This window comes from Pogona vitticeps, chromosome 3 (assembly GCF_051106095.1).
Source record: "Pogona vitticeps strain Pit_001003342236 chromosome 3, PviZW2.1, whole genome shotgun sequence".
NCBI lineage: Eukaryota > Metazoa > Chordata > Lepidosauria > Squamata > Agamidae > Pogona > Pogona vitticeps.
Window position 1 is genome coordinate 100,219,585 of NC_135785.1, and position 144,179 is coordinate 100,363,763.

Genomic DNA, 144,179 nt, shown 5'->3' on the forward strand with positions numbered 1-144,179 from the left:
TCATGAGAACTGTGGTGTCTTGAGGGTTAATAGGAAATTACTAAGGTTATAGACCAGATTTCATGCACATATTTTGTATTCAAAAGGCCACTGAGAATCCCAGGGTTCTCCCTGAAAGGTGCCATCCTGTTGACAACTAGCATATGGTTAAATTGGTTGACATGTATCTGAACACATCATATGACTGTTGTAAACTTATTGCTTGAACTAGCACACAACACTTCTTCTTGGCCAATAGTTCTCTGAAAAACCAGCATGGGTCATTTTGTCCTGGTACATTACGTTGGTAGGGACAAAAAAGTATCTCACAGGAAACATACAATAGCTTGGTTGGGACAATTTTTGTTCCATTTGTCTTTTGTCTGTTAAAACAACACAACAAGTGGCTGAAACATTGAGACGTTGGTTACAATCTTTTATTTATTTATTTATTTATATTTATTTATTTATTTGATTTATACCCCACCCGTCTGGTCTAAGGCGGCTTCCAATATGGTAAAAACAGTGAAATAATACAAAAAACACAAACAATTACATAAATCATATTGTAATAAACAGAATACAACAATAGAATAGAAAACACATAAGGAGAGAATAAACAGAAAAGTCAGATATTAACTGGAGGGAAGGCCTGAATGTATAGCCATGTTTTTAATTGACTTTTAAAAGTGTCCAAAGTGGGGGCCACGTGGATCTCAGGAGGGAGATTGTTCCAGAGGCGAGGAGCCACCGCCGAGAAGGTCCGGTTTCGTGTCCTTTCTTTCCGGGCCTCCCTCATCGTTAGGCTCCTCAGCCTCACCTCCTGGCTCATGCGGGTGATCCGAGTAGATCTAGGTGGAAGCAGGCGTTCTGTCAAGTATCGAGGTCCTAAACCGTTTAGATAACAAAGTTGCAGAATGCCTACATCGTTGGTCTAGCACAGTATGGATTCTGCAACAAAATTTTCCATTCTAGTGACGGACTGGGAAAAACAGGGAGAGATTTGGAGGGGATTGTTCCCCCCTATCATGAGGGCTGTTTATTGTCTAGTCTAGCAAAACAATGTGAGCCTGAAAGCACGAGACCAATAATGCTGCAGGTGTACCACAGCTGCTCTTCTGCTTAGTAAGCTATGTAAAGCCTCTGAATGAATGAACCTGGTACAAATACCAGGAGCCTGGGTTTGGTGACTTTCCATGGTAAACATAGTAGTACTTTGTGCCTGCTAAACCCCAGCTCCTATGTACTTAACTCTTCAGGTTCAGCAACTGACTATGTGGATACTGTGCTTCAGATCAAATCCCCTTGATTTGCATATGGAAACTGATATCCTCTCCCAATTCCTGACATTGAAAGTAATTTCACAGGCATTCTAAGCATATAGTAACTTATCTGGCATTTTTCTTAGGGAGGATGGTTTAACTGGATCCATGTTCTCTTGTTTCACTTGGAGTTAGTTGTATCATTGTTGGTTTCTAAAATACTCACTTTGAAGGCAGATTATTTGGTAACAGCACTCTATGGTGCATACCTGTACAGGATGTTTTCTGAAGGTCTAAGAATATGCTCAGTGTTAGGTAGTGACAATCCAAGATGCTCTGCTGCTTGAGACAGAAGAGGAGAAACTACTCTACTCCCTGCCCAACCCCAGTACCAAGGCTGCTCAAGTTGTTTCTGTATCTAATGCAGAAAATCCAACAAGCTCCTCTTGTTGGAAGCAAAGATAGAATAGAAGGAAGAACTAACAACATGCTGCTGTTTTTTGGCATCCAGAATCAGTTGCCTATTTAACAGTGGAGTTAAACCTTCGCAGAATAGATGTAATGAATACAGAGATGGGGAAATGTTGGCATATGTCATCCCTGCTACATGTTTTAGTGCTTCTACGGTACATTTGGACTGAGATATTTTCAAGAACCTGTCTTTTAATCAAGATAAGCTTATACAGTAGTTCCCAGTATGTGTACTGAAGTAACAGAAGGATTAGATATTTCATTCCTTAGGGATTCTAGCCGCCCATGCCATCCAAGCCCTCCTACACTTTACAAGGTCTAAAGGAGGCAATTTGGCTCCCCCTGCTACTGAAATTTTTGCCAAGAAACTGATTCCCCAAATGACCTTTGGGGCCGAAATCTGGGGATACACAAACATTTCGACCCTAGACGCCGCACAGAACACCTTCATTCGCTCCATCTTGTGTGTCCCGCGGAGTACTCCAGCCTCCTTACTTAGGGCAGAAGTAGGCCTTATCTCTGTAGCTGCCACCTGCCATTCAGCACTAGTCCGGTACTGGCATAAACTGTCCCAAATGAATGATACCAGTTTACCTAAGATCTGCTTCAGAGAACAACTGGCCAACCCCTCTCTTAAATCCTGGGTGAGTGCTGTGAAACAAATAACTGACTCCTATGGCATTTACTTAGATTCTTTAACCGCTCTTCCGCCCAAATGTGTGAAAGCTAGTCTCAAGGATACAATTCGCCTTTTTCATATCAGAAGTGACCTTTGCATCATCTCTAGCTCGCCCTATTCCTCTTCACTCCCACTCTATAAGTCAACTTTTGTCATGGAAAACTATTTGACCTGGATAACTACATTTGCCCTTCGCAAGGCTTTTACCGCTCTACGTTTTCAATGTATGCCTTCAAGAGTGTTAGAGGGCAGACACGAGAATCTGCCCTATCACCTAAGAATTTGTCCTTGCCACCTTGGAGAAGTCGAAGACATCACTCACTACCTTTTGAGATGTCCATATTACCACTCCCCTAGATCAAGGTTTTTGGCAAGTTCTCTGACTTCCATCCAAGACAGACCTAATCTCGCCCAGGTCTGTTGGCTCCTGGCTGATATTAACGCCAATACCACCTTAAATGTGGCAAACTTTGCCTTGGCTGCAATTAATATTCGAGCTCGCCTGCTCCCTGTACATTTGTCTCTTTGATTCCTGTCTACGCCTTATTGTATTTTCTTTTTTAATTAACTATCTCACCTGCTGCTTATCATTTTATTTTAACATATTTTAATGACTTATAGTTGATAAATAAACTTTTCTCTGTTTATATGATATAAATGATATTGGAGGAGGAAAGCAACTATGTCAGGTTTAAATGAGATGATATATTGATAACAAGAAAAGCATATAGAGTAAACATACATGAACTGAAGCACAGAAAGTATACCTATCATAGCAAAATGAATGACAGTGTCTCATGACTAAAATAATTCACACTATGGTTCGAATAATTAAAAATGAATTACAAATATCTCTCAGCTTGTCAAAAGACTGTAAATTTTGAAGGTGCATCTAACAGTAAACAAATGACATTATTTCCTAGTGGTTAAACTTCTGCATTATCAGCTGACATATACGGGAAAATTCTATCTCCATGCTAACTCTTCCAAGCTTCAATTATGCATTGATCTTCTGGTAGAATCTCAGCATGTTAAGCATGAAAAAGATACCTACATATAATTCTGCAGTTGGGACCAAGAAAGCCTGTACTGAGCCACTGCACAAGTTAATGAATACCTAATCAGCTGTAAGTAACCACATAGCCTGCAGCGAACATCATTGGCAAAGCAGTGGGGTGCCCTCAGCTGCTGCCTCTAGACAGTTTGGCCCAAATAAGTATTTGATCAAAAACGAATCTAGCCAGCTGGATGACTCAGAACCTACTGGGCATTCATGCATAACAAAAAGCTACCACAGTTTGCCAATAGCTTGAATAAAAAGAAATATTTACACTCTGACAAGAGCCTTTGAATTACTACTCTGTGGAAATACATACGGAGCACTAAGTTTGTTTCATGTGAGTGTATTTGCATATCACATCTGCTTGCTCGCTTTTTTAAAATTCCCATCAGAGATGGACAGGAACTTTGGTGGATTTGTATCTTCAAAAGTAGCCTTTTTGCCTATCTTGAAATTCACTACTGTGAGAAGAAATGAACAATGTGAAATATCACATATATGAGGCTTACAAGGCACTTTGGAGAAATGTGCACATTTTAAAATGTGAGAAACTACAATTTTGTTTTCGTCAATTGGGAAAGTTGTATAAGGTAGGTAAAATGCACAAAGAACTATAAAAGTTAGGAAAAATATGTTAGAATGTGGGCAAATTTCAGTGTGAGAGGAAAACACAAAATTTCATAACCACTAGGAAGGACAGTGGTGAAGAAAATGTAAGGTGCTGTTAGAGAAATGCAATGTAACTGACACTGTCAAATTTTCACATCCCTGATTTACATTTATTATAGTTGGGGTTTCATTCTTTAGGGTGTAGTGAAAGTTTGAGGAAGGGAAAAGCTATGGGCTTATTTACAGGAGCTCAGTTGGAATGGGCTAAATAGGGCTGGTTGAGGTTGCATAGAGCTCTTGTGTGCCATTTGGTGAGATCCTTGAATTCAAATGGCATACACATAACAAATAACTCTATTTGGCCTGGCTCCTTTAAGAAGGTAAAAGAAAAGGGAAGGGGGAGTCTTCACCCTTGTTGTCTCCTGTCTCTTCATGCTTCTGGGAAAAGTATTTCATAAAAAAGAAAAGTGATGCAGAACATCAGTGCTGCCCTAATAGGTTAATTTTGTTTTGTTTTGTTTTGTTTTGCTTATTCCCCCTGGTCTGTAGAGGAACAGAGGAAGGAAGTGTTTGATTTCCCTATATAATTTCCCAATTTCCCCATATCATTAAACAGTTAGGATGTCTGTTTAATCCACTAATGATACAGGGATATTGAAATCAGCTGAGAAATGAAAGCAGGAAGCTACTTTGGTTTGATCCTAGCAATTGCATGTGCTGGAAATAAACAAAAAACAGAGCAACCCCACCTGCACCAAAAAGTAATAACCTGACAGTGACCTAGAAAGGTGAGTGCAAGAACAATCAGGGGATGGGTTGGTTCACTCCAACAATTACATTATCTGATCACTGAAAAAAAGGAACTAGCCAGCCCATGCCTGCAACAGACCAAACAGAGGGACGAATGCCCATCTGATCGAGCCTGGTTATCTGAAACAAATAATGGTAGGAAACTAAGCTAGTGAAGATTGGCTGGCAAGCTACTCCCCTGTGAAGACCCTACCTGAGAGGAGAGATTATAGGGGATGAGTGTGGTGTGTTTTGTTTTTTGTTTTTCTTAGCTAGATGGGGATAGAAGACAACAGTAACTCCATTCTGCTTCATCTTTGAATCTGACTGTGTGACTAGACAGCCCCATTAGATCAAACTAGACTGGGTTAAACAGAGTCACTTTAAGATGTGGTGTGCAATCCTTACATCCACATGCAAGGATTGGGTGGTTTTGGGACATGAAACCACACCACACTTCAAAGCAACTCTATTTAGTCCCTGCATCCTTAAAAACAAGGAAGACTCTGCCCAGGGCACATAAGCCCTGGGCCCAGAAGGGTCAATCAGGCTTTTATACGTTCAGATTAAGTCTGAAAAGGCACTCATAAACGCATTCATCTGAATGCAATTATTGTGCTTCTGTGATCAGGAAGCTGGTAATGCAGGGTTTACAGTCATGAAAATGGTGGGTCTTCAATCAAAATATCTTACAAGCATCTTTTCAGGCCTACATGCTGAAAAGCATGACTTACAAGTTCAGAGGGATGCTGCGGACAGGATTGATATACTGTGAATGCTTCCATCCCCACCATAGTTTGAGTCCTACCCATTTTCAATACAGAAATCCTGAACAGGTCTATTGAGGTGGACTGTTACTTCAATGGAAACTAGAATATTTACTGACATGAATCTCACACAGTTCATTCAGCTAGATAAACAATATGATGAGTTATTGGGGGATTAGATGAACCAATTAGATCAATTAATTTTTATTTATTTTTTCTTTAAAATATTTCTACACTGCCTTTTAAGGCAAAAGCCTTTTTAAGGCAATTAATTAGAAAATGTTATGAAATTAATAACATTAACTAAATATAATCAGGGTCAGGGACATTGTCCAATCATGGGCATGTGTATTTTCAGTGTCCATGGTTGCCCCAAATAGCAATGTACCCATAAACTGCTCTCTTCGTTCTAGCTGGTTAGAAGGCTCCTGGAGAGGTGTTTGCTATCTAGCAGCTCTGCCCAATACTAAAGCTTCTATATATTCGTGAAGGCTTTCACGGCCAGGATCTAATGGTTGTTGTGGGTTTTTCGGACTCTTTGCCCGTGTTCTGAAGGTTGTTCTTCCTAATGTTTCACCAGTCTCTGTGGCCGGCATCTTCAGAAGACAATGCTGTCCTCTGAAGATGCCGGCCACAGAGACTGGCGAAACGTTAGGAAGAACAACCTTCAGAACACGGCCAAAGAGCCTGAAAAACCCACAACAACCACTAAAGCTTCTCCTGCACATCTTTGACTAATCAGAATGGATGATTTCACCTATCCTTTTGTTTGCCCATAGCAAAGAGGCATCTTAAAATGTTCACTATATTTTTTCTTAATACCAGCTCCTGAATACAATTAAGAAAAATACATTACAATATCTTTCCATGTTGTGGGTACATGGTTTATTTAGTTAACTCAAGATAGCAGCACCTCCATCCTGTCCTTCTACTCACTTTATCAATAAATATCCCATTCCCCCAATTGTCATTCTCCTTTGCAGGGCCTCCCAGTCCACAGTGCAGGAGCTCTAAAGTCCTGGGATACCTCCAAATATTTGTTGTTTAGTCGTTAAGTCGTGTCCGACTCTTTGTGACCCCATGGACCAGAGCACGCCAGGCCCTCCTGTCTTCCACTGCCTCCTGGAGTTGGGTCAAATTCATGTTGGTAGCTTCGATGGCACTGTCCATCCATCTCATCCTCTGTTGTCCCCTTCTCCTCTTGCCTTCACACTTTCACCTCCAAAGACAGGGTGGTTCCATATATCAAAATAAAAATGTTCTATTTATTTCTGAATACCAAACAATTAATAAATGATTTCTGCACAATATGGCAAACTGTGACACAAAGATAGTACAACGTATTGTCAATACGTAGTTTCCCTCATGCATTTATATTGTTGCACTGATGTTGGGCCAATTTTTTTAGATTTGGGTATGTTATACAGATGGAACTCTTAATGCCTGAGGGAGAATGATGTAACAGTCCGCAAATACATTTTATTCTTTTTTTCAGTAATAAAAAAAATATACAGTAAACCCCAGGGCTGGCTTGATCATATAAGCAAATTATACCGCAAAATTAGTCAGAAACATGCTCCATGTCTGTGTTGTCATGGTATTACCCTTCAGCTGGGCTCTTCACTCTAACTGTTAGAATCCTTTGGGATATGTCAGGGACATATGTCTTGCATTTGCTTCACCATTAATTTTACATTGTGTATTTATATTGTATTGTAAAGTTTTTGTTCTAAGCCTCTTTGAATAGCACAGCAGGAAGGTGGAATAAAGCATCCACTGAGTGAGGGGAATGAAACTGCTTTTATATAAACTGAAAGTTCAGCATTTACTATAAAATCTGTCTTCTGAACTTAAAAAGTATGGGGAAAAGGTATTCCAGTATTCACTGCTCCTTTGCTCCTTTGGTTCCTTTCTCTCTTGCTGCCCTTTTGCCTACACAATCCCCTTGCAGTATCCCTACATTTTGTCATCTTCTATAGTCCCTCTTCAGCCCTCTCCTCTTCTGTGAAGCTTTTGATGCAAAGAACCATTCAATCTGCATTTGCAACTGAAGTAGAATCACAGTATGTACATGACTTCATTTACCCTCATATAGTCTCTGACAGGGGATAATATAGCAGGAAATTCCAACCTGGTATTTCCAGGGAAAGGCAGGCAGGCTGTTGACTGTTCTTTTCTCCTTTTAGCTTAAAATCTAACCAAAGAAGCCATGGGGACAACAAATTCCAGCCTAAAATTTCTCCTCTTTAATATCAGGTTGGTTGCAGGAAAAACATCAGTCCTGCAGTGTTTAGTTCTGCTTGAAGGCGCTGATTTGGCTTCTGTCATGGAGATCAAGTTGAGAGAATATGGAGAAGTTTACCTTCTCCTCCTCTGTCCACTGAGCTACTCTGTGATACAGCTGGCTAAGCTGGAACATGGGGAAGTAGAGTGGATGCAGCCCATAAGTCTAACTATCTTTTCTATCCAGGAGTCTCCTAATTTTGAATGTATGCTACTGCAGCTTGGTGGTTATAACAATGGTGAGATTTTACTGATGTACTGTTGTCCCACTGTTCAAAAGTCTCATTTCCTGAGTTAGCCAGGGTGATATCTGGTCACATCCAATATATGCCCTGCCATATGCATGGGGCCAGCCCTTGACCAGGAGAGGTTCATGGTAATCATATCAGACAAGAAATCCTGGGTCGCTCCTGAGGGATCACAGCATGAAAACTGAAGTTTGCCAGAACAATAATGTTGTCAATATATCTACACAGTAGACCATCAATGTTTTTCTCAACTGTTCAAGCCCTTCTTTGCCAGGGTACTGGAGAGCAGGTGCTGGACCATTTGACTGAATGGTGTGAGGACCTTGCTATGCATTTTTCATATGAAGTGTGACAGATTCATCTTGACTTGGGCTCCCATATTAGAAGAGGTCACATTGATGTGGCTTTGGCAATCACTGGTCCTGTTCAATGGGATTCTTTTCAGTTTGGTAGGTCTTAAGAATGTAGACATAGAATTTGGAATGGAGAAAGATATCACCCAGCAAAAATGGACTGATGCCATGGTTAATGGAGGTGATAAATGCTTCCTTATGGGAAGAGTCTAGTCCTTCCTGTCTAAAAGAAGCCAATATAAAACCTCTGGCAAAGAAATTTGCCCATCATCCAGAGTTTCTGACTAATTGTTGTTGTTGTTTAGTTGTTAAGTCGTGTCTGACTCTTTGTGACCCCATGGACCACAGCATGCCATGCCCTCCTGTCTTCATGTTGGTAGCTAACACTGTCCAACCATCTTGTCCTATGTCGTCCCCTTCTCCTCTTCCCTTCACACTTTCCCAACATCAGGGTCTTTTCCAGGGAGTCTTCTCTTTTCGTGAGATGGCCAAAGTATTGGAGCCTCAACTTCAGGATCTGTCCTTCCAGTGAGCACTCTGGGTTGATTTCCTTCAAAATGGATAGGTTTGTTCTCTTTGCAGTACAGGGGACTCTCAAGAGTCTCCTCCAGCACCACAATTCAAAAGCATCAATTCTTTGGCGGTCAGCCTTCTTTATGGTCCAGCTCTCACTTCTATACATCGCTACTGGAAAAACCATAGCTTTGACTATGCGGACCTCTGTTGGCAAGGTAATATCTCTGCTTTTTAAGATGCTGTCTAGGTTTCTCATTGCTTTCCTCCCAATAAGCAGGTGTCTTTTAATTTCATGGCTGCTGTCACCATCTGCAGTGATCACGGAGCCCCAGAAAGTAAAATCTGTCACTGCCTCCACATCTTCCACTTCTATTTGCCAGGAGGTGATAGGACCAGTGGCCATGATCTTAGTTTTTTTGATGTTGATCTTCAGACCACTTTGCACTCTCCTCTTTCACCCTCATTAAGAGGTTCTTTAATTCCTCCTCACTTTCTACCATCAGAGTGGTATCATCTGCATATTGGAGGTTGTTGATATTTCTTCCGGCAATCTTAATTCCAGCTTGTGATGCATCCAGTCCTGCCTTTCACATGATGTATTCTGCATATAAGTGAAATAAGCAGGGATACAATATACAGCCTTGTCGTACTCCTTTCCCAATTTTGAACCAATCAGTTGTTCCATATCCACTTCCAACTGTTGCTTCCTGTCCCACATATAGATTTCTCAGGAGATAGATAAGGTGGTCAGGCACTCCCATTTCTTTAAGAACTTGGTATTGCTTGTTGTGGTCCACACAGTCAAAGGCTTTTGCATAGTCAATGAAGCAGAAGTACTGCTGGAACTCTCTGGCTTTCTCCATAATCCAGCGCATGTTAGCAATTTGGTCTCGAGTTCCTCTGCCCCTTCAAAATCCAGCTTGTACTTTTGGGAGTTCTCAGCCAACATACTGCTGAAGCCTACCTTGGAGCATAACCTTGGTAGCATGTGAAATAAGTGCAATTGTATGGTAGTTGGAGCATGCTTTGGCACTGCTTTTCTTTGGAATTGGGATGTAGACTGATCCTTTCCAATCCTCTGGCCACTGCTGGGTTTTCCAAACTTCCTGACATATTGAATGTAGTGCCTCAACAGTGCCATCTTTTAAGATTTTACATAATTCAACTGGAGTGCCATCACCTCCACTGGCCTTGTTGTTAGCCATGCTAAGGCCCACTTGACTTCACTCTCCAGGTTGTCTGGCTCAAGGTCATCAGCAACCACACTATCTGAGTTGTCTGGGACATCCAGATCTTTCTGGTATAATTCCTCTGTGTATTCTTGCCACCTCTTCTTGATATCTCCTGCTTCTGTTAGGTCTCTACCATTTTTGTCCTTTATCATGACTAATTATACCCAGACTCAAATTTACCATTTCTGGCTAATATAGTTGAGAAGCTGGCAGTTCTGCAATTCTGAAAATTCCTGAATGAGGCTGATTATCTGGACAGCCATGATAGTAGACTGAGATTGTTTCGGTTGCCTTAGTAGATTACCTATGCCAGAGACCAGATTAAGAAATGCAATTTTATTCCTTCTCCTGGACTTCTTTCTCACTTTTGATATCATTGACCATGATGTCCTGTGGAGAACAGCACCATTTACCTGTGTTGTGTTGTGTGGGGCGACGACATATTTCAGGAGTGCTGTTTGACACCTTAGTCTTTGAAGTATGGTGTCCCTCAGGATTCTACCCTTTGCACATTATTAGTTAGTACTATACCTATATCAAGCCATCACGAACACTTATTCAAAGGTTTGGAGTAAGATGTCACTAAAGTGCTGATGACATCCAGTTCCATTATTCTAGTCACCTAATACCAAGGGAGTAGTTGGAACCCCTGAATGCTGCCAGAACTCAATAATAAGTGGGCTGAGGATGAACAAGTTGAAAATAAATCTTGACAAGACAGATGTGCTGCTAGTCGGTAGAAAACCAGGTTCAGGGGCTGGATCTAGAAGAGGTTGTGCTATACACACAATCACCCCCATGCCCCCGACAGGTCAAGTTTGTGAGACAGACTGGGAGTGCTCCTTGATTCTGCAGTATCCCTGGATTTCTAGTCAGTGGTGAGGACAAGTTCCGTTGCTTAATAAACCAGCTACAACCTTCCCTGAGTCAATCTGATTTGGCATCAGTCATTTTTCTCATTGTTACATCGTGCCCTGGTCACTGATTACCACTATGCACTTTACCCTGTTTTCCCCAAAATAAGACCTAACCTGAAAATAAGCCCTAGTATGATTTTTTTCACGATGCTCTTAATATAAGCTATCTACCCCCAAAACAAGCCCCAGTTAAGTGAAACCGCACCCTTCACCATTGTGCAGCAACCAGAAGATGGTATGACTATATTTGAATACATGTACTGTAGATTATTGTACAGTACATGAAAAAAATCCCTTGAAAATAAGCCCCAATGTGTTTTTTGGAGCAAAAATTAATATAAGACCCTGTCTTATTTTGGGGGAAACACGGTATTTGGGAAAAAGGATCCAAGATCTTCTGGTGCATCACATAGGGCCTAGGGTAACTGATACATGGTATCAAGATCATATGTCTGTGATGGTGAAAGCCCTTCAGTTGTTGCAAATTGCTTGCTGGGGTCAATTAAAAATGGTTGTAAACTTGTAATCTTCTGAGTTCTAAATAGCTTTTGGCCTGGTTATCCAAATATCTCATTACGAACATGGGCAGATGTTAAAATCTGGATGAAAAGTCCTCATAAGAATTCCAACAGCTGCAGAGGCCCATTTAACAGACATATGGGAGGAAGCCTTTTTTTGGTAGCCCTCAGATTGTGAATGGCTGCAATCAATTGCTCCTCTCACTGCTTTTAGGAAGTTGTGTCTTTTTAAGATGGCTCATGCTGCTGTTTAATTTACTGTATTATTTCATTCTAGGTTAATTCTAGTACGGTATTTCTATTTAGTTTATTTTAATGGTTCCATGTTGCATTTTGATTTTACTTGTTTTTATTGTGTTGTATATCGATTGAAAGGTGTTTTCCTGAAAACAAGACCTAACCTGAAAATAAGCCCTAGTATTACAGGATGCTTGTAATGTAAGCCCTACCCCAAAAATAAGCCCCTTAAGTGAAACCCCACCCTCCACCATTGTGCAGCAACCAGAAAATGACATGACTGTATTCGAATAAATGTAGACGGTTGTACATGGAAAAAAAATCCCCTGAAAATAAGTCCTAATGCGTTTTTTGGAGTAAAAATTAATATAAGACCCTGTCTATTTTGGGGGAAACACGGTAGGAGAATAAAGTCCCCTCGCAGCCATTATTTGTGTCTCTGTGCTTGTGCCAAGCTATGATACACGATATATCTTTGAGAAAAACCAAAGCAGCAGCCCCTTCTGCTCCTGCTACGAAAACCGTCCTCATAAAGGAAACACGGAGGACACTTGAAACTTGTTCCACATCCCTGTGAATGGTTTGAAATTTAAGCGGGAAAAGACGTTGAGGAGAAGAACGGAAGGGCTCACAGTGCGGGGGGGGGGGAGCCCGGGAAGATGCAAGAAGGAGAGACATGGGGAGGGGGGGGAATCTTTTGCGGAACGTTAGAACTGGAACCGAGAAAAACGAGGGGAGGGGAGGACGGGGCGGGGCAAAAAAGGAGGACGGGAAAAACAAGGCGCACGCGCTCCCCGCGACTCCCAAGAGGAAGGAGGGACAAAAGCCGGGCGACCACACGCGTGCGCGCTGCGAGCCGCATTACGTCAGCGTCAGCTGTCAGCCCCGCGAAGTCGAGCCGCGGCCGAGGAGAGGCAGGAGACCGGCTGCCAGTTCCGGGGCGGGTCTATGAAGGGAGGCGGGTTCCTGAGAGGACAACTGGCCAGCTGCGCGAAGGAGTTCATCCCCCTCCTGTTTTCTCCCTCCCGGTTCTTTATTTTGTATCGTTTCTCTCCGGCAAGAGAGAGAGAGCCTGAGAGGAGCGCCGCAGCTCCAGGCGAGCCTTACGGGGAGGGGGGGTGTCACCCATTATCTCCTTTTATCCCGTGTTGACTTTCTGGTGAGTGCAGGGTGCGAGCGTGCGTGTGTGTTTGAAAGGGAGGTTGTTTGGGGGAAAAAAGGTGGGAGGGAGGCGAGAAGGACGAGGCGGTCACCGCCCCCCCCTCCCCGTTCCTCGGGAAGGCAGAAGGACGCCCTCTTTTCCCCGTGTCGTGTGAATCGGCGTTTCCTGGACACGAGAGAGGGCGGGGATTGGGCGACCTGCCTTCCACGCTCGTGTGTCTTGTACTCTGAGTCAGCAAAGAGGCGCTGCCTTCTCTCTCCCTCCACCTTCCCACCCCCCCGGGCCCCCATTTTGTCCCCTCTCCTTCTGCTCCCCTTTCCATCTTCTCCCCCTTTCCCCAAAACCTCGTAGCGCCTCCGTGCGTGTGACTGGCAGCCACCCCCCTCCCTTGACTCGCTTCCCGGGCAGGCAGGGAAGATGCTGCTGCATCATCATCATAGTGACCACTCGCCAGCCATCCTTTTCCCAGAGATGCCTGTGTCACGGTTTAGGGTGGGTGGTGAGAGTGCTGCTGTTTTGATGCACGCTACTATGCTAGCATCCTCATAGAGGGAGCTGCCCTTGTCGCCAACTGTTTGCTTCTACAAAGAAGAAATTAAAAGGGGGGGGGGGAAGAGAGAGAGAAAGAGAAGGCTTGTTTCAACTGATCAGGAAGATGACAACCTCTGATCTGGAACCCTTCTTCGCTGGAAGCCAATTCCAGGGCTTTGGAAGCCTTCTGGTAATCAGTCTATGGGTTGAGGAGATGCATTTTGTGCATGTTTAGGGATGCTAAAAGTCTGTTCGTGGATTTATTGCTGACACCGAAGGATAAAGCTGAGGTTAGCCTCAAGGCCACTGCAAGGCAGCATACCAATGAAGCAGACAAACAAATATATGCAAAATGTGGATCATAATTTGGGTTGCATAATTCTGTTCGAAGATCATGCTTACTTGGAAGTGAATCACACTTCTTATTGTGAGAAAACATTTTATTGCTTTCTTCTGTGAATGTTGCAACATGAACAAGGGCAGGCCTGTAGGCTTTCCTCGGCTCCCCTCACCTTTCATGTGATTCCAATTTATGACAATCCTTTCTAGGGTTTTCTAGGTAGAGTATTCAGAGGTTGTTTACCTGAGGTTTGCTCTGGGATTGTGCAGTTTTTTACAAGAGGGCAGCTCTTCTCCTAGAAGGCACAATGGGGAATCAAACTCCCAATCTTTAGCTCTGCAGCCAATTACCTAATTCACTGAGCTGGCCTTATGGTATGTGCTAATCCAATCTTCTGGGGAGGGCTATCATATTTTGTGGCCTTGAAATGCTTAAAATTAAATATAGTTTGCAACTTTTCTCCATGGGCAAGTGCATAAAGGAGCAATATTGTTTAAATGACAGAGCGGCTTATTGTAAACATGGCTTTCCAGGATAGATAATATTGAAATCCCTTCTTTTTCATACTTGGGTAAGTCACCACTCCTGAGTCTGTTTTTTGATCTAACAAATCAACATGCTGTGCAGTTAAAATCAACATGCCTGATATTCAGATAGTTTTGCGATAATTTCTGGAATGGAAGGATGGTAACAATCATGGTTGTCATGCTTCCTTTCTTGCCACTCCTACCTTCCTGGTCCTGTTATTTTTTCTTTTTGTTTTAGTTCACTTTTTCTTATCCACACTTCTCCTAATGGATCTCTGGTATTTCCAGTGATCTGGTCCTGGGAGAAAAAAATGGGTAAGTCTCAGTTATTTCAAGAGAAATAGGGCCTACATTCCCATTATAAGGCAAGCCATGGTTTCTTTATCTGAACTGTTTGTCCTAACCATGGTTTTCCATTAAGACTGTGAAAATAACTGACAGCCTTCATTTATGGTTATTATTCAGCCTCAAGATGCTGTTGCACTGTGGTACTGGGAACTGGTATATGATGTTCTTGGCTTAGCAAATAGAAAATGATAATAGCTAAGTAATTGTATGTCACACATCTGTTCCATAGTTCCAGCTACATTATGGGCTCTTAAGTAGTTAGTACAAATGCTTTAATCAAATAGCTGGTGGGATGTAGAGGACAAAATGATCTTCATGCTTAGTTGCCTTTGGAAGAGGAAAGGAAACTTCCCAAGGGTAATTAGATGAATAATGTCTTTTAAGGCTCTTTCTCTCTTGCTGAGAGATGTAGGTATCTAGCTTATAGTAAAGGCTCATCTGTGCAACAGCTTTCTGTGCTTGCTTTTGGTACTAAGAAGTAGTTGGATTTGATTTAACATAGGCCAAAAAAGGAAATAGTCTTTATTATAGATGTTATTTATTGGATGTCTGCAGTGTTTTGGCTGCAGATATAAGCATTTTATAGATAACAAAAGAAAACCCTGAACAACATTGTAGAATAGTGTAACTTATTTTAACTATTATATGATATAATAATAAATATTTAGTATCAGGCAAAATTAAATATGCTTATTCAGAATTACATTAAATATGAATAATTCTGTGGTTCAGTAGTTCTATCTTAGGATAAATGTCAGTAAATAAAGGGAAAAAACTTCCAAAAAAATTAATGCCAGTCATTTACTAGAGGACAAACCTTCCAGATCATTTTATCTAATCAGGTGGTTCATTCTCCTGTGACTCATGACAGTTGCTCATGGAGTGCTTATAAATACAAAACCGGCAGACAACAGATCTGAAAATCTGATCTGACTGCCTTCACTCCCTTATTTTAATAGCTTGCTTGATGAAGAGATAATAATCTCAATTGTGGATACATTTTTGGTGCCTTTTTGGTTGGGCTAATATCATCCTCATATGAAGTTTTAAGAAGTTTTCTAGCGCGGATGTCCACTCCAGAAGCATTAGTCTTTGATAAGCTGTGATCATAGAAGGCTAGTAAACTTATAGTCTGCAGGTTAAGTACATCAGAGTCTAATCTGCATAGATGGGTTGTAATTCTTCAAAGATTTTCTAAGAGGTAGCCTGCCTGAGGTCAGTAAATTGAATACAGTGGTGCCTCGCTTAGCGATTGCCTCGTTTAAAGATGTATTCGCTTAGTGATGAGGTTTTTGGAGCGATTTTGCGCTCCGTTTAGTGATGTTCCCGATGGGGAAATTTCACATAGCGATGTTCGGGACCTTGCCTCGCTTAGCGATGACAGTTTAGGTCCCCTGTTTCGCTTAGCGATGTTCCATTTTCACTATTTTAAAAGTGTCTTAAAATGTTCAAAAACTGTTTTAAATGCTTGGGATCGTTAGTGCACCTTGTAAAACCGACAGTTCAGTGCATTTCAATGGGGGGGGAATTCACCAAAAATTAACAAAGACTCAGAACAAAGCCAAATTAAGTTTGCAAAGGTTTTACAAGGTGCACTAACGATCCCAAGCATTTAAAACAGTTTTTGAACATTTTAAGACACTATAAAAATAGCGAAAACGGACATCACAAAACCATTGGAATGCATTGAATAGGCTTCAATGCATTCCAATGGGGAAACATTGTTTGCTTAGCGATGTTTCCTGTGGCGATTTTCGCTTAAGGACGGTAATCCGTTCCCATTGAAACGGATTAACCGGTTTTCAATGCATTCCTATGGGAAATGGTGTTTCGCTTAGCGATGTTTTCCCATAGCGATGTTTTTTTGGGAACCAATTAACATCGTTAAGCGAGGCACCACTGTACCTTGCTTGCTGGGGGCGGGACAATGTGTAGCCTGCATATTTAAATTGTGAACCACCCAGAGAGTGCTTTAAGTGCTAGGGGGTAGAATATAAGCAGCACACTTTGATTAGCTTTGCCTGGGAATGCTTTGTGTTTCTGAATGGATATATCTAGCACTCAAGTATACAGTCAAGTATGTCCAGCAAAAGCAGCTGTTTTGTTGAGTTGGTTATTGTACAGTCTCTAACAGCAATTATAAAATCGTGATTATGCTTTAAAAACATAGCTATTAACAGATAACTGGAAAGGTACCTAGTGCTCTTAAATTGCATTTTGCCTAAGTTAACATGGTAGTTTTTTCCTATGGATGATGAAGACGTCTTGTACCTCGTAAAAAATTGTGTTAATAGAATAGGAATATTGGACTGTATAAGAAATAGTAGTTTTCAGTCTTAAGGCTTATTGTACAAATTTTAAATTTCCTTCTGAACTTATTGGTTTGGATCCTAATGTAAGAATGCAGTTAGGTGGCTGCAAGGGTGTGTGTCTGGTTGAACAAGAAAGGATGGCATTAGTGGAAGTGATCTCTTTTAAAGCGACCCTTCTGACTGCCTGGGAATAACTCCAGCCTGACTGTAAAAGGCAGAAGCCCAAAAGGGACATACTGGGGTCAGGCTGGAGTGCATTTCCCTGTGCATCATGCAATCTCTGTGGAAAAGATCTCACTGGACTGCATCACTAGTGGTTCAGTTGCTGTCTGATGATCAAACTCTACGTTAACATCGGGATGGCCATAGAAGGAAAGTTTCCCGGTGCTGCTTCTATCACCCCTTGTAGTCACCTGCATCCCTCAAACATTATATGGAGGTTCGGGGTCCCCATGGACAATGCACTTTTAGGTGCTTCGTACTCTTTATATACACTGTAAAAGAAATGGACTGCTTAATTGCCCAGTGTTCTCATTTTATCTACATTCTATCTTTCTACAGGGGCCCCAGATGGGCTTACAAAGTGGTTAGAAACAGATACATCTAAAATACAATAAGTTTCAATACGAAACTCTGTTAAACATGTAATGATATTAAAGCAACCACTGAATTAAAACATTTCAGATAAATTTAAAAGTATAGTAGAGTTACCATATTTTTCCATATATAAGACTATACTTTTGTCTAAAATCTTTAAACTAAAACTTGAGGGTCGCCTTATACACGGAAGTAAGCTGAGGAGGAAAAAAGTGGAGGGGAAAGCAGGGATCAAAGTGATCCTGCAGGGCTTTGATCCCTGCTTTCCCCTCCACTTGCTAAGCCTTAGCAAAAGGAAAGTAGGGATCAAAGTGCTGCAGGATAGCTTTGATCCCTGTTTTCCCCTCTGCTAAGTCCAATGGGGCTTAGCAAAAGGAGGGGGGAAGGATCAAAGCAATCCCGTGGCTGTATAAGGGGGAAAGAGATCAAAATGATTGTGCGGTCGTGGAATTGCTTTGATCCATTTCCCCCTCCTTTTGCTAAGTCACGTGGGGCTTAGCACAAAGCGAGAAAGCAGGGATCAAAGCCATCCTGCAACACTTTGGTCCTTTTTTACCTTACATTTTCTAAGCCCCACTTAGATTTCTTAATTTTGGGTTAGAAAAGTAGGGGGTGTCTTATACATGGGGGTGTCTTATATACAGAAAAATTACTTGGCTCTGGAGACAAGGAAGTACACGGAAGATAGATTTTGTGTCCTTCCCTTAGCAGTCTCGCACCATCAGTTATTTTGGGCAACTCTCCACCCCTCTGCAGTTCCTTCCCTCCACCCTCATACATTGTTTATGACCTGTATTAGTATTCCAATATTCTTGCCTTTTCTCCAATCAGCATGGTAAAATAAAAACAAACTGAATTGCTAAATAGAAATATTTCCTGTATTTTGTTTACATTACTTAGTACCTTAAATAGACTTAATTGCTAGTTAGAAGATAAATTGAAAAAAGCAGAAAACTTTCCATTAATCTTCGTCAGGAATTTTTAATTTTAGAATAATCTAAGTAAAATAATGCATCTAGGATATTAAATTATCTATTTTTAAGATGCAGCCTGTTTTTACTTTTCCTGAGAAGTGATTAAGTCTGCAATTAATTTATCAAGGAGTAAGTTTTTTTTTTAAATTAGTGGTATGGAAATGCATTCTGGTAACTCCCACTGAACATAGTGGGACTTACTTTTAGGAAATATGTGTAGCATTGAACTGAGAAGGCCTGACCATATGCTTTTCTGAATTAGTAAGCCTGTGCTTAAGAAATGGGAATAAAAATAAACATTCTAGTATGACTTGTAGTGTGATATTACTTGGTGTTGAGACCATGATGGGAAAGTGTGCAGGCAAGAGGAGAAGGGGATGACAGGATGAGATGGTTGGACAGTGTCACCGAAGCTACCAACGTGAATTTGACCCAACTCCGGGAGGCAGTGGAAGACAAGAGGGCCTGGCGTGCTCTGGTGCATGGGGTCACGAAGAGTCGGACATGACTAAACAACAAATTACTTGGTGTGCTAGTGTCAATTAGTTAAGATCATCACGGTGAGATTATGGTCTCACTAGCAGTTCAGTTTGTTGCAGTGGATGCTTACATGGTTGATTTTAGAAATGCATGTGCATCCTTGAAGTAACAAGTCAAGGATGCTGTTAAGTTAATACTGAAGGGGATGGAGGAAGGATACAGTGGTGCCCCGTATAGCGACGTTAATCCGTTCCAGGATTAACGTCGCTATACGGAAACATCGTAAAGCGAAATTAAAAAGCCCACTGAAACGCATTAAAACCCGGTTAATGCGTTCCAATGGACTAAAAACTGGCAGGGACAGGGTGGGTGGGGGATCCCGAAGGCTTCCAGGCAAAAGCCTGGAAGCCTTCGGGACCCCTCCACCCTGTCCCCGCCGCCCCGCGCTGCCGAGCCCAGGATGCCTGACAGGCATCGGGTCTCCCCACCTTCCCCCCGCGGCTTGGATCCGGCTTGGATCCGACCAGCGGGGGCTACCCCGGGCATGGCTGGATTCTCGGGAGTCCAGCCATGACAGGGCTAGCCCCCGCGGGTCCGATCCAAGCCGCGGGGGGAGAGTGGGAGAGCGGGGGGATCCGGATGCCTTTCAGGCATCCCAGGCTCGGATCCCACCCGCCGCCGGTTACCCAAGGCTGGGTAACCGGCGGCGGGTGGGATCCAAACCCAGGATGCCTGACAGGCATCCCATCTCCCCACCTTCCCCCCGCGGCTTGGATCCGGCTTGGATCCGACCAGCGGGGGCTAGCCCTGCCATGGCTGGACTCCCAAGAGTCCAGCCATGGCAGGGCTAGCCCCCGCGGGTCCAATCCAAGCCGCGGGGGGAGGGTGGGAGAGCGGGGGGATCCAGATGCCTTTCAGGCATCCCGGGCTTGGATCCCACCCGCCGCCGGTTACCCAAGGCTGGATAACCGGCGGCGGGTGGGATCCGAGCCCAGGATGCCTGACAGGCATCCGATCTCCCCACCCTCCCCCCGCGGCTTGGATCGGACCCGCGGGGGCTAGCCTTGCCATGGCTGGACTCTAGGGAGTCCAGCCATGGGAGGGCTAGCCCCCATGGGTCCGATCCAAGCCGCGGGGGGAGAGTGGGAGAGCGGGGGGATCCGGATGCCTTTCAGGCATCCCGGGCTCAGATCCCACCCGCCGCCGGCTACCCAAGGCTGGGTAACCAGCGGCGGGTGGGATCCGAGCCCAGGATGCGTGACAGGCATCGGATCCCACCACCCTCCCCCCGCGGTGGCCTCAGAAGGACCCTTCCGAAGGGTCCTTCGAAGGCCACTGCAGGCATTTTCCCCCAGCTGAGTGGCAGGAGCGCTCCTTTGGAGGCTCCCGCCGCTCAGCTGGGGGAAAATGGTGCCTATGGGGAAAACATCACAAAGCGATTTTTCCCCATAGGCACCTTCGTTATACGATCGCAAAAGCGATGGCATTTTTGCCATCGCTATGCGAATTCGTCGTTAAATGGGGCACTCGTTATACGAGGCACCACTGTATTTGTCTGTAAATTAAGACATGGCTGCTGTATACAGAAAGGTTCTGTCTGTCACAGTCCGTTTTACAGAGATGGTTATTCAGGTATTATCAGGTAGGAATTAAGGCTTTAGGTGATCTAAAGCAGAGTCAAAAAATAGCACAAAGCAATACTTGCAATCAAAGACCTTTTCAATATTTCTGCATTGTATCAAATAAACAAATTGCACGAAAGGAGAGAAACACCAAATACCATAGTGGGGATGGTGGTGGGTGGGAATGGGAAAGACAATTATGTGATACTTAAGAACTAACATACTTCTTGACATGTTGCATAGGAAACCACAAGTGTAAAGACAGAAATAACTGATTCTGTCTTGAAGCTTATTTTCTCTGATGGTTAATAGTCAGCCAACTGATTAGTTTCTAAAAATATAATTATTAATTCTGTCAGTTTTTTAAGATCAGTTTTGAAGAAAAAATCATCTTGTAAAACATGATTGCAAACTATTGGATTCTTGGTTGTTGTCCAACAAATGAAACTTTTATATATTCTGTACACTTTTTATATTTCTCAGGTTTGAATTATTAACAGGTAATTCAAAACAAATATCAGGAAGATCACATGCCTTGTTATGATGGAAAGTGGAGAACTACACTCTTAGGGGAACAACAAGAACTAAGGGTTGCTATAGTCTTCAAAATGCCAGTTAAAGTAAATAGCACACCTGCCTACAGAGGAAAAGTTTTTGTTTTTTTTTTGGATTTTTTGTCCTAAAGTATGCAGTGGCCGTGCTGACTGAGGTAGTTTGGGAGTTAATAGTTCAAAAAACTGATTTTTCCTTCCTTGCGAATACTTATACATAATAATTCCTGATTTAATGTTGGGGCAATGGGGCTCCAAAGTTTCATAACACAATGACCTGGTTAAATAGTTCTACATCTTGTCGATGGTAGTAATTAGCTGTGGGGTAATATGTTTGTTGAAAGTATCAGTCTCTAGAGATGAAATACAATGGCTAGAGATACATAAAATGTTCAGTGGAGAAAATAGTTTGTCTGCAATTAAAATTGATTCAGTAGTAACCTTGGTCTCTTATAGTTTTATTTGTATTTTTAGTAATTGTAATGATAATCCCAGTATATTTTACTAAGCTACCCTCCCTGATAAGAGGCTGTTACTCATTTCTTGGACAATAAAAATCAGGTGATGCATTTATTGAACCACTAAGGAAATAAAAAAAAAACCACACACATAAAGCACAGTGATCTGTCAATGATAATTCATCATCTTCAGGCTGTGCACCAACTTCTAGAAGGTGGTTCCAAAATTATTATATGTTTTTATTTCTATGCTTTAATATATAATTTATATCAATGTATAATTTTGGAACCATCTGCAAGATGGATTATCATCAAAAGCTCTCTGTTTTTTGTTTGCTTTTGTTTTATTTCTTTAGTGGTCCAATAATGATACAACCTGTTCCTGCATTTGTATTACTTTGGGGACCACACTGCCTTTTCCTGTTTTTCCCCTGAATCATTTCTTGGAGTAACAATTGATAACAGTGCAGTCAACAGAAAAAAGCAATATATATCGCCTTCTGTCATTTGAGAAACGTTAATATTGTCAACCAGTTATGAGAATTTATGCCCTTAGTTAACATCCAACTTGATCTTTTAAAGGCAGCATTTTCAGAATTCAGATCTGACTGGGACTGAATTAAGTTTATTTCAATTTCAGCAAGGCAATTTAAGAGCAAGCACAGGAAACAATTTGCATTACATTGAACAATTGGTAGCTGGTTACTTACAGGAGTAGAAGGTGTATGGCTCAAAAAGATTGGTTTTGTTCATTTTTTCTCATCTATTTCTTGGACCTCTAAGAAGAAATGCTTATTTCAAATGCAGTTTACTCTATGCTCTGTAGCCATCTTGGTTCTAGTGCATTCAATTATTCAAGGCCAATGTGACAAAAAATCTCTGGGTCCTACTAGTGCCTTGTGGGCTGTCACCTGGCAGTCGAAAGACCAGCTGCAGTTATCCAGTGCTGGAACATTCTCTCCTCATAATTAAGCTTGCAGTGCAGACACAAGAAGAAATTATATTTGGCCTCATTACAGATACTAAAGTTTATTTTTGTGGTGGTTGCTTCCTTTCTTTGTCTCTCGAGAACAAATGATTGTGGAATGGCCAATGGGCAATTATTAATATTTCCCATTACAACATTAATATGCATAGAACAGGAAGCACTACTGTAGATACAGAAGTATGTTACAAATTGTAGCCTTTACATGCTTTCCTCTTTCAGCATTTCACTTTGAAGTAAAACTCAGTATAGTGTTGAAAGTGGGTAACACAAGTTATAGTTTATCTCATGTCCATGTCCTAAATGTTTCATTACTGTGGAAGTAGAGTCCCTTTGATTTCATTGAAATTTGCATTCAATTCTGTGAATTTAAGACTGTAGCCTATGAAAAAATTGAGTGATCAGCCAAGAAGTGATATAGGTACTGTATTCCACACCACTAAATCCCTTGCAGATATCGTGAATTATAGTAGATCTAAATATAAACTACTGGTTATCTAGTGTGGTGTAGTGGATAGAGTGATGGACTGGGACTCTGGAGAACAAGGTTGAAATTCTTGCTCAGCCATAGAAACTGACTGGGGGAAGTGGAACTAGTAAAACCACTCCTTAAGTATCTCACTTACCTTGAAAGCCCTGTTAGGGTCGCTATAAGTCGGTCCAAGTATAAACTTGGACTTACATTTTTTTATTTTTTAGCCAGTTATTGTGAACAGGTTAGGTGGATAATTAAACTATTTAATACCCACTGTTATCAGCATTTTTGAATGGAAGTATTAACACCAAAACAAGGTTAATAGATCATACATTCTTGCAGTATAGGGTTTTAACACTTGAGTTAATGACTTTTTCATTTTGAATTACAGTACTTATTTAACAACACATACAAGTTTTTTTAAAAAGCCAGATTATACTTCAAGGGATGCTTTCAACCCTGAAGACTATTTCATATGGATTTTAAACATTGTGGTAGCTTTAGTCAGTACAGTACTGCATTTGGGATAAGCCGGTCACCTGATTGCTGAGTGTGGGTAGAAATTGCTACCTCCTTAGTCCCTGATGCTCTAGGATAGAAGAGCTGCAACAAATGCTGTGTCGTGGACTCTGGGTTTCATCTTTTCCTTCATACATTTCCTTAACATGCACCTAACGTAATTCCCCAGATGTGAGGCAGTATCGATGGTGGCTGGAGTGTGGGGATGACACTGTTTCTCTGTTGAGGCAGAGATGGTTGAACTCTGCTTGTATAATAGTTTGCATCTCTTCATTAAACGACATGACTTTTTCATGTGACCTACATTTCATGGTTGCAAATGTAGGTCATAATGGGCACTACAGTATGCATTTTGGTAGTAGAGTGATTTTACGATTTCATTGTTACTTTAAGCTACGTAACCTCTGGCCTTCTTTTATATTTATATTTTTATTCAAACAATTTTAATTTGTAATAAAAGGAAGATACTGTATATGTCAGTGTAACAACAGTATTTTATAGTGATGCTCTTTGTATTTTCTGAACTATAAATGTGTTTTTGTAGCTGATTCCTGTATACCTGCTACAGGAAACACTGATAAGGATGTATGGTGCTTTAGATCAGAGGTCCCGGTGCAGGTCTGTGACCTGAGGCGGGCCGAGGCACAGAGAGAGATTTTCCTCCCGCACGCACTCCCCCCCATGGCCCGTTTGACCTGTGCATGCATGTGCCCGCACAAGCACTGCACCTCCCTTTGCTCATGCGCACAAGTGCGTGGCCCGCTTCCCTCAGCCAGTCCACAGGGCTGAAAAGCTTGGGGCCCGCTGCATTAGATGACCCACTTCTAGTTCAAAGGTTCCTTGCAACTTTTAGTAAATTGAAATTAATGATAAACGTTTGTTGCACTAAAGAGTTAGCATTTATTTCTTAGGTTTTTTATTTGGTTTCTATACTACACCATAAATGAATACACACTACTCTGGGTGGTTTACAGCAGGGATCCCCAACTCCCGCTCTGCGTCCTGGTGCCGGTCCGTGGCCTTGGCTGGACTGGGCCGTGGACACAGGTCTCCCGCCCCACCCGCACCTCCCCCTGCACAGCCCCTTTGTGCATGCGTGCAAGTGCGCACCCCCCATGCATGTGCACATTTCACAGTGCTTTTTTTTTTTACATTTAAAGCCCTAAATGTCTTGGGCCCTGGATACCTGAAAGACCGCCTCCTCCGTATGAATCTACCAGGCAACTGACATCTAGCCAGAAGAAAGAGCCCAGTCCCTCAGTGAGGTGAGAGGGATGGCCTGTAGGTGGAGGGCCTTTTCAGCAGCTGCCCCCGGTCTTTGGAATGCCCTCCCAAATGACATTCAACTGGGGCCGAAGTTACTGACATTTCAGCACCAGATTAAAACCTTGTTGCCAAAGTTTTTAATTGAAGTTTTTTAACTGAAGGTTTTTAATTTTAACTGATAGAATTATGGATCTAGATTGTTTTTGTAGATTGTTTTTGTTTTCTTTTTGGTTTTGTAGATAAGGAACCAATGAAGGTGCACCAAGACTAGGGAAATCTGATGAAATTTGCTAGTCCCAGAAATGAGTCTGGCTGACACATTTTGGACCTGCTGAAGTTTCTCTACTGTTCTCAAGAGGAGAGAGTGTTGCATTAGTATATTTTTAGATGACCAATGTGTGAACCATTGTTATTAGATATTTCCTGCTCAGGTAGGGGCACAACTGGGAAATCATCCGAAGTTGATAAAAGACTCTCTTGGTTATAGGCAGTGTTTAAACCTCCATAGAGAGGCTCAGGTCCAGGAATACCCCCAAACTGTGGATCCCATCTTTCAGACAGAGTGTAACTCCATCCAGGCCAGGTAAATTTTCCTCTTAACTGGTCTGATGACCCTCCTAAGAGCAACATCTCTCTCATATCTGGATTCAGTTTCAATTTATTGGTTTTTGTCCAGTCCATTATCAACCCCAGGCAGTGCTCAAGGACCTGAATACAGTGGTGCCTCGCATAACGATGTTAATTGGTTCCAGAAAAAAAAACGTTATGTGAAAACATCGTTATGGGAAGCACCATTTCCCATAGAAATGCATTGAAAACCGGTTAATCCGTTCCAACTGGAACGGATTATCGGGTTTTTTCCCTCCCCCCCGCGGCTTGGATCTGACCCATGGCGGATACCTCCCTGGAAGTCCGGGAACGACCTGGGTAAGCAGCGCTGGGAGGCTTCAAGCTTCCCGATCCACCCCCCAGCCTGTCCCCGCCGCTTAAAGCCTCCTTGCGCCGCCTACCTAGCCCGTTCTCGGACACCTAGGTGTCCGAGAACGGGCGGGGTAGGCGGCGGGGAAGGCTACTGGCATCGGGGACAGGCTGGGGGGTGGACCGGGAAGCTTGAAGCCTCTCCGCGCCGCCTACCCCCGCCGTTCCCGGACTTCTGGAAGTCCGGGAACAGCCTGGGTAAGCAGCGCGGAGAGGCTTCAAGCTTCCCGGTCCACCCCCCCAGCCTGTCCCTGGAGCTCGGAAGGGAATTGTCGGCAGGGGACGGTGGCTTTGGGGTCCTTCCGAGGCCACAGCCCACTGCCGACATTTTCCCCCAGCTGAGCAGCGAGGCTTCAAAGCTCCCGCCGCTCAGCTGGGGGAAAATGGTGCCTATGGGGAAAAATCGCAAAGCGATTTTTCCCCATAGGCAAGATCGTTGTGCGATCGCAAAAACGATGGCAACAAAGCCATCGTTATGCGATTTTTTCGTTATACGGGGCACTCATTAAGCGAGGCACCACTGTACCATCATCTGCAGATGAAGCAAAAGAGGTAGAGCTGTGTGTCATCAATGTACTGGTGACAGTGAACTCCAAATCTCTGAAGACTTCTAGCAGCTTCATACAGATGATAAAAGGCATTGGGGAAATAATCAACTCTTGTGGAATGCCATAATGGAGGTTTCAAGGGGTTGGTACAAGATCCCCCAGCTGTACCCAACTGGGATTGGCCATCAAGGAAGGACCAGAATCAGTGAAGAGCAGAGTCCCCAATCCTGAAACTTGAGAATGAAAGCTGATTTTGAGGTTATTATGTAGCAGAGTTTTAATTCTTGATCAGCCTTGATTGAGCAATCCAAGCTACTTTCAGAAATGAGTTTCTTTTGTTAGATTTGTCCTATGTATACCTCTGATCGACACTATGCAGGTGTTTGCTAACATCTGTTTCATGCCCTAAGTCACATAAGCACATGCAATTTTGCAAGTATAGGAAACCTTTTACTAAAGTTGGAATTAAACACAGTAAAATGAAATCTTCAACTGAATATTAACATAATCCTAGTATTTATGAGATAAACATTTTCTGGGGTATTTATTCTCAGGGCTGAACTTTTAAACTGTCTTTGAAAAATCCTTAGAAATGTTTGCCAGACACTGACTGTACCTTATCTTTTGAGTTTTATGGAAATTAATTCCATATTTATATAGGGGTAAATGGTTTAGGCATCTAGCTGTGGAGATAGAAGTTGAGAGTTCAACTCCTCTCTGTGCCTCCTGCAAGTAGAGCCAGTCTGTGTGGCCTTGGGCAAGATGCACAGTTCCAGGATTCCCCCCAGAAGAAGGGAATAGTAAACTACTTTTGAGTGTCCTCTGCCTGAAAAACCATGAAAGGGGTTGCCATATGTCAGAATTGACTTGACGGTACATTATTAATACATTTAAATTGTAATGCGTGAATGTCAACAGTATGAATCAGTTCACATGGCCAATTTCTTAAAGTATTTTCAGGATTAGGAATTCCTATTTTATAAAATTGTTGAAAAGTAAGGTTGTAGGGCTGCTGATTTTGCTTCAAATAAAGAATTTTACATTTTTTCAAATGGAACAGTAAACCTGCTCAATGTGTTGTTGGCATTCAGTTAATGAAAAGGTCTGTCATCCACTGGAGTTCTTAACTGTGTGAATGAACTATGACTGTTGCTGCAGAATTTTTACAGATAGTAGATATCTTCTTGAGTGAGCAGCTGCCTGTGTTAAGCAATGACTCTTAAAGAAGTAGCAGTGCTTGCTTAACAAAAGTGCTAGGGCTAGGTATTAAGAAAGTGAAAGCTAATTTTGAGGTTACATATAGAGAACTCAGAAAACCGTTGAAATGATCCCTGCTTATGAAAACTTTCTGTTGGTTACACACACAACTGCAGACCACCTCTGAAGGAGTTGCAGCTATGAGGCATTTAGACGAAACCAGCTCCCATATATGTATAAAAGGGAATCTTTTTGAAAGCGTTCCCTTTTCCCATCCATCCCAAAATAATGTAATTGCAGTAACGTTGCATTTGGCTGATACATTTGGTCTCTTGCTGACATGTTGATTCCTATGTAAGCAAATTCCAGCCATTGTGAGTGCATTCTAGTTGTTTCCATATTCACCTAGCTATGCTTTATGAGCATAAAACTAGTTTTTGTATATACAGTGTAACTTCCTATAAACATGTGTATGGTGCTAGTGACATTTTTTTCTTTCCCTTTTCCTCTTTTTTTTTTTAGGGTGAAGGAGTGTTATAAGACTGTATCTCATGGATGGACTATAGCTCATGGAAGATAAAAACCATATCAGAACATCCTTGGGTTCCAGGTTACCAAAGTATGGAACGAAACCTGCTGGGAATATTCTGCAGACCGTTCCAAATGGAACAGCTCTTAATTTATCAGGGAATACTCAGAGCATTGACAAAAATTTCAGCAAGCACAATGGCGCTGTTACTATGTCTTCCTTCTCTTTTAACTGGCGAAAATCAAGTAAATGCCAACTGGGAGATCAGATCAGTAGTGAATCTAGCACTTGTCACAATTCCAGTGAAAGATTGACTGATTCTGAAAAGTGCCCTCAGTCTGAAGGAGCTGTTGGTAAAGACGTGCTAAGGGTGGGTTCAAATAGCGCCTTTTCAAAAAGTACAAAACAAAGCAACATGTTTGTTCCACCTACAGAAGAATTAAACCAAAAGTCTCTGCCCGGGCTGTCTAGTTCAACTAAGTTTACCAAAAGCAATTTATTAGGTAGAACTTCTTATTCTGGTCTTAATGTTCCCAAATCACACTTGAATGGAATTTGTGGGAGCCGGTCAACTATAGGCTTGCAGAGGAGTAGAGGAAATGCTACTGCTACCCGGAGCAGCTCAGGGGAGAATCTAGCAAAATCAACAGAAAGTATAAAATCTTGTGAAAAAATGGTTAGGTCGCAAAGCTTTTCACATTCCATTCAAAGCTCTCTCTTGCCCCCTGCATCCCTAACCAGGTCACACTCTTTTAACAGAGCTGTAGATCTTACAAGGCCTTATCAAAATCAACATCTCGCTATTAGAACATCTCAAAGATCAAATCTGTTGTCAAGAAGTGCACGGCAGATGGATATGCCCAATGGTAATGAACCTTTAAGATACGGATTTGCTAGAACATATGCTGCTTTACCACCCTCTGGTTTAAAGAAACATACACTGTCAAATGGTTCTGGGGATGCAACTTCTCTGAGATTTAGAACAGGCCGTCCTTCATTATTGAAGCCTAGCAGCCAGCAATTTTGTAGAAAAATCCCTGTAGATGGAAGCATAGGCAAAGAGACTGGAAACTGCATAGTAGAAGACTCCGCATCAACAAATTTTAATGGGAGTAATCATGGGAAAGGTACACAAGAGAACGAAAGAACAAAAGATGGTGAAACTGTACACAACGTTGTAGAAAGTAGCTGTAAAATCTGCATGGATGGTGATGTAGATGAAATATCTATATCCTCCTTGTCATCCTCTGAGAAGAATGATCTGAGTGAAGACTTTAGTGATGATTTCATAGATCTAGAAGATCCCAAGAGAACAGTAAAAATCCAAGAAGAGGACATTTCTGTTCAAGATCTTGAGCATGAAAATGGAATATCTCTAAATCGAGTTTCATCTCTCAAGGAAAGTGAAAAATCCAACTGTAATGCTGATGAGTGGCTGGATATACATATGTCTGGTAAATATGCCTAGTTCCCTTTTTCTTTAGATAAGAGCAAAGACTTCTGTTATATTGCCACAATTCTTGTGTTAACTAATAGGATTCTGGCTGCTATTGACTATGCCAGTGGCATAAATCACTTGGTGTAAATCTTAGTGAAATGTTGCAATCCTTTTTCCTAAAAGCATAGTGCTCAGGTGCTGATGATTGTCGTATTGAAAAACATGTCAGTATAAAATCAGTGGTCAAATAGTTGGGATAATGTACCCAAAGTTATACTTTTGAAGTCACACTGAATCTAACATGAGTTAAATATATGCTTCATTTGCACCCATGGAAGTCAACAGTGCTTATAGCTGCTCTTCACATATGGAAGAGGCAAGGTTTTATTCCCTAAGGTTGTGAAGTTCCCCACTAAAAAGAATCACACATAAGCTACCATCATTCGAAGTGAACTACAGTGGTGCCTCGCTTAGCGATGTTAATTGGTGCAGCAAAAATCGCTGCTAACCGAAAACATCGCTAAGTGATTTTAAAAAGCCCATAGGAATGCATTCTTTTTCTTTTCTTTTTCTTTTTTCTTTTTTTTCTTTTCTTTTTTCCCTTTACTTCAGCCAGCTATTCAAGTATGTAGCCCTTCATATGGAGAAGTGAAAAGTCTCCTTTTGAAACAACATAACAATTTTTTGATGTGAAAAGTTTATTTGGATAAAGGGGGAAACAGAATAAACAACAAGAAGCAAAGATAGCAGTCACACAGAGTTCAATATAAAATCAATAAAAGGCAGTCTAATGTAGCTAGTTACATATTATTCACTTGCATAGTGTATTGAGTTTCAGGGAATCTGCAGAATTCATTCTTGAGAGAATGGTCTGAGGGAGCATGTTAGAAACTATGAGTAAGTAAATTCTCACTTTAATGTGAATTATAAGTTCAAAATAAGCAAGTCTCTTAGGGGGAACTAATTGTTTTGCCCAGACAAGTGAATGATTTCTGATATCATTGCTAGCTAGCCAATCAAAAAAAAAAATCACAAAAACAAGACCACCTTTGCACTGATCCTAAAATGCTTTCTCAAAAGAACTGGAGCAAAGTAAGAACTGGATAGAAAGATGAGGTAATAATTTTGGTGCATATTGGGAAACAAAGAGAAGAGATAATCCTATCCAAGGATCCTAGCACAGGACCAACATACCAGGCTCTTGTTCCAGTGCTTTAGTATGGACTATGACTTGAAATATTATACTACTATAAATCTTAAGTGATGTTTTGTTTTTTTATGGAATTGTTTATTTTAGTGGAATGGAAGATTTCCTAAGCGAGTAGTTCTTGAAGCAATATATAAATACTTGAAGAAATAAATAAGAGTATGAATATATGTTGATTTTTTGCTTTTTAATTTTTTTTTAATGTTGCAGAGGACAATAGCGAAAGTGCAAAGCATCCTGCTCGGAGCAATGTGATTTCCTCTGACATGGACTATCGAGCTGGCTCCTCTTTTGAGCTTTCTCCTTCTGATAGCTCTGATGGGACTTATATGTGGGATGAAGAAGGATTGGAGCCCATTGGAAATGTCCATCCATGTGGAAGTTATGAGTCTTCGGAAATGAATAGTATAGTAAGTATGGTTTGTTTGTATTAATTCTTTGTATTGTGTTTGCAGTTCATGAAAAGGGGCAGAGAGAATAAAGAAATGAAACTAGAACATGTGAGATAATGGTATTGTAACCCCCTGATGCTTCTGTAAAGCTGGAACAACACTACCAGTTGTGAGCATGTGCCAAATAAAGTATGACTACTTGGTTTTTTAAATTGTTAATAATTTTAGAAGTTAATAATTTAGCACTGCAGGTTTCAGTAAGTTACATTATGAGGTAATGTGTAAAATGGTTGGTTAATGTGTAAAATGTTTTTATTTGAACTTAAGATTAGAGATCAGAATAGTTTCTGTTTTCTGCTTATAAAAATATTCTGTACCTATAGTTGTTTTGAATAACTTACTATAAGTACTTAAAAATATAAGATGTGACCGTTTTATATTTGTGGTGGTTATATTATCTATTGTGGCTCAGTAGCACCATGTTTTTTTTTTCTCTTTGCATACCTAGTTGCTCAACTAACAGGTCAAGAGGCTGGTTACTTGGAGCATGACTAACTTGCAAGGCATAGCCAGAAGGAGGTGGATGAAGATACAAAAAGTGCCTAGAAACTGTCCATTTCATTTGATGGCTAAAATTCTGTTGGCATAAATTTATGCTGTCCAAGTTGGAAGAGCTCATCATATGGCAATGGATAAATTACATTATATTAAATTGAAAATGTTCTATTTCCTCCCCCACACCCCCGCAGATTCTGAGGCTTGCTCAGGGTCCCTCTTGCCTTTGGGAAGTTTTTGGAAAATTGCAGCAGTAGTTGTGCTGCTGGATCATGACTGCCAATGACGATGTGGCAGTGATTTTCCAATATTAAAGGCTTCCTTCCCCTGCCCCAAGGCTCCTAAAAAGCTTCCTAGAGGTGAAAAAGATTGCTAGTGAACCTCAGAACCTGAGGGGGGTAGGAAGTTTTTAGTTAGATTAAATTAAAAATGCCTACCAATTGGATTTCAGCCAATATGCTGTGATCTTCCTATAAAATGTGTGTCTGAAAGGGAATGCTGGGTATATTCTAAGATGCAGTCTATATACACAGTAATACACAGAAGGTCTGGCCAGTGCTATATGGGAACTAAGTATGTACAGTGGTGCCCCGCATAGCGACGATAATCCGTTCCAGGAAAATCGTCGCTATCCGGAATTGTCGCTATACGGAACGAAAAACCCCATAGGAACGCATTAAATCCCATTTAATGCGTTCCTATGGGGAAAAAACTCACCGCTATGCGGAAATCCTCCATCCAGCCACCATTTTTGCTGCCCGGTAAGCGAGGAAATGGCGCGAAAATGCCGTGGGCGGCCATTTTTTCCGGTGGCCATTTCGGAACCACCGATCAGCTGTTTTCTAAACATCACAATACGAAAATAGGTAAGCAAAATGCTTACCGATCATCGCAATGCGATTTTAAGCCATTAAAACCATCGCAATGCAATCGCTTTTGCGATCACAAAATTTACATTGCTATGCGGATTCGTCATCAAACGGGGCACTCGCTCTACGGGGCACCACTGTACTGTAAAGCATGGCTGTACATCCTCTGTAATCTGCGAGAATGGTGTGGCTGATGCCTGTGCAGAAAATGTTCTTGGACGTAAAGAGATTGAAAACCAAATGGACTAGAGTAAGAGGAACACAAACTGCAGAAAAGTATAAATGTAATGGCCTGTTGGATCAGAAACAATAAGTTTTGCAGATACTTATTGTACTTGTGAATTGAAAGAAGAACATAGCACAGTGGTTCCCAAACTTTTTCACTGGCCACAGTGTTGCCACTGTTGCGAACCCCGTGTCCCTTATTTATTATTCCCTCACAAAGGCTCGCTGGTGCGTTCCCTTTATGCTGCCACCCGTGGATTATCTGAATCCACAATATCATTAACATATGTCTGGACACTTGTCTTGCGAACAAACAAAACGTATTTATTGAAGTGAAACAGTATTTCAAACAGTATTAGAAATCTTTCAGCTGCCTAGAGTGGTCGCAAGACCAGATAGGCGGCATATAAGTAGAATGAATGAATGAATGAATGAATGAATGAATGAATGAATGAATAAATAAATAAATAAATAAATAAATAAATAAATAAATAAATAATCAAAGTTCATTGGCCTTAGCCTATCAGTTTCCTCATTACTTTGTTACTCTTTGTTTAGTTTCATAAACACATCACCAACCTATCTCTTTCTAGCCAGTTCTTTTTATCTCCTCATCAATTCCCTAACCAGTTCCTAGCTCATCCCTATCTCTTTGCTATCTTACTCCTATTTCTACCTGATTCCTCTCTGCTCCCTATCTGACTCCTCCTTCAGCCAAGCCTCATATATCAATTGACTCTGCCTCTCCAGCTCTCTCAGAGGCTCTTGCAAATAAGCTCTTGAGCGTGAGTGGCAGAAATGACAGGGCCAATCGCTACAGATACTTTGAGTTAGGGGGGATGGAGAGGGAAGGTGAAGCACCCCTGGCTGGGTTTGGTGGTGCCCCAGGGTGCTGCAGCACACAGTTTGGGAACTACTGATGTACCCTTTCTTAAGCAGAAATGGTTTTGAGAATTTCTGGGTGATTTTGTAAACAAGTTCAGATTTTTCTCTCTCTCCTTCATGATATAATTTTGTGGCTTGGTTCTCAGAGGTTTTCATTTTTATCATTGGTGTGTCTTGAGGAAGGTGCCTTGTAACCATATCTAAATGAAAAAAATTGGCTAATTCTTCCATACTGATGAAAAAGAATAGTGTTGCTTCAGTCAAAGGCTGGAGTACCGTATATGTAGATGACCATTCTCAGTGAGATCCAGAGCCTGAAGTCCTGTTGCTCAACATACTTAGTTGCAACTAGAGCTGGTCCATTGAATCAGTGGGATTTGGTTCTACTGATGCAGGAGGCTTAGTCTAGTTGCAGCTTAACTATGCTAAGCAAGAAAGTTTCAGCCAGAGTCTGCTTAGATGTCTGATTAGTATAGCTATCAAGTATTGATGAGTGTCAACAAATATTGTCAGGGAGATTGATTATAAGGCTTCAGACTTTCTTTTTTTATTTTTGGGCAACATCTCAGTCACAATGATAATAGGCTTATGTGATTCTTTTACAAAACAATATATGATGGACCGTCTTTAGATATCCTTGCAAATAATTGTGGTATCTAAAAAAAGTCTTCCTTTTGTGTACTCACTAATGATGAAATGAAGCTGAAATCCCTACTACCTGGGCATGCTGGCCAAACCTAGCTAAAATAGGTAACTGAAAAATTAAAGAACCTGAAAATAATAAATTAGCAATTGTAATGAAATACAGCACAGCAGATGAAATAACAAGTGAACAAAAGCCAGACCTAAAACAGGAAAGAGAGAGAGAGATTGAGCTCTATTGTTGCACATGGTGAAGACAAATCAAAATTGCATAGGTTTCAGCTGGAATCCGAACTACAGTCACACAGGTGACCAGATGATATCCAGAACTGACAATTTTGCTGATTCGGTGCAAAGACCAAAACACATCTTTCCCGTATATTTGCCTGCAAGAGGTCTGGTGGCAGTATGAAGCAGGCCTATGGGAACAGCCAGTACTTTATAGTGTCAGTCCTGCTTTCTGCTCAGTGTACACTTATGTCCAGATCAGAGACATTTTTTAAGAGGCTGTACTGATCTGGCTTACACATTAGGCTACCAATAGTATAAAATACTGTTATTTGCTGTGGTATTATCATTATTGTGACGGTGGCCATATAAAGTATAATCATTTTTATTTATTTATTTATTGTATTTATACCCCGCCTATCTAGTCATTTCGACCACTCTAGGCAGCTAATCATGTCCAATCTCAAGCACAACTCTTACCAAATTCTTATTGTGAGTGAAGGAGTGTCACACTGGGGTCCATAATGTTAGTTTTGATAATGTAAAGTAAATGACTTCCTGAATATTTGTAGTAAAGTTTGTGTTTTTCGCATTTAGTATTGGAATCCTGGTGTACCAAAAAAAGAGACAACTTTTAATCGCTTCCTGTATTTCCCTCTAAGTGGTTAGTTCTGATTTCTGTGGTTACAACTGCTACATAAGACAAGCAAGTATTTCCTCTTTTGTCAAGAGAGCTCTGGCAGAAAGTGGATGATCTTTAGTATTGTAGAAGAGCTGGGTGGTGGTACTTATCACAAAAACTGTTTAAAATATAAACAAAAATTGTCAGTGATGTGCAGTGTAGAGTTGGAAGTATAACTTGCTAGGCATTTTGATGCAGTGGATTTGGTTAAACCACAGGTGTAGTGAGGAAAGTGACTTTTAAAAGAATTTGTGGAGATGTCATATTAGTTTTTTGCAGCAAACGTAAAGCATTTGCTGGATACAGTCTGCTCACTGGATGTTTAAGTATATAAATGTAGTATCAGCAGGGAGTGAACACTGATGTCAGTGACAGCGTGACAGATGTGCTGTACCTAGACAGAATAAGCTCCAATTTTTCAGAGACAGATTCTGGATAAAGGTCATGCAGATTGAGGTTACTGATGGAGACAAGATCAACACCAGAGTAAGCGCAGGATCCTGGACATCTGTTGTTCCCCCTCCATGCCCTTTCACCCTTGGATTGTCAGTGGTGTTCTGGCATATATGATCTAGGGTGGTGTTTTAGTATGGCTTCTGTCAGTGATCCTGTTGTTGCTCCACAAATGCCAGATATTTTAATATCAACTTTATTTTTAACTAAACCACATCACATAGGTTTTTGGTGGATTTTAATTGCTGAGAGAAAACGGGGTATCTATATTTGGATGGTGAAAGTTGTGTATATTTTAACTTTTTTTTTGTAGTGTTTTCCAGTTTTACCTTGGGGAAGAGCACCTCATTTCGTTGCACCCACTTGTGAGCGCAATGACAAATAAATTTCTTATGTCTTATGTCTTATGTCTTAAATGGATTCCACATCACCCAAGGAAGCAATTGTATTGTAAGCAATCCTGGAGAATGTACAAAATTATATTCATATGGAGAGGGGAAAAAGGCCCCAGGAATAATTTTAGTTAGAATTAGAAAAATAGGTCTCTTGAGATATGCTATTTCTCATTTCCATATATTGCTGCTAAAAAGTATATGCCCCTGGAGACAAAAACTCCAGTTTATGCCGTTTGGGAACTGCAGAATTTTCAGAAAGTATCTGAACCTGAAAAATGTGGCAGTCTTTTCAGCATAACCTCCCCCTTTTATCTTTGCAAAACCCTCACACCTTTCCACTATGATAATTAAACTGCCTCTTTTTAAAATTTATTTTTAATTTTTGAAAAACTAGGGATAAGATAAGGAGTGCAGAAGGTAAAAAAGGATGTGGGGGGGAGAAAGAGGAGGGAGGAGAACACAAGATGTACTGTCATCTAAACTGTTCGTGTTGCAATATCAAGTCCACTTTTTCACCTTTCTACAATTTGATTGCCCTCTAGGTTTCTACTTACAGTTACATATTAGTTTAATTCTATGTTACTCAAGCTCTATTTGCTGACTCAAGCCATTTATGTAACAAATCCCATCATTCAGTTGCCTTTTGTATTGGACAGTCTTACATCACTTCTGGTAGTATATCCATTTCTGCCACTTCCCATATCTTCTCAATGAGTTCCTCTTGTTTCGGTATCTCCGATTTCTTCCAGTTCTTGGCATAAAGAATTCTGGCTGCAGTGACTATATACGGTATATAACTAGGTAGTTTTTTGTCTTATCTATATTATCCAGTATAATGCTCAGTAAAAACAATTCCGGGGTTAGTGGAATATTACAAAGCAATATTTTTTTGTAATAGAGTATGTTCTGTTATCCAATACTGTTTCACTACTCTAGAAGTCCATCACATATGGTAAAAGCTTCCCTCTTGTACTTCACACTTCCAACAGACATTTGACACCTCTGTATAAATGTTTGACAATTTTTGGAGTCATATACCATCTATAAAACATCTTATATATGTTCTCCTTAAAATTTACCGATTTTATGAGCTTTATATTATTTTTCCATATTTGCAACCATTGATCAATATCAATATTATGTCCTATATTTTGTGCCCACCTAATCATGTATTCTCCTACCATCTCTTCTTGCATTTCAGTTTCAAGCAAATAATCATACATTTTCTTAATCACTTTGTCATTTGAACCCAGCAAACGTTTTTCAAATACCGTTCATTCCGTGTAAAAGCCCTCTATTTTATCTTTTGAGTACCTAGGTCCCATTTGTACTCTAGACCAGAGGTCCCCAACCTTTTTGGGACCGCAGACTGGTTGGGGGTGCAGGCTCCATATATGTGGGTGTATGGAGGCACCCCTGCGCTCGTGGGTGGGCATGTCGCACTTGCGACATGCCCCTCTGCAAGCGCGACACGCTCACTGTGTGTGTGTGGGAGATCCTTCTCCACAGCCCAGTTCCAGGAAGCCCACGGACCGGCACCAGGCCGTGGACCAGGGGTTGGGGACCCCGATCTAGACCACCAGTCTATATACAGTATATGTTTTGTGTTTCTAACTCATCTTTGGACCTTAACTCATAATGCTTTTTAAACAGATCTTGACATCTTAAAAAGTTTCGCTTCTGTCATGAGATTAGGTTGTGTAAAGGCCTCTATAGGTGATACCCAGGCTGGTGTTTTTTTTGGTAAATCTGCTATATAATCTTTTTCCAAGTCCCTAGTAAGGCTCTTCTTTATAGTATGAGTTGAAACTTTTCTGCTCTTTTTTTTGTACCATAGAAAAGCATGTCAACCTAACTGTAGATCATGTCCTTTCAACTTGAGTAGTCTATCATTATCTAAAGTTATCCATTCCTTTATCCAGAGTAACAGGCTCTATAATACAATGTCCAATCTGGGAGACCAAAACCTGCTCTTTGTTTGGTATCTTGCATTGCTTTGATTTTAATTATTGTTTTTTTTTACCTTGCCACACAAGTCTCATGATTATTTTATCAAGTTCTTGGAAAAATGACTGTTTTAATATTATGGGAATTGTCTGGAATAAAATAAAATTTTAGGTAGCACATTCTTTTTGATGGTTGCTATTCTTCCCATCAGTGATAGCTGTAATTTATCCCATCTCTCTAAACTATTATGCATCTCTTTAATAACTTCATATAATTATCTTTGAATAATGTACTAGTTTTCTTTGTAATTTGAATCCCTAAGTATCTGACTCTCTTCTCTTCTTGATAGCCCTTTCTATTAATTTCTGCCACTCTTTATCTCTTATATTTTTAATAATTTCAGTTAGAGTTAGAAAAATAGGGCTCATGAGATCTGTTATTTCTCATTTCCATATATTGCTGTTAAAAAGTATATGCTCCTCCCTGGAGACAAAAACTCCAGTTTATGCAGTTTGGAAACTGTAGAATTTTCATAAAGTGTCTGAACCTGAAAAATGTGTCAGTCTTTTCAGCGTAACCTCCCCTTTTAATCTTTGCAAAACCTTCACACCGTTCCACTATGATAATCAAGCCTCCTATTAACATGCACATACACACACTCTCTCCCACACCCACACCCCCATACACCAAATTTTAAAGTGAACACAAAAGTAAAAAATATTTTAAATTAGAAATAAAAAGTTTTACTTGTAAAAAATAGTAAAAAGGTATATATTGCAGAAAATTAAAGTTGATAAAAATTACTGTTTTTCTTCATGGAAATCTCGGCCTCACTCCTTCTCTGGGGGGGCCACATCCCCCAGTTTTGGAACAAGTGTTGTAGATTGAGTAATATACTGAGTAGTTGGGGAGAGAGAAAGATTAACCTAAGTAATCTGTATAGAAACTGTGGAGCCTAAGGCCTCAATCCAAGAACAATTGGAATCAAATTTGAAAACGTTTAAACAATAGATTATGTGAGTATAGTTTCATAACACAGAATTAGAATTCATAATCCTAGTTACACAATAAGATCCTTGAGCTCTAACTTTGAATTGAAACTCTCATGTAGGGCTTTTTGTTAAAACCAAAAAACATTTTAACAACGTATTAATTTTCAGAGGCCCTCTCTGACAAAAATCAGTTCATATGCGGTGGTCTTTCACAGTGAAGCCAAAAACAAATTAGTTTGGCTCCTATGTGGCATCCTGTCCTCCTTTTAGCAATCTGTAGTAACAGTCAAATCAGTTTGGGCTAGTTTACTGCTTTTGATATTTTATTTATTTATTTAAAATATTTTAATTCCACCCTTCTCTCTCTCTCTCTCTCTCTCTCTCTCTGTGTGTGTGTGTGTGTGTGTTCTCTCTCTCTCCCTCTCTTACTCACACTCTCTCACACACTCATTCTCTGAATGTTAGAAATCAGACAGGGTTGAAATTTGTGCTAATTTTATTTTACTTTTACTAAGATTAGGAAAGTTTGTTATTTGGAATGCCATAACTGGATTTCTGCAAGGCTGAACAAAGTAAGTGAACCCTTGTTCTGCTAGCGCTCACTGCTGAAGTCAAATGTGGAAATTTTTTTGTCTACAATATAAGTAGTTAACCTTCTTGGAAAAAAATAAATTTTCCTACTAAGACATAGACATTCTCAATAAAACAGCATGTACTATCTTTCTTGTTCATTATCTGGGATAAGAATGTATATGCAGGATGTGACAGTCCTCTTTTTAGAAGCTTTCATTTATGAGACACAAGAAGCCATCATACATTTCCCGAGGCTTTATTTATGTATATGGCATTTGTAAGTAATTGTAACGAGTCACATAGATTTATAGAAATACAGACATTTTAATGCTAATAGTTTCAGTAAAGTAAAATTTGTTGTTTGAAAGAGTAGCTTTAGTCATTAGTGTCATGAACTCTTTGTAAACTTGGTTGACCTGTTGTGGTGAACATTTTCATATACTGTAGTGTTTGGTCAGTTCATGGATGAAGGCTAGATGGCAGCACAGGAACATAGTTTGATGTTTCCATGTTCAAGTATTGAAAGGATAGGTGTTTTCATCTGCTCCTGTATTCTTAGAGTGAGATGTAAAATATATAATTCTGATATTTGTAACTATTTGCATAACTGCAAATTCATTGTAGGTGACAGAGTTCTCACTTGTAAGCTCTGCTGAACTTTGCATGGCAAGAACTAGGGTTTGTCCTGGGTACCTCATCAGGTAGAAGTTTTGCATGTCTTAGCAGAAGCTACTGGTGTTTCTTTACGGATAAGAAACCTTGACACTAAGTTTGAAGAAGTGGCCAAGTTCTTAGAGGAATTTCAGGATACACATCTAATCCTTGCCAAGCCTTGGTCTGCAGAGGGCCATTAAAGCAATGAGGAGGTTGTGGTGGAGTTTTTTAAAGTTCTCTGCGAACAGCAAAGCTTTAGGCGTCTGGTAGTTTTTTTGAGAGGCATATTCTACAATGCCTGATTAGCAGCGAAACTACCATTCCCTAATACTTTGCTAATCCCATGAATTTAGAAAGCTCTGCCCATGTCCTTCTCTATGCTTTAATGGCCATCTGCAGAGAGAGCCTTGGCAGGGAACAGGGGTATATCTTGCAATTTCTCTGAGAGCTTGGATTTTTTTTTTTACTAAAACTGTCAAAGTTGTAGACATAGGGATTCTTACCAAAATCTTCTAGTTGTAGTGGGTTAAAAAAAATCAGAAATTCCATGCCTGGTCTTGCACCTTGTTCATTTACACCAATGTATGATGTTTTTTCATAAAAATATTCATAGTTGTCGATGTAAAGCATTCTTTTGTTACAGTAGGTAGAAAATTTGGAATGAACAAGCAAAAAATTTCTTGGACAAAATGGAGAAGTACAGTGGTGCCTCGCTTAACGGGCCCTCCATTTGACGACGAAATCGCTAGTCGTTGATGTTTTTGCGAAAGCGACTGCAAAATTATGTTCCCTATGGGGGAATTTCACTTTGCTATGATCGGTTCCCTGCTTCGGGAACCGATCATTGCAAAGCGATGATTTTCGGCCAGCTGATCGGCGGTTTCAAAATGGCCACTGGGTAAACAAAATGGCCACCCGCTGTTTTCTGGGATGAATTCCTCGCTGCACAGGCAGCGCAAATGGCCGCGCTATGGAGGATCTTCGCTGGACGGTGAGTTTCAAGCCCCTAGGAACGCATTAATCGGGTTTTAACACATTCCTATGGGCTTTTCAAAATCGCATTACGACGTTTTCGTTTTACAGCGATTTCGCTGGAACGAATTAACGTCGTAATGTGAGGCACCACTGTATTTCATGTAGTATTCTAGTGAGTTCTGTTGTGGTTTACTTCTGTTTTGCTTAGTAAAGAGCATATTTTAATGGTTTGAACCAACTGTTCTAAAAAATGAATCCTTCCTCATTATCAGTGTGAGGAATTGTTACTATGCTCAGCTGTTTCTACATTTGTATGAAAAAATGTACATCTGTATTACATTTATGCTTAACAACCGTAGTATTATGAGTTTGGGTAAGCTTTGTCAAGAAATTCCAGTGGAAAAATACTGAATTGCTTCTGAAATGCAAGTAGATGATGTTTGTCCAAATGAGCTTTTCTCTAATTTCTAATTCAGCAAAATATTTTTATTGTTGTTTTTGCTTGCCATAATCAGTAAGAGAGGACAGAGAGGTGGTGGTATTACGGGCGAATAGTAGTGTTTGTTTCTTACATGACTACACACTTATTTGTTCATAAAATTATTTAGTTAAGTTTCAGGGAGATTGAAGATGATAATGGCAAGGTGGGTGGATGCTCCTCCCTGATTGGATAGCAAGATGATTAGGTTGAAAGGGCTCCCATACTTACCCTTGGTTGCCATGGTAGCTGCAGTAATGAACCTGTGTCCAGCCTCTGGCTCTTGTTCATGGTTCCCTCACTGTGAAGTGTTTGTACTATTTATCTTCCTTTTTTTTCTTTTAAAGGTATGGATTTTGCTGTTTTAGTGGCACAACTTGTGTCAGGAAACACTAACATGCAGTTCAGAATTCAACACCATAAATTAGAGCTTTATATATTGAAAGTAGGTTATTGGCTCTCTCTCGGGATAGTATTAATGTTTTAATCATCAGACAAGCTTTCCTTCTGTCACACATTTTAGGTGACAATTTTAAGATAGCAAGGTACATTTACTATTTCTTGGTTACATATTTGAACTGACACTGTGACACAGTCCAGTGAATGAACCAGGAATTATGCTGTTAATAACTTCATATTGTACTCTAGTACTGTAACTAGTTTGCTTCTCACACTCTTGTCACTTTACAGTTTTAATTAGATGAGTCAACTGAATGTCAGAACTGGACAAGTTTTTTAAATTGTACAATATTTATTGAAATAGCTGTTCTCTTGATAGACATTCTTTTACTAACAAATTAATTTTCTATTAAGACTTCCCCATTACATTCTCCTTATTACTGCTTGTAAGAATTTATAACATAACTACAGTAAACTTGTAGCTTTACTACAAACTGGACCTATACATTGGGAAGACTGTATAGGAATATAGAGATGTATTTTCAAATTCTTTTTGAGGTTTTTTGTTCCCATATTTTAGACTAAGCTTCTGTAGATGAATCTACTGAATTGATTTGAATAATTTGTTTCATTGAATAACTAACTCTGCAGCTGTTCATGCCCAAGAATATGACATAGGGACATATATGGCCTTTATTGATGCCTTTACACCCTCAGCTTCAAATACACTTACAGTACTTATGTGTAGAAAACTAAGTACTATAGCCTAGATCTTTATAAAGAAGGCAGAGGGATCAAACTGTCCTAGCAGTTCCTAAATGTGAGATAGCATTCTTACCTGCCCTCCCCAGCTTTGGCTTTTTAAGTTTCTTTTCACTTTGGTGCTTAGTGTGTCCAATAGCGAGAATTTCTATAACATTTTTACTTCCAAAATGCACGTAGGTCAAAGAAACAAACAGAAATAAATATGCTTTTTTTCTTGTAGGATATCTTGAATAACCTTGATTCATGTGATCTTGAAGATGATGATCTTATGCTTGATGTTGACTTACCTGAAGATACACCCTGTGACAATGGTTAGTGAAATAATTCCAATGTCTTCCTTGTCATTCTCTCCCTGTTGTGTATAACAAGGAGACAAGCTAATAAAGGTGTTCTCCTTTATTAGTTTGTCTCCTTGTTATACACAACCACCATTTCCCTTAAATTTAGTAGTGAAGCTAAATGTTAAACAGAATGCACACTCCTTGTGGTTAACCTGTTTTCCTTCTCATACTGCAGTTTTCTTAGAAATACATACTGTAGCTGTTACATTTGCAAGTTAAGCCCGTGGAACTTCCAGTATTACAAAACAAATCATACAAATGCACGATAGTATACTATGACAGGCAGACATCTTTCAGCACTGTTAAATGTATTTTCTAGTTTCATCTTAGGATGCTCCTAGGTATGCGCCCAGACTTTGGAACGCCCTCCTACAGGAGGACAGACTGGCCCCATCTTTGCTATCCTTCCGCAAGCAGGCAAATGCCTTTCTCTTCAGACGAGCTTTCCCTTTGTGACTGGCTGCCCAAATGGGATTTTTAAATGGATTGTTATGCATTAATGCTTTGAATGTTTTTAGTATTGCTTTTGTTTTCAATTTCTCAAAATAGTATTTGTTCTTTTTAAAATATTTATACGCTTATTGTGTTTACCTTTAAATATTTTCTTTTAATAATGTGAGTTGCCTTGTGTCCTTTTTAAGGAGAAAGATGGGGTAAAATATTTTAATAAATAATAAAATACTACCAGCAGCACTGAATCTCTCTGCTCACCTTCATAACTATATTCAGAGAAAACATAAAAATGACTACTGCTGCTGCTAATAGTACTATATAACTTTCTGAATTATCAATTCAAAAGTGATTTGGTTTTAAACTGCATTATCACTGAACCTTTTCCAAATAGTACTGTACATCTATAGTTTTGCTTAATATCTAGTTTTGCTTAATGTTTTGGTCCAATATCCACTGAGTTTCTACTGAATGGAAAGTCATAATACTGTGAGTTTTTTTTCCACTTGAACAAGTAGTATTGTGTGTGTTGATCTATATAAATAAAACTCACCCTCTGTTTATGCATCACATTGGCAGTATGTTTTTTTCAGTAGGCTTCAGTTTTCAAATTTCTCAGTACCTTTAATTTAAATTATTGGTAGGTTGTGTATATTTATATAACAAAATAGTTATGTTAAAATCATGAAATGCTTTTTTTAAAAAGCAGCTTTGCCAGATTAGTATAAAAGTATTTTCTGTAAATTCTGTTACCTTTGGATTGATTTGTGAAAACTGTTAAATTGAAAAGGAGTTCGAGTATCTGTTGAAGAGCTGCTTGTAGGATTGCACTGAACATTGAAATGCACCTTGCAGCTCACAATCATTGTACAGACATTGCCTGAAACAAGTGCTGGAGTAGTTTGTAGGCCTCTTATTTTCTTATTCCTTTCTGGCGTCTGTGATGGAGCTTGCACTCTATTTATAGCAGTCGTTGTAGCGGAACAAGTATGTATTCAGTGAAGGAGGACGTAGTTCTAAATCACAGGGTCAAACTGGGCTCATTTCCCAACAATACGTAAGCAGGCAATGGGCAGGAAGGAAGGCCTGTTTACCACAGTTTTATGCAAAACTATGTCTGAGTAGGCAGCAGACTAACAGACGTCTCACTTATGAAAAGTTTCTTGTAATCAGGATCTGACAATGTGAAGAGACACTGTTTTGGTAAGTAAAAAGCCTGAAGGGTTTCTTAAAACTCTTCATATCTGGCTTCAATTTAGATATTGGCATAACATTTAACAATTTATAAATAGCTGCTGAATACAGCTTTTGAATACCAAAACTTTGTTCATGTATACTGTGAGAACTCTGAAATCTCAGTTTCATCTTGTATAGTGGAGTATATTGTCTAAAACCTTTTTGTAAAGACCAAAACCAAACCCAGTTTAAATAGCCAGCTATAAAAGTATTAAAAAGAAAGTTTCTTCGTATAAACTGAATAGCTCTTTGTGTTCCTTTTAAATGTTGTCCTAAATCTTAACTTTCTGATGACAGAGAATCGGAACAAAAAGATTCTGCAAAATTCTCTAAGCAGCATTTGTCTTTTACAAATTATTCTTCATCTTGATTGACTGAAGAATTAAATCTGTTAACTGAAGGAGCAACTTTGTGGGGTCAAATTGCTTTCTTGAGATCTAATGTTAGATTTCTTTTAGCTACCATTTTAATTGTAACTAAGATGAGTTTTCAGTTATTTTCATTTGCCTCACATCACTTCCAATCTTTAATTATCTACCTAAATCAGTGATGGGTAGAACCTATCAGCTAGTTTGGAGTTCTGAGTGATGATAGTTACCTTCATAAACTAATGTTGAAATAACTTTGATCTGTGTAGTGGATTGTGAAAATATGAACCATTATGAGCGACCAGACAGAAATATCAGACAGCAGAAGGAAGGGTTGTGGAAGAGTGCACCACAGCGATGGAGCCAAGACCATTATCATCTTGGGCACACTGACCCCTGTGCCCGTAGTAGAAATGATCTGAACAGGTAAGCCACTTGGAGTGAAAAGTTTTTGTTTTCTTACTTCGCAACTGCAGGTGCAACATGGTATTTCAGACTTGATCTTAAGCAAAGAGTGGTTTATGCCCCAAGACCATAACGTATTATTGTTTCCTGGTGGGGAAAGCTACAAGGGTTGCTGAGGCAAGAGTCTTACTTAGTAGCGCTAATAATCCTGTCATAAATATGCTTTCACCTAGTAAATAGCATTTTTATATAAAAGATTTAAGGATAGTGCAACATTTTTTTCCCTCTTACCATCCATTCTATAGTTCTAATGTCCTTTAAGTGCAGATATCCATACATATGCATGTATGTGTACGCATGAACACACCCACATAGACAAAGATTTGTTGGTAACTTAACCAGGTCTGTATCCTGTAACTCCCACTTGGTTTAAAGGGGATTATTTCCTGGTAGGTGGATACAGGCGAATTAGATAACACAATGTCTCCAATTGCTTTTTTCCTTCCTGAAAAGATGATACAATTGCAAAGGATAACTATCTATTTCTAGCCTTTGGTAAGCTGATATGTTTGCACTATTTCTATACAGCTGGCACTTTGTTTGCATAATATTGCTGATAATGGTTTTATTCATATCAGTGACATATGGAGTGGGGGCATATCTGGATCTTAGCTAATGTTGTCTATGGAATTGAATGTTGGTGTATTTATCTTCCATTCCTGACAACTACTTTTATGACTATCATGAATTTGCTATCAGTTTATAAAAACATAAAAACGTTTAATTTCACATTAAAGAGAAAACTATTCATCTCACCACAGCATAAGCAGTTGCAGTATGTATTGGAAATCAAAACCTTCTGCCTGCAGAGTATAGAAAAATATGTGGTAAATATTTGAATGTAGTACTTAGGTGCGCATCCTGCCCTTAATTAATGATCAGAATTCCAGAGGGAATTTACACCAGCATAAGTGTAATTGTGTAAATCCCAGGAGTAAATTGCTGCTAATTAATGAGTGCTGGTTACATTCCTGCTACTGTGCCAGATTGTGACTTGTCATGTTAGCAGGAATGCAAACAACACATTAATTAGCGGCAATTCACTACCACAGTTTATGCAATTACACGTAACACTAGTATAAATTTCGAATAGAATTCTGGGCAATAATTGTACATGTACACGAATCATCTGAACTTTAGATGGACTAATTAACCCCCCGAAAAAACCCTTTGAATTAACTTAAACATATTTGCAACAGCAACACATGTGTAAAAGAAGTTTTTAAAAATTTGACCAGAATACAGTTCAGCACTGATGCTAACGTAGGTGCAATAATGTAAATTAAAATGGCAAATAGCTGCTAATTAATGAGTATCCAGTTGAATTCCTGTTGTTCTCAAAATGTGTTTGAGTCAATTGGATAATAGATTAATCAACAAATAACTGGGCAACAGCATGACTGATATTCTTAATATTAACTCCCGTTATCATTTGATCACTGTTCATTTGAAGGTAGCAGAGCAGAGAGCAAAACGTGAGTAATCTTAGATAATCTTAGAACTGCACAGCTAAAAGGGTACTCTGTGGATCATCTAGTCCAGCCCTTGCCAAGGAGGCACAGTGAAGAATGAAACTCTCAACATCTGGTTCTGCAGCCAGATATTCATGCTAGAATTTTAATACACAGTTGTAAAGAGTTAATGCAAAGGGATAAAAAAACTGAAAATGGGCTACAGGAAATAAAATGGAGAAATTCATGAAATGGACTGGGAGGAAAGCCAAATGCAGAAACATCTTAATTGCCTTGGTCACTTCAGTGACTGGACTGTATTTCAAAGGGAAGTACTGTAGTTTCCTAATTCACCTGGTTTTTATTTAGAGATGGTTCAAGGCAAACTTTGCTTTCTGGTTCTCTTGGAAAGTCCTTCTTGCCCAGAGGCAATGGCAAATATTATCAAAGGATTATGTCCCATTAAAGAGATAATCCATTTGGCCAGAGTGACTTCAAAGGATTAAGCCTTGATGACAGGTACTTGTTCTGTAACTTTAGGCTTTTGTTCTCTGTAAGAAGCCTGCAACAGGAAGATGGGAGAGAGTTGGAGCATTCTGGTTGCAAGGGTAGCACTCCATTTACACTTTATAGGAAAGTGTCTGTTTGCACTAAAGTAGACCTTATTCAGATAAAAGCATGGGTAGGAATACATAAAAGGTTATGTTAGATAGACTTTATTGTGTTTGTGTGCATCTCTTTTCAGAAGTTCCAAAACTTTGCAAAGCTTTTCTTTAGTTAAGTACAGTGGTGCCCCGCATAGCGAGGTTAATCCGTTCCGGATTAACCTTCGCTATGCGAAAACATCGCTGTACGGGGCAGGAAAAGCCTATTGGAACGCATTTAACTTAGTTTAATGCGTTCCAATAGGCGCCAAAACTTACCCCTCCAGCGATGTTTTTGCGGTCCGGCGGCCATTTTGGAGCCGCCGATCAGCTGTTCGGCGGCTCCAAAATGGCCACCGGATGACCCGAAATGGCCCCCTGTCAGTGTTTTCGCGCCCTCCCCTTGCTTACCGAGGTCGCAAAAACACTGCGGGGGGGCATTTCGGGTCGTCTGCAGCCATTTTAATGGCCGCGGATGACCCGAAATGGCCCCCCGCAGCGTTTTCGCGACCTCTGTAAGCAAGGGGAGGGCACAAAAACACTGACGGGGCCATTTCGGGTGATCCGGCGGCCATTTCGGAGCCGCTGATCAGCTGTTCAGCGGCTCCAAAATGGCCGCCGGACGCCCCAATCGTCGCAAAGCGAGTGCGGCGATTGGGGCAGCTCCGTATAGCGACCACCAAAAAGGGATCGCTATACGGATTCTTCGTTATACGGTGCGCTCGTTAAGCGAGGCACCACTGTAATCCCCATGTTGTGTAACCATTTAAACTTTTTCTGATTGTTTCTTTTTTCTTCTTTTTAATAATATATATATAATCCTATCCAGGATTTGGGTGGATTTTGTGTGCAGAGGAAATCTGGGTACTTTTTCTGATATCTGAAATCACTTTGCTGAACTACCAGGGTTTGAAATAAGAAGGAGCATGTGTGGGGTGGTGGCAGTGGTACATTATGTGTAAAGCATGGGCGGGCATCATTTCTTAAAAGGCATAGCTGCAAGGGAAAGGGGTTGCATGTCAAGAAGTGTAGTGAAATGGCTTGAGAGGTCCTTTCACTCTGTGCCTTCAGGAATTCACTATATGAAAATAAAAAGGACAGGGAGTAGAGAGGCTAGTGGAAAAAGAGTCTGAGTAGCTGCAGTAGAGCAGTTCGTGACAACGTTAAAACATGTTAAAACAAATTAGATGATGAGAACAGCACAAAATAATAAACTTCAAAAATCAGCAAAAGTCTTAAACGAGTAGAAACTGTTGAAGGAACAACTTTACAAAGCCAGAACACTGCCAGAGAAAGCTTGCCTCCTTGTTCCTGCATAAGAAACATCTGTGGCAAAGATGTACAAAGAGTCTCATTTGTCATTTTATGAAGCCTTAGACTGAATAATAGGTCAACATAAATCGACAGTTGCAAGATGTCCTTTGTGTTAAAGTACAATGTAGGACCATTGTTTTGGCGTTCTTGGAATATCAGAGATACTTGTAGCTCTTTAAAAGACAAACATATTTTGACATAAACTGCCATGAAATGTTGTTTTGCTCCAGCACACTAAAGTGACTACCTTCAAATCAGTTTCTGAAAACATATTACAGGAGCTGCAACTATGTGGACTCTCCTCCTCTTGGCCACATTGAAGGCTATGGAGTACCAAGCTTATACCCACCTCTAAGGAGTTTGCCGGCTAACACTGTGATGCTGGATGAAATGACCCTTCGGCATATGGTTCAAGACTGTACAGCTGTAAAAACTCAGCTCTTGAAAATGAAGAGGATACTTTACCAGGTTAGTAAGTAATATGTAAAATGTAATGCTGGAAGGAACACCATGCCATCTATCTTTGTATTATAGTAAAATTTAATTTTCTTAAAGCTGGTTTTTTTTGCTTAAATACTGTCTTGGCTCCAATGATTTCACTGGAAGTATGCATACAAAGTGGATTCAGTGTGCATTATCTTTCAAGGTCATGACATCTGACATTCAGAATTGTGTTTCATGGGTGCTGGCTACAGTGAGGAGGAGAGGTCTGCTTCATAGGTGGAACACTTGGAGTTGTTATGCTGGAAGCCATTATGTGGAAATATTAAAATCGAGTGTTTCTTTTTTTTTCTTTTTAAATATTTGGCTAGGATCCAAAGCTGCTATGCATTGCTTTATTTCACCAATATAGTGTTTCCCTGGCTTTGTTACTATTCATGCACTACACACACACACACACAAAAGTACAGTGGTGCCTCACATTACGCTAATTTGTTCCATAGAAAGCGCTGTAGAATGAAAACGTTGTAATGCGAAATTAAAAAGCCCATAGAAACGCATTAAAACCTGATTAATGCGTTCCTAGGGGCTTGAAACCCACCGTCCAGCGAAGATCCTCCACAGGGCGGCCATTTTCGCTGCCTGTGCAGCGAGGAATCCGTCCAAGAAAAGAGCGGGGAGCCATTTTTTAAAACCCGGTGGCCGTTTTGAAATCGCCGATCAGCTGTTTTAAAATCATCATTTTGCGAGAATTGGTTCCCGAAGCAGGGAACCGATCATCGCAAAGCGAAATTCTCCCATTGAAACCATCATAAAGTGATCGCTTTTGTGATTGCAAAAAGTTCGTCATAATGCGGTTTTGTCGTTAAATGGGGCGCCCGTCTTGCGAGGCACCACTGTACTGATAAATGAACACTTCCTAACAATTTGAATATTGTGGTACAATATCTTTATTTTTCCAAAATAATAAGCAATATTTAATTTCTAAAATACAATTGTTTGGTTTGCATATAATGTTCTAGGTTAACAGATCAAAATGATGTAGAATATTCTACCCCATTGAAGATCTAGTGATAAGTTTATTCCCATGAATTTATCAAATATGTAAAACTGGAGATGGAGTTACATCTCTGACCTTCAGATGTTCATACAGTTGTCATGCAGCTGTTCAGACATAATGAGAGGCCCTTTTTACAGACTCAGCTGAGCATTTGAGGTTGAGGATATTGTGCTTCCTTTCTGTATGTTTGATGGAAGGAAACTTAAAAACAATGTTAGATTGGATCATATTCATTCACATAATTTATTGCTTCTCTTCTGCATAACAGAACATCTGAAGGAGCATGAGGTAATCTTTAAGAGGGTTTGCTTGAGGAATTTTGCTGATAACACAAGTTTTAATGTGAAAACTTAAATACTGTATATGTTACTTGAAATTTTATTTTACTTAATTCATAAGTTTCCAGTTTACTTCAGAGTCAAGCCACTTTGTTGAATGCTTAAAATTCTTAACATACTTTCACAAAATAGTACATATTATATCCCATTGTAGGTTCCATGATGGTCTTTTAACTATCCAAAAATGAACATCCAGTCTAGAGAGAAACTGGTGCTTTCTGTGAGGGCTCCCTAGCTTTGAAGCTATGTTGTATAGCAGGGGTGGGTAATTAATTTCTATAGGGGTGGGGACACATGAGAAATCTGAACTGTGTTCGGGGGCTGAACCAACTTTGCTTAAAAATAAAATGAAACAGTGATGTTATGATTGTTTTAATTTCAAACTTGTTAATCTTCACAAATACTAAAGAGGTTTTTTTGTGATATGTTAAAGATAAGCAACTGATCAACTTTAGACAAAAAGCTATAAATGGTTTTGGATGTTCAAAACTGTCTGCGGGCCGGACAGGAGCAGCTTGCAGGCCATATGTGGCCCTCAGGCTGCACTTTGCCCAGGTCTGGTGTATAGTAAAAGACCATTGTTAAAGCTCAGTTCCTCTTGATCCTGTTTCTGGCTTAAGTATAGCTGAAGCTGGTACCATTGGGGATTGAGGGAGTACTTATCCTTACCTGTTCCTCAGGCCACAAATGCTTTTTGTAGGGGAAAATGAATTAAAATAGCATACTGAAAGAGGTGTGCTATATTCCTTCCAATCTAATTTGTGCTGCTGACATTGCATGGGCTCTATTGGTAGCATTAGAGAGACTTAATTAAAATAATCTTCCCACCCACCCACATAGCAACTAGTTCCGTAGTACAAACTTACCAGTTACAAATGTCTTATGATGTCACTGATGATGGGATCAATTTGAATAACCAGAGCTCAGCATTTTTCATTCCTAATGGCAGCTACGTCGCTTCTGGTCAAGGAGATTATGTTTCTGTCAGCTACTCTGGATAATATACGAAGGATTCAATATAGACCATATGGACGAAAAGCGAAATTGGTAGAAAAGGTGGTTTTATAAAACTGGAGATGTTTCAGAAATGCCTGTTAGGAAATATAATCCTGATTTAATCCGGCCATTCTATAAACTTTATAATTATGATTATCTGGTGCTGTGTGTTAATAAATTCTGAAAATATTTGAGGTGCACTTCAGGTCTTTTCCATTGCAGTCGAGTCCTTTGTGATTTTTACAGCTTTGGAAGCTGGCATATAGACTGATGTCCGTCTGCTGATATAACTGGCAGTAGGTCCTGAAGGTTTCAGGTGGAGGTCTTACCCACCAGCCATTCTCTGATTCTTTCTGCTGGAGATAATGGTGATTCTGTGTGAGGCCTCTCTACCTGGAAACAGTTGAAATGTATCTGTTTAATAAGCTGCAAGGCAAACAAGTGTCATGTGGGACCTTTATGAGTGTCACTTTTATATTAGCATGTCTTTAGCTACTCCCAATATGTTTGTTCATCCAAACTGGGAAACTGTTTTACAGTTCCAGAACAATTCAGAATATGACATTTGTATGTCATAATTTGATGTGAAACTAGTAGAACATAGTTCCCCTGATTCAAACTGTAATACTGTGATTCAAGGGAACATTCCTATTTTTTATTTTTTCTGTGAACTAACATATCATCCAAATGTGAGTTATCTTTGAGTTACAAGCATGTTTTCCCATGTAATTATATTTTCTTTATCTTTTGCTACATATGGTTGTGCATGAGTAAACATATTAATCATCATCTGCCATCATCATAGAACAGCAGAGTTGGAATTGACCCTATGGATCATGATTGAATCCAGTCCCTTTCAAGTGAGGCCCAGATTGTTCAGTTAGTTTTTTGTCTCTGTCATACAGATATATTTTTTTTATTTTGCCATGCAGATGTAAACATTCTAAAACAATTTGTGAGACGAAGATATGGAAAAAAATGTAATTTTTTTAAAGATTTCCCTTTGATGTTAATGGTTGTAGTCCCAGATGATTTAGGTATATGGCCCTGCTCCCAGTCAACATGCACATACCTGTTGGGGCTGCAAGTGTGCATCCTTGCTACAGAGAATTTCAAATGAGAACTTCTATTAGTGAGAAGGGACCTAAACAAACCATCTCACAGTATCAGAGAAGTAGGCATAGCCTAGTTTGTAGCATTAGGTAGGGTTTTTTTAGGTGTATCAACTTCAACTGGATTTCCCTCCGGGGTGAGAATAGATTTGTGACAGATTTCTTCACATGAGTAGTCTATGTTTTGATTAATTGTTATAACTTAAGTTATTTAGTCTATTTGTTTATTTGGTTCTCATCAAAGTAGATTCTATGGATGCTTAGAAAATGGAGGCAGAAATGCAATCTTGAAATGTGATAAAGTAATTCAAAGGGGAATTGGTTGGATAGCCCAGTGAACTAGTTACTTGGCTGTGGAGCTAGGTGTCAGGAATTCAATTCCCCACTGTGTCTCTTGGGAGAAGAGCCAATGTGTGTAATTTTGGACAAGCTGCACAGTCCCAGAGTGTGCCCCCTTAGAAGAAAGGACTTTTAACAACTCCTGAGTATTTTATACCTAAAAAACCCTGGAAGGGATCACCAGAAGTTGGGCTGTACTTGGTGGCATATAATACATAATCAATTAAAATTGGGCAAAATAGTAAAATACAACTGAAAAGGGTTAAAAGTTGTAACAGCATTAAAAGGAGACTAATTAATAACTAGTTTTTTAAAACAGCTGTTTTAAGAACTGCAAGATTTTTTTCCCAAAAATTGGAGCATTTGATTTCAAACTGATATAAAGTTGTAGTACTTAGTTTCTTGATCCAATGTACATGTAGTTTACCACTTAAAAACTATCTTTTACATTTGTGAAGCTTCCATGCATGTTGAATAGAAGATAGAGAATAAAAAAAACAGCTGTTACAATATTAGAAGTTATTAATTTATAAAGTATACAGCCTTTATTATTGGATTAACAGATGGATTATAAAAAAAGATGATGATTATAAAGTAGTTCAGATTACAGTTTCAGTTCAGATTAGACCCTCAAATTAGTTTTTTTCCCCTTTCCTATAAAAAGAAGTCTGTAGGAGGCCAGGTCTGAATCTTTAACCTTGATTTCTTGTTTCTGGTATGATTGGGGGGGGGGGGATGGCAGAAAGCTAATCCCATCTGCAACAGGAAACACAGTTCTGATTTAAGTACAGTATTTTGAAAACTCTCAGTCTCCCAACGCTGTGCAGAATAGCAGGAATAATAAATAATCAGTAATCTTTATAGTTCAAAAGCAATTTTAAGATGTAGATCTTCAGGAAATGAATTAATATTTTTTTCTCCTTTGCAGAATGATGACAGCGTTTCACTCCATAATATCACTTTCTCGTTGCCTTCAAGTCCAGAACTTCAGGAGCCGGAGCCAATATTTAAGGTACAGTAACATACTATGCTTGTTTCAGAACAGATCCTTTCAAATGAAGAAGCCCAGTGTAAAGCTGGAAAAAAAATCATCCAAGGAAGCAATTAAGGGGTTATATTTATCCTGGTAAACCATAATAAATATACTTTACATTTTTTAAAATACAGAATGTGATAATTTCAAACAGCTAATTCTTGAAATTGCTAATTTTAAAATTTTCCTTAACCATGCTCAAATATTACTGAAGATGAAAGCAATTTGATTTGGATGTTTTATTTATTCCTTTCACTGTATTAAGAGTTGGTAGTTAGGTGGACAATACGTTAGCACAATCTCCAGATAGCCCTTGGGATATACTCTTACCTTGTTTACTCTCATCTACCCCATTATGAAGCTCAAGTTGTTTTCAAAGATATCAGCTGCTTCTTTGGTGGTAAATGACACAGATCAATAAGATGAAATGTCATCAGATTAGTGATAACTCCAAATTTCAGAGCTTTGAATGGCCTTCCTCAGTGGTTTAATATGAATAACATGGAAGATAGAATAAAATAGTATATGAGACAACATATCCTAAACGTTGTGGTGTCAAAGAACATTCTCCAAGCGTTTCCTTTGGGATGCAAGGTGACAGAAGAGACTGGCATTACTGCAGTACAGAGGGCCTAATGCCCAATCCAGCTATATAGTTCAAAAGGATACTGTGGTTGATGGTATCAAAAGTCATGGGGCCCAAGCAAACAAATAATGCTGTACTTTCCCCCATCTAGTACATTCAACAAAGTAACCAAGGCAATCTCACTCTCACATTCCACATGAAAGTCCAATTGAAATAGATTGAAATAATCAGTATCATCTAAAAGTGTTTAGACCTATAGCATCTCAATCACAGTTCCAAATAATAAATATGAGATTGGCCTATAGTTACTCAAATATCTGTGTCAATGGCAGATTTCTTGCTTGCTTGCTTGCTTGCTTGCTCTCTCTCTCTCTCAAATATTTGTATTCAAAGTGGCTTATAATATTAAAATACAATATTTAAAGTTAGAAACAATAAATATGCCAATACTAAGAAGGATGAAACAAATACCACTCTGAGAAATGGTAATACTAGAAAGATGTTCAAAGCAGTAATGCCTAACAATTTATTTGAAAATCTTTTACTGCTAAATTTTACTGCTAAATTTAAACAAGAGGGAACAACTTCTTGCTGTAAGAAGACATTAACTGCCTCCTCTAACCATTGCACCCTGATTACCTTGGCCTATTTAATAGCCCAGAGGAGTGAAGGTCAAGTAAACAGAATTCTACAAATAGAAAAGAATCCTCTATAACTGGAAAAATAATTGCTAACATTACATGAATGGGAAACATAGCCAAGTGCTCACAATGAACTACCAACTGCTTTCATGTCTCCATTTCTCCTGATGTAGAAGCTGTTTCACAATTTGGAAAAGGAACACTGGTGAATAAATATTGAAATTACAGGAGACCTATTTGTTGTACTAGTTTAGTCGTTAAGTCATGTCTGACTCTTCGTGACCCCATGGACCAGAGCACGCCAGGCCCTCCTGTCTTCCACTGCCTCCCAGAGTTGGGTCAAATTCATGTTGGTAGCTTCGGTGACACCATCCAACCATCTCGTCCTCTGTTGTCCCCTTCTCCTCTTGCCTTCATACTTTCCCAACATCAGGGTCATTTCCAGGAATCTTCTCTTCTCATGAGATGGCCAAAGTATTGGAGCCTCAGCTTCAGGATCTGTCCTTCCAATGAGCACTCAGAGTTGATTTCTCCTTGCAGTCAAGGGGACTCTCAAGAGTCTCCTCCAGCATCACAGTTCAAAAGCATCAATTCTTCTGCGGTCAGCCTTCTTTTTGGTCCAGCTCTCACTTCCATACATCGTTACTGGAAAAACCATAGCTTTGACTATGTGGACCTTTGTTGGCAAGGTGATGTCTCTGCTTTTTAAGATGCTGTCTAGGTTTCTCATTGCTTTCCTCCCAAGAAGCAGGCATCTTAGTTTTGTGGCTGCTGTCACCATCTGCAGTGATCATGGAGCCCCAGAAAGTAAAATCTGTTGCTGCCTCCATATCTCCCCCTTCTATTTACCAGGAGGTGATGGGACCAGTGGCCATGATCTTAGTTTTTTTGATGTTGAGCTTCAGACCATTTTTGGCACTCTCCTCTTTCACTCTCATTAAGAGGTTCTTTAATTCCTCCTCACTTTTTGCCATCAGAGTGGAGATCTACTTACTGTTTAAAAAAAGTGGGCTACAAGACATATTATATATATAGTAATATTGCTTTGTTCTAGAACGTTTGTAGTATTAGTAGTTTTATTACTTTGTAACATTTAGTTTGAAAATGAACTGGAAATTAATATTTTAAAAATATACATGTTCTTAGCCAGAACGTGTTGCATGGTGTTGTTAGTGTCTAATTCCACACCTCCAAAGATAATTAAACTCCTTTATATATTTCTCATGGTGATACATTAATATCTTTGTTTTCATTTTATTTGCCAGAATGAAGACTTGCTGAATGAGATCACACAGCTTAAAGAAGTTTTAAAGAAAAAAGATGAAACAATCAAGGCGTTAGAGCATCAGCTTGTAAGTTTATTCTGTTTTGTAGAGCAGGCTTCCCTACCAGTGTTTTAGATTATAACAGAGCGAGAGCTAACCACTGGTCATGCTTCCTAGGCCTTTTTGGGTGTGAAGAGCACCACCTTGTGGAAGGCTGCTGTAGCAAGTGTGATCTTATAAAACAGTGCATAGAAATAACCACGTAAGATAGGTTTTTACTTCAGTTACACATAACAACAGATGAGTGCCTTTTGATTGTGGAGTTGAGCAGGCAGGTTGATTTCAACTCAACTTAGAATGCTAGAGGAGCTTTCAACATGTGTGAGGATATGTCATCCACATACATGCATGTGAGCAGGATTGTGTATGATTTCCTTTGAAAGAGGGGAAAAAACTACAGGGGCAACCCATTTTAAATCAGAGCTCTTGCAAGGACTCATGGATCAGGGTTATGGTATTCTCTCTGATGTTATGGTTCTGTATTCCAGTCCTATAAGTCTAAAGTTATCTGCTTTAGAACACAAGAATTCTCAAATGCAAGAGTTGAGATCAACAAGCCTTCTTTTGGTACATTGCATTGTTTAGTCACGGCTCATTTAATATAGCTGCATCTTAACTATATACTTGTACCTGGACTTGAATAAAGTAACTACTCTTTGAAAGAGTAGACATTAGCCCTGTTTAGCTATTCGCCTGAACATGAATAGGACTTAAAGTGCTGACATGCACTCACATACAAGTTGCACCCATGAAAGGAGCTGCACCATGCAATGTCAAAAGACATTCACACATTGATCATGAACGTTTGTAGAGGATTTTGTAACTCTGATGGTTGAGCATTGTAATGCAATTGAAAACCCTAAGTTGGATTCCTGTTCATGGGCGCCTTATTCAAGCAAATGCTATTACAGGGTCCCTTGCAGACCTTAATAGTGTTCAGAGGTTTCCAGTGTGATAGTCTGAAACGAGAGTCAGGGTAGGCTTCAATGTGCAAGTGCATCTGTTTCTCTGATTTAAGCTCTTACGTGTGTTCAGACGAACACCTGAATAAGGCTGCTACTTGTGATTATGTAAAGTCTAAAACGTGATCTAAATTTATATTCAGGGGAACTATGTTGTATGGAGACAAAGTTAAAATTTGAAAACATTTGAAGCATTTACGAACTATTTGGAAACCCTTAAATTTCATTGTGAATCTTTTAGATGTTTACTAGTAAATATCAGTCTAGGTTTCAGTCTGGGAAACTGTAAGTATTACACACTCTTTTTTTACTTCTCCATATGTACAGTTTAAGTTTAATGAAGTACTTCTAATACCTCTAGTGTGAAGCAGCCATTGGACCTCGGCATCAGATGTGTGTGTTACAGTCTTCACCAAATTCTTTGTGTTTTCTATATGCGTAAAGTCTATTAGGTGCAACTGCAACAAAGAGAGCAAGAAATCTGAAGTGGCCGTGTGCGCGTATGCTGACAAATACACACAGACTTCTTGGAGGAAAAATGCTGTGAGTAGTTGTTTGTGGTTCATTCTATACATCTTGTCAGATTATGTAAATGTTTCTTTTGAATGTTCTGTAATGTTAAAGGAATGATTCCCCATTTGCCACACTGCTTACCTTATACAGTGATGTAGAAATTTGGGTTGTATGTGTTTTCTCTCCTCTTTGCTTATGATGGGAAAGAGGCTTGTTTGGCTGTTTTGAACCTGTTGGTCTGCCATCTCACAAGCCTTCTCCATTAGCTATGTTGGCCAGTACTTACAGAAGGACGAAGAATACTGGAACACCACATATTCATTAAACTCTGACTTAAACATACATGGAAAAATTTTTGAATATTTTTTATTATTATTTATTTAATTTATATGCCGCCCACACTACCCAGAGGTCTCAATCTGATGTTTCCATAGGACCTTCCTTTCTGATTTCAGAGTAGCATCGTCTTTTGGAAAACAATCAAAATTCTGTATTGTCTATGCCAGTTTGATTCCTGTGGAGCTTTATAGAATTTCAGGTGTGCTGCAATCTCCAAATTTACTTGGACTGATGGCTGCATTCGTGGGGAGCGGGAGAATCTGAATTAAATTTGCAGCCATTCAGATATATCTTTATCTTTTTCAATTCTTATGAACATAATTTGCAAATTATCTCTTTTACAAACTGGCTGTTTAAAAAGTTACAACTTCTAGTAGTCCTAGTTTGCTTCTGTTTCCAGTGTTGGGAATTGGAATTATTTGCATATTGGAAATATAATTCTTTGCAAGTGTGATAGATGGTAAGTAAACTATCATCAGTCATCAGCACACATAAGAGATGACAATAATGGGACACAATATGCAAAAGAGTTAAAATAATCTTACAAATAGAACAATAATGCTTTTGGACCTAAGAAAAATATGACAGGCCATGTCCAGGAAAAACTTCCAGTAATTCAAGTGAAAATTAGGGGGGGAAACCCTGTGATTCACAATTCCTTACATATTTTAGTCAATTTGCGGTGTGTCCTTTCAGTAGTACAGTTTTGTGAAGGAAAAACAAGAAGAGATTTTGTTTGTGACATCTTAGTCTATATTTGTCATTGACAGCTGAGCATCTTCTCCACGTAGAGTGATTATTTTGATTATGTAAAATAGTTGGTACCAATTTTAACAGTGTCTAATGTTCTGTAAATCACTGATTTTTTTTAAAAAAAATAATGGAATTGCTTACATGTGCGACATGGAGCTCATGGGTACCTAGCCTGAAGAATGAATGTCATGAATAGCACAAGCTTGGAGATGCTTGTAGAAGAGGCAGCATGTTTGGGCTTGGCATAGTTAAACCTGCAGTTTTGTCTGTTCAGCATGCTGAACAGTTCAGTACTGAAAGTCTTGTCCTGAAATAGCATATTATGAACAATAGTACAATATGGACTGGAATTCTGGGAGAGGCCTAAATTTGTCTGTTGACAGGCTTGTAGCTTCTGCTATACATTTTTGCAAGCCATTAGTGAAAGCCCTGTAGATCTTTGTTTGCTTGTCTCTTTTGCTTAGAAATTAGTTATCTCCTTGGTGCAGAGGGTTCTGTGGTAGAAGACACTTTCCCCAGTATATATGCTTTGGGTTTTCAGACATGGAACTTGGGGGGAAAAAGCCAACCACCTTGAATTCAAAACTGTTTAGCCTTTCAGTATAAAATGAAGAAAGAAAAGAGGCAATACTACTTAGAATCTTATCTTCTAATCCTGCATTTCTGTGCTTCTATATCTTTGTTTGAAAATAGATTGCACTTTGGAGTGTAATCATATTGTAATCCACTCTGAGAAAGAATGATAATATTAAAGGAAATGTATAAACCCAGACCTTCTGGTTTTAACTGTTGTTGAGATTTTAATCTTATATAGCATTTTCCCCCAGTCTCACTTTTATTTGCAACAGGGAATCAGTATACTAGTAGATATGCTCATCTAGATTTTAGTTGACTTTCTGAGAACCCCGTAATGAAGGTGTCTGCTAGGTATCTTTGTCCTTTCCCTTAACGTCTTGTGTTATGTACAAAGCAAAGGTTACACTGCAGATTGCATTTCCCCCTCTAAAGTTTTCAATCAGTTTTCTACTATGGCAACAGATAACTTGATTTGGTGATTATGCTAGCGAATTCACAGCAGCAACTACAGGGTGCCTGTAAGTGTTCAGTTGGAAAGTACAAGTATACTATGGCCAAAAAGGAGAAAAGTCATTTTGTGAAAGTGCTGGAAATGATCCCAGTGGTCTAGGATACATTGGAGTTGAGCTTTGTTTTTAGTCATTGGCATGAACGGCATAGGCTTTGAGGAGCTTGTAGTATATTGACGGGCTTGTGGTATGTTGTTTATAATGTTTTTAAAGAATAAAGCCAGATACAGTGGGGTCTTGACTTGAGAACTTAATCTGTATTGGAAGGCAGTTCTCAAGTCAAAAAGTCTGTAGGTCAAGTCTCCATTGACCTACAGTGCATTGAAAACCGATTAACCCCGTAACAGGCCGTTTTTGTTCCATTTTGGTTTTTTTCTGGTCTGTAAGTCAATTCTCAGGCTTCAAGTCAAACCTAAATTTTGTGGCCAGAGAAGTCTGTAACTCAAAAAGTCTGTAAGTCAAGCCGTCTGTAAGTCAAGGGTCCACTGTACTTTGATTCAACCTTGAAGATTAAGACACAAATCATGTATTATACAGGGCATGTTATAGTTCCACTTAATGAATTTCTGTACTATTTTCATAATGAAAATGATACATGATGTTGAGTCAAATTATAAAATATCTGTGCAATAGCATGATGATATGTCACAAGTGAAAAATGGGTTTTAACAAATCTGCTGCAGAACTTCTCCTGATATTACCTGGAGAGTAGTCACAATGACTTACATATCTGCATTCCCTCCTTGTGCCATGCTGCTGGTGGACCTGTCCCCTGCTAAATTTTTTGTTTCTTTTGGGGATGTTGAGGGAGAAACAATGTAGTTGTGTGTCTACTGATAAAGAGGTTGGGTACCTTCATAGCTTTGTAGTTAAATGTTTGGCCTTGTTTTAGTATTCTTTTGTACTTCCCTCCACTCGATTGTTGCCTCAGAGAATTCAGTTTGGAACTATATTTAAGAAATGTTTTGCTCATACTTCTGGATAGGAAAACAGACAGAGAAGATTAAAACTAATGAAAACTTAAAAGCAATATAATAATAAATAAAAATAAATAATATAAAATGGCGCAGGAAGCTTGATAATATTACGCTGCACCATTAAATATGATAGCATTTTTCTAAATTTTGTTATTCTATATGTACAAATCTGATTACGGTACTCTTCCATTCCTTTTGTAGACCACTGCATTGCTCATCATACAGTGGGGTCTTGACTTGAGAACTTAATCCGTATTGGAAGGCGGTTCTCAAGTCAAAAAGTTCTCAGGTCAAATCTGCATTTCCCATAGGAATGCATTGAAAACCATTTGATCCGTATCTGCTCTTTACCGTCCATAGAAACTAATGGGAAGCTGCTATTCTGCCTTCGACCACTACAGGGGGATATTTTTTTTTCCTTAGGTCAAGAAAGGTTCAGGGAAGGCAGGGAAAAGACAGTCCAGGCAGTACAGTACCAGGCAGTCCGAAGACTGTCTCCCAATCCACTCTCTAAACACTGGGAGGAGTGAGGAAGCAGGCAGGCACCTTTTCACTGGCCAACAGTTAACTGAAAGTTCAAATTTTGCACTTTCCCTGCCTCCCACGTGGTTTTTTTTTCAGTTCTTAACTCAAATCTAAGTATGTAAGTCAAGTCAATATTTTCCTATGAGAGTGGTTCTTAAGTCAAAATGTTCTTAACTCAAGCCGTTCTTAAGTAAAGACCCCACTGTATTGCCAGTTTCTCAGATGTCTGTTGCAGAATGTTGCAATGTTTTTTTTTTCATCTCTAAGGTTTTTATTTATATGATGCATGAACACAGCTCACAGAGGTATTTTGGACAAATTTTCCCACCTGTTCTTTTCCGTGCCCAATTAACAAAAGGTCAGGCTTGGTTTATATTTATTGATTCTCTCCATGTCTTGGTACAAATTTCCAAAATCTTCATAAGCTTTCTGTTCAGTCCAAGACTACTGTCCTTCATACATTTACTTGAGAGTAAGTCACACTGAACTCACTGGGACTTACTTGCGAGTAAACACATTTAGGATCAGGCTACACAGATGTTTGCCCCGGAATAAGTGTGTAATTCAACTGATAGTGATGCCAACATTGATACAATCTTGGATTTTGCATATTAGATACTCATCGAAAAATGAGCAGATTAAATACTAAATTCCTCATTGAGCTATGGCTCCTGAATTTTTAAAAAACAATAAAAACATATTTAACAAACTGAAGATCCTCAAGATTTATTATACTGCACGTGCACAGAAACACTAATTGTAGAGAGATTTCTTAGGTGAAGCTGTCTTTTACTCCATATACAGTGGGGTCTTGACTTGAGAACTTAATCCGTATTGGAAGGCGGTTCTCAAGTCAAAAAGTTCTCAGGTCAAATCTGCATTTCCCATAGGAATGCATTGAAAACCATTTGATCCGTATCTGCTCTTTTCCGTCCATAGAAACTAATGGGAAGCTGCTATTCTGCCTTCGACCACTAGAGGGGGATATTTTGTTTCTTTTTTTCTTAGGTCAAGGAAGGTTCAGGGAAGGCAGGGAAAATACAGTCCAGGCAGTACAGTACCAGGCAGTCTGAAGACTGTCTCCCAATCCACTCTCTAAACGCTGGGAGGAGTGAGGAAGCAGACAGGCACCCTTTTCACTGGCCAACAGTTAACTGAAAGTTCAAATTTTGCACTTTCCCTGCCTCCCACGTGGTTTTTTTCAGTTCTTAACTCAAATCTAAGTATGTAAGTCAAGTCAATATTTTCCTATGAGAGTGGTTCTTAAGTCAAAATGTTCTTAACTCAAGCCGTTCTTAAGTCAAGACCCCACTGTATTTCTCAAACTGATACATGCTTGCTTTTTTTGACAGTGTTGTTTGTATGCTGTGTATTGTTAAATTGTACACCATTATTGTAATTGTGCTTTTATGTTTTCTGTTTTCATATGTCACCTGTAGAGATCAATACCCTTGAAGACAGCCTAAACATCCTTTACATAAATGAAATGTGCCGTGTATAACCGCAACAATTCCTTTTTCTAAATCAAGAGGGAGAGTGGTCTTCATATAATGATTGTGTCCTAGACTCAGGCTTTATAAAATAGCCTCTTTGTAATGACTGCTTTACATAGCTACTACAGGGGAACTGACATAGAAGTTATCTCCATTCCCTGGAAAATTTGCTTCAAGGATATGTCTGCAGAGGAGTGTGTTCTTAGATCCTGGCCTACAGATGGAAAGCATTGTTTCATTCTTACCAAAGTACAAGCTTACTTCCCTTTTGGAAGCACTTTAAGATCTTGTTTTCTTGCATAGAAGTCAGACAGCAATGAGAGACATGAGGTTTTCAGCATCTTTTATATGAATTGTTGACCTTTCAAATTTATTGAAAGCTGCCTGAAGTATTGTGGGTGGGAAGGGAGGTATAGCTTTTAAAATTTAGAACAAACCTAAAGGTTACCCAAGCAGTCAATTTCTGGCAACCTATTGGTTACTGATGCAACTTGTACTGTACTTGAAGACAGTATGACAAAATAAAACTGATTTTTTTTAACTAGGGCAGTTTACTAGGAAACAGCCTGCTAGTATTTAAAGTGTTTAACAGATTGCAGTATATCTAATCTCCAGTATTTGTGCTGACTTAATGCCCCAAGTGGGTCACAGTTACTGGTGGCATGTCATCCCTTATCAGATTCTCTGAATGACAGAATCTCTACTGCAGCTCTTATTTGGGTCTTATGGCAGGCTGGAAATAAAGTTAATCTCGATTAATTAGCAACATGTAGACTTTAGTTGCTTTTCCTTTTGTGGCGAGACAACTATATTTGGAAATAAAATTTAAAAATGTGCGAACAATCTATATCAAATAGTCTAAGAAGACACGCTTTTTCCCCCTGATCAGAATATATATTTTTTATAACTTTTCATTGGTTCTCCTGCATGACAGTACTTTTCTTTTAAGGTAGTTTTGGCTTTACTGAATAAAACCGGTTAGACTGGTTCCTTCTCTAAGAAGTAGGATTTACAAATGCAGTTAACAAATGCACTGGGGCTTGGCAACTGAAGGTCAAAATAATCTGAACAGAGATGTTTTATTCATATGTTGGAACAACAACATTATTGTCATGGAGTCTAAAAGGGAAATAGCATCTGTACATAACAATGAGCAGTCTTTTACAACAGAGATGTTTTGGCTCATAAACTTGGGCCTGGGGCTGCTTAGCACCAGATATGTGAATTGGTTAGGTCATCTGCTGCTCCATCCAGGTCTGAAAGGCATACTCGTTCACACATGTGCTTCCTATTTCTTTAAACTTTTATGTATAGTAAAATAAAATTGGATGACCAGTCTGCTTACTTTCACAAGGTACTCTAACATAATTTTAAAATGTGCATTGAAATACTATTCTTGTCTTTGCTGAATGCATAGAATATTTGGGAACTAAGGTGTGAATACATAAAAGTCAACATTTCCTTCAAGTATTTTCAGGGGGAGTTTTCACAAGACCAATTTATATAATCTAAATTGTTAAAATAAGAGTCTCTGGCCAGCGGTTTGGTAACGGGTGATCTTTTGAATAAATTAAGATGGCCTGCTTCAAAGGTGCTTCTTGTTTATAACGGAAACTATATAGCTTTTTGGTGCTGTTTTTTCCCTATTCTCTTTTTTTTATTATTCTTTCTCCCCCATCTTTCTCTGCACAGGGTGGGTACTCTGCTCCTTCCTTCTCTCCCTGGCAGGGCTCCTTCCAGGGCATCCCTCGGACTGTTCCACCGCAACGCAGACAGAGTGAGTCTGTACTTCTCACTCATATCCCCTCACTGTGCTCCGGTAGCAGTTACCCCTTTGCACGCACTGTCAATTGTGTAGCATTCTGCTTTTCCAAGCAAAAACATAAGCCATATGCTAGAATGTGGCCTAACGCCAGTGCCTCCCTCCTTTACTTACAATATAACTGCAACTTCCAGCTTTCTGAAAAACAGTTTCATAATGAAGCCTCAAGACCAGTCTGAAAGCTTTGTTTCATCTGTCCTTCAGCGTTTACCTTGCTTGGTGGGTTTTCTTCCCCTTTTGTTTTTCTTCCCCCCCTTGGCTTTTCAAAATGTGTGTCTGTCATGTTCGTTCATGTTTGGCATGTGCACTTATCCAAATATATTTGCATATTTGTAGAGATGTGTTGATGCAAGTCACACTTTGACAACAGTATGAGTCATATTCTCATTGGAAAATGAGATTTTTCTTTTAATCTGTGTGTCTTTTCTCAGCAGTCTCTTAATCAGCAGTGTGCCTACAAATATTTGTAACAAACTAAGGAAGAGGTGGCTTCTCCAGCAGTGCATGATACATTAACATTATTTATTAACTAGCAATTGCTTGTACTAAAATTGGTATTTTTATATTGTTGTTTATTATAACAATAGCAAATACAATTTTTTGCTGATTTGTACTGTACTGAAATAGAGAGTAGAAAGCGAATATATCTTGTTATGTTGTGAATCACCAGGTTAAACTATTTTAAGGGAATTGAAATGAAAGACTGATTATTCATGTTCAAAATATAAACCTAAGTAATTAAACATCCAGAAAGCCAATGTATAAAAAACAATATATCCCAATAAATGCTTTAAAAGAGATCTTTTTAAGTTGTGGCATAGAGATTTGTGGTGTAGAAATTGACATCCTTGATTTCACCGTACAGTGGTGCCTCACACAACAGGCGCCTCGTAGAGCGATGAATCCGCTCTACGAGGCCGGTTTTGCAATCGCAAATAAGATCGCAAAACGATGCCCGCATAGGGCGAAAATCGCAGAGCGAAGGTCGGTAAGCGGTTCGCTTACCGACTTTCGCTTTGTGACCCACGGATCAGCTGGTCGGCGGGTCCAAAATGGCCACCAGAACAGCCGAAATGGCCGTGCGCAGCGTTTTCGCGCCCTCGGTAAACGAGGGGAGCGCGCGAAAACACTGTGTGCGGCTATTTTGGCTGTTCCGGTGGCCATTTTGGACCCGCCGATCAGCTGATCCGCAGTCTCGCTGCGGCCGAAATGGCTGCGCACAGCGTTTTTGCGCCCTCCCCTCGCTTACCGAGAGCGCGAAAATGGCTGCCGGACCCGGAAAAGCATCGATTTATGGTGAGTTTTTGACCATTTGGAATGCATCAAACGCTGTTTAATGCGTTCCAATGGCTTTTTTTTTTGATCCATACAGTGATGCTTTCACACAGCGAGGGTTAATCCGGAACAGATTAACCTCGCTGTGCGAGACACCACTGTATTGTCTCCTATAGAATAAATTCAGTATACACAAAGATTAGGATCTTCATCAAAGTTCTCAAAATTATAACGAAATGCTGTATTTATTTTCTACTCCACTGTTTTCCATCCTTAACTAACTATATAGAAGGGGTTGCTAAGGTTATTGTGGGGAGGGAGTTGTCTTAATATAACTTACGTAGTTGAAGAGTAAGTTAGGTTTTATATATGATCTGCTGTTCACTGAGTAATAAAGGCTGAATACATACTGACCAATATTTTGCAAATGTAGATAGACATCTTGATTTATTCCCAGTCAGCCTTCACTGTGATCCACATCATTTGTCCATGTACCATGTTTGCCCAAAAATAAGACAGGGTCTTGTATTAATTTTTGCTCCAAAAATGCATTAGGGCTTATTTTCAGGGCTGTTTTACTTTTTTCATGTACAACAATTTACATTTATTCAAATACAGTCAGGTCTTCTTCTTCTGGTTGCTGCACAATGCTGCACGATGGTGGAGAGCAGGGTTTCACTTAACTGGGGCTTATTTTTGGGGTAAGGCTTATATTACAAGCATCCTGAAAAATCATACTAGGGCTTATTTTCAGGTTAGGTCTTATTTTCAGGGAAACAAGGTATATGCATATGCACAGTTTACGTACATGCAAGTACAAACATAAAGATTTAACTTAAACAGAGGAAAAGCTGTAACTGTGTTCTGCAGTGTAGAATTGGAATTGATAAACCAGCACAAGTTGCTTTGGGGTTTGGATCTGACCATGTAGTAGCTTCTCGTGTGTTTGGGGGTAAGGCTGCAAGAGGAAAAGGTGTCCCATCATTCACATATTTGTCCCCAAGAATCAAGCGAAAGGCTTGTAGATTCTACTGCCAAAACAACTAAGGACTTGCAGCAAGAGGATTTTAGAAGCAGGCAAAGTGGAGCTCCAAGTCTTTCAGGATATTTTCAGTAGTGCTTGAAGAACAGGCTTGTGCTTTAGCTGTGGGGCTGGAAGGAATATGATTGGTTTATAACTGTAAGATGTAAATTGAAAAGTTTCCTTTTTTCAAAGGGAAATGCTTGTAGCATTCTAGAAGGCCATATTATATTTTCGTTGAGTGTTGGGTATGGCAGTATTAAATTTTGCATTTAACTAAAACTGTATAGGGACTTGGTGGCGCTGTGGGTTAAACCGCGGAAGCCTTTGTGCTGCAAGATCAGAAGACCAGCAGTCGTAAGATCGAATCCATGTGACCGAGTGAGCTCCCATCGCTTGTCCCGGCTCCTGCCAATCTAGCAGTTTGAAAGCATGCAAATGCAAGTAGATAAATAGGTACCACCATAGTGGGAAGGTAACGGCGTTCTGTGTCTAGTCACACTGGCCACGTGACCACAGAAACTGTCTATGGACAAACGCTGGCTCTACGGCTTGGAAACGGGAAGGAGCACCGCCCCCTAGATTCGGACACAACTGGACTAAATGTCAAGGGTACCCTTTACCTAAAACTGTAGTGAAATGGCAAACGAAGAGATGAAGTTAAAACAACAGTCAGTCAAGTACATTTTCTAAACTATACTGAGCTGGAAGTCTCCAGTTACTCTGTTCCTTTTACATCAGGGCCAGGTTAGTTCTGGACAAGCACATTGAAAAATGTGTGCCCCCAGTGAGAAGTTGCCACTCTGCTGGTGGATGTTCTTGGCATGTTTTCACTTATACAGTTATACATCCATGTGCACTTGTGTACAAACCTTTTAAAAGGGAGAACCATGCCTGTGTGCTTCAGAATTGGAAATTGTGGCTGAAAAATCTGTTGTGTAGCTTTGTGTGCAAAATTGCGATGACATCAGCATTAGCAACAAATTGCCACTGATAGTAAACTTCCTTGGGGTTTTTGCGTCCACATGTCTCTGTTACTTTGTGTGAAAATTGCATGCCCCCTGAAATTGGGGGCATCAGCAGAAATTTGCATTTTATCACTGATGATTTGCCACTGGTGATGACATTATCACAGTTGTACACATGAAGCTGCTCCAAACAATTTCAGGCAATGACGACTGAGAAAAATTGAGACTAGATAATTAGCAATTATACTGCGTTACACTAAACTACTTTAGACTTTACTAGATGTCAGCTTAGTTAAATATGTAGAACATTTTATATGGGATAATAATTGACTTAGACTTTTAAATTTGGACTATGCAAGAGAAAATTGAAGGATACATGCATGTGTGCACATACGACATTTCTATATCATTTTTTATTCCAAAAATGTCAAAGCATTTTATGGTATTGTACATTGGAACATGCAGAATATAGTAAGATCAAGAAATAAAACCGTCTAATTGAGTTAAAACAATAGAACAGTAATACCTTTCATTAAAATTAGTGGAATCACTACTATTATTGCATTGTTTAATAATCGGGAAATTCCTTAGTTTAACAAGTCTTCAATTGGTGAAAGCAGCACCCTTCACTAAGACCTGCCTGATCTCATTGTGAAGAGTGTGTACTTGCTTTTTCAGTCTGCATGACACTGATGATGTGATGTTTGGAATCAAGATACAGTAGGACACACCCGTATCCACAGGATCATTATCGGCTGATTCATTTATCTGCTGCCTGAAAATATTAAATGAAAAAACTCAGAAATACAAGTTTATATGTATTTCTCGGGTGTATTTACCAGAACTGGCCACTAGAGGAGATGAGAGACCATGCAGTGTATAGTGCTCGATACTTGTGTGTTTTTTGGCATCCATGGAGGGGTCTTGGAACCAACTTCCCACGGGTGGTTGTCCTACTGTAGTCAAAGCAAGTAAAGCAAGTTCAATATAATTATGATAAAAACTTAAGTGAAGAGAATTGGAGGCGAACTAGAGAAGCTCTGGTTCTAGAATATTATGAATATGGAAATATCTTGGTCCATTCTAAAATAAAAAAACAAACTAAAGAAATATGGGTTTTAATGAAGCCTTTGAATACGTACATGGATTACAGCTGATTGTGAACAAATATGCCTGTGGAGATGAGATACATTAATCGAGGTTCTATGTGAGATGATTCCTTCAAATGATCATAAATAGCACAAATGCTGAGCTCCTCATTAAGGTGAGTAGAAACTTTGTGTCTAATTGGGTGCTTTTAGACTTCATAGATATATGTGCATACTGGAATGGAAGTAGTACTTAAAAGTGGATAAGTACATATAGATCCCCATGTAACTGTAAGACAGGTTACTTTTTGGCCATGCCGACTGCTCATTGTTGTGTCTTGGTCCTCTGACATCATTGTCCTTGTCTTTTTCTTGTCTCTGCTTTCCATTTTGCTATTGGCAAGGAGTTGAGGAGTTAGTCCATTACTTCTATGATAAAGCGTGGTACAGTACAACTTCAGATTTCTTCCCATCTCCTCCTTCCACTTCTTTACTATTGTGTTTGCTCCTTGCATGGTGCATGCATGTCAAAGTTCTGCATGCAGTTGTCTTGTTCTCTCCATGCCCCATAATTTTTGTAAGAGAAACTGATTTTGTAGTTCATAATAAAACCAAGGTCAGTTTTTTCATCTTACTTATGATGAAGTTAGCTGATCACCACATTCTCATGCCTGTATTCTTCTACACCTCACTGAATGGCACCAATCTGTACATGTAATTGTGAAATATTTGAAGTACTGTAATTTTTGGTTTTCTATGCGTCTTAAGTGGTGCTTCTCTCCATTTAATTGTCCACCATTGAGCACGCTGTAACAACTCATATAGAACCTTGTCTTCACAGGATGCTGCTATATTGTGGCAGGGTATGTTGGGTCCTTTACAACCACTGCATCTAGGGAAATGAAGTAACTGACAATTTTCATTTTAAACTGATAACCTTCATTTTTGTTATAAAATTATCTTTGCTGATAGCATTGTAGGTAGAAGATATAATCAGAGGCATAGCTGATTTTTTGTATCCTGTACTGGCTTCCCCATTTACATGGCAGAAGTATTCTACAGCACAATAAATGTGCTATTCTAAATGCTGAAATAATTTTATGTACCTTTAATCTATTTATCCTTAAAACATCCCTGTAAGAATAGCCATATAACTCTTCTCAATGACTAATGGCAAAAATGGGATTTTAACTAGAATCTGTTTGGTTTACATCTTCGCTTAACTACCAGTCAGCACTCATCTTACTTACACTATATTGGTTAATTAGCTGGCTTCAACAATTCTGCTTATAATGGCAAATGTGATACCATTTGGGGAATTGTTTGGAATTTCCACGGAATTTGGCAGAAATGTTGAGTATTAGTCAGAGAAATTAGATAAAAAGTCTTTAGATTCTTTTTCATAATTTGGTTGCTTGTGTGTTTCTTGACATTTGCTGACCTGTTAAATGCAAGGTAGTCTGTACTGGGATGGGCAGGTTTGGCAGGGCTTAGAGTCATTTTTCAGATTGCCCAAAGGCCCCGCTTCCAAGCGGGGAGGTCGTGATAAGAAAGATGATTGGGCAAAGAAATTGTAAATAATTAAGAAATACAAATAAAGAGCCTCATAGCGCAGTGGTTAAACTGCTGTACTGCAACCAAACCTGTGCTCACGACCTGGGGTTCAGTCCCTGGCAGCACATTTTGCTTTTTGCTTTTAAATAAACATTTTCTTTTATTTACCAATTGTTAAAATATTTTAAATTTACCCCTTCAATAAAATCATTATTTCTCTCGATGAAATAATTCAATTCATTATTAAACCTGACTCCTTCAAAACACACTTAAATAATAAATAGCTAATAAAGAAAGGATGCATCTTTTAAAAATGTATTTCCATTCCATTGCATAAAATTTCATATAATCATTCCTAATTCATCAAATCAAGTGCAGTGACAAATCCCCAAGACTGCTGTGGTCACCTTAGTGGATGACCTACACTGGGAACTGGACAGGGGGATTGTGTCCCTGTTGGTTCTCCTGTATCTCTCAGTGGCTTTCTGTATCATCAACCATTGGATCCTTCTGGGCTGTCTCTCTTGGATGGGACTTGGAAGCACTGTTTTATGTTGTCTCTGATCCTTCCTGGAGGGGAAAACTCAGAAGGTGGTATTGGGGGAATCCTGTTCAACATCCTGGCCATTGGACTGTTTTGTCCCCCATGTTATTTAACATCTACATGAAAAAATGGAGTTTTGGCCTGGAGTTTTGGAGTCCACAGTGTGGATGAACTCCATCTAGATCTAAGGAAGCTGTTTTGGTTCTTGATTGGTATCTGTAGTCAGTAACGGACTGGATGTGGGTGAATAAACTGAAATGTAACCTAGGCAAGACAGGGATGCTCCTTGCCAATTCAAAGGCAGATCAGCGAATAGGGGTACAACCTGTGTTTCGTACGGTTACACTCTCCCTGGAAACACAGGAGTGCAGCCTGGGCGTGCTCCTGAATTCATCCGTGAGCCTGGATGTCCAGGTTTCCGCGATGGCTAGGAGTACATTTGCACCGTTAAAACTAGTACGGCAGCTGCACCTGTTTCTGGAGGTGTCTGAACTGGCTACTGTGACATGCCTTAGTTTACATCCCAGTTAAATTACTGTTATGTGCTTTACATGGGGCTGCCTTTGGATAGTGTTTGGAAACTTCAGTGGGTCCAAGATGCTGCGACCAGATTGTTAACTGAGACTGACTACAGAAATCATGGTCTCCCTGCTATAGCAGCTTCACTGGCTGCCAATCTATATCCAGGCATATCCAAATGCTGGTTTTAACCTATTACACCCTAAATGGCATGGGTCCAAGCTATCTCAAATACATCCCATTTTATGAGCCTGCCTGAGGCTTAAGATCATAAAAGGAGCCCTTTCTCCCAGTCCACCATTCTCACAGGTGCATTTGGTGAGGACGTGGAAGAAGGCTTCTCCAAGACTCTGGAACTGCCTCTCACAGAAAGCCAGGCTAGACCCATCTTTGCTGTCTTTCTGCATGCAGGTATCTTTCTCTTCAGTCAGGCTTTTCTCTTAGTGGCTGTCTAAGAGTTCTTAAGACAGGAATGTGTTTTTTCCCCCTACTCATTTTTAATATTATATTTGCTTAATTCTCTTTAACAATATTGTTACTTCTTCTTAGCTTTTAATACTGTTCGTTTGTCTGTCTGTCTGTATGTTTGTTTACATATTTATATTGTAAGCTGATTTGGGTCTCTTTTAAGAGAAAGGTATGGTAAAATATTTTAAATAAATAAAAATAAACATTTTATTTATTTTTAGAATTTCTGGTATTTCCACTTATTTTTTTCCAAGGCACTGAGAATAGCCAGCTAAACCAGCAATGGTATTTGAGAATTCTGTCTCTGTGATTCTCCAGGGGTCAGAATGACCTGATTAGTGAGACTAGTAGCTAGAAAATGAACAGACTGTATCCAAATAGGAAGGGAGGAAGTCTTGGTTGAAGAGAACAGTTGGCATTTGAAGACTTCCTTTGTGATTTCCAAGCTACGTAGCTAGTTTAAGATTTTTTTTTAAATTAAAACATTTAACAACTTAAATCTTTCTTAAAGCAGATGGGGAAAACTCCTGTGAAGTGACAATAGCTAAGAGAAAGCCATGCTAGCAATAATGATTATTTTTATTTGGTGTTGGTCATAGGCAGGCTCAGAAATGTATTAGTGGCCTGCATGCGGCCCATAGGCTACTCTTCCCTAGTTTATATCTATGCAGCTGACTTTAGAAGAATTATAGAAGGATTTAGAAGGATTGTAAAATATGATGAAAATAAAGAGCAGCAGATAATTACTGTCTCTAGAATAATAATGTTCCCTTAATTTATCTTTGATAAAATACGTTTTATTTCCTGGCTTGGACCAATCGTGGTTCTTTACATTTTGGCAGTTAATTTTGGATTGGGTTTTGAGAGATCCAACTACCTTTGAGTGCAATTCTGCTTTATTTCTATAAACATTTCCCTAAGAGGATTTTGATCATGTTAAGGAGCTTGAAATAATGCATTTAGCTGGTTAAAAACCTGTGTGGGCTAGGAATCTGGTTGTATCTGGTTGGGGGTTTGTTTCCTCACTGTGCCTCCAAAGAGAAGAGCCAGCCTGTGTGGACTTTAGTCCCAGGGCGCCCCCCCCCCCCAGAAGAAGGAAATGGCAACCTACTTCTGCGTACTTTCTACCTGGACAACCCTGGAAAGATGAGAGGAACAGCCAAGACAACAGTTGGAAATTCTGCAGAAGATTTCTATGGCAGCAGCTTGTATCTAGGTAGAATTGTGAATTAAGTACCATCATATTTGTCTGGAAGTTACCTCCATCAGAATAGACTTGATTACACATAATTATTGTTAATAATGCAAACATGATGGTACTTAAATCACAATTCTAGGATCCTTGTTCCTGACTAGAGATGGGTATGAACCTTGGTTTGGAGGTTCGTGACGGTTTGTACACATGGCACCATAGATGTTGCACATTGTCTTCCCCTACGTGGATCTTCCACTCACTAGCTGGAGTGTGCTCATTTCCTCCTCCTCTTTGGCTGTTTGACCAGTCTCTGGCAGGAGCAGAGGCTTCCCTTCCCCACTTCCTTGGCTGATCGGCCACTCAGACAAGGAGGCAGGACAGGCAACCCATGCTTCTGCCAGGGACTGACTGAACGGCCAAATAAAAAGAGGAGAGGATCATGCACCAGCTGGTGAGTGGGTCATTGACAGGGGAGGCAAGTGAAGGGAATGTATGGCACCTGTGGTGCCACGCATACAAACCAGCATGAACCTCTGAACCAAGGTTTGTGCTCATCTCTAGTCATGAACAAGGATCCTACAGACAAGGATTGCTTGTATGTTTCTCCCACCCCTGAATGTGGAGAGGAGCACCAGATGTTTGGATGAAACCAATACGTTGTCATTCTTCATGCAGTGCGTTATGCCAGTTGGTTAAAAAAAAATACATTCACTGTCCATCACATAGCTAGAGTCAGTGCCTTTGGAGAACTGGATCCCATCATTGGTGAGCAGATTACTGCTTTGGTAAGAATAAAGAATAAACAGCTAGGAAAGTGACTTTTAAGGAAGTGTTTAATTGCAGTTATCATTCCAAACCCTTTGTTTCCCAAGAAGATACAAGTATTTTTTATAGTTAGTTTTTAAAAGACATGGCCAAAATCCTTTTGCAAATGTACACCTGTGTAAGGAAAATTGTGCAAGGCTTGATGGCTCATTAACAAGGAGCTGCTTGTTTTCTTAGGCACACACCTCATCATCAGTTTGCCATCAAGGCAATTATCGATCAACAGTAGGATTCCAACAAACGGTTTCCTTTTCTCATTTCTCTGAAGTGATTAAAATAGCTGTACTTTAATTCCTTTAAAATCATCTGAAAGCTACAAACTGTTCCGCTGTGTTACAAAACACACTGTCCATCAACAGTAATCAGGAGTATTCCTTTCCTGTCAGTTTACTATTCCTCAGTGTACTATGGAGAAGCAGTGAATAGCAATACAGAAGACAGCTCCTTACAACAGTAAATGGGAAATAAGTAAGTGGGATATGTAGAGTTTGGGGAAGACAACTGGTTTTTCTGTCTATTCTTTATCCCAGTTGCTGGATCTGTCTGTGTGAGGTCTGGAAGATGCACCCCTCCCTTTCATTCCTTGGCTTGCTTGGTTCTTTCTTTTTATCTACTGCTTATCTATCCTATCTCATCAGGCACTATATCACATTTAAAATTGTTACTTGTGAATAGTTTTGGTAGGGGGTTGTCAGTAGAGAAGCAGCAAGGCACAGTGGTTAAATTGCAGTTCTGCAGTCAAGACTCTGCTCATGACTGAGTTGATCCTGATGGGCTCAGGTAACTGGCGCAAGGTTGATTCAGCCTTCCATCCTTCTGAGGTCAGTAAACTGAGCTCACAGGGGGAGGGAGCAATGTGTAACCTGAGTAATTACATTATAAACTGCCCAGAGAATGCTGTAAGCGCTATGGAGTGGTATATAAATAGCACACTTGGCATTCAGCCTGGAGGCAGGCGGTGCAGCATGGCCTCTCCCAATTTGAAGAGACACTTGTTCAGTAGGCGGAGGCAAAGAGGCAGTCCCGAAATCAGCAAAATCAGGGAGCTGGACAGAGGACAGATTGTATTTGTCTTCAATGTGGCCTTCTCAGCCACACTAGACACTGTTCCAAGAACTCTATTCAGAGCCTGTTACCATAGTCTCTCAAGACTGAAGGATGCCTACTAGATTGTTTTGCTTTAGAATTCTTTTTTCTCACAACATTCTCTCCCTGTGCCCAGATAGCTTTCTTCAGCATCTTTATATCCCCTGCTCCATTTGATAATATAAGTTAGTCACAACTATAGCTTCTCTGTCCTTACAAGTAAGACAGTAGAATGTACGGTACATCCATAGAAGTGGATCACTCTGGAGTGTGGCTTTTCATGGGATATCAAAAGTACAGTGGTGCCTCGCATTACAACATTAATTCGTTCCAGCGAAATCGTTGTAGAACGAAAACGTTGTAATGCGAAAATAAAAAGCCCATTGAAACGCATTGAAACCCCTTCAATGCATTCCAGTGGGCTGGTGACTCACTGTCCAGCAAAGATCCTCCATAGGGCGGCCATTTTGGGTGGCTGTCTTGCGAGGAATCCATCCCAGAAAACAGCGGGGAGCCATTTTATTTACCCAGCGGCCATTTTGAAACTGCCGATCAGCTGGAGGAAAATCGTCGTTTTGCGAAGAATTGGTTCCCGAAGCAGGGAACCGATCATCGCAAACCGAAAAAACCCCATTCAGACAATCATTTTGCGATCGCAGTTGCGGTTGCAAAAAGATCGTCGTAATGCGGTTTTGTCATAATGCGGGGCAATCGTAAAGCGAGGCACCACTGTAACTGTATAAAAGGGACAAGTAGATATGTGAGTGAAGTGGCGTTTGGAAGTGGTGGAAAGAAAGAAGGAGCATTGAATTATCCCTTTTTGTTTTCACAATTCACTCCCTTGTTCCCAAGCAATCTAGTGATGTGTGGAGGCTGAGTATACAGGGCCTGGATTTGGAAGAGGACTTACTTTGTTCTCCTTCTCAGCAGCCTCAAATGTCTGTGGAATTTTAAAATGAGCTACATGCAGTACTATGTAAGTAGTGGTGCTACTTTGGAGTTTTCTGTGGCAGTTTATGTGACATACACATATCAGGAGGTATGGGGCTTACAGGTCATACAAGGGTTGATGTGACATACACATGCAAATATTGTCCATTCTACTCTAGAAAATCCTGATGTAACTGCAGCAGCTGCAAAGTGTATGTGTTGCAGAATGTGTATATTTCACATCTGCCTTAGATCAGAAACAGTGTATTGTCTTGGGGAATGAATTTGCTTTCAGTTATTTCACAGCAGCTTCTTAATGGAAGAACTCTGAAAGATTATATATTGAATAGTTCAGCAAAGAAAACGGAAGAATTTAAAGTATAAAATAGGGTGTAGTTTTGGAAAACAGTGGGCAGATTCTATGATCTTTCATAGCGTTTAGAATATATTTGCCTAGAGGAGGCATTTAGGACATGACTAGAACTTCACAAGATTTTGAAACATAGGGGGTGGGCAGGAGATTTTGGGGAAAAATTAAATATGAGGAATATTTACTATCAAACCAGCTTTTTCTGTTGCTTTAACAACTAAAAATGGAATACAGTGGTGCCTCACACAACGATGTTAATTGGTTCCAAAAAAAATCAACGTTGTGTGAAACATCGTTCTGTGAAATACCATTTCCCATAGGAATGCATTGAAAACCGGTTAATCCGTTCCAATTGGAATGGATTGCCATCGCTGAGTGAAAATCCCCATAGGAAACATCGCTGTGTGAAACAATGTTTCCTCCATTGGAATGTATTGAAGCCAACTCAATACATTTCAATGGCTTTGCGAAGTCCTTTTCTGCTCCTGTAAAAGTGTCTTACAATGTTTGGAAGCCGTTTTAAATGCGTGCAATGGTTAGCCCACCTCCTGAAACCTATGCAAACTGATTTTGGTGTTGTTCTGACACTTTGTTAATTTATGGTAATTTTTTGTTTTCTCCATTGAAAACCATTGAATGGTCTGTCTAATGGTTTCCAATGGAGAAAACAAAAAATCATCATAAATTAACGAAGTGTCAGAACAACACCAAAATCAGTTTGCATAAGGTTCAGGAGGTGGGCTAACCAGTGTAAGCATTTAAAACAGCTTCCAAACATTGTAAGACACTTTTACAGGAGCGAAAAGGGAGATCGGGAAAGGGCTCTTTGATCTCCGTTTGCCTTTTAAAGCTCTTCCCGATCTCCCTTTTCACTCCTGTAAAAGTGTCTTACAATGTTTGGAAGCTGTTTTAAATGCTTACACTGGTTAGCCCACCTCCTGAACCCTATGCAAACTGATTTTGGTGTTGTTCTGACACTTCGTTAATTTATGATGATTTTTTGTTTTCTCCATTGGAAACCATTAGACAGACCATTCAATGGTTTTCAATGGAGAAAACAAAAAATTACCATAAATTAACGAAGTGTCAGAACAACACCAAAATCAGTTTGCATAGGGTTCAGGAGGTGGGCTAACCATTGCAAGCATTTAAAACGGCTTCCAAATATTGTAAGACACTTTTACAGGAACGAAAAAGAGACATTGTTGTGTGAAAATCCCCCATAGGAAACATCGCTGTGTGAGGCGGCAAATTTAACAGAAAAAGGCATTGTTGTGTGAATTCATCGTTGTGTGAGGCACCCGTTGTGCGAGGCACCACTGTATACCATAAGAACATGTACTATTTGACACACCTATTTGGCTGTAAACATATAACTAACTTGGGAGTTATCCTGGCACAACTCAGTGGGACATACTTCTAAGGACAGATGTAAATGTTTGCTCAGTTTTTGCCACTAATAAAAAGAAACTAGATGTTTTCTCCCTGCTAGTCAAGATTATGAGAAATTTTTGCACATTACTTCTGATTTAGTCCTTTTTGGCAAAAATTCATGGAAATGATTTTGTATGAAAAGCTTGCCTTTAGTGTTCATGTCAAGGAAAAAAGTATGATAATTTTACAATGTCCTTAGACGCCTAGAAAACTTTATAACACTTCTTGGTAGTTTGAGTCTATGGTGGTCACAGCTAACATTTATTTTTGAAAGGATTAATACTAGTGTGAACCAGATAATCCTGAGAATCATGTCACAATTCATCTAGATATCAAGGTATAAGTCATTTACTTGCTACTGCTTGGCTCACTAGAAGCACAGTTTCCAAACTTGATCCATCTTACTTCAGAGGATGAGAATAAACCACGGTTTTCACTCATGGTGAAGTAAACAGAAAAAATGGTGCCAGGCAAAATTAGCTTGTCTAAGACTACTAGCTTTTTTCATTTGCATTTTTCTGTTCACAAAAATCTAGATGTTATTGAAAACATAACTTTTTATGTTTGAAAACTCAAACATAAATTAAAAAAATCAAAGACAGGTGGCCTTTAATATAAGCTCTGAACAAAAGTTGTAGGTACAAATGCTTAAAAGTATATTAAGACAATGTAAGTTTTAGGCAAGTACTCAGAAAAATGTTTCAATTATAAGCTTTTAGCTATGAAAGTTTCAGACAAGAATGACTTAGACAAGTAAAGATCCATAAACATGGAAGTACATTTCTTAATATTATATTTAGACACAAAAAAACCAACAAGTTTGCTATGTGCTCACTCAGCTACCTGTCAGTTAAAATCTCTGGAGGGAAATCCATGATTTTTGTGTGTTGCCTCTGTGCTGCTGTCTCTAAATGCTGCTGATTCATTATGTGTTTCCACCATCTGGCTTTTCAGTTCACCGTGGCATTGCTCAATTGTGGCTCAGCTGGCTTAGCTGACCCTGTGCTGACTGGCATCTTGCTTACAGGCAGGGGATGTTTATATGTTCTTACCATTGTTTACTCCTAAACCACAGATTGCATAATAGCAGGCTAATGCAGAATCTCATAGACTCTACTACAGAAGCAAAAATTTGCTAATTACGGAAACAAAAACATTTCCCCTTATCTTCTTATTCTAACACTGCAGATTGAATGTATTTTTACATAGGTTGTGCATGGATAGGGATTTTCATTCATTTAACATTGCTGTTTGCATGGCAGGCATAGAGAAACAATCAAAAAGTTAGGAAAATGCATGGGATTAGATAGGATTTTCTTAATTACTCTGCATTGATCTCTAATGGACATTCAGTACATTACTCCTGAGCAGTTAACTTCTGCATCACAACTCATTTTTAATGTTATATCTGTTTGTCTAGAGGTAGCCTCCATCAGTTCAGTGCTCCATGTTATAATCACATCTCACATTTCCATGGTTACATTTCTTATACCATTTTAATCAGGTAATACTTTATACATTTCAGATTTTGATTGTGTTCCCCCCCTCGTCAGGTGGGGATGGTTGCTTATAGGTTTTCCTTAGTCTTCAATAGTCCAGTTTGGCAATCTTGACATTGCTGTTGCAGATGAAATGCATGAATGTTTTTGCTCTACAGGAACAAAAAAAAGTGTAGTTGGCTTTTTTTAAATCGATATATCTTGGCTGAGGCCAAGAAATTTTTTTAGTACTTTTATACTTTTATAGCATTATTCTCCTTCTGCCTTCTGTAAGTTACTTTTAAAATGCTTATAGAACTGCTGGATAGCTCAGTGGTTTAGGCATTTGGCTGCAGAGTCAGAGACTGAGAGTTCAGTTCCTCACTGTGTCTCCTTGACAAGGGTTGGACTTGATGATCCATAGGGTCCTTTCCAGCCCTGTAGTTCTAAGGTTATTATATTTTAGATATATCAGAACTTCTTAGAATATCCATTCATTCTATGATAACTATAAAAAGTCACTTAGAATATTAACCTTACAGTGGTGCCTCGCTTAGCGATCGCTCCGTTGAGCGACGAAATCGCTTAGCGATAGACTTTTTGCCATCGCAAAAACAATCGCTTAGCGATGGTCCCTTTAGGGAAAATTCACTTTGCGATGATCACGGGGAAGCCATCATGGCAAAGCGACCCTTTTTTAACAGCTGTTCGGCGGTTTCAAAATGGCTGCTGGAAAAACATAATGGCCACCCTGCTGTTTTGCCTCACTTAAGAGGCAGCGAAAATGGCGGCGCTATGGAGGATTTTCTCTGAAAGAAAAGTTTTTAAGCCCATAGGAATGCATTAAACACGTTTTAATGCGTTTCTATGGACTTTAAAAACCGCTTAGCGATGAAAGCGCTTAGTAACGTTGCTAAGCGAGGCACCACTGTATTTGGTTATATGTCACCCAGTTGTAATTCCTTCATGTGTGGCCATTTGAAGATTATTAAAACATTTATGGCACAGGTAGTTTCAATTAGCTAAATATGTGGAATATACATTCTTTCATAAAAGAATGCCTCAAGTCATGTTCCCATCTTCCTTTTGCAGTTTCCTGTGCATTATAGAGATTAGCTGAGGAGCTACTGATACTGAACTCTACCTCTGTCATAAACACTGCTATACTGCAAAAGTTATTATTTTTTTAAAAAATAATAACTTTTGAAGCAAAAGTTACTGTAAAGATGTTAACCCTTCTTCTCTCCCCTCCCCACACAGAGCAAGCATGAGTTCTAGATACCTGCTGGATCTCCCTTTCTTTTCTTTTCTTGTGTGGATGTCCACTTCTTTTGGACTCTGGAATGAGCAGTTATCCGTGCATGTGCTATGTTTTGGATCCAAATTCCTTTCCCCCTGTACCAGTGATATTACTGAATCAATGATAATTTTTTTTCTGTTTATTTTAAAACCACCCTTTTTAGAAAATGACATATTTTCTTTGTCTGTAAATATTTGTAATCTCCCCTGCCCCCAAATAACTACAGTTACCCATCTGCAGCAGTGGTAAGTCATCTACCCAAGTAAAGTTGGTCTATTGAGAGAAGCAAATATATTCCTTACACTTCATCAGTCAAAAATAAATGCAGTGCTGTTTCTGACCATTACATTCTCATAATGACTATTGTAGTGCTGTGATTACAGTTAACAGTTTCTCATACCTCATTGGATAGCTCTAGATATATCCCAGCCTAAGCATTGGTGCAAAAGATCTATAATAGTGGTGTTAATATGTTTCACTTATTTGTGTTGTGTTAATCTTGCTAGGGTGTTGGGATTGCTGTGGTCTGTGCATTCTACAATTCCTTTAAAGTCAAAAGTAAATTAAGGGACACATACATTATCTTAAAGCACTAAACTAAGCCTTTGAGTAGAGCAGATGAAAAAGGCAATGAATATTAGTAATTCCATTGGTAAAAATGAAATAGAATTTTAACTTCAGGATACACAATCCAGTGCCCTAGCCGGTATGGCCAGTGGCAGGAATGCTGATTAGCAGTTGCTCTTCAAGGTTTTGGACAAAGACCTTTCCCAAGCTGATCTTTGTGGTCCATTAAATTAAGAGATTGTGTTCTGTTTGGGTCATTTATCACTGAGTTTTGGACTCTTCCCTGTATTTATCACACTTTGTGAGTAGCGGTGATGGCAGTATTAAATCTCTAATTGAAAGGTCGAAATAGATTATGTGTTGTCTCAGTTTTTTCAAACATCAGTTTTAACCCAGTTGACCTTCCATCCCTCTAAGGTTTCCATCCATCTAAGCTTCTGAAAAAAAGTAATAGTTGAAGCGTAATGCAAAATATCATTTTAAATTTAAATTACTATAGAAAATTTTGTTTTATCTCAAATTCTCAAAATGTTATTAATAATCATATGAGCATGTCATTCAGATACATCTTATTCACATTTGTGTGTTGTTAAATTGCCTTGTGTCTAAAGCTACCATTTCTCAGGTATTGACATTTTAAAATTTGTATTATTGTGGCAAGGTTGCCTGATTTTTTTCCCCCTATAATTAAGTCAGTAAATGTTCTTCTGTGTTGCGTAGTTAATTCACCCAGACTGCTGAATGTGATTCCTTTGCTCCTGGACTTGTATGGAATGTATTTTCATTTGTCTTTTATATGTACACTTTTTAATGCAGAAGCTTAAGTACCATTATTGACCAGTTTATATTGTATTCATAATTATTGATTTCCCCCTAATCTATTACCATGTAACTTTCTCTCTCATAGCCTCAAGTACTACAGCCTTCCAGCCTCCTTCCCCGTTTCACAGACATCGCCCAGGGAAAACTAATAAAAATGTCACCCATCGTGGCCCGCAGTGAACATCCTAGTCAAGACCAACAGATAATGGATGGCCGTGAATATCAAAATGCTGCAGATGGCTCCGGCACCAATAACCTAAATGAACTGAGCACTTTAAATACACAATTATATGAAGGGAAGTCAGAGAAGAATGCAAATTCCACCAAGAATGTAAAAGGTGGAGAGAAATCTAAAGATCTGACCAGTAGAAAATTCAATACATTGCAGTCTCACCTCTCTTCTTCCAAATCATCTGCCCATCTGACTACGCAAGAAATGCCGACCAAATTAGTTCTGAAGAACAGTTGCTCGCGGACAAACCAGGCATCACCGCCAAAGACTTCAAGAGCTGCAAAACCCCCAAAGCAGAACGCATTAGTGCCTCCTCCGGTAAGTGTTGCAGCAGCAGCAGCAACAGTAGCAGCAACAGCTCCAGATGGCTCGTTTGTTTCAAAGGAGCCTGACATTTTGCCATCCAGTGACCCAGCACCGCTGCAGTCAGCACCCAGTCAGTCTGAGATGAATAGCAAGAGCCGGAGAACTTCTAAACTTCGTCCCCCAACAGTTTCCTTTAGGCCCAAGCAGACGACACATCCAAAAGTCATGATACCTCTTAATCATCAGAACACCTGCTCACAGACAAACCACTCAAGGCAACTAACACAAGCAAAGGAAAATATGCAGAATGAAGATATAAGTGTTCATTCTGGTGATGGTGTACCTCCTAATCGGCATTCCCGCCTCCCTAAACCAAAGACATATTGAAAGTATGACTTGCACATGCACATTTCAGTGTCCTGTATTGTGAAGCTGCATAATCTCATCCATTCTTATCTCGGTCAGGATTCTTCAGTTAAAGTATATAAGCACTGAATGCTGCATTTCTTCCTCTGGTACCTAACTAGTCTGTTCTCTCATAATTTTGTGCCATCTAGAGACATGTGTCATTCCTTCAAAATATGATTTATAAAAGTCTGTTGATATCCACTGATTGCATTGCTTGTAAGTCCCTTTAAAGATAGCTTGGCTTAATTGTAAAGTTTGCAATGACTACTGGTTGCCAGAGTGCTAGACTATTTGGATAGGTTGCTTGCTGGAATCCTATCTATATTTGTTTGGAACACTGAGTAATAATGGGTGGCTAAGGCTACACTTTTGGTTCTGACTTACTTAATTATACGGGATGAACAAAATATACAGAGCTGGCCTTTTTTTAATCTTCATCTGCAGCCATAATACTGACTCTGTATCTCAGAGGCCTATGCAAAACACACTTATTTATAACAACAGATGACCCAAAACTTTCTTAAGGATGTATATTTAATGTTTAAACAAGACTTAATTCTTTTTTTCTTTTGCCAGAAGAATCCCAAATTGCTTGTTTGCTTTTTGGATCTATATTCACTGTTCGTTCACAAGTGGCAAACAAAATTTCACAGGGTGAAATGGATCTTAGTTGTATTTAAATGTTAATCTGTTCATACTGTAGATAACCTATGGAATACATCTGTGTTCCGCAGTTATGATATTATAACTGAAAAACAGTTTGTAGGATATATGTCCAAATCTGTTTTTCATGCAGGCTGTTTTGGAATGGCAAGTGATGTGATTTTGGTAATAATGGATCCATGTTAAAGATTTTCATAGCACTTCTTTCCTTCGGGGGCATTAATGTCATTGTAACATTATTTATTGCTCTCTGTTGCTCTTGTGAGCCTCTAGAAGCCAACTTCAAATGTTTCCACAAACTTTGCTATAAATGTAGGGATTAAAAATTATTTTTCGTAATAAAATGTTGATTTTTTTAAAGGGGAACTCCCTTTTTAAGCACACATACACCTTTTTTTAAAATGTAGAACCTTAAGAATTGGCATTCAGTCTTTTGGAAATTGAGGCGGGAAGTGATTGTTAATAAGAAACACTCTGATAGATATTCTGCATCGGAATACATGTAGTCAGATATTTATGGCACTGTGAAGAATCGATCTGTATCCAAATCTTCAATATGTAATGAAATGATTGATGAAAAAAAATGCATAGCACAGAACCGAAAAAATTATTTGCATGTAAGTTTTATTTCAATACCAACTAGAGAACAGCGGTTAGGAATGCAGTTTCAAGTTTGTGATATATACCATAGGAGTCAGGTTGTGCCCTTTGTTGAATATTAGATCAAACATTGAGTTTGAAGGAAAATATATCTGGGTGGAAAAATTGAGCCAGAGCATTTGCAGCTTAGATTTTCTTAAGCCAAGTGTAGCTGCCTCCCTCAGAAGGGATGCTAAAGAAACTTAAGTTTATTTGTGATAGGTCTGACCAAGAGCATATTTTACAGTCAACTTTGCATATGTCACATAAAATGTGCAAGGGCATGCAGTGAAACATTCTTGCTTGCTCTTTTCAATGGGGGAATACTTCCCCCATGACAAATCACATTCCTGAAGTGGCATAAAAGTTCAGTTGCTTAATAATATCTATTGATGGGATAACATGAGGACTGAGTTTTTAAATGTTGTACAGTTTTCTGCTTATCTTCTTGTAAACCTTGGGATGTAGATGAGCTGCAAACAAAATTATCACTTCATGCTCTTTAAGAGAGGCTGACTAAACACATCTGGTTTTATATTTGATTTGTCCATATAGTTCAGAACACGAGGCTCGCCTACAAATGTTCCAGTATCATTTAATATTAAAAAAAACAGTTTGTCTTGATAAACATTTTTTGATTCTAGTTGGAGTAAAGATGCAAAGAGGGCTCAATCTTTGAACAACAAAAGATACAATGATCCCATATTTTCATACTGGTTCTCAGTGTTTCTACAGTATTTAATCACTTCTGAAACAATTATTCTTGGTTTATATTTCTGTCTCTTTAGATACAGGAGAAGAGAGTCTCTGTATATGAAATTTCAGAGTTGATTTTGCAAAATCCTATTATTTCATATTTGTCTTCATTGTTAATTCACTTTCAGTCCCACCTTATAGAGACTTGTCAGACAGTGAGAAAGAAAGATTGCCACTTCACAAAAATATGCTTGGATGTCAGAAGGCAAGTTAGTAAGTGTGACATGCTGCTCCTTTTTGAAGAAGCCCCCACTTGCCTAGGACAAACAGTAACACACAATTTTTAAAGCATCTTGCATCACTTTTAAAGCCTATGCTTGTTCCGATTTTTAGGCATAATTAAACAAATTGTTCAATCTTTTCTGGAATTCATATTACTAAAATCATTATTATACTTGTACTCCATAGGGCACTTAGTGAAAAGTAAGCATCAGAGACAGTCATTTTTCTATTTCTTACATCGACTTAAGTATAGTACTTGATGAAAAGAAACTTATTTTCCAAAGGTAATGTTGGCGCACCCTGATTTATTTATTTTTTTAATGTCAGACTGGCAATTAGGCAAAGCTGAGGATAGCAGATTGGCAATTAGTAAGACTGAGATGGGTGGCCTAAATGATGTATGTGTGCTGTCTCAAACATATAAATTTAGGGTCTGGGAGGAAATTGGCTATCATCACATAACTTGAGCAAGTTGTCAGGGATAACTGCCTCTGTACCTCAGACAACTTGACAGCACAAGCTAACACCTGAAGTGATGGCGTTGACCAGTGCCGATTGGTTAATCTTTTTAGGCATGCCAACTTTCCCTGAGAACAACTATCAAAGAAAGTTCCAATGTATGTTTAGAAAGTACAGAGCTCGAGACGAAGCTTTTGTTTTAACTAATGAGAGGTTTGACAGAAGGTTCACTGCTGTTTGTAGAAAGTGCTTTGTGCAATGCCAGGCTTTCAATGAGACTCCAATAGATGGAAGTACAAGTTTCAAGTAATAAGAACAGAATTATTTTAAATGGCTGTAGTAAATAGTTGGGAATTTGATAATACTGTATTTTGGTTTTTTAAAAAACATTTTATCCTTTTGGATTCTTCTACATTATGCAATAATTCTTAAAGTATTTAACTGGTCCTCGAACATCTATAATGAAGATACTGATCTTTTAACGATAGATGCTAAAGTGGAACAAAACTAATGTGCACTTTACACGATGAGCTCCAGTGTTTGGAGTAGTGCCTAAATTTAATCTACATGCCTATGGCTGATTTAGTAAAACAGTGTTCACTGTGTATTGACGTTAGGATTTGGTGGTGGATGTTTTTAAACCAATGGAAGCTAACCACAGATGATGTAGTTAATGAAATGTTTCTAGCCTCTTCTTGTCCCTGTCCACAGCAATTCACTGTCTCCAGATATTGTTTACAGTCATCTCAGTGCCGTGACTACAAAACTTGGTCCCTCAAATGTTTGTCCCACTAAGCATCTGCTTATATAATGTCCACAGTCCACATAAATTGTTGAAAATTTAGGAGCAATTTGTGCTGAATCAGAAACCTGTAAAAGCCCACTTCCCAGTACTGAGGAGAAAATACTCTATATTTTGCAAAGCTTTGTCCTTCAAGTTCCTATATTTATATTTGTTAACAACTCTGTGTGCAATATTAACCTCCTCCCTCTCCCATAATAGTTGAGTGAATCATTTGTGTAATCATCAGATCCTTCAAGTGGTTCCCAGACAAACATGTGGTATGTACTCAAAATCCAGATGTGATGAAGCTCAAGTAGACTGCACGTGAATACTTGGTCTCAGATACTATTTTTTTCAAATGGCAAATTAGGGTTAACCTAAATGGCATTTGTGTTTTGTTTTGTCCTTTGCATGTTACCCCATGCCAGTTCATGAAATCTTTCATATACAGGTAGATGAGCATGCCTTAGGATGAAATATAATTATTTGCTTAGCTGCTATTTTGGGGGGAAACACATTCTCATACCATTTAAAATGGTTATTGGTTTTGGAACGAGGTTTCCATTTTTGTCTGTCTTTCATCTTGTTGCAGTGGTTCTCTGAACAGTGGACAGAGTCCAGGCAAAGGTTAGCACTTTTGAGGCCACTGATTTTAAAGAGAGAATTTAGCTTCTCCCTGGCTGCCCTTTATTGAAAATTAATGGGACTTAAATGTTTAGCACTGGTGGATCAATTCCTGTTGAAACATGATCATGGTTGTTGATGCTGGATCTAGGCTCTTCTGCAACCATGGTCTACAAAAATTCAAAAATCTGTTAATCATTGCTGTGGTACAGCTGCTCACTGCCTACATAAATGTCAGAAGCACCACAATAAATTACTATTAAGTACAGTGTTAGTATTTGTCTTAAATCCAGTACTAGCTACAAAAGTACCCTTATTACATAGTATTTCTTTTTTTAAAAGATCTAAATACTGTATATTGGAACCTGCTTGTAAAGATTATCTAAAACTTGTATGTAAAGATACTTTCTTCAGTGTTGCTTTAGTGAATAAAATTAATAATTCTGAGCGTCTTTTGTGTTTTAACTGTCATTGTCTGCATGTGTGTATTTTGGGTAAAGATGTAGGACATTTCTATTGTGGATCTTAATTTTAATATAATTTTGCTGCCAACTATTGTTAGAGAAAATCTGAGCTGTCGATTCTGCTTTCAGTTTGGTAAAGCATCAGATCAGAAATTTTTAATCAGAGTATAATTTCAGGTGGACAGTATAATAATAGAAAAAGTGGATTAGTAATGTCTTGAGATAACATCCCCCTTCCTCTCACACCTATCTCCATGTCTGTTATCAAAACTCCAGCTAGCTATTGAAACAGTTCCATTTCTTAATCCTGTTCTGCCCCCACCTCCCCATAGCCTTTGTCCCTGACTAATCACAGGCTTGCGTAAGATGCAATGATTATTGTGGGCAAGAGTGCCTGAAAGTTGTCATGAGCTTAATTTAATTTGCAGGTCTTGTGTTTCCTTGAAATATTTTGGCTTGATTTAAAGTTTATTACAAATATTTGACTTTGATTTAGTGATTATATTAAATCATTTTTATCATCCTGAGTCCAAGGTATTGTACATTGCAATTACTTTCCATATTAATGCAGGAGCTATTGCACAAGTTAGTTTCAGTTTGAACATACTTTAAAAAAAGAAGCTAAATGTAAAGAGCAGCCAATCCAATTTCCAGCAGCAATTGTAATTTAATAACTGCTATTTATATTGCAATAGCTTCCCTAAAAGATGTTTTAATATTGGCAAAGGGTCCACACTTGAGGTACCCCTCCCAGAGTGCTGATTCTTCTTTGCAACAGTTTGCAACGGTTATTATTATGCTAGTTTAACGTTCCTCTTAATATCCATTTTTAATATGAGTGTGGTGTTGCTGTTCTCTTGTGAGGGACAACCCTAAATGTTTTTGCAGAAGTCCCATAATCACCAATGGCTCACTAGAACATCTGGAAGTCCACAGCTGTCCGCTATTATCAGGTACATGTCATCAAGGCCATGAGAGCTGTGTCAAGTCAATAAACTAGCTGCTAGTGTAAATCCTACATTATTCAATATTTTCTGACATACGTATTATTTAACTGCTTGAAGTCTCCAAACTGTCATACATTGTATGAATTTAAATCCAAAATTGGGCAATAAATTTATTAAGACCAAATGAAAGGCCCCAACGTGTGTATATAAAAGAGTGTGCAACTTGAGTTGGCCCTCTTACATACTTCTGCTTACCTTTTTTTTTTTTTTTTTGCTTCTTTCCTCAGGGATCAGCTTGGTTACCTTTACTTGTATATGTTAAAGAATCAGTTCCCTAGGTCAGGGGTTGTCAACCCCTGGTCCATGGCCCAGTGCCGGTCTGTGGGCTTGCTGGAACTGGGCTGCAGATATGGATCTCCCCCCCCAGCACACATGCATGGTGGGCATGTCACGCTCGCACAGAGGGTGTGTCACCCTGTGGTGGGCGTGTCGCACTCATGCGGTGGGCGTGTTGCGCCTGCATGCTAGCGCAACATGCCCACCACATGGGAGTGCCCCAACCCCTGTGCATGGAGCTCGCTCCCCCCCAATTGATCTGTGGCCGCAAAATGTTTGGGGACCACTGCCCTGTGTAACAAAAATATTGATGATGGTTACCAAAATCTGAAGTTTCATGAAGAGCTGGCACTTCCTTGCTAAACCTTCTGAGAGGCTGATTTCATGGGCTATTTAGCCCACTGTTTGGAGTGCTGTAGGCATGGTCTGTTGTGCTCTTACATCTTTGCTAGAGGGCACCAACCCCCCCCCCCAAAGAGGGGGAAAGGTGCCTACACCTTTCTGGCCTCTGTCAAGAGGCTTTTATTTTTTTAGTGCAGTTAGGATTACTCTGGTTTGGATCAGTTCGAGGGCGTGATTGCTGGAATTAATCAAAAACAAGCCCTCTTCTTTCAGTTTGTCAATATTGTGACATGGATAAAAGAGCAAGCAAATTAATCACTTCCCCTGCTTAGCAAATTCTAGATTATCACTGATGCACTACAGCATCCATAAAACAATTTAAAATAGTTTATTTGACTTGCCTTAAAGGATCAGTTAAGAAACCGCCCATAGTTGTGTGGTTTCTGTGACTTTGGCTGCAGGCAGTTTTTTGACCGGCCCTTTAGACACGGGGTCATGAAGTGTTTTCTGTGGGGGTCGCCATGGTTATTTTTAGTTGCAATTTTTTTTATATTCATTATATTAAATATGGTATATACAGTGCTGTTTTATTTTAATCCTCTTGGCTCACAGATGGATGATTTTAATTTGAACCAGAATTGCAGGCAACCTAGAGTCTTTAGTTATTTCTTGTACCCCTTCGGGCAAATTTTCCTTTTATTCATGCACATCACTCCTGCTGCCTCCAAAAGAGCCATTCTTGCTTGTTTTTCTGTTCTTTCACACCCACTTTTGGAAGACTGAAATCGGCCCTTCAGATCAGAGCATTAGCCTGACTCAAAGAGGCCTGGATGAGACAAGCACACTGTGCACGTTGAGAATGCTGACACCCAGGATGGCAGCTGGATTGAAAAGTTGCAGTGGTGCCTTTCACTTTACTTGTGTCTCTAGCTATTTTGGGTGTGGCAATGGCACCACAGTGAAGGGAGAGGGGGGACCTGGACAGGGAGATGCCTCCGCACTCTGCCTGAGTCATGGCGGAGGAAGGCAAGGGGGGCAAAAAGGTGAGGGAGGAGAACCAGGGTGGGCTTGGGGCATGGACCGGGGCCTGTGTGGAGATGTTTATTTGGATTTGAGGGAGATGACCTCTTAACTGCAAGGGCTTTTTGTGGGGGAGGAGACATGAAGGGGAGTTGTTTCCACATCCTAAAAAGTAAATTGAACTCAAAGTGCAATAACATTTTTCCCTTCTCACCTATCTGGTAGACGCAGATTTATAGGTCCCCAAAATTATGTATTGTTACAGTAATATTGATATAAAAGGGGAGAATTATATTCTGAAATCTATTTTAATGTGTTTTCAATACTCAGTTATATGCAAATGTGGCAAGGTGCAGTCATAGATTACTTGGCTATTTATAAAAGAGGCTCACCTTGGGGAAAAAAAGGTTGGGAAACACTGCTTTAAGACAAGGCAGATTTTTTTCTGATTTTTTAAAATAACCGATGCAACACATCAGCAATAGCTTATGTACAGTCAAATTTTGTTTTTCACTTCCGCTGCCCTCGACTGAGCAAGGGGAGTGATTAATTTGCCAATATCCTGAAGGTGGCTCACTAAGCTACTTCATGATATTGGCAGGAACGATTTCCACATTGTGCTGCTTCTGTATGGAGCCTTCTCGGTGATCTATCTAGAGATACTAGTTCAAGGCCAACTGTATACTAGCTTGCTTTCTGCTGCTAGTGTACCCGTATCCTGAGTGCTTCTCCATAGAATGGTTCTAAGCTTTTCATAGGAAAGGGAGGAAAAACGGTTTTCATATAAAGTGAGTGTTGGGAGCAGAGGGTGGTATCTGCTCCCTACTCTACTGCTTTATGTTCTGCTTTTTAGTTCTGTATATGTAAGTCGTTCTGCAAGAGTTGTTTACTGCTTTAACTTCTGGTTTCTAGATACCAGTGGGTGCAAAAAACCAAAAATGTAAGTTAGGATGGAATGGACCAGATTTTGTTTGAGTCACAGTAAACACAAGTGTAAAACAACAACAAAGATTATGTTGGTAGCAGTTGAAGATTGTTCAACACTGACTCAGATTGTTGAACACTGACTCAGATTTTCAGCAGTTAACTAATATCTTGGAATATGGATAAGAACACTGGCAAATGCAGACCCAAGGCAGAAAATAGACAAATGAATCTTGGTTTTTTGTAATTGAGAATTCCAAGTGATAACATATAAGTGGTTTGGGAAGTAGCAAGCTATCTCTTACAAATCTTACCTTTGATGGATGGAATTAAAACAAATGATGCATGTTTCAGAAGACTGCATATTTGGCATAGATCCAAAACCGGGTAGTAAATTTTTTGCCCACTTGAGGGAGGGGGAAGATGGATTTTGTTCTAACTAAATCAGTTCATACAATGCCAGATGGCTTGCTTCAAATCACAGTATATAGCAGTCATTCATCAGCATTTAAAACCTTTTCATTTCCAAATGTGAGGCCTTCGTGTGATTTAGCATTATATCAGTGCTGTCCTGAGCAGTGTAAAAACATTAGAAGGTTGGGATATCAAGTTTTAAAGACAAGTAAATTCATAAACATTCTGTCCTGGGAACAAGATTAATGAATAATGACTTCCTTGACCAGGTGCACTACATTGTTCATTCAGTAATCATGAACAGCCGGAATAGGTTTGTTTGATTGAAATCCATTTAAAGGAGGAGGAGGAGGGAGTGCACTATTTTTTTTAGATGTGTCTCAAGCCAAGAGGCACCTTCTTTTCTCCTAATCAAAGGTGGGGAGGGGAAGTAAGGCAGAAGAAAATGGTGTCTTACTGGGGGGGGGAACCATACCTTGCCCCTTTTAGAAGTATGCAATTCCTTGTCACTATAACAAGGTGGGCAAGATTCAGAGTGGTATGATCTATGCTGAAAGACTGTAGAAAGACAGAACTAGGATCTCTAGATCTATCACCCAGATCCTGGTGCAAAACACATACACTTAGATTTTTTAAAATTAACTTGTTGTCATTACATGCCATCAAATTACTTTGGATTTGTGGTACTGCTATGAATTGGCATCCTCAAAAAGGTCCTGTTGTTAACAGCCTTGTTGTCTTGCAAACTCAAGGCTATGGCATCCTTTATTGAGTCAAAAGCATTACTTATTTGGTCTTCATCTTTTCCTGTTGCCTCCAGCTTTTGCAGCATGATTGTATTTGCAGGAAGTCTTGTCTTCTCACAACGTGGCTAAAGTCAGACATGTTTGATTTAGTCATTTTTTGCTTATAAAGAAAAGAGAATGCCAGAACTCTTCAGAGCTTACTGTCCTTTGGTTATCTTGGTTATCTCAAGCTTTCTTCATTTCAGTAACACAACTCAGACTGCAATAAAATTGGAATTCAGAAACACTTGTCAATTTCTTGAAAAGTCACCCAGAGATCTACTAATAGACCCAGATTTATCTTCTGCCAATTGTGGGAAATTTAAATTTGCTAACCGTTAGTAGCGAAGAGGCTTCCGCCCCAATGGTTAGTAAAAGGGAGGCTCAGCCTCCCGAGGGTCCCCCGCCGCCGCAATCGCCGCCTTCAGAGGCCTCGAGGCCCCCTGGAAGGTCTCCAATGGTGGCGATCTCAGCGGCAGGGGACCCCCGGGAGGTCTCTGATGGCAGCGAACGCAGTGGTGGAGGACCCCCGGGAGGCTTCGGACCGGTAAGGTGCTGCTTTTTCTTTTTTAAAAATTTGTTCTGGGTGGATTTTAGAGGGTAGGTTTGGGCTGGGGGGTTATGTTTCTGTGGATTTTTTTTCCAGTCCCAGCATGGGCTTTTTCCAATGTTTATTTTTTGGATTGATTGATTGATTGATTGATTGATTGATTGATTGATTTATTTATTTATTTATTTATTTATTTATTTATTTATTTATTTATTTATTTATTTATTTATTTATTTGGAGTCCCAGCGTGGGACTTGCTCTGTTTATTTTCACTTTTTTTTGTATTTTTTTTCTTCGGCCGGAATGGATTAATCGGTTTTCAATGCATTCCTATGGGAAATGGAGCTTCTACTACGAACGTTTCAACTAACGAACATCTTCTGGAACAGATTAAGTTCGTAAGTAGAGGTTCCACTGTAACGCACATGAAACCATCAATTCAGATGAAAATCTGGACAATTAATAAACAAAGTATTTATAATCTAGTGTCAAACACCTTTCCATCCCTGTTATGGCAATTATTCAGCATCTCCCTTATAGGGTGTATGTGCTACACACCTCGATTTTGGTTTTGACAATGATTGGGTTAAAAATCATATTGGTCTGTGTATTTCATTATTTCAAGTTTTTTTTTAAATTATAATTTTATTATATAACTGATGGAGTCACGAAATGAGATGGCTGATGGGCTTTGTGATCACAAATAATTAGGATAGCAAATAGTCTCTTAGAGATAGAAGTTAAAGAAGTCAACCAGACACAGGGATGTCTGCCAGCAGGGCTCCTGATGGGCGACTAGTAGAAGAGGCAGAATAAGACTGAAGGAATTCTGCCCTGCCCCCAGGAGGACTGTGCTTTTATTAACCTTACAAGCTCACAGATAGTTGACAGAGTTCAGATAGGACAATGGTTACATAATGCCATTATGATTGGCCTAAGGAAGGGCAATTAAGCAAGCTCTCGATCACTTATGAGAAAGAAGAAGAATGGGTAGTCATGCCCCTCAGTAGCAGCTGCATCATGCTAGGAGAGTTTGCCCTCACTACAACAATGTGGCTTAGCAACTTTGGGAATGGCACCCCCACATATAACAAACAAACAGACAACAATCAAAGGAATACAAGTTCCGGGGGGGGGGGAGGAAGGAAGGAAAAATACACCATACAAAACATGCACATAGGGAAATGTTTACTGTAGTACAAAATCTAGTATAATCTTGACTCCATAACTGTGTTACGATACTAAAATCTATAACATATGTTATATTCTCTACTCATATTTTTTTAAGAAACAAACATTCTTTCACGTGTTGAACCAATGCAGAATCTCCTCAATTTTACATCTTGCAGATACATGTTTTCGCTCAGTGAAAATTCGTTGCAGTTTGGTTTATATGGAAAACAGGGCCGGGGCAGAGGAATACCTTTAGCTCAAGCATGGAATAGAAGGAGAAATTGCCCTATGAGTAGTTCCCAACCCTGAGTTGCCAGATATTCTTTGACTAGAACCCCCAGAAATCCTGTCCAGAACTGCCATTGGTGAAGGCTTCTGTGAGTTTTAGTCTTAAGAATATATGGGGACCCAAGATTGGGACCCACTGCCTCAGATGTACCAAGACACATCTTTTCCCACTAGATCAAGAAGTCCCTATTTTATGGATCTAAAAGCTGAGGTTAAAATAAACATCTCCAAATGGGAGGGTAGTTCTACACGGATTCTAATAATTTGGATTGGATAGTATATAAGTACAACCAAAATGATGTGCAGACTCTATTGGATACCTGCTCATTTCTAGGGATAAAGAATGACCCCAAGAGGATGGGGCAGAACAGCTAAGCAGCAACTAAGACTAAATCATGAAAAAGAGAGGACAGTGCTCTACTTTCACTTCCATGCAGCAGAGAGCGCTGTGATGCAGCTAATAGAAGCTCGTGAATGCTGAAAATTCCAAGGAAACTCCTGTGTGAAAAATACCTTCCTAACTCAACACCTGGGTCCTTGACAAATGGAATTGTTGCATGCGGCTCTTCACACCTGTGCCGTTCACAATGAAGGGTGGGGTGCAAAGTAAACAAACTCACTCCCACGTCTCCCGTTTTGATTGAATGAGTGGCAGCAAGTTAACTCTGTTTTTCTCATCTGAGAGGAGCTGTCCCCGTTCTGGATGAGAAGGAGGAAGAGAGTAGAAAGAGACTAATAATCTGACAATATATGTGTGTGTAATTAGAAGCAGTTTTTTTTTTGTTTTTTGTTTTTAAAAACACAACTATTCATAAACTTCTGCTTCTGGCTGATTGTAATCTATAGTTAACAGAAAGAAAAGAACTGTGAAAGGCACTTTGTCCCTTGCATGAGGGAAGAATTTGATCTTAATTTTAAACAATTGGATTTTTAAAACTGTGAAAATTAATTCCTAGACATTGAGAAAAGAACTTTACCATTAACATTGAAATCTGAAAAAAAAACTTAAATCCATTAAATTAGTCCTAGTAACACATTAAAGCATTTGTGAGTGTGCCCTGTGCAGAAAGCATATGTCAAGCCATCATTTCCTTTTCCAAAAAGTAAGGTATACTTCCTTTCCAAATTTGCATTTATAGTCCTCCACAAACATTTGACTATAATACACAGAAAGAAGGCTTAGCTACGAGAGCTAAGAACCTATGGTTTTGGGACTCAAAGGCTATAACCTACAGGAACCCCAAATTTGGAGACTAACACCTTATAATGAGACAAACATGCACACACAGTCACACTAACACAACACTGGAGGACGTTTTGACTGACAGTGTACTTCAGGCCAGAATCTCATTTATAGCCTGGTTTTGCCATTATCTTGGGCACCTATCGAAATTATGGTCACAAATTCATTTTCTATCAGATCAGTTCCAACAAGTGGAAAAAAGAATACTGCCTTCAGCTTTCAAGTTGTAGTTGTGGTTTTTTTAAAAAGACCAATACACAGCCTTGCAGCCTCTGTGCAAAATGACTTCAGATTGATTGTGTGAATTCACACTAGACATGGAGATGAATAAAAACAAATCACAATATTCATCAGAAATTGCTGATTTCTGTAATATTCATCACTTCATATTTGTCAATTCCAGAGGCCCTGATAAATACAAAGTGACAAATATTTACCCTTTTTATTAATCCCTTCATTGGGGCCTGAGCTCAAAGAGCAAGCTAGGGTGCCAAAATGGCCATTCCAGCAGCCTTGTTTGCTCTGTCTGCTTGTGGGCCTGCCAAACATCTCTTCTCTGTCCCCACAGCCTGTCCCCCGCCACCTCTCTGCCTTGTTCTGCCACCGCCGCCACCGGAATGGAAGCTAGGCTGCCGAAACAGGCATCCCCATTCTGGCTGGCAAGCCTGCTCTGTCTGCCTCTGTGCATCCCAATCAGCTGAGAGAGTCTACCAGAACAGTTCCAGCTGCCTAGCCTGCTCTCTTATAGGCAGAAAGAGCAGGTTAGCAAGTTCAAACAGTTCTGGCAGGTTCTCTGCCTCTGCACGTGCCAATCAGCTGTTCAGAGAGAGCAGGTTAGCAGGCTGGAATGGCAGTTTCCGTTCTGGCAGCCTACCTTCCAATCTGGCAGTGGCAGGCCAAGATAGGGAGGCAAACGGGGGCAGTGGGAAGGGGGTGGGGGCAGGAGGCTCAGCTTTTATTTTTAGACAGCCACAGGCTGTCCAACAATCCAATGAATCAATTTGTGGTTCATCAGAATTCATCAGAAATCTCAGGGGATATTTGTGGGTCACAAAGAGCTGCGATTTTCGCAGTTTGTCCCCTATTTCAGAGAAGGTATATCCAAAGTAATGTTTTAATGTCCCAAAACTACCACTAAGCTTAGTTTTTGCCTGCTTTTTTCCCCTCAGGGTGTTCATGTCAAATTTTGAGAGGATTTTCTTTGAGTTGGTCCAAGAAAACACAACACATACATGAATGAATGAATACTTTATTACAGTCAAAGACCAGTAAAACCAAATCAATATAAAATAGATATATATAATTATAGTTTCGTAAAGTCAGTCAGGGTAATAAATTCCATTAAAACATGGTAAAACAACCCCTTCTTTCCAGTTAATAACATCATATATCCTTAATATAAGTAAAACCTCAGCCAGTGTTGTATTAAAAACATTATATTATCCATCTAAAATCACCTACCCAAACATTTGATTACGAATAACCATTGCTGCAGCACAGAATTTGGCCATTTGTCTCGTAATATAAGGGGTATTGTCAGAGAGTAGCAACTGGACATAATCCTCCTCTGATCTCCCGGGAGATTTACAGATAATAGGTGATAAAAGCTCCATACGAAGATCCCGATAGCAAGTAAAGAAAAGGAGAACATGACCAACTGATTCAACTTTATCACTATTACAAGGGCAGAGACAATCTGATGTAGGCAAACCTCGAAATCTTCCCTCCAGAAGCTTAGAGGGAAATACATTGAGCCTAGCTAGCGTAAAAGCCCTTATGGCTTTAGATGACATAATGCTGGCTAAATACAAGGAGGTGATAAAAGCAGATTTCTTGAGAAAGTTATATTTCCCTAACTGGCCAACATGGTCCTGTAGTTCAGTGTCCCATACCCTTAACTAAACCGCTTTGATGGCGTCCGTGAGACCCATTGCTATAAGTATACTGGGGGGAAAGCGAATTTTTGATATCTCTTCAGTTATATGCTTCTTCCACTCCGACTGAAAGGAATCAAGTAGGATCAGTGGGGCCAAGCCTTCTAATGAAAAAATCAGTTTAAGCCAGTATTTCACCATAAGGACTTTAGCCCATGCTTTAATGGATATTAATCCAATCTCTAAGCGAAGAGCTACATTGGAAGTACAAGGTGGAACTCCAAGAATGGCTCTCGCAAATTTGGTCTGAACAATCTCCAGAGGTTGTAGATTAGCGTAAGTGAATAGTTGAGAGCCATAAAGCATTTGTGAAATAATCCTGGCGTTAAAAACTTATATTGCCGATGGTACATGTTTACCTCCATCAGTATGGAAAAATCTTGTTAGTGCCCCAGTATTTTTCTGGGCACTCATTGCTGCGTGGTTTACATGAGTAAGCCAGAATCCAGAAGAAACACATACAATATATCACAGAAGTGAGTACACTCCCTCACATTTCATAAATATTTTAGTATACCTTTTCATATTATACAACTTGTGTAACAGTGCAAATGTGCTGTCCCTTCCAAATAACACAACACGCAACCATTAACGTCCAAACCGCTGGCAACAAAAGGGAGTACACCCCTAAGTGACAATGTCCAAATTGGGCCCAAGTAGCCCAATTTGGTCTCATGGCACCTTCCTGGTGTCATGAGACCTGTTAGTGTCACAAGTCTCAGGTGTGAAGGGGGAGCAGGTGTTATCGTTCTCACTCTCTCAGACTGGTCACTGGAAGTTCCACATGGCACCTCATGGTAATGAACTATCTGAGGATCTGAAAAAACAAATTATTGGTCTATATAAAGATGGCCTAGGCCAGTGATGGCGAACCTATGGCACGCGTGCCGCAGCTGGCATGCAGAGATCTCTCTGTGGGCACATGAGCCATAAGTAGCCATTGAGAAATGCTTGCCCGTCCTCCATTCCCAGATTTCTGCTCTCCCCTCTGCTGGTGCAGTGATCCAGCAGAGGGGTGCAATGGCGGCCATTATCGGTCTAGCCCAACGGGGGATTGGAGGATCGCTAAGTATTTCTCTGTTAATGCCACCCCTGGGGGGGGGGGAGAACAAGCATTTAACCCTTGCAGGTGGAGGCACAGTTGTTTTTTCTAAACTAAAACCTCAGGATTCAGGTTTGAAAGAAATACGTTGATTTTGTGTTGCAGTTTGGGCACTCGGGTTCAAAAAGGTTTGCCATCACTGGCCTAGGCTATAAGAAGATTGCCAAAACCCTGAAACTGAGCTGCAACATGGTGGCCAAGACCATACAGTGGTTTAGCAGGACAGGTTCCACTCAGAATAGGCCTCGCCATGGTCGACCAAAGAAGTTGAGTGCCCGTGCTCAGCGTCATATCCAGAGGTTGGCTTTGGGAAACAGACGTATGAGTACTGCCAACATTGCTGCAGAGGCTGAAGGGGTGGTCAATGCTCAGACCATACGCCACATACTGCATCAAATTGGTCTCCAGGGCTGTTGTCCCAGAATGAAGCCTCTTCTAAAGATGGTCCACAAGAAAGCCCACATAAACTTTGCTGTAGAGAAGCAGACTAAGGACGTGGAATTCTGGCACCATGTGTTGTGGCCTGATGAGACCAAGATAAACTTATTTGGTTCAGATGGTGTCAGGCGTGTGTGGCGGCAACCAGGTGAGGAATACAAAGACAAGTGTGTCGTGCCTACAGTCAAGCGTGGTGGGAGTGTCATGGTCTGGGGGTGCGCAAGTGCTGCTGGCACTGGGGAGCTACAGTTCATTGAGGGAACCATGAATGCCAACATGTACTGTGACATACTGAAGCAGAGCATGATCCCCTCCCTTCGGAGACTGGGCCGCAGGGCAGTATTGCAACATGATAACGACCCCAAACACGCGTCCAAAATGACCACTGAGTTGCCAAAGAAGCTGAGGATAAAGTTGATGGACTGGCCAAGCATGTCTCCAGACCTAAACCCTATTGAGCATCTGTGGGGCATTCTGAAATGGAAGGTGGAGGCGTGCAAGGTCTCTAACATCCACCAGCTCTGTGATGTCATCATGGAAGAGTGGAAGCGAACTCCAGTGGCAACCTGTGAAGCTCTGGTGAACTCTATGCCCAAGAGGGTTAAGGCAGTGCTGGAAAATAATGGTGGCCACACGAAATATTGACACTTTGTGCCCAATTTGGACATTGTCACTTAGGGGTGTACTCATTTTTGTTGCCAGCGGTTTAGACATTGATGGCTGTGTGTTGCGTTATTTTGAGGAGACAGCACATTTACACCATTATATAAGCTGCATACTCACTGCTTTACATGGTAGCCAAGTGTCATTTCTTCCGTGTTGTCACATGAAAAGATATACTAAAATATTTATGAAATGTGAAGAGGCGTATTCCTGTGATATACTGTATAATGTGAATCTGCTAATTTTTAATGTGTGGTTCACAGAGTTCTGATCTGAATACAGCTTGAGTGGCAGCTCATATATCCAAGTTGAACTGAATGATAAAAATTATCATAGACTGTAGTCCTTCAAGATTCAAGTGTGGGGTTATGTGTAAATACTTTCTGATGGGATAACGTGTGGGTGTGTGCACAAACACACATGCACAAACACACATACACCGGAGAGTTCAGCCTATTTAGTGGTAGAGCAGCAAATTCAGAAGTGTATCAGAACATCTGTTGTAGCCATGTCTCTATAACTGCTCCCACTGCCATAATAATATTATTCAAATTATTATTATTATAATATTTTGGAACAAGATGGAACCAAAGTAAGATAAAGAAGCTGTAGTATCAGTGGGAGAATCTCAGTTTCAATTTATCCCATGTTCTCCGACATACATTCTTTTTCAGTCTACAGGCAAAGCTCCTACCAGCATCTTTCCTTCCCTTATGTCCTTCTCCTTCCACAGCCATGCTCAGGGAAGCTGTGTGTTGTGGGGTGCAGAAGACCTCCTCATAGCGTTCCCCCAGTCAGCAGCCTTCCTTACTCACTTGTGCTGACCTTCTGCTCAAATCAGAGTACTGCACATTTGACAACAATCCACTCCAAAATATGCATACCCACAACTGAGTGAAAAAGGACCCCTTTGGTGTCAATACCACAGAAAATACTGCCCTGTTTCATGGAATAAACAGTTGGCAGGTAAGTTCATACTGAAATTTCTTCTGGGGTACCCCTGCAGTACATCCAACAGCATAAGTAATGAGCAGAAAGGGAGAAAATACGTATTGGGCCAAAGAGGATGTCCCCTGGTACCCTCAGTCAGTAGCCTGGCTTGCCCAAGTGTGACCACTTACTGCCTAAACCAGGGTGGTGAGCATTTGGTACCCAGAGTGAAAAGAAAAAATGGTTATACAAATACAGGCCAGCTGCAGGCATTAAAGAAGAAAGCAGAACATAGTGTTGAATATCAGGGTGGGGCGAGGTAGTCCTTAGCTGTTGCTTTGGCAAGCCTGGATGAGAAATAGCTACTCAGTGGATGAGCTGTCATCAGGGCTCAGCGATTAGAGTTTCCAGGAGAGGCGATGTCTTGTACGGGGCTTCAGCTGTCAATCTCCTGCAATGGCTCTGCCTTTTGCTACAACAAACGGTGTCTCACATGTTTGTTCAAATGCTAGCGTTTTAAACTCCTTCCCAAATGGTGGAGCACACGTCTCCGTAGGGGCACGAAGCTCAACCCAAATACAACTGGGAGCTTCCTGAACCACCTTGTGGGTGATCTGGAAACATACGATAGCTCAGGGGTTTAGGCATCTGGCTGTAGAACCAGAGATTAGGGATTTGATTCCCCCCCCCCACTATCCCTCCTTGACAAGGGCTGGACTCAATGATCCATGGGGTCCCTTCCAGCTCTGCAGTTCTAAGATTATCTCTGCTGGGCCCCATTTGGACCTCCTTTTTTTTCCACTAGTGCAGATCCTTAGAGAGAGCACCATATCATACAGGTGTTAGCGATGATGAGCCTCTCAGGAAAAAAAAAGTGGATACACAGTTCATGGTGTACCTTGGAAACAGTTCTATGCACAGGGATTCAGACTCTGATTTAACATGACTCAGGAACACAGGGCCTAGGCTACAAGCCACTCATTTCACTCTGCTGCTAAGCCAAATGACCCAGAGGTGGCTCAAAAAAAGATATACAGCCTGATGACTACTTCACCCAGAGACCTTCTCCTGTATTTCAGTGATTTGTGGGGGCAGGAGAGCTCCGGTGCTTCCTGGGGGTACGACAAAGCTGTCAGTCTTTGTTAGTGCTATCTCATCCTCTTTGTTGTGAGGTATTGGCGATTTCTGTTTGTCTTTTGCCACTCTTAATCGTGCCACAACTTTAAAAACATTTTTAGCCATACAGATGCTAGATTTAATTGGAGGGATCTCTGGCAAGTGCTGTGCCACTCCATGAGTGCCTCTGGGCTGTTTGTCCCATGGTTCCTATGGAAACGAAATAAAAGTGCCCCAATCGGGTTAGTCTTTTGGCATTAGGCCAAATGCAATGTACAGTGCACAGCCTTATTTATCTGGGTGTGGGTCATTTTCTTGCTGCTGATGTGAAACAGCTGAGAATCATTACACCTGGATTATTTGCTATAAAGTACCAAACAGGTTTGCTGATCTCTTGCAAATTCTTCAAAGATCTGCTGGAAGGTCCAGCTTTTCCTTTTATCCACCCATTCTAGGAGGCACCTTGTACTTCATGGGTTCCTCAGCATTCGCATATTAAGTTGAGGGAAACAATTTTGGTTTTTTTTTTACCACAGGCCACAGAATGTCTTGAGTCAGCTCAGAGTGATGGGAAGACAGCCATTCAAAACTGAAAGTAATCCATTAAAGAGGTGCCTTCTGTTACAGGGATTTTGAAACAATATTGTCAATTAATTCCATTGATGCTCTCTCCACTTCCAAAGCATACTGATTCAACTGTTCCCCCCCCCCACACACACACACAGGAGGGACTAGCAGGACTCAAAATGAAGACCACACTTATTCTTTGACTTTACAAGTGAGCAGTGCCTTAATTAGGAATGCCAGTCAGTCCAAAATGTGAGGCCAAGATGCCTGCAAAGCAATCTGCTGAAAGCAGAGAACTTTATTGTGCTTTGGGCGGTCATGAACCATACGAGGGTGGGGTTATATTACTCCTCATTTTGAGACTTTTTATTTACATTTTGCACAGAGAAAAATTAAATCAATAATTCCATCCTGCATAATACATTTGGATAAAGACCCGTTTTAGCATTTCCGTTTGAAGTTGCCCAACTTTGCACTTCTTTAGAAAAATGCTGACAGTCCTGGAACAAAAAAATCAATCCTCTTTCATTCCATATTCCAAAAAGTTATTCTCTTCCCAAACTAGGACACCATTCTTAGGTATGAGGCAGTTTTCTCCTATATATGCAAGCCTGAGTATAATAGCTAAATGTTGTTTCTGCCTCGGGCACTTGTTATAACTTCTGCTCTTTCTTAAAGATATTGAGAATTATTAGCACAACTACAGGGAAATGTGGCTGCTACGGGAGGGAAGGTTAGTGATAGGGTAGGCCAAGTTTTTTGTTTATTGAGGAAGAAATGGGATGCTTTCTTATCCACTTTATATGGATAAACTTCCTTGGATAGGATAGGATAAACTTCCTTCGATAGGAACTTCCTTGGAAGTTCCTATCGAATTTCAACCCCAGATTAGGATAACAACAGTGCTCTTGGCCTTTGTCATTCATCCACCTTAGATCAATGGCTGTTGACCCAGGACATCCTTTGACTTGGTTAACCAAATGTCAGCCCAGCTATTAGAGTGAGGCAGTTTCCTCAGACATGTGAACTCAAGCGGGTATGTTTTTGGTAAGCATTGGGACTCCTTTCTGTATTCTGATAGTTGATGGTTCTTCCCTGAATTGTATGGAAAATGAGTCCCTGGGATTTTTCGTTACTCTCTTTATGTTTCTTTGTCATCATGATCAAGTCAGGCCTAAGACATTTTGCTGTCTGAGGTGAAGGACAAGATGAGATGTCCTCCTCATAAAGAAGCTAATAGGAACCTCCACTTGAATCTTACTACTATACAGGCAATGGGTATACAGTCTCTGCACATCTTCACAGCATCTTGCTTCCATACAGGCTGTGGGTATCCTTCTATATAACATATTCCACCATCTTCTAAAAACAACAAAGTAGTTTAGGAGATCAGAACAAGTAGTGTATGCAGTTTTTTCTTCCAGTAAGGGAATGGTTGGGAGCTTCACAAGGATCATCCAGAGGACAGTTGCGGCTGAGGCCCTCAGGATCTACCCCCTGAGGCCACTGCTGCACCTTGGCCCTACACAGAAGTTTGACTTGCATTCAGAGCAGATACAAACACAAACCACTTTTTTTTGTAAATCTGATTCATCCAGGGATTTCCTGCCTAATATTGTGTGGTAGAAAATAACTTCAAATAAAATGTATTAAGGTATATTGGACTTTTTTGTGTGTGTGTGTGGAGAAAACCATTCAAAATTAGAGCTGTGCTCAGCATGCTGTGATCTAAATTATTCAAGGAAGTTCAAGAGTACAAGCTCCAGTTACGGAGATGCTGGAAAGACGTTGTTAGGTTCCATTAGCCATGCCTCCCCCAATGGGAGTATGCAGAGAGTCTTCTGAATAGACTCCAGACAACACTTGTAAGTGATGGGTAGAACACATGCTCTGCATACAGAGGTTCCATGTTAAATACTTGGCTTCTTTGCACTGGGATGGCAAAGATTACCATCTGAAGATCTGGTATGTCACTGCATGGTTGTGTAGGCAGTACCTAGCTTGGTTCAGGAGTAGCCCTTGCATTAGAAGAAAGGAGGCAATCACTTCAGGCAGTGTCAGCCCCCACTTCAGAAGGTCAGCCTTCCTGACCTCCTGAAGCGTTCCCTTGTGTTGGACTGTTCAAGAGAATTGTAAGAAATGCCTGTTGGGCATATGGGAAAGTAAAACTCATTCTCCTCTGGGGCCCAATAGTAATTCTGGCATCAAAATATAATACTGAGCTCTTAACACGCCTGGATTATTGGTGCTTAGAGAAGACCAGAGTGCTGAGATGTATTTAACTTCAGGAACAGACATGATGTGGTATCAGAAGCTAACCTGAGTTTCTTCACAGTTAAGGGCATAACAGAATGAACCCAGCACAGCAGCATTCATAAATGGCCTCCTTCAGGCCTCCTACTCCACCCATCCTACAAGGAAATCTAACCGAGGACTGTAAATGGGTTTCTGCTTGCAGGGCCCTGCCCTCCAGAAGCACCACCCCAGAGGAAGGGCATGGAAGAGACAGAGACAGAACCGTACATGCAGGAGTCCAAAAAAGGGTAAAGGTTCCCCTTGACAATGGAGTCCTAAAGAGACTTAAAACCACCACCCCTTGTCTTACTGGGCTGTGAAAGAGTCTGTTTGGGGAGGTTTGGCCAAGGTGACAATTGGGCTGCTGTCTTGCCTACCACCTAGTGTGCCTAGTGAGGAGTGTTCTACCAGGCAGGTGACATTGTCAGTCCACACAGGTCATGGCTAGATCTTGGATCTGTTCCTAGGTAGGTAAGGTCAACTGGCCACTGTTGAAGTCCCCTTTAAGTAAGACAAGCTCAGCAATGGTAGGTGGTAAGTAAGAATCACAATCTGCTCACAGTACTCGGTATACCGTGCTTCAATCTGCTGCCCCCTCTTCCTGCCTTTTTCATTCTCCGAACTGCTGCTCTGCGATTGTGCTCACTCATTCAACTTTCCAGTGACTCATGCTGTTGGTACAATTCCCACCCAACACAGGCTACTTGCTGCTCCAATCTGCCTGCCAGTATGGCCCAGTGTATTTGCCCACTCCTCAAGGCAACTTTTCTTCCCCAACTCTGCTGGCATTTCCTGCTGGTATTTCCACTGTTTAGGGTTCAGTCAGTATGCCCATTACAGCCACTTCTTAATACCTAGGCACTGAGGGCTATTAGTGGGCACCCTTTTTGGTTTGTTTGGGAAAGTGTCAGTGGACATAAGGAAATCCTTTTAAAATATTTTGCCTGTCTGTGCACTTGCGTATGCGTGTTTTAAAGGGGGAAAATCATGACTATATAGTATTTATACTAATTGTAACAGAGTTCTGTATTTCTGGAAATTATTAATTTTTTAAAATGTTTAGAATTCCAAATTCCAAATCCAAATGTTGGTGCTACTGCATGTCCCCAATAGGTAAGAAGACAGTGTTCAGTATAAAGAAGAGAGCATGAAGGGAAGGCTCATGAGGGAACCGTGATTGGGGGGAACCCTGGAGAACACAACAGAACCATAGCCCACAGCAGAAGGAACAAGATGTCAGCTACATACCACAGCACTTTCTTTGATATGAAGCAAAGAACTGCATGGTGTACCTGCTACTGAGAAAGAAGAGAAAGGGATCCCTGTCAGAGTTTTTAAATCAGAAATTTATCCATCCGTCCGTCCGTCCGTCCGTCCCTCCCTCCCTCCCTCCCTCCCTCCCTCCCTCCCTCCCTCCCTCCCTCCCTCCATCCATCCATCCATCCATCCATCCCACCCCACCCTTCTAGTAGTTAGAGCACTGCTCTGAGTGGCTTATAATAGCATAATATCCACAAATAATAAAACTACAGTAATAAACCAATAAAATATCACACAAAACCAAATTTCTAAGAATAAACAATGAATGCAAATATACAGTATATATGGCACAATACGCCAACCTCAAAAATGCCGTGCATTTGGGGAGACTTGCCTCAAATGTTCTGTACCAGTAAGGGTGCAAAAGAAGACCTGGGAACGCCAACAAGGAACAGAAACCATCCACATGTTTTAAGAACCAGTTTGCTGCTCGGGGGACCAACTCTCCTGCCTGTAGTCATCATGGAAGGCAAGCAGCTAGATCACATGCTGATGTAATTTTATTAGCATTTTTTAAAACATTCACACTGGACACAGAAGGTGAGGCAAAGGTTTTTCCTCTGAAAAGACAGCATGGGTTAATGGGAAGGAAAACATTTGACTCAGAGTAATATTCTGAATGGCTTCCGCTGGTGTTTGTATTGGGTGCTACTGTTGTTGAATGCCACACTTCATGGAGAATTCTCAGATTGTTTTACACAACAAACATTTCTTTTCTAGTATTGGGAATGACAAGCTCTAGCCTTGTAATGGATTGTACTTTAATTGTGTTTTAATCATTTTATCTTTCATTGCAATTTAATTGTTTTTCAATTGTGAGCCACCCAGAGACCTTTGGGTAGAATGGGCGGCATATAAGTTGAATAAAATAAATAAATAAAATGAAAACGGGAAGCTGCCGTGATCTGAACAAGGCGGTTCGTAGACAGCCTCAACATCTCTACAATTATTCATGTATAGGGAATATGTATGATAGTTGTGATGTCATGACCATCGCAGCAGATATTCCATGACAGAATGGCCAGACTCTGCATGAAGTTATGGAGACATTGCTGAACAGAAGATTATGTTTAACAAAGAGATGCCTTAGTTCAATCTGCTTTAGTTCCTCTGTTAAATATTTGGGTTAAATATTGACTGCTTATGGTGTCCTTCCTAATGAGAATAAAGTCAGAACTGTAAGGTCCGTTGCACATCCACAGGATGGACAAAGTCCACATGTTAGCTCAATGGTTTATGTGTCAGGCTGTGCAGCCAGAGGTTGGGAGTTCAGTTCTCCTCTGTGCATCCTTGACGGGCTGGACCCGATGACCCATAGGGTCTCTTCTAGCTCTGCAGTTCTAAGATAACACTGTATAATATTTTTCTTAGTGCATTCCAAGGAGAGCAGAATTGACATCACTTTTATGAAACTGAGGAGGGATGTACTGTTTCAATGGCTAGGAGAGCATCAGAAAGACTTTGGTGTAGTCAAACAGCAGTTGCATCAGGAAACAGTGTTTCAGTACTGTGATATGACTAAAACAATGACTGTTCAAGCTGATGCACTGAAACATGGTCTCTTTCCTTCAGCAAAATAGACCAGTGTCTTATGGCACCAGATCACTTAATTTAGCAGTGCAAAACTATGCACACACAGAGAAACATCTCCTTCCAGTTCTATATGCAATGAGGAATTTCACTCAGTATGTGTTTGGCAATGTTCTTCTAGTTCAGGCTTACTGCAAACCATAGAACCTAGTTGGTGGTGCCTTTACCTTCTCGCAGAACATGCTCTCACCACTTCAGAGACATCAGCTTAAGACATTGTGCACCCTTGCCAAGATGACAGACGTTGTTGACACAGTGTCTTAAGCTGCTGTAGACCTTCTCACATCTAAGGGATTCCTGTGAAGGTGAGATGAACTGACTACAGATGAATTGAGCACTGTGACCATGGATTCAGATAGAACAGCCACTCTAGTGGAAGCTCCATCAGGATCTCCAGCTACAAGTAGTGACAGCTGTCACAAAGCATGGATGGCCACAGAATCTGAAATATATTACTCTGTTGTGAAAAAGCGTTAACCCATATGGGCCTGTTTGTGTTGTTATCATAGTGTCTTTAATTGGAGGACAAGGTGATCATCCTTGCCTGTTAGAGACAAACATTGCTTTGTCAGCTCCATGATGTTCATGAAGATATACAATGCATTTATGCATTGCCTTGTCATGTTTGTTGATAATTGGAAACGGTCTTATTTATACCCAGCACACCCCAGCAAGAAAAACCTGAGCTCCAGTGGGAGATGTTGAGCACAGATCTTGGCATGTCATTCTTCTCTTTTTCAACTTGTGATTAACTGCTCTCTAAAATACTGTATCTGGAAGTGTTGAAGCTCCCCGATAAGACTTTGAGAACTGTAATTACTAAACTTAAAGCTGTCTTGTCACTGTAGCCCTAGAATTGCTGTGAGCGATAACATTCCTTTTGCCACTCAAGAGATTTTAACTCTTTGCTCACGACTGGAGGTCTAAGTGATGTTTCAGCAACTCAAGGTATTCACAACTTCATGTAATGGCTGAACAGTCCTGTGAAACCCCTTTTTCTAAAGGCTGATGATTCCAAAGCTGCATTTGGGATGGCTATAATATTGGGAGGTGCCTCCAATATTGCCCAACTGTTGCTGGGTGGGGTGCCCAAGATCAGGCTTCCAGTAACAACCAAGATATTTTGTTTCAACACACCAACATAGAGATGGTCAAGTACACACAGGAACAATTTTATGTTCACACTACAAGGTGACTCAAAGAAAGTGACTCAGTACATGTGAACACCAGAGGAGTCTGGATGCCTTGCTCATATGCAGTGGTAGCTACTAAAGAAGGTTAATACTGTTGCAAGAGGTTCTGTTTACTAACTCAAGGCAGGACATTTGAAAGGTATGATAATGCATGGCCTGGAAAAGGTGGATGTTTCTATAAGAATGGAGATATGATATGTCTTCTTTTCAGCAATGGTAGATCATGCTTGTTGGGCAAACATGAAAGTACAACAGATTTTCCTCTAGTACCTAGTAATAGTTAAGGACTCGAGATGTAATGCAGAGGTTTTGCCATGTCTGAGTCATATGACTGAATGATGATGTCCGCAGAATACTCATAGCCTGTCCTAGGCTCTCCCTAAGTTAGCTTGCTGCCTTAGGATGTGTTGAAGGACATGATACCACAAATTAAGTTACAGTTGCCAATCTAATAAACTTCTGTCACCACCTTGTCTTTCGCTTCAGGCAGCAAAGCACTTTGGACCAGCCTTGAATGAAGGTACCACTGGCTTATTTTAGTATAAATCATATTCTGATATCTGTAAAAGGCAAGGCTTACATTCATGCACATTCCACTCATCATAATGACAGCCCTTTGATACTAAAAAGCTCCGCTTGGTTACCATACAATTATTTTTGGAGTGAACATTCCATACTGTTTTCCAGAAAACTATCTTGAGATCAATTAGTTACTTCAACTCCTTCTCTCATTGATTCCCATTTGCTCGCTTCCATTGTCTGTCCCCCAGGCTCTCATCTCAGACTGATTATATTTTGTGACTTGTTGGTTGCCTGTAAATTATGCCTCTACAGGGTGACCCTGGGGTATTGTAAGTATTGCTGAGCTTTTTATCATCATAACTCTGGTTGACACCAGCCTTTCATCAGCATTAGGTAAATTGACATTGAATTAACCTCTTACCAGCAAAACCATGGAAATCACTTTTCCGTGTTGTTTCTGCTCCTCAGAGGTCTTACACTTGCTACATGAGGCCCACGGTATTCCTTCATCCTTCCATCAAAGGTATGGTAATAATTAATTTTTCTGTGCTTTGGGGGCTCGGGTTATTTCTTAGACAAACAGAACAAACATTGTCAGAATTCATTTTTTGTTACTTTTCTCACCTCCACTGCTCTGCTGCTTTGATAAAAGGCTTTTGTCTCCATGGGTTGCCTTTAATCTGCTGCAGTAAAATGTGAATAATCTCATCATCTCCTTTGGAGACTTCACTCTACCCAGCTAGAACACAGCAGCTGTCTATTGTGGTTGTGAGGCAAGGCTGTGCTGGATTTCTCATCCTTTACATTTTATGGGTAAGAGGCCTTTGCTGTGAATAATGGAGGGAGCAGAATTATTGGAGGTCTGGATTAGGTTCTGCGATCAAAAGACCTCCCCAAGCTTGTGCACATTCTAACATTGGAATCCTAGCTGAATAAACCTAGTCTTTCTAAAAGTCAAAATTCCTGCTTTAAAACCGCTCAGCCCTTCACAGCATCACATGAAGTCACCTTATTGGATCAGATCAAAGTTCCTGCTGTCTCACAGGTAGGGAATACATAGCCCTCCAGATGCTGTTGGAATGCAAATCTCACTGGTTTCTTATCCAGCATAGCCAGTGGTGAGGGATCCTGAGAAGTGCAATGCAGGAGCATCTGTAAGGCCATCCTTTTGTCATTCCTGCTCAACTATGAAATGCTATGTGGGGAAGTAAGTGCCAGTGGACCATATGACTTATGCACAACTGAGCAAGCAAGCAAGCAAGCAAGCAAGCAAGCAAGCAAGCAAGCAAGCAAGCATAGAATTGCATTGTTTGGCTAGCATGTCCAATTTCTAGCCATGGCCCACTAGATTCCTTCAGGAGGATCTTGGAGAAAAGAAGAGTGTGTGACATCCAAAATATCCATACCCTCTAAAGCAGTGTGCTGCCAACAGGTATGGTGGAGGGCACTGTCTCATGATCTGTGCTGAAGTCAGGTAGAACTGCCAGTCCAGTTAGCTTTTATTTTATTTATTTTAATGTTTTTACCCCACCTTTCTTCTTAAAAGGACTCAAAGTGGTTTCCATCATTAAAAAGATGCTATTTAAAAGCTAAAAGCAGCAATTAAACAAATATTCAAAAATAATTAAACAAGTATTATATTAAAAGCAGTAATTCAAATTCAATACTAAACCGGAATAAATGAAGGCGGGTGAAATACCCTGTTTCCGTTTGCCTCAGGCAACATAATGGTCTCAAGGTGGACGTGGCATTACGTCTCTCACACCAACATTGCTTGGTCATTGGTATTGCTCTATCAAAGGGTAAGGTAGATTTTAAGCACCTCAGACACATACGTGAAATAGAATATGGGGCAAATCTGGACACATTGGACTGTGTGTGAGTTCAGTAGGATAAGGAGGAGTAACAGAGCTGAATGTAATTTTACTGAGGGGGATGTTACAGGTGATCTCATAGGGTATGTGTGATGTTAGATATTTCTGTGGGGAAGGTTGTGTGGGTGATAAAATGGCAATATATTAGCCTGTAAATAACTGCTCTCCCAGCTGAAGCCTGAGGACCACACAGGACCTAACACTTGTCATTCTGTAATAACTGCTTTTAAACAGTTCAGGGCTTGGGTCACTAGCTGTTAGCTAAAGGCTTGTTTTATTACCCAAACTCTCTTCATGCGCTGTGCCTCTAATACTTTAACTGCTCCATTAAAAGAAGATTTCATTTCCCCCTTACTGTAATGGCTCAGGCTGTAAATGAATTAATCTATTTTTTTAGTATTCAGGAGAACTCTGCAGCCAGTTCTCCAGAACCAGATTCATCCCTGGTGAAACTGGATTTACTGGGCACTTAGAATTAAGTCATCCAGTTGGGAGTGCAAAATGGTTTAATCATAGAATAGTGGAGCTGGAAGGGATCTATAAGGCCATCGAGTCCAACCCCCTGCTCAATGTAGGAATCTTAGTGAAAGCGTATCTGACAGATGGTTGTCTGATTTTCTCTTGAATGCCTCCAGCATCGAAGCAGTCACCACTTCCAGAGATGAATGGTTCTATCATACTGCTCTAACAGTTAGGAAGTTTTCCCCTCAGTTTACAAGAATTTCAATAAATCACCACTGATCAAGTGATTTTAGCAACTTCCTGCCCAGCTAGGCCTCTAAGCTGCACATTAACCTTGTCCTTGAGTGTAATAGGATGCCATTCATCATGTAGCTGGGGTTAACACCCAGGGCTGACCCAAGGCATTTTTTTTTCAGACTGAGGCAAAATGCAGTTATTAATGGTACCGGCACTTGAATCTCATTTTAGTGCTGGCTATGAAATACAGCTCTCTATCACATTTGAAGGCAGCAGTCTAGTTGAGTAGTGGAGAAACTCCCTGCTCTCCTTAAAAGAAGAGATGCCACTACTGTCCTCGAGCATCTGCTACCTCAGGCAGTTACATTACTCTGTGCTACAGTAGGGCCAGCCAGTAACACAGGTATCTCTTACCTTGCCAGAGATGGGAACTAGACATGGGAGCTTCCTATTTGTTCCAGCATCTGAGTGGGGAGACTCGCCTTCCCACCTTCTTGCTGGAGTGGTTGGCTGTGAGGAGAGGCAGAGCAGCAGCAGCAGGACTACATCCACAACTGGTGTGATGTCGCTGCCGCAGGGTGCATGTGTGGTGAGGAGCCCAGTAAGTGGACTGGGCTATTTCCAGGGGGGGCAGGGGCGAGGAAGGACCACTGGGACATCTGTGCTGGTGGGCTTCATATTCGTCTCCCCCAAGGGACAGATACAAAACTCCCATGTCTAATTGGAGCTTTGTATGTAAATCTGGCAGGATTTAAAAGAGCAGCTAGAATCATAGTGCCCCTGTACCATTTCTTCTAGAATTCATATCAGAGTACCTGTTCTCCATAATGGGATTGTATTTGATCAAAAGCCAGTGATTATTGTCTTCAGTTACATTGATTCAGGAAACCCCATTTCAAATTTGTGTTCAGACAATAAGATCAACGTTTGGCTTGGATAAACCACTGGCTTTTGCCCTTACTTATTTTGTAGAGATGTTGTGGAACTGAACCACCAACCTAAGATCCTTGGAGAAAAAAAATAGAATAGGAAATAACCAAAACAACAAGATTTACTTGTTGTAACTTCTACTGTGGCAGATTTCTGCTGTTAGCAGATAGCTCACTGTAGGAAGTTAGGACAAGCACAAATATTTCTTTCCTAAGCATATTTCTTCTTCAGAAAAATATTTATTTATTCCATCTTTTGCCATGGTTTTGTAATTGTAAATCTGATGGCCACAACAGGCTTATCTTTGAAACTTTCCCAGTTGTAGACAGATTCTTATCAGTCAGTCAGCCAATTGATTTACTGTATATCAATTTTTCTTTCAGAACAAAGAGTCTATGTGGCTTACAACAAGACTTTCTTTTTATCTGTGGGTTTAAACAACAATTAAAAGAAAATACAAAAAACCAGGTACAAATTAGAACACAAAACGTTATAGACATAAATCCAGTAACTGATCCCAACAAGACTAGGCCCAATGTTTGTATAAATCCCCTTGATACTCTAGTTGGAATCAGTAATTGAATGGATGCCGTAGTGCTAAAACACAATTAGACAAATTATATAACATTTGCAATAAGTAGCCAACTACAGTGAGCCCTTCTTTTCATTTCCTTGAATGCTGAATGGCCCATGCCAGTCCCTCTATACCTACCTTCAGAAGGCCAAACATGCTGATTCATTATCCCTGCCAATGCTAATGTTTTAGAAGGAAAAGAAACCACACACACAAGGTGGTATTCCAACACACTTGAACACATTTAACACTCATCTACCAGGATTGTAAAACCACACCACACCATACCATACCAAACCAAAACAAATCTTGCACTGAGTGAGTTGTGGGGTATTTTTATTTCCTCACGAGAATTCTGCTATACTGTGGCTTTAGTGTTCCTGACTGATGTGCATTTCTTGTATTTCCTAGGACCTCTGAGAAATTCCAGTAGCCCCTCAATTTTTTTATGACATAGAATTTGTATCCTTAGTTTTAATGTTTGCAAATTGCCCTTCAATACTGAAATTTATATATGCTCCTAGATGCATCAATTAATATCAAGGTTATCCTTAATTTCTTCCATTTGTAATGGCTTTCCAAATGATTTTCAAAATGAGATTATCTTGTTATTTCCAAGCATTTGTCAAGAAGGGTGTTCCTGAGTTTTGTCGAGCTGATTATGTCTGAGGTTTCTCTGTGACTGGAAAAGAAAAACTGAACCCCGAAGGCTGAAAGGTAAGATCCTCTTAGAATTGTGTTTCCTGAGACTGCATTCTGCTAAGCTTGGATGACCAGTGGCTTTGGTCAAAGGGAAGGAGAAAATGAAATACCTTGCCCATAAGTTGCACTATTTATTGCTTTATTGAACTGAGCACTCCAAGATGGTGCACTCATATGAAGGAGGAAACAGATTCTATATTCAAGAACATTTTTGCAAAAGTCACTGATTTGGCTGAGACAAGCTGAGTCACTGCTGGATAGAAACCTGTTAATTAAATTTCGCAGAGCACCCAAGCTGTTCCTTTTCATCAGGTTCCTACAGTAATTAAAAGATTGCATAATTCAAGGGGATGACTGTTTAAAAGACTTTAATAATAATAAATGCATGTCATCAAGTCAGTTCTGACTTAGGGTGACCCTTTTCAGAGTTTTCTAGGTAGAAAAAACATGGAAATAGTTTTCCATTCCCTTCATCTGGGGGAACCCTGGGACTGTACAGCTTGCCCATGACTACACAGGCTGGCTCTTCTCCCTGGAGGCACAGTGGGGAATCAAACTCCCACTCTTTGGCTCTGCCACTAGATACCTAAATCACTGAGGTATCCAGCCAGTTTAAGATACCTTGGGCCTGATTATTTCCTCTAGAATTTCTTGAACTTCTGTTGTTTACCTGGTAGATTTTGCAAAGCTTCTTGTTGTGGTTCTTTTCAATGTTCAGCCTAAGGACAAGCTCTCTATGAAAAGTGGTCCCCAACCTTGGGCCTCCAGATGTTCCTGGCCTACAACTCCCAGAAGCCTTCACCACCACCTCTTCTGGCCAGGATTTCTGGGAGCTGAAGTCCAAGAACATCTGGAGGCCCAAGGTTGGGGACCACTGCTCTATGAGACAGATGGAACATTCAGAAGCACCAGCTAGGAGCACGTTACTTACAGTAGGCCTATTTCCCATTTACAAAAGATGCTCCAGCCATCTAGTTCCAGCTCAGTTTAAACATCACTTTCTGGCCAAGGCACTGAGGAATTCAGAGGTGAGGGCCACATCACCTCAGTCATCATCTTAAGAACTGCAGAGCCAGAAGGGTTGTTAAAAGAATGAATGTTACGTCACATGAACTGAAGGGGCATCAGAGAAAGGTTATGCCCTGTTGAAAAATATTTCCACATTAAAACACACACACACACACACACACACACATTGAAATGTGATTGTACTCATCCGGTGCATTGAGGTACAGAGCATGACCAAAAACTCTACTTCAATTAAGTAACAGTCTTGGAAATAATTTCCACAGGAACGAAAATGTGGATTCTATGTGTGCAAGCCCGCTGGTTCAAAGTGGACACATACACAGACAAACAGACTGACAGACAGACACGTAATATCAATGGCTAGACACAGTTCCAATGACTGATTTAAGTTTGTGGTACTTCAGTGTCTGCAACTATTGTAAATATGTCAGAGTAAGCCTCTTGTAATTGGTAGGAACTTGAGCCAGACTTCCTAGGCTTTGCCACTTCATTATGTCATGTATCTACAAATGACTCAAATGGCAGGGAGATAATAATGTCTCCGCTGTAGTGCCAGATTTAGCTTTTCGGCAGCACCCTTCTGCCCTCTGCTATCTAGCACTTTGCAAGACTGAAAGAAAAGCAGTTGTAATTGGATATTAGAGGTGGGGTATTGTGTCGGTTGCAGTCAATTTCTTGCCAAGCCAGGCTACGTAATGGGAAGATTTAAGAAGTTCAAGGTCATTTCAGAGGTTCACTTTAAAGTTTGTCTTTGTTTAGAGCGTTGGCTTTGATAGATACTCTGTAGAGAACTGCACACATACAACACATACAGATGTACACATGCCTGTGTCTGCATTGGACTTTACTACTTGCTATAACCATAATACTCTTAGAACTTCAGAGCTGGAAAGGGACCCTATGGATCATTAAGTCCAGACTCTGCCGAGGAGGTACAGTGAGGAATCAAACTCCCAACCTCTGGTTCCACAGCCAGATAGCTAAACCCACTGAGCTATCCAACTGTATTAAAGGTTATTTATTGCTTGTGCGTGGGGTTTCAATAATAGATCTGAAACTCTTATTTCTTTTTCGGGAATGCACTCATTTCAACAATTATGCCACCACCTTTTAAAATCTATAACTAGCAAAAATGCCTCATTTTCCCTGGGTTCAAAGCATATTCTCCTAGCTCTTCTGAGTGCTATTTCTCTTTCCTTTCCTTGCTCTTTTCCTTTCTTGCTACCTTTCCTTTTGTACATCACAATATTTTTTCAGCCTGACCCACATCATGTGGATCAAAAGCTCCTTAGTGCTTTCCTAGAGCCTTTTCTCTTCCTTCTGCTCTCTTTCTTTTTCCTACTTTGCATTTTTTTTTTTTTTTTGCCGGTCCTTATCCTCCCCCCACCTTGGTGCTTCTACAGCCTTCTCTTCTTCTTTTTCCCTACTCCAACCATTATGGGAGGATCTCTCTCTCTCATCTATCTCTCCTTTTCTTTTCTCTCTCTTTCTTCTTTTCTTCCTTTCCCATTTTGTATTGAAATAACTTTGACCAATCTTTACTAGAGATGCCTGAGAATTTTGTTTCACTTTGTCTTTCACAGCAATTTAAGAACCTTTCAAAAATGTTTCATATTCAGGATGGAAATCATTTGAAATGGTTATAGTTGTATAATGACTTTATAATGCTTGTGAGAGAAATCAGACTGGACATATGCATCCATCCATGTCTGGAACTTCTTCGGAGAAACTCTTCATCTTTAACAGCTGCAAAATATGAAGATATAACATGAATTGCTACATGCTAACAGTAGCTGTTCGTGGTAAATTGGGCCATTGTAACTAGAGGGCAATTTTGCTTCATTTTCTTTGTAAACATTGTGCTAATATTTACAATTGTTTCTTATCAAGCAAAGAAAAAAAAACTGATGTTTTGAAACTTCAGTGTGTAAGAAAGCCGGCTGAGTAGCTCAGTGATTCAAGGAAGTTGGGACTTTGAACCCTCACTGTGCATCGCAAGAACAGAGCCAGCCTTTGTAGCCTTGGGGAATCTGCACTGTCCTAGGACATTCTCAGAAGAAGGGAATGGTAAACTACTTCAGAATACTTTATTACCTAGAAAACTTTGAAATGTTGCTATAAGCTGGAATTGACATCATGACATTAAATTATTGTCATTATTATTAGTAAAGTGAAATATAGGTTTTGCCACTCCTAACTTATAGTTGTATAAGAATTACAGTCAGATAATGCACTTCACACTCCTGTAAATGCCATACAAGTGTTACTATTTGCATTAATACAAGCAAGCAAATAAGGGCAAATAATACAACCAAAGTGCACAGACCCTAGCCCACAGGCACATTAGCAAGGGCAACGAAAATAATCCAAAAATATGGGGGATCATGCCCCTCCCAACTTGGGGGGGGAAGCAAAAAAATGAGTGAATCCAAGATAGAGACACAGCAGGTAGACGGGCAATCCAGCACTAGGATGGAGGACACCAGGAGTTCAGAACACAGTAATCTTAATAAGGAATAACAGAAGCAAAGAACACTCCCCACTGGGATCCAAGCTCTTTATAGATTCTAAATTCCTGCTCCCCAAGACATTCTGACAGGCTGCTAACACTCTTTGCATCACTATTGGGTAAAAAAAATTCCTAGGTAATTTGACAGCCAAAGGGGCACCAAAAGGTTACATGAAAGATTAAACATGAAACATTAACTTTTCTTTTGTAAAAAAAAAGAGGTGTTTTAGTTGCCAAAAGAACGTGCATCATATAGATACACTTTAATTTAAATTTCTGGATGGGGGGCAGGGTTGGATTTATAGTCCCCTTTCAACTCCATTATCCTATGATTCTATATACATTTTTAGTTTTGAATATTTCGTTTCAGTACAAAAGGCCAATCCCTAAATATCAGGGAAGTAATGTAATAGAAAAGAGGGGTTTCTTTGTGGTCAGGACCATCTTTAAGATTCTTGAGATGGAAGACCAAATGGTTCCCCACCCCCCAAATCAAGATATATAGTACTTGAAGTCACTGAGGTTATTTTAGCACACGACAAAGCAACATTTCCCTTTTTTTGGAAGGAAGAATAAAAGAAAAACAAACGTGAAATAGCTAACAACTTGCTGTTAGAGCTGAAATCTCCAGTACAAGGAAGCCTATGAAGTAAGTCTGTTTTTAGCCTCAACATAGCAGACCCCCACCAGAAATATAGTCATCATCTCTCTGTATTTCTCATTAACAAAACAAACACATAATTGTCAAATGAACTGGGGAGAATAATTAGCATCTACATCCTCATTTCAATTTCAGTACTTTAAACACAATTATGTTTCGTTAATTGAACGCTTATGTCAATATATTATGAGGTCTGAAGGCTTGCTAGCCGTGCTTATAATTTGATTTGGAAACTGGAAGAAGGAGAGCCCTTTTTTCCAGTTTAGTTGAGCCTCACACTGGTTACTTTTCAGGACCTCACTGGATGAGATGCTGCTAGAAGCAGTGCATTCTTCAGGGGAGAAAACTCTCTGGCATTCCAACAGGAGCTAGCTTCAAAGTCCACTTAGCAAATTCGCTTGCTTTGTTTTGCAATTTTCAAGTAAGGAGGTCCAATGGAGAGACAGTATGGCTTTGTTTGCCTGTCTGATGTCTCAGGCATGTAGCATTGAAAGACTGGCATTGTCTGGAGAGAAAAATGTTCTGAGAGGAGGAAATAGGTTACGGCCTGACTTCCACTCTAATTTTTGCATGTGTCATTGAGCTCCGTTGCTTCATATTGAAGTAGACAATATTTCAGAAGAACAGAAGTGAGAAGCATGGAGTTCATGAGTCATCTCCAGTCCCAAATTCTAATGTTATGATCCTCACTTCCATCCTCCACACAGTGTTTCCAGAATTCAGTGGCATGCAGCACTGCCAAATTCCAGAAGCAAAATGGTAAAAGCCACAGATTGCACATAAGAGTGGCATTTTGTTGGAAAATTCACTTGGAATTAGATTGGTAAGGCATGACATGTCAGTTGAAGGGCTGCAAACAATGCATATTCAGTCCTTCCTCTCCAACAAAAGACAAAAGAGACAAAAATATGCCATCTGTCCAATTGCTTTTTTCATTGAAGTACCTTAAAAAAGCCCAGCCAATATAATGTATTGTGTCCTGTGCCATTGTTCACTGAGCAATGATGCTGAGAAACACAAATCATATGTTCTACTCTTTAATACCTTTGCCTCATTTGAAGGCCATGCGCTAGAAATTTCAATGGGTTCAGGGAATACAAGATCCACTAACCATCACTCTGTCCCTAATCTTAACTGTTTGCTAACCCTCAGAACACTGGAATTCCCATGGGGCTGGCGGATACTCTTAAAGTCATTCACTGCAAGTTTTTTAAAGAATACAAATCTACCTGGCTTAGTGTCATCAGGTTGCTTCCAACAGATGGCAATATGATGGACAAACAACATCCAGAACGACCTATCATTAACTCCCCTGCTCAGGCCTTACAAAGTAAAGGCCATGGTCCGTATCAGTTAAAACAAGCAAAAACGATTGTTTTAAATATTCTTTTGTGGCATGTAAGACTCTTGAGATCTTAAAAAAATAATAAAAGAAATCGCAAACCTCAAAGACAAAAGACCTATGTGAAAAGGTTTGTGGGCATATGTGATGTTCTGCTTGACATTTATTTGTATTACTAGACTCTAGAGCCATGTAAATCTCAGCACAATTAGGCAGACTGAGGCAGAGCCATCTCGGACAATAGATTAGAGGTGTCATGAAAATGCAGCAAATTATCAGTTATTTAATTTATCATTACATTTTTACTACCAGAAAGGGTAAACTCACCTGTAGGATTTTCTGTCTCATGTCTCAAAATATGTCAGTTGGCTACTATATATAATTACCTGAGTGTGTAAGGGCAAATTTAGCTGTTCTGCCTTAGGTAGCTAAGGTTTGGGGGGCAGCCTTGATAAAAGGCAGAAGAGCAATTGGATGGCCTTTAGCTTATCTTTAACACTAGCACAGATCTCCTCATGATAAAAATATTTTTACTACATGTCATTGTCCCTGAACGTTATGGGAGTGCTGATGAGCTCCCCAACAGATGGCGGGCATGCACACCTGGAGAATCTCAGCTGGTGGCTGCATAATTCTCTGTGTCCGTAACACTCTTTTTAACACAGTGACAACTAGAGGGAGTTATATGAGTGTGTACACACACACACACACACAGAGAGAGAGAGAGAGAGAGAGAGAGAGAGAGAGAGAGAGAGAGACAAGTCTGTAGAAAGTAACAGCTCCAGTTCTGCAGAGGATCTACTGCAACATTATGCCACTGCTCCTGCTCGCTTCCTTTCCCTCTTTCCAATTTACCACACATGGCAATCCCTCTTCTCTTCCATAGTGTCAGGTACGTTAACTTGCTAGGCAAGCAAATAAATTTGAGATGGAAATGAGAGCTAGGGTGATGTTTTCAGTGTTATCCTCCTCTGTGTGACTCCTAAGTGAAAAAAGGATCTGAGGATTTGTTGTTTCTGGTGGGATTTGGAATTTGATTGTTCCTTTTTTGTGTGTGTGAAGAGAAAAGCCTGGACAAATCTGCCCTGTCTCACCCCCTCCCTTGGTCTGCCTGGATGCTGCTGGGTTAAAAGAAACAAAGGCTGTGGTTACATGAGCCAAATGTTGTCTTCCTATCCCCCACTGATTTTGTATCATAAATTTGCGGTCACATGATGCACGGCCATTAGCGAATCACCCAGCGAGCATGCTAAGTGCACATCACTCAGCCAGAGGCTTCTACTTTTTTGTTGTAGATCTTTTTTTAAAAAATGTGTTTTTGCATATGTGAATGGTCTTATCACAACTTTTTTTAACTACTGTCACCGTGCATGTCCTTTTAAACTTTTAATTAAAAAAATCACAGCATTTGTGTTGATGTGTTGGTTAACTTCTGCCAAACGGTGTCAACAGGAAGGTCTAGGTGCTTATTGAATTGGAAAAAAAATGCTTCAATAACCCAAAACCACATTGGGACTCACATCTTGGAATAAATGGCATGTGACCACAAAGCACAACAGGAATGCAATTAAAAGTCACATAACCAGAGGGGGACATTTCGCTAGTGTGACCATGGCCTAAAACTATTACTTACAGTGCACGCTTGTAATCCTTCCTCTTATATAGTAGGACAGTACATCTCTGTCTTCTTCAAAAAACAGAAAATGGAGGAGGGAAGGAAAGGGAGCTAACAAAGGAACAATAGGAAGAAAGGAGAAGTCTCAAGGACTCTGAGGTATGGGGGAAAACCTATATAGTTAAGTTAGTAGCAGTTACAGGGGATGCTTCCCAATGACACACAGTATTAAAGGAGAAGCATGTGAGACTGAATTTTTCAACATTTTTCTCTCTGTAGAAGATCACAGATTTGCAGAACATAGTATATTAATGCTCCTTTCTTTCTTAAAAATCTATCAACATTCATTTTTGGCAGTACAGCAGTTCCAGATAGGAAAGATTCAGATTTTAAATGCATTATTTTAGGCTTTGTCCAAATTCATCCCCACCTGTTTTCCAACACAGACAGAGAAGTGACCAAAGAGGAAATGTGCATCTTCAGTGAACAGTAGATTCTGTACATGGAATTCAGCCACTAGGTATGTTGTGCCTGCATGTTAACTGAGCCAGGGCTAGCCTGAGGTGTTTTACTGCCTGAGGTAGAGTGGGAAATGATGTCCCACAAATAAGAAAACTCAGGGTGCATAATACTCAAAGTCCACCACATTAATTCTGGAACCACATTTACATTGCTGGCAATAGGAATAACGCCTCAAATATGCCATCTGAAGGGGCCAGCTCATTCTGCCTAATGATAGAGTTTGCATCTGCTGCAGGATATCCATGTCCTGTTACCATATTTTTGTGGAGGGAGTGATTTTTAACTTAATCTGATTATTTGTCTAATTCCTTTGTGATCAATAATGATGGAGCAAGAATTGTGATGGCCCCATTTCTAATTATATGTCTTTGAGAGCAAAGGGTGAGAGGAGCAATTGAATGCTGATAAAATTTTAGTCTCCTTTGAGAGCTGCTGTCATAATATTCACTTGTTCTTGAGCTCCCAACTTGAACACAAAAGCAAAAAAGCACACATCAGGGATTGCCTTCTTCCTGCTGCTGATTTGCACATGTGAATGAGCCTTTAAAGATTAAATTCTCTGAGATACATTGTATGGTTTTTACTGTATTTATTTGTACACTAGCAAATACACTCCACTTCACCTGGTTTCAAAACCCATGAGTCCTATATTCACCCCAATGCCTTTTGTCTTTTCGCCTGCTCCCTTATTTCGTTTTTTATAATGAAATTGGGTTCTGGTTCCAGTTTTCTGACTGGGAGCGGCTGCTTGGTGGCCTTCTACTTTAGCTCAATTTCATTTTGGTTGCTCATTCGAAACAAAAACAAAACAACTTTTGAAACCTTGCTTAATCTTTTGTTGCCGTTTGCTCCCTCCTGCCAGAATAGAAGTGTTGGAACCTGTTTTTCAAGTGAAAAAACAGAAAAACAAAAACAAATCCCTCCTCTCACTCCATTGAGCTCTGTTTATGGTAAATCTGTTCTTTCCTGTTTGTTGGAACTTTCAATCCCCCGTCTGGAAGTTTGGAAATTTTCGTAAGTGAAGCAAGCATAGAGGGCAGAAGGAAATCAGATGCTAGCCTTTTACTGAGTGCCTCCCCCCGACTCTCTAAACTACACAAAAAGAATACAAGATGCAGCTTGAAAGAGATGTGACCTTTTAAATGAAATGGCCAGGTGTTTAATCCAGTAGCTGCCTCTTTGATTCAATGGGTCTACTGTAGTTAACTTACTACTGGATTTCAGCCACCATTTCAGACTTCTTCAAGACAAACAAAGACCTTTATAACAGGGGCAGGTGGTCTCAATGGGGTGGAGGCCTATGTTTCCAAGGGGTAAAGCTAAAGGGATGGAGAGGGTAGAGGCCAAGGAGACTAATGTACATCTCTTTTAAAACATAATGCAGTTTTAATGTGTTATAAAGGTTTGTACTAGGCATGTGACCACCTTTGGAGAAATGTGCTGAACTGAGGTGAAAGAGGGATATTTATACATTACCAAGGTAAATACAGGGCAATTAAGGAGGTCTCCGTTGCATTTGGACATCTCTACAAATCACTGAAATTTGTTCCAGCATTCTAGGCGTTAAAATCGTTAAATCTGAATGAAAGTTACTTGGTGTCAGTTACTGTATTAAAAGAAGGATGGATCAGAATGGAAAGAGATTGTTAGAGAGTGCTCCAATGAAAGCCAACACCTTAGAACAGGGGTCCCCAACCCCCAGTCCACGGCCTGGTGCAGGTCCATGGGCTTGCCAGAACTGGGCCGCGGAGATGGATCTCCCCCTCCTGCACGGTGGGTATGTCGTGCTTGTGCAGGGGCATGTCACACTTGCATGGGGGGTCACGCTCATGGGGGCATGTCACACTTGAGCAGCGGTGTGTTGCATTTGCGCAGAGGGCGTGTCACATTCATGGGGGGGTTGTGCTTGTGTGTCATGCTTGCACAGGGGCATGTTACACTCGTGCGCATGCCCCTGTGCTCGCCCCCCCCACCAGTCTGCGGTCCAAAAAATGTTGGGTACTGCTGCTTTAGAACATAGGAAGAGCCCTGCTGCATCAGGCTAATGGCCCATCTAGTCCAGCATCCTGTATCTCACAGTGGCCCCACCAGATGCCTCTGGGAGCACATGAGACAACTAGGTACCTGTCTCCTGATATCCCACCCCTGCATCTGGCATTTTGAGGTATCCTTCCTTTAAATCCTGGAGATTATACATCCTCATCATGACTTGCAACCTGCAATGGACTTTTCTTCCAGGAATCTGTCCAGTGCCCTTTTAAAGGCATCTAGGCCAGATGCCTTCACCACATCCTGTGACAAGGAGTTCTACAGACTAACAACATGCTGGGTAAAGAAATATTTTCTTTTGTATGCTCTTACTCTCCCAACACCAAATTGGAGTAGATGTCCCCTGATTCTGGTATTGCATGAGAGGGGAAAGACCTTCCCTCTATCACCTTACGCATCCCCTGCATAATTTTATACATCTCAATCATGTGCTAAAAACTCCATATCTTGAGCCATGTGGAGGTTTCAGATTGACCTCGCTGGACTCTACTTATTTCACTTTCCTCTCACCAAACAACCATTGTTTGTCCAGACACAACAAGTTGAGAAAGGTACATCCCTTAGTAGACCGGTATGAGGTGCTGTCTAATCAAGACATCAGCAATTATGCCTGCTGTTCAAAATGTTTCCCTATTACATTTTTTATAAATAAACCGTTCAACTTCAGCACTGTGTCACATTAGTACTGGAGTCTTGCTGTCTTGTTATGTACATGTGGTTTGCCTTTGATCTGGTGACATTAGCTTCTCCATACAAACGCTATGCCAGGTAATTTTTTTTTCTTCTTTTTATTTTTCTTACATTTGTATTTTTGGGGGATTTTTATTCTCCCTCCCCCTACCCTTATTGTTGCATTTGAAGCTTTGCCAGCATATTGCAAAGGAAGGTCTATAGTTAATAGTAGATTGCCAAAGGAGATGAGAGAGAAGTTTCAACTGCAGAAAAATATAGTATCTGAAACATTAATGCAGTGCTATGCCATTTGGAATAAAAAAGAGGGAAAAATTACTTGCAAATTCAGAGGAACAACAACAAAAAGGGAACTCCCACTGTAAATGTTTGGAAAAACCTGAACTTCAGTCAAGACAGTTATGGACAAGAACAGAATGCAGGCAGAGTCAGGACAAACCCAGGTGGATCAAAGTGCCAACCTGAGACTACTCCAGGCAATTTAGAGAATGGTGAGTTCTCCTGGACCAAATCAACCCAGTTCAATTGAGTATGCCCTACAAAGATGGGAACAATGACTCAAAGAGCATGTAAAATGAATCAGTACAGTAATACCCTAAGACACCACTTGGAATATTTAGGCAATGTAGTTCTACCCTGAAGGCTCCATTTACATCTGCGTTGTAAATCAAATATCTTCCACTTCAGTTTGTTGACAGATATTGGAAGACCATTTTAGCAAGATTCTATTTACTGGATTTGGAATTTTTATTTTACATTTTGTGGTGAGAGGATACAGCTCTGTTGTTAACGTTGTCATGTGAGCTACTGAAAGCAAAGATTCACCTTAATGTCATTTGTAATTTGAAGGACTATCGCTCCCAATTGTTTGGCCAACATTTGTGAAGTCCTCTCAGCAACAATTTTATTTGCTGGATTTTGGGGTCAACACAGTCCTGGTTTTGGCAGAGGATTCCGGGATCTGTATTCAAAAATGAATTTTTCCATCATCTGGCAATGCGGGACAGCCATGCTGTGAGCTGACCACACATTCCTCACATTGAGCCATTTTCCTCTGACATTCGTTGAGTTCCCTGCATAATGAAATAATCCATAATTTCCTGAGGATACAATTAGGGTTCATGTCATCTCCCAAATTAATTTCTCATTTCTGTAGCATTGAAATTTAGAGCTATTGGATTGTTCACCTTTTCCATTGCTATCACCCTTAGTGGTCTTTCCCCCCAAATCAATATGATGATCTCCATTATATATATAATGAACGGTGCCCTTTGTGCTTTCAGTTGCTTCATTTTGTTCATAAATCATACTTAGCAACTTTTTCCAAGTATGTTTTCTCCCTCCCTCCCTCCCTTTCTCTCCCCCTCTGCTCTGACTATTCTGTTGAACAGCATCCCTATGAAACCAGTTCATTCAGCACAGTTGAGAGAGGCAATGTTCCCTGAAAAGAGAAAATTTAGAAGGAAATAGGGTTGATCCACAGGAAAATTATAGGCACCATAGTAGGGATGGTGGGGCCAACCACAATATCACAAAAGAGTGGGCGAGCTTTTGAATTATGTGGAATTTCAGAACTGGTGGGGGTTAGTGTAGACTGTAGAGTGCTGAAATGGAAGCTTGAAGATTCATGTTCAGGTCCCTGCTGGGATATGACACTCACCAGATGACCTTTGGATAATTACTATTTCTCAGCTTGAATTACCTCAAACATTTGTTGCAAGGATAAAATATGAGAGACCCATATATGTTGTCTTGAGTTCAATAGCAGAAAGTTACCACATGAAACTAAACAGTGCCTAAAACAAATCATAAAAATGAAGCATTTGCATTGGAGAAATGAGTGATGGTGAGGGGAAAAAACCCAGCCATTGGTGAAATTCTTTAGGCACAGCCTTAAAATAGAAGGTGGAAGGAAGGGACATGCAATTTAGCCAGGGACTACTTGCAGCTCTACAGGTTTCAACTTTCTTTTTATAAAACGGGATGAGTGACTTTAGAGGGGCTAGGAATTTTATTTTATTTTTTGCTTCTGCCCTGGGTAGCATCAGGCTCACAAAAAGGACCACATAGACAAAAGGGAGTCAAAACAAGGAGGGCCTGGCTCTCCACTTCCATTTTTTATCTTTCTAGGAAGTAGCTTTTGAGTTGAGGAGTCCTTGTGATGTCCCAAATGTGGAGGCTGCTACTACAGGATACTTCCAGAAAAAGGTAAACTATCAATTTTTTTAAAAAAAACTTGAAGAGTCTATGTGAGGGCATGGAGGTTCACAATGGTCTTGGAGGAGCCACACAGGCAATATCTTGCTCCCCATTTTAAAAAAAGATTGGTGTACTGCCCTTCAATTTTAAACATTTGTAAGGGCAGAATGATATTGGAATGGAATAATAAATAAAACAAGGAACAGCAAAAGAGTCCTTCTTTTTAAGAACATCCATCTTAAGAAGCTCTCTGGAACACAGGGCATAAATGGTTAGAACAAGTCAAGTGAAAACCCTTAACTCCACTGTCAGCTCAAATTCAAACGGGGTTACTTCACCCTAAAATTTGAATGTAAGATGGCTCACGATCTAAATGGGATGGCTCACTCAGATCATGGACCACCTGTGCTTCAGGTATTATGGACTGAGGAATTTTTCCTTGTGGGAAGAGAAAGAGGGGGTTGTGAGGAAATCAGATGGGTTATGTTGTTCTTCTCTAGAGAAAGATTTGTTTTGCTCTGCTCCAAGCTGCACCAAGGATGTACCACACTGAGCCATAAACATCACATTCCATTATTAATTGCTCATCTGCAGATATTCTCATGAGAAACGAAAGGAGGAGACTGAGATAAGTTACATTTCGAGGGTGAAGTTACTGCACAAAGGACTTGAGCCTGATAGGATAATACTGTGTTGGGGAAACATGGATTTAAGATCTAGCAAGAAACTAGTTAGGGTTTGTCCAGTTAACTATCTTTTCATCTATCTGTCTACTGCTGGGGGAATGGAGGGATAGAGATGCAGGGGAAGAAGCTCAACCATGATTTCTTAGTTGGCAAATAGTTTTTAGGTACAAGTAGTTAGTGTCACATACAGCACTGAAGGTACCTGTCTGTCATGGGTTTGGAGGGAAAGTTCCATCCTATGGGGAGTGGAAGGCGGGACATCAGGGGGAGGAGCTGTACTGTATATATATTTGGAGCTTGTGTGGAGAAGAGGAGTTGGAGTCTGTGTGTCAGACTGAGTACAACTGTGTGTCAGTTAGTACCTACCTGATAGGTTCAGGTTTCTATCTGGGTAGCCAGAACTGATAGGTTCAGGGTCTGTGCTTTACTTTAAAGTGTTCTGTGTGAACCAAACTGTTGTATGTATGATTGAGACTAAGCCACGTTACAGTATCTTATTTACCTGATCTTTTTATTTACCCTGTTTGTTATTTAAATAAACCTTGTTCTTTTGTTTGTTAAAAATCCATTCCTGGTCTGTGTGACTCCTTATAGGGAATGGTTGGTGGCAGCTTATTTATAGTGTGGCATACTCCAGTAGGTCTGGGGTTGTCACATTGATTGGTGTCCAGCGTGTGGGATATGACTAGTCCAGTTGTCCAGTGGTCCAGCAAAGCCTTGGCAAGTGTGCCCAGAGCAAGGGGGGTCTAGTCAGGGACAATCTGAGAGCGCGTAGGTAATCTTCTAGGCTTACCTCACGGGGAGGTACGCTAGTGGAAGAACGTGCCAACTCAGATTGGGGACTAGATTAGGGAGCTCTGAGGCAACCTGTTTTGGCGGGAAAAGGCTGAGGCAAAGCTGTGTGAAGTAACAGTGATCTAGCCTGTCTGCTGAGAGGCCTAGCAGAGGGGGAGGATTCTGCCTGGCAACAGTTGCAAGTTAGTGCTGAAGGAACAGCAGCAATCTATAGAAGGCTGTTTCTGAGGCAAAAGGAAAAAAGTCGTCGCTTTATTTTGAGGCTTGACTTTTGAAGGCAGCCTGTTCTGTGGGGGGGATTATGCCCTTGACTCGAAGCCAAATGGCAGAAATGGGGGAAGTAAGAGACCCACAGGTAGACCAAGGTTCTGAGGAGGAATTTGGCTCAGTGCAGGATGAGAGCACGGGAGAACAGAACCCAGAACTCAGAAAAATGGTCCTAGCCCAACAGCATGAACTGAGGGTGAGGGAGATGGAGCAAAGGGAAAGAGAGAAACAGAGACAATTTGAAATGGAAAAGGAAGAGAAACAGGAAAGGGAAAGGGAGAGGCAAAGACAATTTGAGTTAGAGAAAATGGCGTTTGAGCTGAAGAAGCTGGAGATAATGAATAGAAATAGTAATAACAATAATAATGAGGGGAACCCAGGGAATGGGGTAGGCAGCCTGTCTAAAACTGACCTGAAGAAATTCCCTGTGTACCACAAGGGAGATTGCCCTGAGGTGTTCTTTTCCCTAGTGGAAAGAGTGTTTGTGGACTTCTCAGTAAGGGAAACTGAGAAGATGACCATTATGCGATCTTTAATCAGTGGCAGCCTGGCAGAAGTCTATGCAGAGATGCCAGTGGAATTGCTGAAAGACTTCGCTGAGTTTAAAAAACTGGTGTTTGCCAGACATGGGATAACTGCTGAACAGCTGAGGCAAAAATTCAGGTCGCTCACCAAAAAACCAGAGCAGACTTTTACCCAAGTGGGGGCCCAACTGGTGAGGCTGCTAGAGAAATGGCTGTCTCAGGAGGGGACAGAGACTTTCCAGCAGCTCAAAGACCTGATAGCGCTGGAACAGTTTTATTCAGTCCTGCATGGGGAACTGAAGTTCCAGGTGAGGGAGAGGAAACCGAAATCTGTGACGGAAGCGGCAGAGATCGCAGATTTTATTTACCAAATAAGAAAGCCCTTAGGTGCTGAGGGGAAATCTGTACGTAAACCCAAAGAAACCTACAGCAAGTACTCTCAGGGACCAGGGAAAAACCAGCAAGGGGGAGGGGCCCATGTTGAAGGGAAGCCCTCAGACATGAAACCACCAAGACCTCAGATTTTGGAAGGAAAACCCAAACCAGAGGAGAAAGACTCCAAGTACAGCAGAAAATGTTACTTCTGTCAAGGAAAGGGCCATCTAATCTCAGAGTGTGAGAAATTAAAGCAGCTAAAGGGAAATTTGCCTCATGATTTGAGTGGAACCAAGCCAAAAGCTGTGTTCTGTGTCCAGAAAGAGCAAAGCTCCTTGCCACTGAGGGAGCCTGTTGCCATGGCTACTCAATCTGGAACAGTTACATCTGCTGATCAGGCTGGGGAAAATGGTCCTCTTGTGGAGGTCAAGCGCTGCTTACTAGTGAGGACAGATTCACAATTGTTTGAGACCGCAGGGGTGGACGTAGGAATACTTGACCATCAGTATAGGGGGCTAAGGGATACTTGTTCCCAGGTGACCCTGTGCCATCCAGACATTATTCCTAGGGAGTATATAATCCCAAATGAGAGCCTAAAGGTGGCAGGGATTGAGGGGCAGGTGATCTCACTGCCAGTAGCTGAGGTACCTGTGAACTTTCAAGGCTGGAGGGGAGTTTGGCGGCTAGCGATTTCATCGACTCTGCCAGCAGCCGTGCTCGTGGGAAATGACCTGGCTGAACATGTGAAACGGGTGCTAGTGATTACACGCTCACAAGCTACCACGGAGACAGTTCAGGGGGGTACTGACGAGCCCGAGGCGGAAGCAGATGAGGGTAGTTCCGAAGCTGTGGTGGAAACCTTAACCACAGACAGCAAATTTGGCCAAGAGCAAAAGGCAGACGCCACTCTCCAAAAGTGTTTTGAACAGGTGACAGACACCCAGCTAACACCTGAAACCACAGCGAGATTTCGTGAGGAAAAGGGAATTTTATATAGAGAGACCCTGATGAATATCTCAAAAGGGGGAGATGGGATCAGAAGTCAGCTAGTGGTACCTGAAAAGTATCGCCCCATGATCTTACAAAGGGGGCACTCTGACATGTTTGCTGCGCACTTAGGGGTGAACAAAACACAGCAGAGAATCACACAAAATTTTTACTGGCCTGAAATAGGGAAGCAGATCAAGGAGTTCTGTAAACAATGTGATGTGTGTCAGAGGCAGGGGAATAACCGTGACAGGACCAAAGCGAAGTTGTGCCCTTTGCCTGTGATTGACACCCCGTTCAAATGTATAGGAGTGGATATTGTGGGACCTTTGCCCAAGGCCACAAAGAGGGGGAACCGGTTCATTCTCACCATTGTGGACCATGCCACGAGGTACCCCGAAGCCATTCCCTTGACTAACATTGAAACTAACACAGTGGCAGATGCCTTGGTGGGGTATATGTCCAGGATGGGATTTGCCTCAGAAATAATCACAGATTTGGGCACATCGTTTACATCAAAGCTCATGAAACGGTTATGGCAAATCTGTGGAATTAAACACAAGGAAACCACTGCCTATCACCCTGAAAGTAATGGGTTAACGGAGAAGTTCAATGGGACTCTGATGCGCATGATTAGGGCTTACTTGGCAGAGAATCCAAACAATTGGGACCAGAAGCTGCAATCCCTTTTGTTTGCTTATCGATCAGTGCCTCAAGCCAGTACCGGGTTCAGTCCGTTTGAACTTTTGTTTGGGAGAAGGGTGAAAGATCCACTAGATTTAATCAAACAAAATTGGGAACAGATCACCCAGGATGACCCACAAGATGTTGTGACATATATAGACTCTTTAATGAATGACCTAAAGAGAAACCTAGAGCTAGCAGCAGAGAACCTGCAAGCTCAGAAGGTTAGACAGAAAACCTGGTATGACCAGAAAGCCAGGGAGAGGCACTTTAACCCAGGGGAGGAAGTGCTTTGGCTTAGGCCCTGCAAAGAGAACAAACTGCAGCTCAAATGGGCAGGACCATACAGGGTCATTTCCAAGATGTCGGACCTGAACTACCTTATAGAGCAGGAGGAACACCAAGCAAGGAGGGTGGTACATGTGAATGCCCTGAAACCCTACTACAGAGGGGAACAGAGGGTTTTATTTGCAATAAAAGCAGCTGAGAGTGAGGAAGCTGAATTACCCTTCTGGGAGGGTAGAGGGGAAGTAAAATACAACCCAGATGAGGTAAAGATCAGTCCTGCACTCACCCAAGACCAGCAGCAAGAACTAAAAGTGCTGCTCACCAAATATCAAAAGGTGTTTTCCAATAAGCCGGGGATAGTGAAGGGAGTGATGCATCGGATCCATACAGGGGATGCAACCCCACAAGCAGTATCCCCATACCGAGTGACGGGACCCTATAGGGACAAGGTGCGGAAGGAGCTGGACGAGATGCTTAGGGAGAACATAATCGTCCCCTCTTCTAGTCCTTGGTCCTCTCCGATAGTCCTGGTGGACAAGCCTGATGGGAGCATTAGGTTTTGTGTAGATTACAGGAAATTAAACCGCGTAACCACTCCTGATGCCTACCCAATGCCCAGGCTAGACAACCTGATTGAAACCATAGGGGGTTGTCGGTTCATTTCATCATTGGACCTAGTGAAGGGATACTGGCAATTAAGGATTGATCCCAGGGATCAAGAAAAGACCGCATTTTGCAGCCCTTTCGGTCTCTATGAGTTTAGAGCCCTGAGTTTTGGTCTCAGAAATGCACCAGCCACATTCCAAAGGCTGATGGACCAGACCTTAGCAGGGCTCAGTGACTTTACTGTGGCCTACATTGACGATATAGGGATCTTCAGTAATACCTGGGAAGATCACCTGAAACACCTGGAGATAGTGCTGCAGAGGTTAAGTGCAGCAGGGCTAACGGTAAAGGCAAGCAAGTGTCAGCTGGGTAGCCCAGAAATAAAATACTTGGGTCACATAGTAGGGGGAGGAATGATCAAACCCCTAGAGGCCAAGATAGAAGCCGTTCGTGATTGGCCCAGGCCCAACACCAAGAAAAAAGTCAAATCATTTCTTGGGTTGGTGGGCTACTACAGAAAGTTCATCCCGAGGTTTAGCGAGATGGCGGCTCCGCTGACCGATCTGACGAGGAAGAAGACTGATGACCGCATCCCGTGGACCAGCGACTGTGAGGAGGCGTTCCAGAGGTTGAAGGAGGCGCTCATCAATTATCCAGTGCTGCGTGCTCCAGACTTCGAACGGGAGTTCATCATCTACACCGATGCGTCTAACAGCGGGGTAGGAGCAGTTCTTTGCCAGGAGGATGAAAATGGTGACCAGCATCCAGTGTCCTACCTGAGTAGGAAACTCCAGAAAGGTGAGAGACATTTGGCAACTGTGGAAAAGGAGTGCCTGGCCATAGTATACGCGATTCAGAAGGCCAAACCTTACATCTGGGGAAGACATTTTGTTCTGTGCACTGACCACTCACCACTGCAGTGGTTAAAGACAATGAAAACCCATAATAGTAAACTTATGAGGTGGGCTTTAAACCTGCAAGATTATGACTTTGAAGTGAAGGTGGTCAGAGGGTCAATGAACTGTGTTGCTGACGCCTTGTCAAGAAGACCCGAAGAGTGAAGACGGCGAAGAAACTATGGACTATGTATAGTTTGTTGACCAAAAGTTAAATGTACCTGTTTTTTTTTTTTTGAACAAGCTTGGTTTGTATTAATAAAGGTAACTTAATGTATGGTAAATGTTAATGTTTAAATGCATAAGTGTTATGTTTAACCTAGAGTGTAAGTATGGTATTGTGTTATAATGTATAACTGTTTTGTGTTTTGATCCTGGTTGTTTTTTTTGGAGAAAAGCACTTTAGCTTTTCCCCTGCAAAACAACTTATAAACTTATAAAATCCCACTTCTGACACCAAATCAATGTGACAACCCCAGACCTACTGGAGTATGCCACACTATAAATAAGCTGCCACCAACCATTCCCTATAAGGAGTCACACAGACCAGGAATGGATTTTTAACAAACAAAAGAACAAGGTTTATTTAAATAACAAACAGGGTAAATAAAAAGATCAGGTAAATAAGATACTGTAACGTGGCTTAGTCTCAATCATACATACAACAGTTTGGTTCACACAGAACACTTTAAAGTAAAGCACAGACCCTGAACCTATCAGTTCTGGCTACCCAGATAGAAACCTGAACCTATCAGGTAGGTACTAACTGACACACAGTTGTACTCAGTCTGACACACAGACTCCAACTCCTCTTCTCCACACAAGCTCCAAATATATATACAGTACAGCTCCTCCCCCTGATGTCCCGCCTTCCACTCCCCATAGGATGGAACTTTCCCTCCAAACCCATGACAGACAGGTACCTTCAGTGCTGTATGTGACAGTTAGCTTTCATTATTTTATGGGGAATGCATTCATGTAGCTCAATTATCTGTATATGCATTCCTTATTGTTTTGGAAATGTGCAACTCTCTTTTTGAATTCTTTATACCATTTTAAAGTTTTAATAAACCTTTTTATATTTTTACCCAAGTGTGATCCTTTGGGGGAAAGGGGGTTTGAGTGTCTAAAGAAGATGCCTTGGCCAAGAGGCTACATTCACTAAGTTTATTATTTTGGGTGGTCTACCTTTTTTGGTTGGTGTGCTAAGTACAAAGTGCACAATCAGGAGAGGTTTCTCTCTTGGGTAAGGAAACAGATGAAAATCTAGATCAGAAGCTTGCCCGTAGTGCTAATTCATGGACTCTCCAGGTATCACCCAGCTTGGGGTTCAAAGGGTAGAGTAACTAGAGAGGCACCTTCGCCTAGTGGAAAGCCCTCAGGGGGTTCCTTACAGGGGCCATTGCCCAGTGTCCCTGTTGTCCATTGTAATTTCTGAGGAGTTATCAGATGCTGTGCACTAAGAGCAGAATAGGCTTCAGGTTGTGAAAAGCAGACAAGATTTCTGTCAGTGAGTCAGCTGATCATGATGCCACTATACTTCCTCTTTTTAATTTAAAGGGGTATGCTGTGTTTTCCAGAAGATATTTCTGGGGGCAAGTGTTTCCATTTTTTGGTTGATGAAACTATGCATGACTGTAGATTTGTCACAGCCTTCCCAAACAGCTTTGCTAACAAGGAAACCTGCAGTGTGGGGTATCCTGAAAACCTATTCCAAAACTTTGAAAGCACTTTGCAATGCAAATCCCATGGTTTATAGTGGCTGCCTGAAGCCATGCAACAGAACAAATATTCCTAGTCAACACCCCAAAACACAACATGTCCTCTCACCAAAGTTTTGCTATTGTACAAGTGAAAAGCCCTGGATTAGGTTTGAGGGGGGATCCCAAATATGGGGCTCCTAGTTCCCAAAAGCTTTTCCAAGCTTTCAGAGAAGCAAGTGGTTCTTCTGAACATGAATGAGATTCTTTTCTGGGTTCTTACACTGAGGACCATCTCCTAAACATCTGCAAAAGTTTTGGTGGTGAGGGGGTAGACCTTGACTCCAAATGAGCTCCTTTCAAGTCTATAACTACATGGTAAAATACTGTGGGATTTGCTGCAGGTATAAAATGGGTTATTATTAATATTATTTTTACTGATTACAGTACATGACACAAAGGCCAATTCGAATCACTGTGGCCCTTTTTGTTCCTGATGTGGAGGGTTTTCCCTCAGCCCCTGGGAGCTTCTATGTTTTTCATGCTGGAATGGTTTGAAAGGACTTTTCCTCATGTGAAAACGTGTTTCATTCTGCAAAATGATGGGGTGGGGTGGGTCTGTGAGTGGTGTGATGACACAGGGAGTTCAGTTATGATGTTTAGAGACAGAAAGAACATCTTTCTCCACAATCTGTTCCCTGAGTGTCCCAGATTTTTTAAAAAGTAAATGAGTTTATCCCTGCATCCATTGATATACTAGTTTAGAGCTAGATCACCTTAGCACAGGCGGAAAAAATCACTCCAGAGTCCCACAACCCCAACCAGTATTTTTTCTTCTCTATTAGAGACCCTTCTCCTTTTAAAAAGTCAAATCCTTTTGCTTCCTCTAATGCAGAAAGGAAAGACCAACTGAGCACACATACACACACAGCAGTGCTTTGGCAAAGCACCCTCCCAGCCTTCTGCCTCACAAGGGAGGACCAGGATAGAGTGTGCAACTACACACACAGAGTGAGTGAGCGAGAGATTCTTAACAGTTTCTCTTGGATGTTGATTTTTTAAAAACACATTAATCAGATATCCATTTAGCAAGAGAAGATGAGGAAATAGAGTCACTGAGTGCAGAAAACCTTCTTAAGATAGTTCCTTTGAACTGCAGCACCTACTGGTGCTTTATGTGGAACTGCAAATAAAAGGCTTTCCCCCTCTCTTCTGCTTGTGTGGCCACTTACGTCAAAGAGTACTGAATGTCCTGGCGAGACTTAACAGCAAGACAATGTGAGTTAATTTGCATTTCCCTCGCTGTGTAGTTGCATCCTAAGTTTCCCACAGTTGGCAAGTTTAGAAAACGAATTCACCATCAAGCTCAACTTTGTACAAGAGATTTGCAGAAAAGCAATATATTCTGTGCCTCTGTTGCTTGAATTCCATGTTTTCATTCAGCAATGTGTGTTTTTTCATTTCTCATCCCTCCTGGACTACACAGGTCTGTGAAGCAAGGAAGTGAGTAAAACTTCTGAAAGGAAAAGTAAGTCTCTCCTAAAGCAACCAAAGGGATGTTGCATGAGTGGAGAATCCCAGGTTATGCTAAGGATCCCTCGTGCCCTTTGATACTGTCATCAACTATTCAGTCAATCAAAGTGGGGTGGGGAGGCCTGGAGGCAGGGCTGTAGCTCAGTAGTCAAACATATACTTTACATACAAAAGATCCTGGGTTCAATCCTTGGCATGTCCAAATAGTACAAAGAAATTTTGCAACCTCCAAGAACCTCTGCTATTGTTGGCAAACCGGATTAGATGGATTAAGGAACTGACTCAGTTTCAAACAGCTCCTTGTATTCCACTGTGTGTTTGTAAGATTCCACAGAGGTCTACAGTGAGAGGAAGCAGTGTTGTTGGCATTGTCTTGAATCCTTGAGAGAGATGCACTGAATTTTGGTGGCAAGGCTGGAGGTTGTAGAAACTTTGCTCTTCTCACATGTAAGGGATGATGCCAGCCAACACATACTGCACTGCGGGTTGCATAGATTCAGTTTGGCCCCTTGCACTTAGGACGCTGCCAGTTCTGGTCTCAAGGAACAGCTGAAACTCATGTCCTTGCTACATGATGAACAATGGTTTATGGGATGGGTTGTCATACTGAGCTTTTGGCTTTGTATGCATTCAGTGGCTAGAATCCTATTAGCTGCAACCACTGATGAAACACAATTAACATAAATCTCAATGGCAAATTACTACAAATTAAGAAGTTAGTGCAGACATTTGCTGTTATGCATCAATGAGATCTACACCAATTGCATTATGCCAGCATAAAAACTTAACAGGATTTTGGCCACTATACTGTATTAGGATGAAACATGAAATCCAGTTCAATTCCAAATGATATGAAAAACTCCAGTGCTTAGACGAGCCATATGCTAGCCTGTAACTTCCAGACTACCGCTTCCAGAATCTTTCGTTTGTGCTGGCTTTTGGGTTGTTGTTTCACTCCAAAAACATAACTTTACCCAAGTCCTGAAAAACGCTCACAACTACACATGATTTCCACATTTATCTATTTTGGATTATAATGGTTGCATATACTGTATTTCAGAGACATAGGAGAAAAACATATTCTGGATGCATATTTTTCTGTCTTCCGATATATGTTTAATTAAAAAGAAACTTCTCCAAGCATGTCTCTCAAGAGCTAATTAGCACATAAATTGAATTATGATAAATGCTAAAGGGAGGTGAAAGTGAGAGGAAAGAAAGGGGAAAAATGCAGGTTGTGTATAGAAAACTTGGTTTTGCTCAAATGGCGTTGTAAATTGGTTAATGAGCCTAACATGGCCAACAAATCAAACCCTGCAGTTTGCTTGCATTTTTCCCTTGAATATATGAATTCCCCACAACAGAGACTGGATTTAGAAATAATGGGCAAGTTAATGAAGGAAATAATGGATGAAAGTTATTGAAGGAAAGTCTCAGACATTCCACTTGTACAGGGGGATTGCATAGTAAATTATACCCTATTCTACAGCTTGTGGGATGTGGTGGCGTTGCAGGTTAAACCGCAGAAGCCTCTGTGCCGCAGGGTCAGAAGACCAGCAGTCGTAAGATTGAATCCATGTGATGGAGTGAGCTCCCGTCTCTTGTCCCAGCTCTTGCCAACCTAGCACTTCAAAAGCATGCAAATGCAAGTAAATAAATAGGTACCACCTGGTGGGAAGGTAATGGTGTTCCATGTCTAGTCGTGCTGGCCACGTGACCATGGAAACTGGCTTGGAAACGGAGCTGAGCACCGCGCCCTAGAGTCGGACACAACTGGACTAAATGTCAATGGGAACCTTTACCTTTACCTATTCTTCAGCTCAGACTCCGTTACAACATGTCTTTGCTTCAGAATAAGCATAAAAAGTGCTTAGTATAGTGGCTTTTCTTCAGGTATAAATACAGCAGCCTCGATTTCTCCACTGTCATAGTCCTATGACACCAAAATAAATCTGAAATCCATACTTTCACATCTTTGTTAAATATCACTACTCAAAATGCTACTCAAAATATCACAAAAGAGGGTGGATACTTTCAAGTCCTTCCGAAGAAGGTTCTCATGTTCATTTGGAGTGGGTAACACGTGGTCAACAGACATTGGATTGCAGTGCCTATTGTCCTTCACCACTAGCTAAGCTGTGAGCTATTGATTTTTCATAACATCTAGACATCCACAGTTGTCCACCTCTAGACTAAATGATATTTTAAAAAAATATGTGGTGAGAAAGGAATAGAAAAGCTCCCCTATCCCTTAATTAGGCCAGATGGTGTCATTGTGAAGTTTGCTGTTCAGATTCTGCCTCAAGATGGAGAATGGACTGAATGAATAGTCACTAGAAGTTTTTACAGATATTTGTTTATACCATTCATTGGGGAACAAAGAAGAAGATGGCCACCCTCCCCCTCCCCTCTCGATTTCTGGAAGCATAAAAGGATGCTATAGCTCAGATGTGTATCTTGTCCAGTAGAGGCCAGGGGATTTTGATTTTACAAGTGGGAAATCTGCTGAGGTTTTGTTCTGAAGGAGCTATATAGGTGGGGAACCTGTTTTGGGGGCCAGATGGGGCTCAGCATTTCGGATAGCACCTGTAAAGTTTGGAGTAAAATCCAGAATGGATTCACTGCTCCTGTGACATCAGCATTGTCAGCGTTTACTTGTCTGCAAAAAGCAATGAGACGAGATAGGCAATGAGCAGAAATAAAGAGAAATAAGGAGAAACAGGACAGCCTCTGTGTTAGAAAAAACAGTTACAGGACCATTTTGGACACATTTGTTTTCCCTTAATCTCCAGACTCAGTACCGTTTTTATTAGATGTTAGGTAGTACACTAAAGAAAGAAAGTCAGGTGACACCAAACTGAGTAGTATTTGCTCAGATAATGCTGGATAGCTCATTGGCGGAGCCAGAGGTTGAAAGTTCAATTCCCCACTGTGCCTCCTGGACAGGGACTGGACTTGTTGATCCATAGGGTCCCTTTCAGCCCTGCAGTTCTAAGATGATCTGATGTGGGGAGCGAAAGGAACCCACAAATGCAATGTCTCTCCCCATGTGGCTGGTGGCGTTTCTCATATAAGTTGCTGAAATGACCTTACAAGCATCAGAGTGCTTAGAATTGCCTGTTTTGGATGCTTTTGAAAGCTTGAATGGCTTATTTGGTTTTGAAATATGATGTTTGCAATTTGTAACTGCTGAGGATGGTAGCCATTTTGTGGATCCTCTGGTGGATGTTCTGTTGGGGAATATATTATTATTCACGAAGGCTTTCACGGCTGGGATCTAATGGATGTTGTGGGCTTTTCGGGCTCTTTGGCCGTGTTCTGAAGGTTGTTCTTCCTAACGTTTCGCCAGTCTCTGTGGCCGGCATCTTCAGAGGACAGCACTCAGACTCTTCAGAGTCTCTGAAGATGCCAGCCACAGAGAGTGGCAAAACGTTAGGAAGAACATGGCCAAAGAGCCTGAAAAACCCAGAACAACCAATATATTATGACATCAGATGTGACAGATAAAACATCTGTGAAGATGAAAAAACAAATCTCAAAATGGCAAGAACTAAATGTTTACTTTTGCATAGAGGGCAAGTTAAAGGACACACAACTATTTCCCCCATCAATGTCCTGCCACTTTGTATTACCTGCCATTTTTTAATGTCCATCTCACTCTGCCTGCTGATAGGACTGGCCTTGCTAATCACTCATGTCCTGCAATGATTTCTGTTATATGCAAATCTTTTCCACATGGTAAATTAGCCTTCCCTAATCCTTGTCTTTTCCATACATGTTAGACAAAGGATTTAAATCAGGTGACCTCTCACTTTCAGCAGCAAATGAAATGGGGGAAAATCTTATTTTATCCTCTCGGGAAGATTTCTCAGTGCAATCCCCCCCCTCCGATCCCCAAGAAATTTCACAGGAAATTTTGCAGGATTTTTCAGATATTTTGTGGTCAATTTTTTCCCCTGGAAGGAATTCCAAATTTCACAGAATTTTTACAGTTTCTATGCAAAATATCATCCTTCCTCCTCAGGATTCATGAGCAAGAGCATTAAGTTGCATGGAATGTAAATATTTTCTGCACAAGGCAAAACGTGAAAACCAAAAGAAAACAATACAAACAAAATGAGAAATAGGAGGCCTGAGATCTCATTTCTTCCAAGAAGCCAGGAAATCATGCTGGTGGAGAGCCTTGGCGTAGTGAGACTAGGAGAATAACACAGAATGAGGATGTTTTCAAGTGCTCACCACATCTTTATTTTGAACGATAATCCCGTAATCCCCATTATGAGTCTGCACTTATGAAATCTATATTAACTTGACATCTGCCAGGCTCAAGAGTGTAGCTTATTTAAATGGATCGCTTAGATTCAGTTCTTTTCTCTCTCTTTACAATTTACTTTGTTTTTGGAATATTGCTTCTGCACTTTGTGAACATATTTGATCAGAAGAATGAATTATAAAGTTACTGATAAATGAATAAAGGCCGATACTGTCATTCATGTCAACCGCTTGCAGAATAGTCTCTTCTGCACACCACTCCTCTTTCAACAATGTCGGCCAAAAGGGGATTCCATTAATTCCTTGCGAAAGCACAGTGCCCCCTTCTCATTTGCAGCTTGTGTAAATGCAATCTGGAAATTGCTGGGATAAATGCAGAGCCCTAACATCCCACTTTTGTGAACAGAATGGTGGCAAAATATTCGCCCATTGTCGCCAATATTATTAAAGAGGAAGGTTTCTGCTACTACTGCAGCTGTTCCATCATGGTTATCCTGTTCCTCCATCCTTGCTGTGTTCTTGTTCATCCCTTTACAAGCCTCCAAATGATTGTGAAAAACACAAGTGCTGCTGGCTCAGCCCAATTTGCAAATTACATTGAGCGGTGAGGGCGCTCCCACCTTCTGAATACTTATGAATTGGATTCTGCTCCCTTGGGGACTGGGTTAAAAATATCCTTTCCCTAAACAGGACACACATACTTAATAATTACTAAAAAGCTCAGGTACACGGTAACAGAATTTAATTTGTGTCTAGATGTCAACCTCAGCAATTCTGAAGTATGTCAAAATGCAACCCATTATGTCAGTGTTCTCTTCCCCCCACCATGTTCTTGATTCCTAATTTTAATCACAAATTATGTCTGGCTGTCAACAGATGCTGAATGCTATTGGCATCCAAACCAGTAATTTAATTTAATTTAATTATTTATTTACTGTCTGTCTTTCAGGGAGTATATCATTCAGAAGCAGCTTACAGTTATTATTATTAGTATTTATAGTGACCTGGTTAATATATTTGACACATGCATGTAACATCAAATATATTAACCAGATCACTATAAATAATTTCCACATGTTTTTAAAAGTTGTTGGAATCCTTCTCATGGGGCACATGGCCCTCTGTAGGAAGTCCCTTCGGTGTCTCCTTCAGTTGTTTTGTTTTCTGCAACTCTCTCATTACCATTCATCCATCCATCGAGTTTATATACCACCCCATTAGTGCAAGCACTACTTTAATTCAGTGAGATGTATGCTGCAATTCTACGCACACTGATGCAGTATCAATTCCCATGGAACACAGAGGGTTTACCTTCTAAGTAAACATGCAAAGGCTTCAGCAGTTAAGGTTACTTCTCATGGTATGGCTGCCACATGTTGCTTAATGAAATGTCCTCTTCCATGTAACAGCAGCAGTTCTATATGATCAGTGATTAATTTGCCCTGGATCACCTCACAGACCTGAAACAGAGAACCCACACCCTGCAGGTTAGATGTAGCCTATACGAAACCACTGGATAAACTTTTTCTTTTCTTACCACTGATTACTGATCAGGTATAAGAGTCGGAAACCCTGAAAGCTCTTCCATAGAATTGAGACCAACACCTATGTTGAGAGTATACCTGCTATACTTTGAATATGTTTACATAAAACATGTACTAGCAGAAACGTTTAAAGCTGATTCAAGAAGGAATGTGGCTCCCTGGTGAGAACTGGTGGAAACCTAACAGAATTCACTATTCTTCCTTTAACTCTGGATGCAAAACTTAAGACAGGCCAAACATAGTTTAGAAAAATACTCTGTATTTACATATGTAACCTAAACAACTTATCTTCAGCATAACAGCTTAACATATACAATATAACATGATAACAGAACAGCATACAATAACTCGTTACTCACAACAACATAACCGCTTATACCCAAGCTATTTGACTGCTCCTGAACCAGAGCAGTAAAGTAATGCTCTCCTTAGAGCTTCAGAGAAAAGGCCTCTGTAATCAGCAACATCTGCCGGAGGCTACTCAAGCCTCAAACTCTGCCTGTTAACCTGCGACAGGTGTATGCTAGCTCTTTACATATAGTCTTTCTTACATATTTTACTTACATGAGTACATTTCATATGTTCAAGACTTTAAGTTACAATATAGTGAACCGATCCATTACAAATAACTTGACTTCCTATTGGATAATTTATCTCTGCACCAATACTGGAAAATGGCTATAGCTTTCTTTTAGAGAATGTTTCTCAGGTTCAGTCTCAGGCAGATCCGGGTAGGGCTAGGCCCTGCTTGGCATCCCAGAAAGCTGCTGCCAGTCAGAGTGTACAATATTGGGCTAGATGATCTGACTCAGTATAAGAAAGCTTCCTAATCCTCCTATGCACTAGAGATAGGTAGTTGTAATGGGGAGAACTATATAATTCTGATTCTTTATTATAACACAGAGAACAAGTTTCTAGTTTACTCCTTTTATCTCCTTTCCTTTCCTATCACTGCTACTTTACTGCCTGCTTTTTGGGTAAGGTTAGCAAAGTATAGAGGATGGTTAATTAAGTTTAACTGTGTGACAGCTGAAAAGTGGGAATGTAATTACTCATTTAATTATTTTACCACTCACTGCTTAAGTGTGCATATCATTGCTCTTTCTATAAGGACACTCAACCTGATGTGCTTGTATGAAATTATACTCTGAGATTCCCTCCCAGGTCAAGGGACTCTGTAGCAAGATAATCCCTGAGGGCATAAGTAGTGTTTCATCAACTCCTCCTAGTTTTTATTGTCCACCATCTTGGC

General features: G+C 40.4%; 1 protein-coding gene across 7 annotated transcripts; it reads left to right on the forward strand.

Annotated features, from left to right (window-relative positions):
* The first annotated feature begins 12,807 nt into the window (after window positions 1-12,807).
* On the forward strand, window positions 12,808-88,666 carry CCSER2 (coiled-coil serine rich protein 2). Of its 7 annotated transcripts, XM_072995123.2 has the most exons (13): window positions 12,808-13,079; window positions 28,313-29,773; window positions 31,175-31,374; window positions 43,294-43,384; window positions 45,738-45,894; window positions 49,621-49,810; window positions 54,557-54,640; window positions 57,154-57,240; window positions 58,620-58,718; window positions 65,553-65,637; window positions 70,439-70,478; window positions 70,876-70,897; window positions 83,212-88,663. In XM_072995123.2, the coding sequence occupies exons 2-13, from the start codon at window positions 28,360-28,362 to the stop codon at window positions 84,049-84,051; spliced, it is 3,309 nt and encodes a 1,102-aa protein (XP_072851224.2). In that variant the 5' UTR covers window positions 12,808-13,079; window positions 28,313-28,359; the 3' UTR covers window positions 84,052-88,663. The 7 variants fall into 7 exon arrangements, with proteins under 7 accessions (XP_072851224.2, XP_020657906.3, XP_020657908.3 ...); XM_020802247.3 differs by lacking the exon at window positions 70,876-70,897 and having other exon boundaries at window positions 83,212-86,382; XM_078390957.1 differs by lacking the exons at window positions 12,808-13,079; window positions 70,876-70,897 and adding an exon at window positions 13,572-13,803 and having other exon boundaries at window positions 83,212-86,382.
* Window positions 88,667-144,179: the final 55,513 nt, after the last annotated feature.

Bases quoted from the DNA above. Each gene is read 5' to 3' on its own strand.
- CCSER2 (XM_072995123.2), top strand. From the start codon at position 28,360: ATGGAAGATAAAAACCATATCAGAACATCCTTGGGTTCCAGGTTACCA. The intron at 31,375-43,293 runs GTAAGTATGGTT...TTTTTCTTGTAG, and splicing joins CTTCGGAAATGAATAGTATA to GATATCTTGAATAACCTTGA. The intron at 54,641-57,153 runs GTACAGTAACAT...TTTATTTGCCAG, and splicing joins AGCCGGAGCCAATATTTAAG to AATGAAGACTTGCTGAATGA.